This window comes from Muntiacus reevesi, chromosome 1 (assembly GCF_963930625.1).
Source record: "Muntiacus reevesi chromosome 1, mMunRee1.1, whole genome shotgun sequence".
Taxonomy (NCBI): Eukaryota; Metazoa; Chordata; class Mammalia; order Artiodactyla; family Cervidae; genus Muntiacus; species Muntiacus reevesi.
The window spans coordinates 147,141,220-147,285,398 of NC_089249.1; positions in this window are offsets into that span (position 1 = coordinate 147,141,220).

Consider the following 144,179-nt stretch of genomic DNA (forward strand, 5'->3'; position numbering starts at 1 on the left):
TTAGGGGTCCCCTGTGCCCTTATCCACTGAGCCGCCCCATGAAATCCCTTCTTTGGCCCTCATGGTGCTCTGGGGCTTCCTCTGTGCTGGTACATCTTTTCTGGCTCCGAGTTAGTGTCTGTCAGTCAACCAACATGCCATGAGCATCATAAGGTCAAGAAAAAGCCTTGAAGTCCCTTGTGGCCCAGAGATAGGAATCCAGATCGTGTTTCAACCACTTTCTCCTTTTGACCCCTTGCTAAGGTGATTCCCCTCTATGAACTGAAATCTCTGGGACAGGAATGCTCTTAATACTTGTATGAGTTAACAGTTACTGAGAGCTGATTTTATGACATAAGATACTAAATGTGTTTCATTCTCACAACAGTCTTCTGAAGTTGATGATTCTGGGTTTTTTTCTATGTTTTTGTTTTTTGTTTTAACTGACATATAAGGTGTTGACTGGAAAAAAAAAGCACAGTGTGAGAGTTGTGAGTTAAGTATTATTGGGGGCAAAATGAGGACTATAGTTTGGGAGACAGCATTTCAGATAGCTCTGAGAAACTGTACCACGGAGATAGAGGGGAAGGTCAGTGTTATAGATGGATTTTAGTGAAGCGGTATGTGCAGTCAAGCACATATTTTAACAGAGGCTTGCCGCTAGTGATGAGAAGCAGATGTCACTGTTAGTGATTTTTAATGGCTTTCTAGGTACAAAGAAATGTAGGAATCGGGCTCATTAAATCATCACCTGAAAATATCTCTCTGAAGCCCTGTCCTTCCAGTTTTTCCCAGCACAGAGTGCCTAATTCCTGATCTCCACCCTGAACTCATTTCAGGGGCTGCTGAAGGTCAACAGCTACAGAACCTCATGATTTCATGAGTTAATCCTTGTAGACGTAGATGGCAAGTACAGTTTGTGGTCAACAGAGGAAGCAGAAGCACCAAGAAGTAACCTATCATTCACACACCCTCTGAGTGACAAAGCCAGGATATTTCAGCATCGTTTTACCTCTTATGGTGGAGGCTCAATAATGTCAAATTGGTAAAGGATTACTGAGACCTCTAGGTGCTAGGCACTGTGACAGCAGGTACTGGGGATTCACTGGTACAGGGCAGAGAGCACAGGGTTTGACTTCTGGGGTCTCCTGGAGGAGTTAAGGGTGAAGGTAAATAGGACACAAACCCCAAATGCCAACGTTCTGGGCTCCCTGCCACTGCTTCACCACTGCTGCAGTTATATGGGGAGAACACAGGCTTTGGAACTAAATAAATTTGGTTTTGAATTCTGGCTTGGTCAGAATTCTCCATACTTGTGTGTATTTGGGCGTCTCTCAACCTCTCTGAGCCTTAGTTTTCTCTTGGAAGAAATAGCAACTACAAGTGTTTCCAAGAGCTGTTGTGAGAATTAAATGATGTGCTTGGGCCATAGATTTCTTAGCATGCTGTCTAGCCACAGACTAATTTCTCAACAATGGTAGCTATTATTATTAATCAACCACTATCTTAGGAAGCATCACTACGAACAAAGCTAGTGGAGGTGATAGAATTCCAGTTGAGCTATTTCAAATCCTGAAAGATGATCCTTTTAAAGTGCTGCACTCAATATGCCAGCAAATTTGGAAAACTCAGCAGTGGCCACAGGACTGGAAAAGGTCAGTTTTCATTCCAAATCCAAAGAAAGGCAATGCCAAAGGATGCTCAAACTGCCACACAATTGCACTCATCTCACATGCTAGTAAAGTAATGCTTAAAATTCTCCAAGGCAGGCTTCAGCAATACACGAACTGTGAACATCCAGATGTTCAAGCTGGTTTTAGAAAAGGCAGAGGAACCAGAGATCAAATTGCCAACATCCGCTGGATCACTGAAAAAGCAAGAGAGTTCCAGAAAAACATCTACTTCTGCTTTATTGACTATGCCAAAGCCTTTGACTGCGTGGATCACAATAAACTGTGAAAAATTCTGAAAGAGGTGGGCATACCAGACCACCTGACCTGCCTCTTGAGAAACCTGTATGCAGGTCAGGAAGCAACAGTTAGAATTGGACATGGAACAACAGACTGGTTCCAAATAGGAAAAGGCGTACGTCAAGGCTGTATACTGTTACCCTGCTTATTTAACTTATATGCAGAGTACATCATGAGAAAGGCTGGGCTGCAAGAAGCACAAGCTGGAATCAAGATTGCCAGGAGAAATAGCAATAACCTCAGATATGCAGATGACACCACCCTTATGGCAGAAAGTGAAGAAGAACTAAAGAGCCTCTTGATGAAAGTGAGAGGAGAGTGAAAAAGTTGGCTTAAGGCTCAACATTCAGAAAACTAAGATCATGGCATCTGGTCCCATCACTTCATGGCAAATAGATGGGGAAACAGTGGAAACAGTGGCTGACTTTATTTTGGGGGGGCTCCAAAATCACTGCAGATAGTGATTGCAGCCATGAAATTAAAAGACGCTTGCTCTTTGGAAGGAAAGTTATGAACAACCTAGACAGCATATTAAAAAGCAGAGACATTACTTTGCCAACAAAGGTCTGTCTAGTCAAGGCCATGGTTTTTCCAGTGGTCATATATGGATGTCAGAGTTGAGCTTTAAAGAAAGCTGAGCACTGAAGAATTGATGCTTTTGAACTGTGGTGTTGGAGAAGACTGTTGAGAGTCCCTTGGACTGCAAGAAGATCCAACCAGTCCATCCTAAAGGAGATCAGTCCTGGGTGTTCATTGGAAGCACTGATGCTGAAGGTGAAACTTCAATACTTTGGTCACCTGATGCGAAGAGCTGACTCATTTGAAAAGATCCTGATGCTGGGAAAGAGTGAGGGCAGGAGGAGAAGGGGATGACAGAGGATGAGATGGCTGGATGGCATCACTGACTCTATGGACATGGGTTTGGGTGGACTCTGGGAGTTGGTGATGGACAGGGAGGCCTGGCATGCTGGGGTTCATGGGGTCGCAAAGAGTTGCACACGACTGAGCGACTGAACTGAACTGATCTGAATTGATGACGCACATGAGGCTGAACTCCAGTAACCTGAAAGATCAAAAGGGATCTGCTTTTTGTATCTTCAGTATTCTTGGATCTTGAAGCACTGACTTGCTTTTTTTCCTCACCAAGGCCAGGTACACAGAGTCCCTCCTGGCCATAGCCAGCTGTCTGGGCATCCAGACTGAGGACCCCCAGGAGGCTGTAATCTGTGTGCTGATTCCTCTTCCAAGCAGCCTCCCTTGAAGTTGCAGATGTAGCAGAATCACAGTGTCCTCTGGGCAAACACTCCCCAGGCACTCAGCACTGTGAAGGGATGGCAATGATCTGCCCCAGCCCCAGACACTGACCCCAGGTCCTGTGTCTCAAACTCTGACCTGGGCCTTTAGACAGACTCACAAGTTTCTGCCATACCTATAATGCCAACCCCTGCCCCCAAGTCTTCCAACTCTAACCAACCTTGCCAGGTTAGAAAGGCAGGAACATGAGAGATCTTACAGGGTGATGCAAATGTTCTAAAACTGATTCATGGTGATGGTTCCACAACTGGGCAAACTGACTAGGAATCATTGAATCGTTGTGCAGATGAAGTGGGTAAATTCTATCTTATATTGGGTTGGCCACAAAGTTCCTTGGGGTTTTTCTATAACATCTTACAGAAAAACCTGAACTAAATTTTGACCAACCCAATAAAACAGAGTGTGATAAAGTTATAAACTAAACAGCATGTGGGGATGCTAAAAAAGAAAATCTGTTTCCTCATCTGGAAAACAGGGTAGCCAATGTCTTACAGGTGGCTGAGGAGGCTGATATAAATTTTATTTTCAGTGAGAGGAAGTATAACTGTGTTAGAAGAGAAAAAAAGCTAGGTTTTTCATAGGGGGAGAAACTATGAATGTATTTATCTTCCATGCCTCAGGAGACTGGTTTTAGGTTTGAAATGCATGTAGCACTTTCTAAAGAGACTTTTTGAGCACCTCTCTGCAGTAGGGCCTGGCTGCTTCAACCCTCCTCGCAATCCTTCTGTGAAATGATAGTAAAAAAGCAGTCTGATTGAATACATGTGAAATGTTCACTAAGCTCCAGGCATGTGTAGACACTTTTCCCCAGATCATGTCACTCAGGTCTCACAACAGCTCTGTCAGGAAGCTTCCACTCTACAGATGGGGAAACTGAGGCTCAGGAGTAAGCAGTACCCCCTCACTAGGAGGAAGCAGAGACAGATATCCTAGGCCTTTCGCCCCTCCGCAGGTGGGTGGCTGGGGGGAGGGGGGGAACAGCTGTTAGAAATGCAGATTCTCAGGCCCCATGCAGATCCAGCAGATCAGGATCTCTGGGAATGAGGCTCAGAAACCTAATCCACAGGCCAGAATCACTGCCTCAGCCTTTCCACTCAGTCCTGGGCCCAGATGGCATCACCAACTAAAGAAAAATCCCCCATGACTGAGGACTTTGTCTAGTTTCCCCCACAGGGAGAGGAGTGGATCTCTGTTCGCTAGAGGACCCCCAGCATGCCATGCCTGTGCCTCAGTTGCAGGTCTTGGGCGCCCTGTAGGTAGGCATCTCTGCCTGAAGCTAGACCAGTCCTAAAGGAAGCTCTTTATAGAAAACCACCTTGGCATAGAAGAGTTGGTCTGCTGCAAGCATGCTCTAAGGACTTTAGATGCGTTATTTAATCATCCTATCAGCTCTAGGAGGATAGTCCTTTTTTAAAATTATTATTGTTGTTCTGTCACTCAGTTGTGTCTGACTCTTTGTGATCCCATGGACTGTAACACGTCAGGCTTCCCGTCCTTCACTATTTCCCAGAGTTTGCTCAAACTTATGTGCATTGAGTCAGTGATGCCATCCAACCCTCTCACCCTCTCTCATCCCCTTCTTCTGCCTTCAATCTTTCCCAGCATCAGGGTCTTTTCCAATAAATTGGCTCTTCGCATCAGTAGCCAAATTATTGGAGCTTCAGCTTCAGCATCAGTCCTTTCAGTGAATATTCATGGTTGAATATTTTTTCTTTAGGATTGACTGGTTTGATCTCCTTGCAGTCCAAGGGACTCTCAAGAGTCTTCTCCAACACCACAGTTCAAAAGCATCAATTCTTTGGTGCTCAGCCTTCTTTATGGTCCAACTCTCATATCCATACATGACTACTGGAAAACCATAGCTTTGACTAGACAGAACTTTGTTGGCAAAGTAATGTCTTTGCTTTTTAATATGCTGTCTAGGTTTGTTGTAGCTTTTCTTCCAAGGAGCAAGCATCGTTTAATTCATGTCTGCAGTGACCATCTGCAGTGATTTTGGAGTCTAAGAAAATAAGGTCTGTTACTGTTTCCATTGTTATTTCCCCCATTTTACAGATGAGGACATTGAGGCAGAAAGAGCTAAAGTAGCTTGCAGTGTTGGTTAGTGGAAAAACCAGGAGGTGAATCCCAACAACCTGGCTCCCTCTCCTCCACTGCCTCTGCCCCGAGCATCTGTCTCTGTCTCGGCCAATGGAAGCCACCTGGGAACGGCAACTCAGTTGTTTTCTTCTTTGAACTTGTCTCAAAGCCCCTCAACCCTTATTAATAACATGCTTCAGCCAGAAATTCCTGAGTCCTCTGCTTTACACTATGTGTCCAGCAAACCCCACCTGTGTCCTTCTGCTGGCCCATGGGTTGAGGTCAGGGACTTCGAGCTAAAGTAAGAGCTTCCAGTGGCAAGCGGCACAGTATCCCCAGCCCTGGCCCACTCTGGAGTCTGAGCTGCGTTTGACTCCCAGCTCTGCCATGAACCATCTGTGTGACCTCAGCCAGGGCACTTATTCTCAATTTCTGCAACTGGATGATATATTTGTATTTGTAGAATGGGCATGCATTGACACATATACGTGTCTGATATGTGAAAAAGAATACATATTGCTTCTGATCTCTGTGGTGAAGGAAATGGCAACCCACTACAGTATTCTTGCCTGGGAAATCCCATGGACAGAGGAGCCTAGCAGGCTACAGTCCATGGGGTCGCAAAACATCAGATATGATTTCAGGGCTGAGCATGCATGCACTGACCTCTCTGGGATGACTGTGAAGAATGAATGTAAGGATATTACGGAGAGAGGCTTTCAGAAAACTGAGAATTGCTTTCAGTGAAGCCTTACTTTTGGTTTCCCCTGCCTGTTTCTCCCAGCTCCTAGGTTCTGATTCTTTTTGTGGCTCCTCTGCCTTGGCAGGAATCTATCTCCATCTATCTCCACTCTGCTTTTTCAAAAGCAGAGTTCTGGATGGCCTAGCACCAGGTCTTGGATGAATTACATATGCTAATTTAGTCTTCAGGTCTTTTGACATCCATCTCTCACCTTCTAGACTTGAGCTGGGGGTGATCAAGGAAGACAGAGGCTGGCATAAAAGAGAGATGGTTTCTGGACTTGGAACCAGGTAGAGTGAAACAACCAGGGAGCAAAAACTGGACAGTAGCTTGAGAAGGGGCTGTGTCGGTTTCTGCTTCCTGTTTGTAAACTTCCAAGCCAACAGGTGCTCCGAGCAGTCATCTGACAGTGATGACCGGCAACATCTCCCCCGTGGCCACCCTGCACGGGAAGCATCCACAGATGCCAGTCAGAAAGCAATGATCCAGTGGAATTTCAATCTCAGTTGAAGGCACTGACATGAACGCAGGGTGCGGGAGAGACAGGTGGAATGCTGAAGCCGACACAAAGAGCAGAGCAGTCCGCACCCACGCAGGTGAAATTCACATAATCACAGGGGGCTAGCAAGTTGGGCTCATGACAGTTTCTTCATCTGAGTCCTATGTTAGAAGAAAATAGTGAATGGCATGTTTAAAGAAAACCTTGAGCACTTTGGCTAAATGAAGAATTGTCTGGTAAAATGAAGTCTCTCCCATTCACAATGCATGTTTTAAGGAATGTCAATTAGATTTCCATAAAATTGAGGGCTGGCTTTCCAAAACATGTCAGGAAAGGGAAACCGTTAAGCTGAGGCTTCTTCTTTGAGGTTTCTTTCATCAGTGAAGCAGAGAGGCACACGATATACTGACAGTTGGAAGCAGAAAGGAGTTAGATGAGTCCCACTGTGCTGTGATCCTGATGCCAACCACTGGTACACATGTGACTCCATCAAACCCCTAACATTACCCAGAGGTGGAGGGACAGGTATGTCTGTGTCACAGTTGGGCCCTGTAAGTCTCCCAGGTTTTAAGAGATTTTTTCCAAGAAGATAGAGATAATAAAATGAACACAAATATGGTGAGGTTTGTTAATCATATTCATAGGCATACACATACTATATGTCTGACATTGTCATGAGCATGTCCATGTATCTTAATCAATTCTTCCAACAGTAATCCAATACACTTGATAGTAATGTTCCCATTTTACAAATAAGGAAAAGGATTTAAAGGTTAAATAAGTAGCCCAAACTTAGAGAACTTGTAAGTGGTTGAGTTAGAATTCAAACCCATGTTGCTCTGATCAGTGACCTTGGCCTGCAATGGCTTAAAGCAGGTCTTGGCTTCCCACCCAGAGACGGGCTGGGTTACAGTGGAAAAGCACCAGATCCTAGCCATTAGACCAGTGGTCAGTGACAAGGACCCTGGTCCTTCAGTTTTGCAGAAAAGAATCTCCACAAATACGAAATGTAGTGAAGCAAATATTTATTCCTAATAAGAGTACAGTACGTGTGGAGAGACATATGGGTAGAACATTCCTTCACATAACTCCTTTTTGGCCTCCAAGGAGCCTCTTCTGCACATGTGAGGTTGGGGAGGTCTCCTGACTTTGGGACTGAGAAATATGTGGTCTGTGCGGGGTCTAGCCTCTTCCCTTAATTGCTCTGTATTCTTCTCCTGGATTTTTAGTCAATAGAGAATGAATCTCCAATTGCTTTACCCTGGGGGGCCTATCTGCCTCCTGCCTCATATCTGGGTCCAAACTCTCTTATTTTAGTGTGTTTGTCTGTTTGCTAGATACATGCTCTCTAATGTTCTCTATATGCTCTGTGTCATTTGGTATCAGGTCATTCATTTATTTAAGATGTTGTGGGTCCCCCTATATAAGATGTCTTGCATTCTATCTGCTGATATCTTTGCCTCAGGTGCCCAAAGAGAAGCTGTTATCCCTGCTTTATAGATAATGATTCTGAGGCTCAGAGAGATGTAATATTAATAACTATGCAAACCTCCTAGATGATAAGCCATAAGCTGGGTCTCTTGGACTCAAAGCTGCATCCTCGTAGAGACCAGAAAAGAAAAGGATGTGGATTTCAGGCTGATGGACATGTATAAAGAGGCTGGATAGGTAGGTTTAGAAGCGTACTATATTTCAGAACTATAAAATTAATTCATAACCTACAGAAAGAAAAATATGCATAGTACCCACAAGTTTAAAAGAAAAGTCTCCTAAGATCAGAATGGAGGGCCATGTCAATTCGTCAGCTAAGGAGGGAGTCACAGACTGACAGAAAAAAAGAGACAAACTGGGACCTAAGTGTTTTGGATGAATTAAGACTCAAGGTCAGCATATAAGTTTCCTGTGCATTCTGCAACAAATAACAATAACTGTAGTGGCATAAAACAACAATAGTTTATTCTTGTACAGTTCTGGACATCAAAAATAGAAAGCAAGGTGTGAGCAGGGCAGCACTCCTTGGAGACTGTTACAAGAGAATCGGTTCCTTGCATCTTCTAGCTCCTGGTGGTTGCCGACCTTCCTGGGCTTGTAGACACATCATTTCAATCTCTGCCTCCACTTCCCATTTCTTCCTCCTCTGGGTTTTTGTTGATTTCTCTCTGTCACCTTCTTATAAAGACAGAATGGTTGCATTTAGGGCCCACAAGGATTATCTCCCTATTTCCATGTCCTTAACTTAAGGACGTTGCCAAGAGCCCTTTTCCTTATAAGGTAACATTTGCAGGTTCCAGAGATTAATGCTTGATGTCTTTGGGGTCATTGTTCTGCCTACCACCATCAGAAACAAGGCCATAGTTCTCCTTGACAGTGGAGGGATCATCTCCAGTCTTTATGCTTTCATAGCTGGGGTTACCCCTGTTCCCTTAAGTGATGATACTCCCTTCCCAAAATCATGCATCCTCACAGCTGGTTCTTACACTTTTACTAGAAGGTAAGGTGCTGGCTAAGACTTTACTGAGACAGATAAAAGTGGATGTAGGGGATGGAGAGAGCAAATGAAGGGCCAAGGAAAGGACTGGAACACTGAGGGGGCAAAGAGAGGAAAGAGAGAAAAAATAAGGAACAAAAAGAAAAGGAAAGAGAGGACAGGATCAAGAGCAGGAAACAAAGAATGATTTAGACAAAACTGAGGCAAAATACAATAGAAAGTTTGAGAATTTGGAGAAGAAAAGAGGGAGGGCAGAGAAGATGATGGGGGGAAATATTGAGGAAAGGTGGGAGAGAAAGAGATTTGACAAGAGCTGGAGAGACAAAAGACCTAAGACAAAGAGAGAAGAGAGAAACGCAGCAGGTGGAAAGCAATAAATAGGAGAGGAGAGGAGCATTGAGGGAGCAGAGACTGAAGGTGTGGATGGAGCAGGCAGAGAGGGGAGAGAAAGACAGCCAACTCGAGCTCACACTGTGAAGGAAAATATTAAAGGCGTTTGGTAAGGTGACAAACGTCTCGATGTTAATATGCTGAAATAAATATAGCAGCTGCAAGTTACAAATCACATTCATCGGCTGTTACAGTCTGGTAATTGTCCATACAGATATTTTCTTTCTGGTTCCAGACCCCGGCTTATCAGAGGACAACATGCTTTTGAAATGCCACATTATTTTGTAAGTACATTTCACGTCCAAAAGTTCCACTAAGTATGATATACTGAAGACTTATTTAGTTTCCATTCTGCATAGCTCCCAGCCTCCAGCACAATGATTTTTAAATGGCCATTTTGATCATCAGTTTCCTGACATGCAAGGGCAGGACAGGCCTTCCCACTGGCTGCTCTCCAAATCCATCATTTAGCCCCCTCGCTCCCTTTCTTCCTTCCTCCTTCTCTCAACATTCCCCCTCTTCTTTCTCCTTCCCTCTTTGCCTCTTTGTTTCTCTCTCTCCTGCCTCTCCTTCATTTCTCCCTGCTTTTAAGTGTCTTTTAACCATGAGAAGTGTCTTTTCAATGTGAAACTGTATACCAGCTTTTCTCAACCTCGACATGACTAACATTTTGTGCTGGGTAGTTCTTTGTTGTGAGGGTTGTCCTGTGTTCAGAAGGATTTTAGCAGCCTCCATGACCTCTACCCTTAGATGGCAGTAGCACCTCCATCCCCTAACTGTGACCACCAAAAATGTCTCCAGACTTCACTGAGGGATTCTGCTGCAGGTCAGTGGGGGGCCGAGCGGGGGGGGCAGAAGTATCTTTTGTTGAGCAAGACCCTATTCTGTAGTCAGATAGATTCAAACTCTAAAACCACTCCTCCATTCCCTGGCTGATCATAGGCAAATCCTTTAAACTTTTAAATGCAACAGAATCACCTGCAGGGTTTGTTAAACCATAGAGCACTAGACCCCACCAGTAGAACTGGGCTGGGACCCAGATATACAGGCCCAGGTGCCATGGATGCCGGAACAGGATTGCACTTTGAGAACCTATGCCCTGCCTCTAACCCAGCAGGTCTTTAGTATCTTCACCAAAGTATAGAGTTAATAAGGCTTCCCTGTCTGGCTTGTTCTACAGATTAGGAGAAATAATGTGTCTAAGATACCTAGCATAAGATTCTGGTCCACCCTAAGTGATAAATAAATGATAGCTTATAAAGAAAGTTTCCCTAAAGGAGGGTTGGTCTTTGGCAGGAACTGTGAGGATTAAAAATCTATATGGATATATTCACAGAAGCACATAGATATTAACCATTTTTTAAAAGAGGCTCACTGGCTTTTTAGCAACAAAGCACATGTGGTTATTAATAAATCTCTCTTCGTGGGATCACTCCCCTGCAGTGATGGAAGATTAAATGATGCGAGCCAGCATTGCACCTTGGATCCTGGGAATCTAAAATTGATATACCCACACACATACTTGTTAAGTCCAAAGAAGAGTATCTGTGGATAGTGTTGCCTAAAATTCCTCTAATTTCCTCTCCCCAGTTAAAGAGAGAGAGCTTTTCTTGTATCTACTATGTGCCAGGCAATATGCTAGATTACAGACATTATGTACATTTGTTCCTCAAACAAGGAGAAAGTTGTCTCCTTAATAAGAATAAAGAAACTGGGGTGCACAGAGAGGTCAAGTGATTTGCCTGATGCCATCCAGCTGGCAAATGCAGTGCCAAGATCGCCCCTCTGCTCCACGTGACTGCCTCCTATATGCCGTCCACTGCTCCAGGTGCTGGTGGGCACAGATAAGCGCCTTGCTGTTGAATGCTACAAGCTATAAGGGTGCTATAAGCCCAGTGTCTTGAGACTCTTGTTCTCATGCCTGTTTCTCTCCTTAGAATCTTAGTTTCCTTTTTGAGAGTAAAGGCTATGCTCTCTGTCATCCTGGAGCCTGGTCTAGCATAGTGAAATACACATAATCAGCTGTCAGTTCCTGGAGGGTAAATGAATGAATAAAGGACTCTCCCAATCAATGGATCAGGCAGTCAGTCAGTCAGGAAGGGCCACTGAAGCACCATCACACTGCATGCCGGGAGTTCTGGGTTCTGGTTTCAATTTCCCACAAGTTTATGTGCAATCTTAGTGAAGAAGTCACTTTCTCTTTCTAAAATTTACATGTTAAAGCCCTAACACCTAATGTGTCTATATTTGGAGATGAGGTCCTTACATAATGATGGCTAAACGATGTCCTAATCTTAAAAGTAGGGGTCCTGATCTGATAGGACTGGTGGCCTTATAACATAAAGAAGAGAGAGAGGAAGGAGAGACAGACAGATGGAAACAGAAAGATAGAGGCAGAGAGAGAGAGATGTCTGTTTCCTTGTATGCACAAGAAAAAGGTCATGTGAAGATACAGCAAGAGGGCAGCCAGCTATAAGCCAGAAAGAGAGCCCTCACCAGAATAGAATCTGCTAGTACCTGGATCTGGGACTCTAGCCTGTAGAGCTGTGAGAAATTAAACTTCTGTTCTTTTAACTGCCTACCCTATGGTATTTTGTTATGGCAGCCCAAGCAAATGAACAGACTCTCCCAGCCATATTTTTCTCATTTGTGAAACAAGAAGAATTACGTTAGATTCAACTATTTTCAAGTAATTTTTTCAAGAGCATGTCAGTTTACAACAGATGTTAATAGGTATGCCATCAGAAAGAGTTCTATGCTTAAAAGAGTTAGGAAATCCCCTTCCTGAAAATCCATGAGTGTATGTAAAGTCAGTTGTAAGAAGTCCTCTGAAAAGTGAAAGCGTTATTTGCTCAGTCATGTCTAGCTCAGAAGAAAGCAAAGCCAGAAACTCTTTGATTTAACGCAACAGTTCTCTACCTTGTTAAGTACGTAGTATATTATTCCCCCTATCCATCTCCTTCTTTGTTTGTTGTTTTTTGTTTGTTGTTAATAGAAGAGGGAATTGAGGTTAAGACATATTGAAAATCTGCCCCCAGGCACATAACCACAGGTGGCAAGTTCAAACTTGTGTCCGACTGTCTTGGAAACTCAGGCTCTTTTCAATTACAATTTAGTATCTGATTTCGAGCATCGAATCTAAATGCTTCTCCTGTGGAGGATCAGAAGTGTCAGGTTGGGGCAAATGAGTAGAGTGTTAATAATATTATTTGCTACTATTTACTGAGCATTTGTTATATTATAGGCACTGTTCTAAGTTTTAGACATATGAACTCATCTGAAATTCACAAATAGTAAGGAAGGTACTATTATTATCTCAGATTTACAGCTGAGGAAACTGAAGCATCTGGTATTAAATAAGTTGTTGAAAGTCACATGGAAGGCTAGGAAATGGTGAGATCTAGATCTGAACCCAGCCCATGCTGGTTCCAGGTCTGACTCCATCCTACACACACACACACACACACACACACACACACACACATATACCTATATATATACGCCCTACTTCCTCTGTCAGTATGCATAGCATTTCTACAAGGGCCAAGGAGAAGTTATAAAGAGTCAACTCAGAATAGGCAAGAACTTTCTAAGAGAGTCTATGAAGGACTCTCATTATTCTCCTACCTTTATTTTTCAAAAGACAGACCAGATAAAGGGTTTTGTAAAGACACCATTTTGTTTCTCTTCTGGCACTGATCATATTTAATACAATGATTTGCTTATTTGCAAGGTTCAAGAGGGAAGACATGATGTATCCAGCCCTATATTCCCCTGCCTAGCTTGGTGCCTGGCAGACAGCATGCACATGGAGTTGTTGAATTGAATTAGAGACCTCTGCCAGCAGTGGGGTCCTTATCTGGGAACTGAATGAGATCTGAATGACCCTGATTCTGCATTCCATCTTCCCCAGTGGCTCAGCAGGTAAAGAATTAACCTGATAATGCAGGAGATGTAGGAGATGGGGGTTTGATCCCTGGGTTGGAGGAGGAAAAAATCAACCCGCTCTAGTATTCTTGCCTGAAAAATCCCATGGACAGAAGACTCTGGCAGGTTACAGTCCACAAGTTTGCAGAGGGTCGGACATGACTGAGCACGCATGCACATGCATTCCCTCAGTGCTCTCAGGGTCAGATTTTTCTGCTGGTTGGAAATTCCAACATCCCCCTGCTCTCAGCCCCCAGCCCTGCTCTCCTCAACCCTCACTCCCAGCTCAGCAATATTTCTGATGTTGAGTTGCATTAAGCTAATCACTGGGGGTTCTCCTACCCCAGTCTTGATTCTTTGAACTCTCCAGGGTCACCAGTAGCACTGTTCTTCCCAAGAATAGCTTGCCTTTAAAATAAATCTGTAAAGAAGAGAAAACACTAAGAACTTTCTGTTTGAGAAAAAAGGGTGTAAAATACATGCTAATAGTGAGAGAATCCTAGAAATTATTTGCCCCAACCTGTGATAAGACTGAAGCTCAGTGAGGTGAATGATTGACAGAAGCTTATGCAGGGCTGGAATGGGAATTCACTTTTCTAAATTCTCAGATGTACGGTTTTCTACTCTTCTGTGTTATTGTCATGATCAGAAGTAAGATGCTGTCAAAGTGATGTGGCATCTATGAAAACAGCTTGGATCTGCCAGAAAGGAACAATGTAAGGGCTCATAAGTGATAGTCATGATTTTGAGTAAGGATGAGGAACATGCATTTCAATCCAACAAGTGAAATTAAGTTTCTGAAATTTCGGATCCTTAAGAAACAGGACTTCTCTACGTTAATGGAATACACTTTGTTATTGATGGAATTTAGCCTGAACTCTCATTTATCAAACATCTATTACATGCTAGGAACAGCCCTAGGTTTTTAAAAAATACATAATCTCATTTAATTCTCACTACAACTTTTAATGGGAGGCAGCGTTCTCCTCATTTTTCAAAGGAAGGAAGTAGGGTATGTAGAGACTCAATGACTTTGCCAAGGTCATTCTACTTAGTTTTATGGTTAAATTCAAGCTTCTATCCCAGATCCTCCAGGTGCTTGGGCTTCAGCTCCTTTTTATCCCTGAAATATCTGATCCTCTTAACAACAGTTTGATGATACCTTCTGGCCTCATTTTCCAGTCTTTAAACTTCCGAAGTTTTCAAGGTTACACTCTAACTCCCTAGTCCCTTTCCCCAGAGGGTCTTGATTTTGATAACTGCGAGTTAAGGTTTGTTTGAATAATCCATTACCATAGAGAAAATTACCTTCTCATTATGAAGTATTCTGTGTCACTTTCATACTAATTACTCTAACAGTATTTATTGAGGATTAATGACTGAGCAATATTTTATTAATAACCAACTGGCATTTATTATTGCATAAATAATAAATAGACAGAGTGCCTCATTAAATATAAATGCATTTTTTATTTGGGCACCTTCATCAAAAGTGTTGCCCAAAAATGTTTGCATTGATTAAAAATCTCATTAAAATGGTTGATTAATCTTGCCTTTGTGCCCCAACCCCAACCCCAAAATAGAGTCCCTGGCAGTTCATACACAATAGGTAGAGTTTACGATTATTCTTCAGTCTGTCAGGAGAGGCCCCTTTAACAGTGCAAGGCTCCTATGCCTCAGTTGCCTTGAGAACCTTAACTTTTTGCTCGTCCCTCATTTTGTTATAGTTACATCTGCAGTGCTCACCCGGTGTGAGGGGGTTCCTGTATTTACAAGCTTGAGGACCTATAAGTTGTTCCTCTGAGATCATGGACTTAGAGACGAAGAAACATACTATTGAAATGGTCTTGCCTCTCATTTATAGCCAAGGAAATGAGTCCAGAGAGGGGTAGTAACTTCATGGATGTCATGTAGACTGTTAGCAGCAAAGCAGGTCCTCTGACCCACAGTGTTCTTGCCATTGTTCCACGCTGGTTGGTTCCAGTAGTTCTTCTGGCATAGTCTCTGCGTGATCCAAGGGGCTCATCCATCTGCAAATCTTTTCTGAGTTCTTTCCTTTTTTCTTTTCTTTTTTTATTTATGGCTGTGCTGAGTCTTCACTGCTGTGCGGGCTTTTCTCTAGTTGTAGTGAACGAGGGCTACTCTTGGGTGCAGTGCTCATGCTCCTCCTTGCAGCGGCTTCTCTTATTGCAGACCGCAGGCTCTCGGGCACGTGGGCTTCAGTAGCTGTGGCGCCTGGGCTTTGGAGCACAGGTCCAGTGGCTGGGGTGCTCAGGCTTAGCTGCTCCACACCATGTGGAATCTTCCCAGACCAGGGATTGAACCTGTGTCTCCTGCATTGGCAGGTAGATTCTTTACCACTGGCCCACCAAGGAAGCCTTTCTTTCTTTCTTTTTTTCTTTAATCACTAAATAATCCAAATATCACATAGCTGCCTTACCTTGTTAATAGTTACATTCAAAATTTTCAGGTTGAAAGCCCCTCCCCCCAACTCCATCACCTTTCAGAGTTGCCACCCTGAGAATCTCCAGGTATACCTAAGGAACATCCACCTGTTCTCATAAAACTCGCCTATCTGCTACACCTGTCATATCTGCCCCCTCTCTTGCTGGTCCAGACCCTACCTCGTTGCTCTCCAGTCTCCACGCCCTGTGAAGAACCCTCTCTACGGCTTCCGCAGTCATGCCTATTAGGAGAAGGCAAGTGTCCATGCAGAGCTGCTTCCTCTCCATGCCCCAGATCTGCTGGTCCTGCAGATGGTGGAGCGAGCTGGGCATCTGTGAAAGAGCAAGGCCTGTATCTCAACTCCTGCCTCACTCTGAGCAGCTGGGCCCCACGGCAGCTTAGCCCACATTCCAAGTCTCACAGTCTCTTATTGGCTCTACTGCTTGGCTTCCGCCTCTGCTTTTCTGCCCGCATGGACTCCAACCAAGGCTGGAAATTAGGTGTGAGGCAGATGCCATCCTCTTCCGCTTCTGTCCTCCTCCTCACCCCAAAGCCTCTGGTTCCAGATTCCTTTCTCTCTCAAGGAAGAACAATAAAAGCTTTTACAGATATAGAGAACAAGCCAGTGGTTACCAGTGTAGAGAAGGAGAGGGGAAAGGAGCACTGTTGGGGAGGAGGGTGGTAAGAGGTCCAAACTATTAGATATAAAATAAGCTATAAGGATATATTGTACAGCATGAGGAATATAACCAGTATTCTATAATAACTACTAATGGAGTATAATCTTTGAAAATTGTGAAGCACTAGACTGTATACCTGTAAGTTACAGAATATTGTACAATAAATATACTTTAAGAAAAGTTCTTATATATATTATCAAGATCAGTGGTTGCCCAGGGAAACCTCCAGCCCATCACCTCCCCATCCAAACTATGCATCACTTTTGTCTTGACTGGGATGCCTTGCTCTACATACACTTCAGTCCCTTTACCCTGTACTTTAGCTGCTAGTCTTTCCTTAATAATCAGAGGCCCTGCAGCTTCAGCTGTTACTATTGTTAGTTTACAACTGGAATTAAAGCATGCTTCCTCTAGTAGTAGGGCTGCCTGTGTTCCACAATAGACTGTGATTTTTTTTTAAAGGCAGAGATTGCTTTGATTTTAAATATTATTTGTGTTATTTAAATTCTGTAAATATTTGTATCATTTAAATTCTGTAAAATTCTGACCTTAGCCCAGGTCTTGGTGCATAGTAGGACTTCCAGCAATAACAGTTAAATATTATTGAATGAATGACTAAATGCCCATTTCCACTGGAGTTGAGATGGTAGGAGTCAGTCCAGCCAAGCTTTCTTTGACCTAAGCAATGGGCTGAGCCGTTGAATAAAGGTCTAGTCCCATTTCCAGCTTGAACCAGCACAATGAGCTCTAAAACGTGACATTTGCATCTATTTCACTAAGAATCTTGCACTCTCCCTATCTCCCCAAATCCTGTAACAATAGAAGTCCTCATTCCACTAAAACTGTGTCATTTCTTTAGCGTTTTGAGGGTTAGAAACTAGGACAAGACTATCAGCCAAATGCAGTGGGTACCAGTGTACTGGCTGTATATCTTATCAGATATTCAAGAATGCGGCAAGAAATGTCACGGGGAGCTTTCAACAAAAATATTTAATTAATAGCAACAGCTACAGAAATGAATAACAGCATCCAGGCAATTACAGCGTTCAATAAAGCAGCTCTCCGAGGATGGGGTGGCAGCAGATTACTGACTGATGGACTGCATTTAAATATGTTATCTGCTCATTGGAAAGACCCCGGTGGGTCCCTCCCCTCCAAGACATGGCCAGCAGTAGTAGTATTATTATGTCTTTCTTCTTTTTAATGGAGTAACAAATTGAATTATCTGGGAGAGTGGTCAGAGATTTCTGACCCTCTCAGAAATATCCATAGATTCTGTGGTCCTTCCAAACAATATTGGGGTGACTGGAAGGATAATAAAAAATACCCTAGGGCTTCCCTGGTGGCTCATTGGTAACGAATCTGCCTGCCAATTCGGGAGACACAGGTTCTGTCCCTGGTCCAAGAAGATCCCATATGCCGTGGAGCAACTAAGCCCATGTACAACAGCTACTGGAGCCTGCATGCCATAGAGCCCATGCTCAGCAACAAGAGAAGCCACCACAATGAAAAGCCCACGTACCACACCTGAAAAGTAGCCCCCAATCACTTCCAACTAGAGAAAAGTCTGCACGGCAATGAAGACCCAGCAAGCCAAAAGCATTTTTTTAAAATAATTATTTTATAAGCACTGTAAATGTGGTGGCTTAGTGGGTAAAGAATTCACCTGCAACGCAGGAGACGCAGGAGACCCGGGCTCGATCCCTGTGTTGGGAAGATCCCCCGGAGGAGGGCATGGCAACCCACTCCAGTATCCTTGCCTGGAGAATCCCATGGACAGAGGAACCTGGTGGGCTGCAGTCCATGGGGTCGCAAAGAGTCAGACACGACTGAAGTGACTTAGCACACATATATGCAAATGTGTTTGCTTTAAAGTATGTTCAGCTCAGTTCAGTTACTGAGTCGTGTCCGACTCTTTGCCCATGAACCCAGTGGACCCCAGGGAAGCAGCGCATTAATGTATGAGTGCTCATCAAGTGTTAACTGAGAGTCAGTAGGGAAACTTAAAGTTCCAGTCCTCGGTGTATAACCTTGAATAAGTTCTGTAAATTTTAGGGTATTTTTCTCACTTGTAAAATGATATATTCCAGGTTTGCATGTGTGGGGAGAGGTGAAAAGTATTTAACAGAACTTCTAATATTAATACACTGGCCACCAGGTTTTACTCATGATATGGTAACAGAACTTTTCTTCATATTCTGCATCACCATTTCCACAAGCATTTTTTTAAGGTCTCAAAACAGTCAGACAGTCGCAAAGGCACTTCCAAGAAACCTGAGGAAACTGATGGCTGGGTAACTGTAAAGTCTCTAAGCCTCAACTTGTTGTTGTTTAGTTGCTTAATTGTGTCTGACTCTTTTTGTAACTCCATGACCCACCAAGCTCTACTCCTCTATCCATGGGATTTCCCAGGCAAGGATACTGTAGTGGTTTGCATTTCCTTCTCCAAGGGATCTTCCTGACCCAGGGATGGAACCAGCATCTCCTGCATTGGGAGGTGGATTCTTTAACACTGAGCCACCAGGAGTGAAGGAAATCAACCCTGAATATTCACTGGAAGGACTGTTGCTAAAGTTGGAGCTCCAGTAACTTGGCAACCTGATGCAAAGAGCCAACTCATTGGAAAACACCCTGATGCTAGGAAAGATTGAAGGCAAAAGGAGAAGAGGGTGATAGAGGATGAGATGTTTAGATAGCATCACCAGTTCAATGGACATGAATTTGAGCAAACTCTGGGAGATAGTGGAGGACAGAGGTGCCTGGCATGCTATAGTCCATGGGGTTACAAAGACTTGGATACCACTTAGCAACTGAGCAACAACAATGACAAAAACGTACACTGAGGCTTACCTAGTGTGTGATTGTGATGATGAAGGATGTTCTTGCATATGGTAGTAGTTCAGTATAGTAACCCTTTCTCTCCTAGGTAACTCAATCAGGGCTGGGGAGATAGAATTTGATTTCCTGATCACTGGAGGCTCCAGGATCAGGACATGGACCCATGTCCTGGATAAATAGGAGGAAGGCCAGTCTAGCAAAGAGAACACAGCATCTAGAACTATAGTAAAATATCTTTATAAGGATCCAAGGGAGTCTAAAGCCTCCGTGTGAAAAGCAGAGTTGTATTATTGTAAGGTTGACTTGATGCCCGGGATATGTGTCCTACAGAGAATGAACCAACCACCAATCATTTTCTAGCTCAATTTGCATTCCGTGGGACACATTGTTGTAGGATGTTACTGTAAAGGAAGCATTAACTGGTGGGAGTTCTAGGTCCAAATATAGTACATTAACACTTGGAAGATTGGTGAATTTCTCTGGATAAGGACATAGGTTTAGAGAGTTCACCAACAGTCTTTGTACTGAAACATGTTCATTTGTGTCTGTCATCTGCTCAGTTGTGGGTTTTTTTCTAGTCATTCAACAAACATTGAGTGGGAAAGGTATAGTGTGCCAAGCAAAATACTAAGCAGTAGAGATGCTAGGGTATGTAATGATCTAGCAGGAACCACAGATATTAAACAAAATTTTGCACAGATAATTAAACGTCATAAAATCCTTGAAGGAAAAGTAAAGTATGCTGGAATGCATAGAACAGGGCAAGGCTTAGCCTTAGTCCAGATGAGTCTCCCCCATCTAGAACTCATACATAGTAAGTGTTTAGTGAATTCTCATTGACCTGAATTAAATGGAAGCTCCCCTGTTGTCTATTAAGAGAGTGAATTTGCTCTTATAGTACTTCTTGTAGACACAATTTTGAAAGTTACTTGGGTGATGACCCAAATCAAATTCTAAACAAGAGACTACAAAGAAATATAGGAGGGTTTCTAGACATGTATATTCTATTCTAACAGCAGGAAGAAGCATCTGCCTGAAGTCAATGTGATGGTGAAGGATGTAACAGACAAACTATAAGAAGCAGACACAGGACCTATGAGCTTAGTAGGGTTATTCACTTAGTATATGTCAAGCATATCCTTGTGTCATATACTAAGTATATGTGCCTACATATAGTCATGGCTCCTAAGTGCCTCTCCCTGAATAACACCATTCACAATTCATGACAAAGACCTATCAAGTTTAAACTATTTGCATTGGTTTCAAAGCAAATGGAAATACAGTAAGTTTGGTTCTGTTCCAGGCATCACTGCTTACTCTTCACATGGCTGATATGAGACACTCAGCCACTCTGAACCTCAGTTTCTTCATCTAGGGGAACAGACTTTTCAGTTATAATCAAATGGGTGGTGAGAGAGAAATGGAGTAGCAAATGTGAAAGTGTTTTGTATGCAATAAAACTTCAGTTACATCTCTCCATTCTGGAGCATTCCTCTAATCTTCAGATTTGGACTTCCAGCTGCCTTCTGCCTGTTTCCATGTGGATGTCGCCCAAGTATCTCCTATTAGCATGTTTGAAACTGATTTCCAAGTTCCCACTCACTGTGAGTTTTTCCTCAACCTTCCCACTGAATCTGCTTAATTACTTAACAATTCTTCCCCATCCGTCATCTCCTATTTCCAATCTACCAGCTAGTCCAAGCCACTGTCTTGACCCCGTTCTGTTCTTTCCATCTCCTTTGCCTCCCTCTCAATTCAAGTCATCTTGATCACTCTCCTGGACCATTGCAATGGCATCCTAAGTGGACCCTCTCTTTTCCAGCTTGTATTCACCCCACAGACTCTCTTTACAACAGATAAGATGATCTTTTTAAAACATCAACCCATTTATGTCACTTATTCTCTTCAAAAGCCTACAATGACTTCTTACTATACTTGAAATCTAAACTCCTTCCCAAGGTGTCTGAGGCCCTGTGGCACCAAGGTCCTGCCTGCCTCACTTGCCAAGTCTCCACTCCCTGCCTGCACTCACCTGGCTCCAGCCAAAAGCCTCCTTGTGGCTCCTTCTACCTGCCAGGCTCACCTCTTCCTAATCGGGGTTTCTGGACCATGGAAGGGAGTCCACTCTCTCTGGGATAGGTTAGGACAAGGACTGGGAGAATACACTCAATGCAACCCGGTCCTCTCCCTGACAACCATGATTCTCCTCCTTATAAAGGAAACTATTCAAGGGCAAATAATTAAACTCAGAGGCCAGTTCTCACCACCCTCCTCTGGGCTTGATTGAGAAACACAGGGAGCCAAATAGTCTCTTTGATATTCCTGTGTAGTCACATTATACTTTCTGCTTCATCTATCTGCACTGCTTTAATTATTTTTCAATATTTTACATTTCTTTTTTTGATTTAAGCGTTACTTTGAAGTATTACACATATGTCCAGAGGAGTACACAAATCATATCTACAGAACTGAGTAAATTTTCTCTGATGGACACACCCTTGTCACCAGTAAGAAGAAGAGAATTCCAGGCACCCCTGAAACCCAGACCAGCAACTGCCAGTCCACACCCCACCAAGGTGACCACAATGCCAATGCTGTCTTCTAATAGGATGGACTAAATTCCCCTGTCTTGAAATTTATATACATGGAATCATCATCCAGTATGAAATATGGAAAGAGCAGCTTTCATTTAACATTATTTTTTAAATTTATAATCAGAAAAAAGCTATTCCCCACATTATTTACAAAATTGCCAAGATATGGAAGCAATCTAAATATCCAGCAACAGATGAATGAATGAATAAGATGTGGTACATGTACACAATGGGATACTACTCAGCTGTGAAAAAGAATGACATTTTGCCATTCACAGCAACATGGATGGACTTGGAGGGCATTATGCTAGGTAAAATAAGTCAGAGAAAGAAATACTATACTAGTGGTTCCCAGTGAGGAGAAGAAAGAGGGAGGGCAATACACAGCTAGGGGCCTAAGGGTTACAAACTATTATGTATAAAATAGGCTAGAAGTATCTATTGTACAGCACAGTAATATTGTACATATTTTATAATAATTCTAAACATGGTATAATTTTTTAAAATTATGAATAAAATTATGAATTATTATATTGTATACCTATAATGGGCTTCCCTGTTGGTTCAGTCATAAAGAATATACTTGCTGCAGGAGACATGGGTTCAATTCCTGGGTTGGGACGATCACCCAGTATTCTTGCCTGGAAAATCCCATAGACAGAGGAGTCTTGCAGACTGCAGTCCATGGGATCACGGAAAGAGTGGGTCATGACTTAGCCACTAAAGCAGCAACAATTTATATAATATTCCATATCAACTGTACTTCAATTAAAGGGAAATACTATCTTTGTGATTGATTATAGTCTTTGCAGCCAAAGATGGAGAAGCTCTATACAGTCAGCAAAAACAAGACTGTGAACTGACTGTGGCTCAGATCATGAACTCCTTATTGCAAAATTCAGACTTAAATTGAAGAAAATAGGGAAAATCACTAGTCCATTCAGGTATGACCTAAATAAAATCCCTTATGATTAACACAGTGGAAGTGACAAATAGATTCAAGGGATTATATTTGATAGAGTGCCTGAAGAACTATGGACAGAGGTTCAAAACATTGTATAGGAGATGGTGATCAAAACCATCCCCAAGAACAAGAAATGCAAAAAGGCAAAATGGTTGTCTGAGGAGGCCTTACAAATAGCTATGAAAAGAAGAGAAGTGAAAGGCAAAGGAGAGAGGGAAAGATATACCCATCTGAATGCAGAGTTCCAAAAAATAGCAAGGGGAGATAAGAAAGCATTCCTAAGTGACTAATGCAAAGAAATAGAGGAAAACAGTAGAATGGAAAAGACTAGAGATCTTTTCAAGAAAATTAGAGATACCAAGGGAACATTTCATGCAAAGATGGGCACAATAAAGGACAGAAATTGTATAAACCTAATAGAAGTAGAAAATATTAGGAAAGAGGTAACAAGAATACACAGAAGAACTATACAAAAAAGATCTTAATGACCCAGACAACCACAATGTGATCACTCATGTAGAGCCAGACATCTTGGAGTGCAAAGTCAAGTGGGTCGTAGGAAGCATCACTATGAACAAATCTAGTGAAAGTGATGGAATTCCAACTGAACTATTTCAAATTCTAAATGATGATGCTGTGAAAGTGCTTCACTCAATATGCCAGCAAATTTGGAACACTCAGCAGTGGCCACAGGACTGGAAAATGTCAGTTTTCATTCTGATCCCAAAGAAGGGCAATGCCAAAGGATGTTCAAACTACCACAAAACTGCACTCATTTCACATGCTAGCAAAGTAATGCTCAAATTCTTTCAAGCTAGGCTTCAACAGTATGTGAAACCAAATTGCCAACATCCATTGGATCATAGAGAAAGCAAGAGAATTCCAGAAGAACATCTATATCTGCTTCATTGACTATGCTAAAGCCTTTGACTATATGGATCACAACAAACTGTGGAAAATTCTTCAAGAGATGGGAATATCAGACCACCTTACCTGTCTCCTGAGAAGTCTGTATGCAGATCAAGAAGCAATAGTTAGAACTGGACATGGAACAACAGACTGGTTCCAAATTTGGAAGGGAATACTTCAAGGCTGTATATTGTCATGCTACTTATTTAATTTATATGAAGAGTACATCATGTAAAACGCCAGGCTGGAAGAAGCACAAGCTGGAATTGAAATTGCTGAGAGAAGTATCAATAACCTGCGATATGCAGATGACACCACCCTTATGGCAGAAAGTGAAGAGGAACTACAGAGCTTCTTGATGAAGGTGAAAGAGGAGAGTGAAAAGCTGGCATAAAACTCAACATTCAAAAAACAAAGATCATGGCATCCACTTCCATCACTTCATGGCAAATAGATGGGGAAACAGTGTAAACAGTTACAGACTTCATTTTCTTATGCTCCAAAATCACTGCAGATGGTGATTGCAGCCATGAAATTAAAAGACATTTGCTCCTTGGAAGAAAAGTTAGACCTAGAAAAGAAAAGCCCAACCTAGACAGCATATTAAAAAGCAGAGACATTACTTTGCCAAAAAGGTCTGTCTAGTCAAAGTTATGGTTTTTCCAGTAATCATATATGGGTGTGAGATTTGGACTGTAAAGAGGGCCGAGCACCAAAGCATTGATGCTTTTGAACTGTGGTGTTGGAGAAGACTCTTGAGAGTCCCTTGGACTGCAAGGAGATCAAACCAATCAATTCTAATGGAAATAAATCATGAATATTCATTGAAAGGATAATGCTGAAGCTGAAGCTCCAGTTCTTTGGCCACCTGATGCAAAGAGCTGACTCACTGGAAAAGCTGGGCAAGATTGGAGGCAAGAGCAGAGAGGACAACAGAGGATGAGATGGTTGGGTAGCATCACCGACTCAGTGGACATGAATTTGAGCAAGCCCTGGGAGATGGTGAAGTACAGGGAAGCCTGGTGTGCTGCAGTCCATGGCTAGCAAAGAGTTGGACATGACTGAGCGACTGAACAACACAACTCTGGTAAAGGGACCGTGACTCCTCACAAGGGGCTTGAACTGACTGCTTATAAATCCCCTGTCTGCCTTGTATCTCTGCTTCTCTGCCTGGAAGTCTCTCTGCCCAGGATGTCCTTCCCAATTTTATGTTCTCATCTGGTGCACACCCAAGTCCCTGTTTAGTCATCAGCTCCTCTAGAGTCCAGTCCTTTCACCTCTGGGCTTTCCTCCCACAGTTCCTGTGATTGATTCCTCCTTCCCTGTGCTGCTCACACTGTGGTGTCCTGAGTGTTACAAGTTCACCTAGCCCACAACGGATGACCCAGAGACAGGAAACTTACTTTATTTGTGTCCCCAGCACTGGGACCCTCAGAAGGTATGTAATAGTCCATGCTTGTAGAACTTAACTCATTGAAGTAAAGCAAGGAAACAGTGATATCTACAAGACCAACTCATGTTAGACCAATTTACAACTAAATATAAGACCAGAAACTATAAAACTCTTAGAGGAAAACATAGGCAGAACGCTCAGTGACGTAAATCAAAGCAAGATCCTCTATGACCCACCTCCTAAACTAATGGAAATAAAAACAAAAGTAAACAAGCGGGACCTGGTTAAACTTAAAAGCTTTTGCACAGCAAAAGGAACTATAAGCAAGGTGAAAAGACAGCCCTCAGAATGGGAGAAAATAATAGCAAGTGAAACAACTGACAAAGGATTAATTTCAAAAATATACAAGCCACTCATACAACTCAATACCAGAAAAACAACCCAATCAAAAAGTGGGAAAAAGACCTCAACAGACATTTCTCCAAAGAAGACATTCAGATGGTTAACAAATACATGAAAAGATACTCAACATCGCTCATTATTAGAGAAATGCAAATCAAAACTACAATGAGATATAACCTCACATCAGTCAGAATGGCCCTCATCAAAAAGTCTACAAACAGTAAATGCTGGAGAGGGTGTGGAGAAAAGGGAACCCTCTTGCACTGTTGGTGGGAATGTAAACTGATACAGCCACTATGGAAGACAGTATGGAGATTCCTTAAAAAACTAGGAATAAAACCACCACATGACCCAGCAATCCCACTCCTAGGTATATACCCTGAGGAAACTGAAATTGAAGGAGACACGTGTATCTCATTGTCCTTTGCAGCACTATTTACAATAGCTGCAACATGGAAGCAACCTAGATGTGCATCAACAGATGAATGGATAAAGAAGTGTGGTACATCTACACAATGGAATATTACTCAGCCATAAAAAGGAAGACATTTGAGTCAGTTCTAATGAGGTGGATGAACCTAGAACCTATTATACAGAGTGAAGTGAGTCAGAAAGAAAAAGATAAATGCTATATTCTAATGCATATATATGGAATCTAGAAAAATGGTACTGAAGAATTTATTTACAGGGCAACAATGGAGAGACAGACATAGAAAATAGACTTATGGACATGGGGAGAGGGGAGGAGAGGGTGAGATGTATGGGAAGAGTAAGAAAAAAAAAGACCAACTCAAATATAGCTCAAGTCTTAGCTTATTAGAAAAGTTACAGGTTATTAATACTTTGGAGATGTGTTCAATACTCATTGGAGGTAAGGTAATGCTTCAGTAACAGCTTCTGTTTCTATTAATTTCTCCCTGGCCAGCAGAACTGAAAATGGTTGAATTAATCAACTCTACATATTATTATTATACATGTATGTGTACCAAGCACTGTGCTAGACATAAAGAAGTCAGAGTGAAGGGAAGGTGACAGACTTCCTTTGTAGAGTTGTTTTAAGAATTAAATATGACACCATAGAGAGCACAGTGCTTGATAACAGCAGACACTCCATCGATACTTCCCCTCCTTTCTTCCCAGCAGCAGACATGTCCTGGAAGAATGTTGTGACCCTGGTGTCCGAAGAGCCTGGGGTGAGCCCTGGGCACATATCTGGGTATCCTAAGCCCTGATGTGAATTAGTGCAAATAACTTAGTGGGAGTAACTGACCTAATTTGTCTCTTAGGAATTCCTTCCCGGATTGCCTTACCAGAGGCCCCATAGTCTGACAGTCTCTTTCTGAGCCCTTCCTCGAGAACTTCATCGTGTGTGTGTGTGTGTGTGTGTGTGTGTGTGTGTTTTAGCCATTCAGTCATGTCCAACTCTGACCCCTTGAAAGAAAGTGAAAGTGGAAGTGAAGTCGCTCAGTCGTGTCCGACTCTTCGCGACCCCATGGACTGTAGCCTACCGGGCTCCTCTGTCCATGGGATTTTCCAGGCAAGAGTACTGGAGTGGGGTGCCATTGCCTTCTCCAACTTTTACTTTCACTTTGTGACCCCATAGACTGTATGTAGCCCACCAGGCTCCTCTGTCCATGGAATTCTGTAGGCAAGAATACTGGAGTAGGTAGCCATTCCTTTATCCGGGGAATCTTCCTGACCCAAGTATCAAATCTGGACCTCCCACATCGAAAGCAGATTCTCTATCATCTGAGTCACTCCTTTTTCTCCAGATTGTCCACATCCTTCCCTCCTGGTGCTTGTCCTGTCTTCAGTCTGTACCTCTGGGGAAAGGCATCAGGTCTTGTGGATTGAACATCATTTCATTGCTCAGAAAGACCTGTGTTGGGGTTTTCCTCTGCTTCTTAGGGCTGGGTTCCCTTCATGAGTGGATTGATGGCCCTATACTCAATTTCTTCTTCTGTGTATGGTCTTGCTAGGCTCATTGTATATATAGAAACAGTGAATATATATAAGACTCCTAGAGTTGAATCAGAAGAGGACCTAACTATGCTTAGGACCAAATATAATTATGTTATGCTTTGAAGGAGAGTAAACAAAAGGAGGCTTTGATAGTGGTAAAGAGCATGGCGTTTGTAAAGAAATATTCATGGTGTTGAATCCCGTTTCTGTCATTTTGGGCAAGTCACTTATCTTCTCTAAGTCTACCTGATAGGGTTGTTGTAAAGATACATGTGTATGGAGTAAGAATTTAGAAAGTGCTCTCTCCACATCAGTATGGTCAATATTTTGGACTCACACGAAGTCTCAATTTACCATCACCCTCGGGCACCGGTTCCTGGGAACCGATAAGATACCTCTGCCGTCCAACCAGCTCCCCATTCTTGGCCTTGGTTTCCTCCTTCTGCATTCTCACATTCCTGAGGTATGTTGCAGCCTGGTTTGGTTGAATTTTAACAGTCAGAGTTGCAAATGACAGATAAAGGTCCTGTCACATTATAGAGAAATGGCACATCATTTGTCTCATCCCCACGGGGGGGATGAGGTAGAAGGTATTTTGAATTTTGAATTTTGCGGGGGAAGAAGGTAGAAGAGGAGGGTGTGAATGATAATGCAAAGTCCCAGAAATTAATGAGGTAATAGGTGAGCACATTTCCATCCCAGTGAGTTGGGGTCATGTTTCTGAGAGGCAGCAACAAAGAGGAATAGCTGATGAAACAAGCTCAAAGTGGAAATCAAGCAAACAGGCTGAATAAATCAATGTCCAGTTGAGTCTTATTTGTGGCAATTACTTCTCAGAGCCTCCAGTCCCCAGGGCCCCATGTGTGGGCTACAGATGCTCGTTTAGCTGCCTGGAGGTTGACATCCTAATGGTTTCCTTCCCACATTAAAAATGGAGATCTGTTTCAAAATTCATATATGTCGTTACTGGTTCCATCCACATCTTGCCATTCAAAGAACTGGAGTAAGAAGAAAGTCAGAGATGAAGGAGGGTACGCTACTGTGCAGGAAGGGTAGCTACCCTAGAAGTCAGCATTCAGCCCAGAGGTCTGGGTTCATCTTTACTAGCTGTTGCGACCAAGGGCAGGACACACCACTCATCTGAGTCAAAAGAAAAATGGATTTCATCATCCCTGCCCCTTTGTTCTTTCTGTCATTTGTATCTCATATGTTTGTTAAAGTGCTTCCTGTCCGTCACGCAGTGAATGAGGCATGTTGGCAGGTACTACCGAGCGTGAGGGGGTAAGAGGACAACTACAAGCTAGAGCTGTACTAAGCACTTGGCTTATATTAACCCTTCTAATCCTCATGTCTACACCACTATCAGTTATTAGCCTTGTTATCTCATTTTTATATAGGGGGAAACTGAGGCATAAAGAATTTAAGTAACCTGTTGCGTAAATAACAGAGCTAAGGTTTGGAGCCGGGCTCATTTGACTCTGGAATCTGTCTTACCCTTGTAAACAGATGACCTCTGGAAAAGCTTTGAGCAGAGGAAACCAGGCTCTTAAGACATGGGGTGATCGAAAGGCCCAGCACTGAGGCTGTTGAGGCCCCTTCTGCTTCTCAGCTGCCCTGAGCAGAGCCAATTTGGGAAACCTCTGGTGATTCTAAAACAGCATTTGCATGTAGTTAACTTTGTGAAGACTTTGGCTGTTTAGCTGTTGGAAGTCTTGGGAATGCTGGTTGCCTGAGGTCCCCCAACTTATCCCTCTCAGTTCCCCTCTATCCCACCGCGAAACCTGTGGACTCCAGCAGTCCAGCCAGCACTGTGCTGTGCTTGATTTACATTCGTGGGCCTTGTGGGCTCTGGGGATTCCACCTCACTGGAGGCTAAAGAACTCGAGGGAAAATTGGGTCTTTGTGACAGGAACCTCTCCTAGCTCAGTACGAGAGGGTGTCTCCTAAGAGGAAGGAATTCAGGTTTCTTAAATACCTTCCATGTGCCAGGAATTATATATACATAGTAATCTGTGAGGAGAAGGAAATGGCAACCCACTCCGTGAGAGAATTCCGTGAACAGAAGATGCTGGCAGGTTACATACAGTCTGTGGTGTCGCAAGAGTCGGACACAACTCAATGACTAAGCGCACATGCACAGTCATCTGTGATCATCAAATCCCCTACCTGAGATGCATTTCATTAGAAGGAAATGAAGCTCAGAGAAGTTAAACGACTTGCCCAAGATGGCACAGCCACAGAGTGAGTGAGGATTCAGCAGTGGATCCCAGGCTTGTTTAATGGCAAACACTGAGTTTCTCGCTGTGGCATCCTGACTCTCCTTGGGTGATCTCCGGACTCTTCTTCCCTGGCAAGCTGAGTCTGGATAGGGGCAAGCTTTTGGTTTTCTCACTGCACTGCCTGCAACACTGAAATGGGCCAGTCGCCTCACATATTGCCTCCCTCTAGGGCATCTTTGGGGCTTCCCAGGTGGCACTAGTGATAAAGAACTTGCCTGCCAAAGCAGAAGACATAAGAGACACAGGTTCGATCCCTGGGTCAAGAAGATCCCCTGAAGGTGGAAATGGCAACCCACTCCAGTATTCTTGCCTGGAGAATCCCATAGACAGAGGAGCCTGGTGGACTACAATCTGTAGGGTCACAAAGAGTCAGACATGACTAAAGCGACTTAGCATGCACGCAGGCAGGGTATCTTCATTTTTAACATAGATGAGTCTCTCCTGGGTGGAACTGGACTTGTAAGTATTCACCTGGCCCCAAGCTCAGTGGGACAGCCGGATTGTCAGTTTTCTCTCATACTAGCTACTTAATTGCAATCTCAGGAATGAAAGGACAAGCAAATGCTACCCACCAGATGCTCCAGGCGTGCAGTCGCATCCCAAGTATACTTGTTATCTTTGTGGTCTTTTTTTTTTTTTCCTCCCCATTACTAACCTCAGTGTTTTTCTGCGCAGAAATCTCTCTGCTTTGGAGAGGACACTTCACAACACTCCCCATTCCCTCCCCCAGCTCTTTCACTGGCAAATTAAAACCTCTCTCTCAGCACCAGCAGAGGCAGCAGGCATCTTATATAAATGGTAATTAGTGCAGCCTCACTAAAGACCTGGCGGGAGAGACAAGGCGTCTCTCTTTCTGAACTGAGTGCATTTCGTGTTTGTTTGGGCCTTTCTTAAGTTGCTTATTGCACCCTGCCATATAGACTTCATTTCTTCATTCATTCATTCATTTAGCAAAGTTTCATAGCACAGTGAAAGGAGTACCTGCCTTGCCTTTATTTTTTTTAAATATTTATTTATTTTTATTATTACTTGATTGTGGCAGGTCTTTGCAGCACACCGGATCTTTCTTTGCATCTCGTGAGCTCTCCAGCTGTGACGTGCTGGCTCAGTTGCTACATGGTGTGTGGGGATATTAGTTTCATGACCAAGGATCAAACCTAGGTCCGCTGCATTGCAAGGCAGATTCTTTTTTTTTTTTTTTTTTAGAAACTCTCCATTTTCTGTCCACTGAATCTCCATTTTAAGAGTTTGTGGAAGAACAGCTTACGACCACTCAGTGGTTGTTCCTACTCGTTCAGTGGCCTGAGCAGTGGGAGCTGCAGGCCAGTCCTCAGTCTTCAGAGGGGAACTGCTGAATGGGCACGGGAGGCCCCTGCACACGTGCAGACAAGCCGGCCTCCTCAGGTTGGTACCAGTGAACTCCGGAGCTGGGGCCGGCCTTTCATCCTGGAACTCCTCCTCGGTCACAGTTTTCTCAGCTGCCAGTAATGCAGATTCTTAACCACTGGACTGCCAGGGAAGTCCCTGCCTTGACTTTAGATATAACCCAATTGGAATCCTGAGGTTCTCAGCTCTGGCCTTTGAACAATAGTCTTCGCCTTTCTGAACCTCATTTCTATAACTAGGGAACCAATGTATGTATGTGCTGTATGTTTAGTCACACAGTAGTGTCTGACTCTATGCCGTCCCATGGACTGTAGCTGGCCAGACTCCTCTGCCCACGGAATTTTCCAGGCAAGAATACTGCAGTGGGTTGCCATTTCCTACTCCAGGATTTCTTCCCGATCCAGGGGTGAAACCTGTGTCTCTGGTGTCTTCTGCATTGCAGGTGGATTCTTTTTTATTTTTTTCAGGTGAACTCTTTACCACTAGCACCACCTGGGAACCAATGTTGTTGTTCAGTTGCTAAGTTGTATCTGACTCTTTGTGACTCCATTCAACACTGTAGTGGAGTTGAATGGGATCAGGTCAATGGAATGAATCATGTAAAAGGTAATTCAAAATCTCCCAAAACAAATGTAACTGTGAGTTACCATTATAGAAAATAAAATCCGTATATATCTGTGTGGCTGGATGGAATTGTCTGCTGGAAGGTGCTGGAGTTCCCATTATTTGAAGATCATCCTCTAAACCAACTTGTTTTATATGGGTCCAGAGGGAAAACCACGGCAAGGAGTTGGAAGCTCCAGAAAGACAGATATTAGTTCCACTAACAAAATATTTTATAATAACCAGAGTCAGAGGTGATGTAGAACAGTTCCTGCATGGGATTTGCAGGTGGAAAACCTGATGTGGAACCTTAACTCTGCGTTTTACAAGCTGAGTGGGCTTCATAGATTGCTTTAAACTCTGATCTGCAGTATCCTTATCTATGAGTTAGAGGTAATAATAGTAACCATCTCATGAATTTTTTTGGGTGAGTATTAAATAAGCTCATGCATGTAAAGTTCAGTGTCTAGCAAATATTCAATAAATGGTAGTTAAGTGCAACATGAATAATAGTAATAGGCATTTGGAGGTACTAAGCTCCCTGCAGAGCCTTGGAGAGAATGTGGCTTTGGATTCAACCTCAGGATATGGCTTTGGAAGATGACATCCTGATGAAGTCACAAATAGAAACTTTCAGAATTTGGATGTGTCATCTCTGTGGACCCTACTCCACACTGGAAAGGAAAATAACACATCAGAGAACACGTGGTCCTCTGCCAGGGAGACTGCAGAAAAGATGGGGTGGAAGGCAAACTAGGGATTTCCTTCCCTTCCCACTCTTTCAATGTCCAGGCTTCCTTGGGGAGCTGTGCCCCAATCAGAGTACAGCGTGATATGTCCTACACGGGTCTCAGTGCCAAGCATGAGGGGTGCTGCCCAGAAATACATATGATTAACTGGTGTCAGTTTGACCAAGCTGATTAATCTCTGAGCCTCAGTTTCCTCATCTATAAAAAGAAAGGATTACAATCCCTACCTTACATCATTGTTAGGATATCACATGTATATATATGTTATGTTTGTAGACAGATGGAAGTTACATTTGTAGATGGATGGGAGTCCTCGAACCCCACCTGCCTCCCCAGCCCACGCAGTCTCTGGTCTGTGGCTTAACACCCTCTCTGACTACACTGAGCACCCTGGGTCACAAGCAGCATTTGAGTCTCTGAGCTGATGCAGCAAATGAGGAACACTGGCCACATTCACCCAGTCTTTTGAAATTACTAATTTCCATTTAGTACACTTATTAAGCACATACTGTGTTTCAGGCACAATGGTAGGTAGTAGAGTATGGGGATAAGTATCATGTATCCTCTGCCATCCTGTAAAGCAGTTCAACTAATAAACACAAAAACTGTAATATGAATGTTGTTATTTGCATATTACAGATGCAGAAACAAAGACTTAGAGAGATACCAAGATACTAAAGCAGAGTTTCAACCCAGTTTCTACTCTGCCTCCTCTAACTCTGCCCTGAAAGCTGGAGTTTCCAAAACCCTTCTGAACTGTATGCTCTCCAAGTTGGACAACTGCATTGGGGAAGAAAAGAAAGAGACTGGGAGGGAGAGAGTATGCAAAGAACAGAGAGATGCAATGTAACTCACTTACGGACCCTTTTAAGCAACTGACCTTCATGCTTTTCAGAAAACCTGTTGAGCTAATAGCATGTTGGGGTGCCCAAATTATTAACATCTAGTTGGAAAATGTTTCTCAAATGCAAAGTAAAAGTACCTTGCCTCCAAACTCTAAGATCTCATTAAATGAGCTAATTCACCTACTGCTTAATTTGCTGGAAGCCCTATGAGTAATTAGGCTGCTGACATCTTCCAAAATTATATTCTTAATTGTTGCATTCTTTTGCATCACAATGAAGCTGCCCAGCCTTCCTCCTTGAGCGCCTTCCTCCTCTCCCTGCCAGAGCTCAGTGCTGGAACAGGAGTGAGTTTGCATTTAGCACACTACCATCCAGAACGTAATTAGTGGGAAATATTAATTAGAAACATAAGACCACCCTGGAGATCCAGCAGAATATTTGAAGCAATGGATTTAGTAGTTTTCATGTTTTTTTTTCTTTCTTTCTTTTCTCATGCTGGTCCTGAGCCCTGAAATCCTGCAGCTATTATTTCACCAGGGTGAGCTCCTATTTCTTGATATTGTTTGCAACAATTTATAAGTGTTTACTGGAGCGGTGCTGCCTGGCTTTAGCTGGTAACCCACAATACTATATTTCATTCTTGATATGTTGCATCCATTTGTCATGGTAAGTGTGTGTGTGTCTGTGTGTGTCTGTGTGTGTGTGTGTGTGAGTATTTTTGTACTTTGGGAAAGAGCAGCATTTTCCTTACTCTTCATTACATAAATAACACTATTCCAAGCAAAATGTCCACCAAGCCATTTCCCAGAGAACCACCACAAACACGTTTTTTTGTTCACTGTAACTAGACTCCCTAATTGCTTTGAATTTACTTTAGTACTTTACTGGGGATGGCTTTGAGGTAATTATGAAAGAATAAGGAGGCTTCTGCAAGGAGAATTTAGGAAGAAGATGCTGAGGAGACATTCTCTTTTTAAGTTTTTATATGCGCAAGTCTCCACTTGCTGAATAGTGACAGTGGTAGCCCTTCCACCTGGAATTATGAGGGCAGGGGTCCTCCGCACTGACTCTTATTTTGGTATGACAAGTTCTACCGTGCCCTCACTGCCTGCCTCATTGCTGGGAACCTCTGTTCCTCTTGCTGTCCAAGCAGCTGCAGGGCTGTTTGGCATTCGTGTTTGTATTTCGGAAGGCAGTTCTGTGCCCAGGCTGTGCTCTCTTCCTCTATTCTGTTCAGTGAGCTCACTGGCTGCCTGGGATTCTCATTATTCGTAGACCAGAATATGTTGGCCAGATTCCTCCCCACCTCAACCCCGCCCCCTGAATTTTTCAAAGTGGCTTTAAGAGGTTGCTCCTGTATTTGAGAAGGTACCTTTCTGGCTGTTACTCTACCACAAGCTTTCTGCATGGGTTCAAACTAGTCTTTGAAGTCCTCAAGCCTTCTCTTTTCATTTAATATGTTAAAGGTCCAGGCTTTTCTCAGTTACAAATTGTAAAGAAGGTGTGAAATCTGACTCAGAAATCTGACTCAAATAGACCAAGCATTTGAAGACTTATCTCTCTGTCTGCATTCTGCTTTCCTAACAGAGAAAAACCAATAACCTAACCGAGTAAGAGAATGGGCAGGAGGCTTCAGGGCACAATGAAAGAACTGGGATTTGGATTTGAACAGACTTGGCTGTAAACCAGCTTCACAATTTAAAAGCTCTTCGACCTCAGGTCCCTCTCCATCTCTGAGCTTCCATCTCCATCTCTGAGCTTCCATCTTCAAATCCTGGCAAAGCAGGACCATAATACTTACCTGAAGCCCAGCTGCAGAAATTAAGTGAGAAAATGTTGGTAAAAGGTATGAAGACAATGCCTGGCAGACTTTCAAGAAGGGTTAACTCCAACCCCACACTCTGCTCCATCCTCTTTGAGGGAGGAGATAGCAGAATTAAAGTCATTAAAGAGTGGAATTTTGAGATGACCTTGGAAATGTAGGGATGGTTCACTAGGGCCTTAGATGGTGTAGTGGGATTCAGTTGGTGAGGTGGTAACAGAAGGGCCACAACCTGGAGTCCACTGCTTGTTCTGGGGACAATGGGAGCAATGAATACGCATAGCAGGGCAGTGGCCAGAGTTGGGGTTGGCATGGCAAGCTTAGGCAAGACCTGGAGAACCTTTAATATCAGTCCAAGAAGTTTGAACTTGACTTATAGGTAAATTGATTCCATCAACGTTTGCTCCCACACATGATTCGAGGGGAGTGACTTGATCAGATTTATATTTTAGGAGCATCTCTGGGTAAAGGAAACTCGAGAACAAGACTGGACAGAGAGCCAATAATTAGGCAAAGTCAAGATGATCTAGGCAAGATAGGGAAAAGTGCTGACTTTTAGTTCAGAAAATAAAGAAACTGTAGCTTTAATCGAAGTATGTATATTTTAGGGCAGGCCCAGCAGAGGGATTAATCAATTTCTGCACATAGCAGGGGTAAAGGGAAAATGTTTTGGAGAACTGACATTTTCTCAAATGAGTAAAATGAGAGGTGGGTCAATCAACCTATCAACATTATGCAGCTAGAAAGTGAAAGTGTTACAGTTAAAGCCAAGTATAGTCAGACCCTTGGGACTTCCAAATATGGCTCAGACAGTAAAGAATCTGCCTGCAATGCAGGAGATCCAGGTTTGATCCCTGGGTTAGGAAGATCCCCTGGAGAAGGAAATAGCAACCCACTCCAGTATTCTTGCCTAGAGAATTTCATGGACAGAGGAGCCAGGTGGGCTGCAGTCCATGGGGTTGCAGAGAGTTGGACATAACTGAGCAACTAACACACACACATAGTTAGACCCTAAATCCCACTCCGCTTCACTATCTGTCAATGCATCCTAGAGGAAGTAACCTTTCAGCCGAACCTTGAAGAAGACACAGTCTTTCTCCAGATAGACAATGATGGGTGAAGAGAATTTCAGGGAAAATGGCCTGAGCCAAGGCATTGCATGGTGAGAGCCTGTGGTCCCTTTAAGAATGTGCAAATCTGCCTTCAGAGAGATGAGTGCACTGGGGTATTCAGTTACTGTTTATTGTGTGCCTAGTATTATCCTTAGCACTCAACATTTACTGAATCTTTCAATCTTACCTGTAGTTTCTATGTAGACACTTACCTTATTTTAGGATGCCCACTTTAGAGAGAATCAAGCTGAAAACACAAAGCCCTTTAGTGGATTTCCCAGATTCCTAGAGCTAGTAAGAGACAGAGCCAGACTTTCACCTAAGATGCCCTGGCTCAAGAATTCTTAACCACTTTGCAACCTGGCCTTTTACTTACAGTGTGGAGGCTAGGAGCCATTCTTCCATGGCACCAAAGTTGAAGGAAACAGTGGAATTGATTTGTTTTTTCGTCCCCCCAAAAGGTGTGGATGCCTTTGATGAAGACAGAGATCAACCAGCGTGACCTGGATAGCATTCTATCTTTTCTAATGAGTATGACAATAATAATGATGGATCCCATTCCTAGAACCATGCTGCTGACCAGGCACCATGTGGGATCCTCTCTCTCCTGTGCAAACCCCACTGGGAGCAGAGGCTGTGTTGCACCAACAAAATGAAGACTGACTGGCATATAGGATGCTGGTGTGGAAAGTGTGAAAGTAGAGTGTCAGTCACTCAGTCGTGTCCGACTCTTTTATGACCCCATGGACTGTAGCCTGCCAGGCTCTTCTGTCTATGGAATTTTCCAGGCAAGAATACTGGAGTGAGTTGCCATGCCCTTATCCAGGGGATCTTCCCCATCTAGGCCTCCCACATGGCAGGCAGATTCTTTATCATCTGAGCCACCAGGGAAGCCCAAAGCTGGTGTGGAGACAGAGGGAAAAAAATGTGCATTGTTAACCATGCTAAACAATGTGGACCTCATCTGTAGGGCAGTGGGGAGCACAGGAAGGCAGTGACGGATAAAATCCTGCAGAAAGTTGAAACTCCATCTCTGGTGGTAGTTTGGGAGAGGAAAGGGAAATTGATTAGGAAGTATTAAGAGGTCAGAGGCAGCTCATGGTAATCCAGACTTCCTACCCTGGAAAGGGCCTGGACTAAAACAGTGGCATTGGGAAAGAAGAGAAGGGAATGAATTCAGGGTCAATAGGACTTCGTGTCAAGTTGCATGTGAAGAGTGAGGGAAAGAGGTTTTAGGGATGGCACCTGACTTTCTATCCTATCTCACTCAAATCCACAGACTACTTGCTTTCTTGCTTGAATGGAAAGCTATCTTTCTGTAAAGAAGTGTATCTCAAGTTGGCACCAGGAGCAATATGCTTGTTTTCTCTTTCCCAAGCAGAGAAAGCTAAAAGTGTCACTTAGTGATATGCACAAGTAATAAAATCCAGATTCCCTCCTCCCCCTTCCCGCTTAAGGAGAAAAATTATTTTGCTCATAACTTTGATGAGCTTGATGAATGTTCAGATATCATCCCAAGCACGCAAACCGCCCAGGCGCTGGGGAAATTATTAATATTTTACTGGTGGCCTAGGTTGAGCAAACACAATAAAAACAGGCCCAGTGTCATTGCGTGTTGGAAAAGCAGATGGCAGTCGGAAGCAAAGCTGCATTCGGCAGTTTGAAATTTTAAATTACATCAATTTGAAGCTTTGCTCGTGCCTCAGGCAAGACTTCCCCTCAAATGAAGGAGACAGGGGGAGGCGAACCCTTTATTCCTGGGCTGATTGGCAGTAGTTGCTGGTTTTCTGCAATTTGTATGATGCTGTGACCTAAGAGATGAGAAGCAGATGGGTTATTTCTTGTTGCAAGTTCCAGAGTATGATCCAGGGGAGTGAAAAACAAGAGAGGTCTTTGGGTCCCTAGTATCTCATTAACCTAGACCGCACGGTTTGGAGCATATCATTTCAAGACTATAAAGACCTCTCTCTGTGGGGCTTCGCGCTCTCTGACTTGGTCTTGCCAAGAAGTGGCCCCAACTTGCCCAGGTCAGGAATTAATAGTGATACAAATGAAGCAAAGAAATCCATGATGTTTCCAGTGTGATGGTTCTTAGAACTATTATTGACTGTCAGAGTAGATAACAATGTAATGGTGATTATCTTTGGAGTCCTTAAACTTGTCCACATTTTCAGTTTTGAAGATTGGCTAGCTTGGCTTCTGCTTATTCAGTGCCTTTATTTCTTATTTCTAGAAACCAGCAGCATGAGTTCACGTAGATGAGTGGTTCTTAAGTTTGGCTGGTTAATCATCTCAGAAAATGGAAGGCAGCTTATAATAATACATTTATTAGAGATTTCAGTATCATTGAGTTTGGGATCTCATTCTCAGCTGTATTCTTAGGGACCAGCAGAGTTCTTGAGCCATGATAAGCAGTGACATTTACTTGTTGCAAAAACAAATAAAGTAAGTAACATGCAGGTCCCTGTACAAACCATATATTCAATATATTCTTGCATATTTTATTCTCATACTGCAAATACTCTTTTATTTTTTTATAGCCTCCTCCCAACATACATAACTTCTATCCTTTGGATATATTCTTTAGATCATACAAAGTGTTGTAGGAAATAATTAGAAAATTTATTAGAAATGATTGAGAAACCATATTAAAAGGGTTTAAAGTAGGAAAGTGACATCATCCCATTTGTTGTCGTCGTTGTTTTTCAGTTGTTAAGTCATGTCTGGCTCTTTGTGACCCCATGGACTGCGGCATGCCAGGCTTCCCTGCCCTTCACTATCTCCTGGAATTTTCTCATTCATGTCTATTGAGTCAGTGATCTCCATAATCCTATTAAGGATTTTAAAGACCACTATGGGTATTGTCAGAAACCATAGGGAGATAAGAAAGACAGCAGAGAGACTGGAGGCTAATTTAGTTGTCTGGGAAGCATGTAATAGTGAGTTGAGGTGGATGGTTGCAGGGGAGGTGGAGAGAAGTGAATGGATTGGGTTGCTTTGTGGGTAGATCTTGCAAGACTTGTTCGCAGACTAAGCAGGTTTGAGGGAAAAGGAGAGATTGGGTGTAACACCTGGATTTTGCTTCTGGAGTTGGTGATGGACAGGGGAACCTGGCATGCTGCAGTCCATGGGGTCACAAAGAGTTGAGCACAACTGAGCAACTGAACTGAACTGAGGTGAATGGTGGGATAGTGACACAATTTTCTAGGGTACTTATAAGAGGGGGCCGTTTCAGGGAGATGTGTTTATTGTATATAAAGGCTTTGTGCACTTAGAGTTGATGTACATGTGTAGAATATGTATTGAGGAGAGGGATATTGTATTGTATATTGTATTAGTTTCCCGTAGGTGCTATAACAAATTGCAGCATGTTTTTAGGCTTTAAAATCACAAAAATATATTCTCTCAACAGTTTTCAAGGCCATAAGTCTGAAATGAGTTTCACTGGGTGGGAATCAAGGTGTTGGCTGGTCTGAAGTCTGCTGGAGGCTTAGGGATTAATGTGCTCCTTGTCTCTTCCAGATTCTAGCAGTTGTGGCTAGCATTCTAGCATTCCTTGGCTTGTGGTTGCATCATTCCAGTTTTCAAGGCCAGCACCTTCCCTCTACTCTGTTTTTATATCATGTTGGGTATGTGTGTGTGTGTGTGTGTGTGTGTGTGAAGTCTCCCTGTTCTCCCATTTTATTGGGATTTATGTGATTGCATTTAGGGTCCACAGAGATAATCCAAAATAATCTTCCTATCTCAAAATCTTTAACTTAATCACATCTGCAGAGACCATTTCCCAAATAAAAAAAACATTTACAGATTCAGGAATTAGAGTCTGTGTACTTTGGGGTTCATATCATGCAGAGAAGAGTACAAACTATAGAAATGATTCCTGAAAGTATAGTCTTCAGAGAAGAGTACAGATTATAGATCCATGGTGTGTGTGTGTATACAGGTCACATGTACACATGCTGTCTAGGACTGGATGTGAAGGCCTGGCCCTATATGTATGGTATATACCTCTTCTTTTCTATGTCCCTGCATCAGGAGACTCTGGCAGTGACATGGTTACTGTTAAGAAAGTGTTTATAAACATCATGGATCTTTCTTGCTTTCCCTACAAATCCAGGTTAGTGTTATATCCTCAGGCTATCCCAAGAGGAAACCTTCTATTTTGACTATTATAACTGGCTATGCTTACTTATAACCTTTGGGTATCTAATTTGACTTTGAAAATGGATTTGTTTCCCAACATCTAAGCTTAGAAGCTCCCCCTTTGAAGTAAAAATGTAATGTGCTGCCCCTGCTACCATAAGAATAGTTACATGTGCTTAGTGTCCATTGGTCAAGAACTGTACACTGACAAAAAGTTAACATGAATTTGCTTACACTCTAAAATATATGTATACTTTATTAATTAATCCCAATGTCATTTCCCTACATTCTAAAATGCTACTATCTGGATGTACATGGCTTTTACAGGTGATAGGTGATGCTTAGGACATATTATAGTGGAAATGGGATACACAAATTATTGTCCCACAGATCCAATTTGACCAGCAGATGTGTTTGGATTGACTAGCAGGTTATTATTATTGTGTAATGAAAGCATAATGCCTTTGGTGGGACCAGCAGTCTCCTATGGATTCTGGTTCCACCATTCATAATTTTACTAAACCAGCTCCATCCCTTTACAACCTATATGGCCCTTGAATATATTTGATTTGTGATCCCAGGTTTAAAAATGATTTACACCTTTGACAGAATGTAGCTATCCACAGTTGGTACTATTTGATATCTCTGACTTCATTTCAGCTTCATAACTCCCCCCTACACCTAACTACCACCTGTTGATAGAGATGGATAGCATCATTTCCTGTCTTAAGATGAGTTAATTGAGACTCCACAGTTTTAACTCCTTGCCCAGCATCACCCAGATCATGACTAGAATTGTGGGGCTGGAATCTCGGCCTCTTGACTCCTAGAAAGATGTTCTCTTTTCCTCACACTATACTGTCTTCTTTGTAATTTGCCTGAACTCTGGACAAACCAGTTGTTACTGCAAGTGGATAACCATCAAAATCAAATCTGAGCAAATAGTGGTAAACAGCTGACCTTCAAAAAAGCAAGGGAGGAAATCTGTTCAATTTCTGTTTAAGACACTTGTAAGTGGAGATAGGTAATGTACAAGGAAACAGATAGGGAGTTGATAAACAGTAGAAAAATTCTATCCATGCCATGAGTAAATCAGAGATTGCTGAAGGCAGAGAGCAAAGAATAGTATAAAAAAATACAATTGAAGAAGCCAGAAGATCTAAGCCTTTACTTGGCTTGTATCTAGACAGAATCACTTCTCACAGTATCTGTTCTGTTTTGTTTTTCATCTTTAAATAGGAATGATCATATAATACTCACTTCTTTGGGTTGCCATCATGAAGATCAAAGAGAATCATGGAGGCAGAAATGTTCTGAAATCATACAGTGAATAATAACTCTATGGTCTGAAGCCCAGGAGACTTTTTTTTCCTCCATGGGGAATTAATTTTCAATATATGTAGTCACTGAAGATTTTCTTGTTGCTCATAGAAAATTGTAGATTTCTTGGAAGGCCCTGAATGTCTATGACAGACCTCAAGGACACTGATAATTTGAAAACTGCATAGTAAGTTTCCCTAAAGACCACTGGGCAAGACATCTACTATATGCAAATTCCTGATGGGTAAAGAATTGTAAATATTTATTTTAGGCAGTTAGGTTCTGGAAGGTTTGATTTGAAACTGAATGACTGTCTTAGTTCACTCAGGCTGCTACAACAGACTACCACAGACTGGGTGGCCTGAACAACAGACCTTTATGCATCATAGTTCTGGAGGCTGAGCAGGTCAAGATCAAGGCACTGGCAGATTCAGTGTCTGGTGAAGAGCCGCTTCCTGGTTCATAGATGGTTCATTGCACTATGTCCTCACATGTCTGAAGGGCTGATGGATCTCTCTGCAAACTCTTATAGGGTACACATCCCATTCATGAGATCTCTGCCCTCATGAACTAGTCACTTCCCAAAGACCCCACCTCCTAATACCAATCATAATGGGAATGAGACTTCAACATATTGGGACACAAATGTTCAGTCTATAGCAGTGATTATGTGCTCTGGATTTGAAAGGACTGTATTTCTTGTTCATGCTGAGGAAGCTCCAGTATCTTCTGGGTAGCCTATTGGTTTTAGCTGAAATGCTTTCCAAAGTTAACAGGTATCCAGCAAGACCATGTTCCTGAAGTGCATGGATATCCTTTTTTCATGCTCTGGTTTCTAGATTTGATTGTGGCTTCAGGACATCTCAATAAGGAGCCTTGGAAAAATCAGTGAAAAACATGGTGGAATTTTCTGTGTGTTGCATGGGTTTGTGGGTAATCTGACTGGCTAAGCTGAGCCTCTGAAAGAGAGGACCATGGGAGGCTGTGATATTGTCTGTGCACGATTTTTTTGACTATTTCTTAAGCAAAACTCTCTCACCTCTACTTGGGAATCTATTTTTCTTAGCAATCTTAGGATTTATTGTCTATAATCGCAAAGCACAAAACTGATCTAACATGAAAGGTAGTAAATTCCCATTTTTCCAGAATCCAACCAGGCAGAAAGGTAACTCAGTGCTCCATGATTATTGTTGGTTTGATTGCAAAAAATTAAAAGAGACAACATATTTTTATGTACCTTGTAATCTTGTATGTTAAGAAGCAGTTCTAACCCATCTTAGACTGAGGACCCCTTTTAAAATCAAGAAAAGATGTGATACATAGGGACTATTTGGTATTTATTAGATGAGAAAAGGCTTGATGACTAAAACCCACAATGAATAGCATGGTGCCATTTTTAATGAATTCAGATGTTAGAACAGCATGGTGCCATTTTTAATGAATTCAGATGTTAAGTACATACAAATATTAGATAAAGAAACATGCTCACATTAATATCTATGGAACTCTGCACACATATTTGAAAAAATACCAACTTATATATTGCCAAGATATCCTTTTTTTCAGCTTACAGAAATATTTGATGAATATTCAGAGACTTGAACTCACTGTAAAAATTCATGACTTCTGGGTTCCACTGCTATTTGTTGAGAAATACTGAATACTTAAAATAGTTTTTCTAACTTTTAAAAAGTGAACATTCATGTAAAATATGTACAATGATTAGCTGATCAGATTATTCAGCTTATTCCTCAATTATTCCAGATCAACAGGAATGATGGAGACAGGTTTAAGAACTTATATGTGGCATTTCTTTGCCTCTGAGTAGCCAGTGGTTCAACAGTGTGCAAATGACACAATGCTTATGACATTTATTTATTTATTTATCATGACACTTATGACATTGTTTGAAAGATGAGAGGTCTTATTATGGAGCAGAAGAATTTAGAAAGAATTAGATACATGACTTCTTGGGTTCCATTGTTTCCAAGCTGTGCATCCTTGAGGAAACTAAGCCTTCTAAGTCTCAGTTTCTTGATGTGAAATTTGAGTATAAAAATACCCATTTCACAACATTGCTGTAAGGCTTTTCATGTGACAGGCATTTGACAAAGTGTAGCTATATTCTGATCCAACCTCCATTTTATACGTAAGAAAATTATGAGTCAGAAAGATTGAGACTTAATGGAGATTTAAAAAAAACTAGTTTGTGACAACTCAAAGGAAATCTCTTGACTCATGCATCCATATTCTACCACAATTCTAAAATATATTTTTTCATGCCAATTTTCTAGGCTGTAATTGGCAATGGGACAACAGACAGAGGTTTGTTTTTAAAAGACTTGAGAGAAAAACTTGCAGCATCTTTTATCCAGATTCTCAGAATGGTTTCCTGTAAATGCTACTTTATCCCAAGAACTCAAATGTAGGTTTCTGTTTCTCCTGCCTTCTCTGATTCTGTTACTACTTGGAAAGCCCTAAGGTTCATAGCTAATTAAAGACAGATGAAAGAAAATTATACCTCTGTTGATGCTATTGTTTTAATCTATCTCAAAAGCTTCTTAACAGCAAAGGCAACAAGCAGAGGACTGAGAGGGAGTTCTCTCTGACAGACAGGACACAGGAGACCCTAGAATGATTTTTATGAACCCATTATCATTTCATTAAGTGATTCATACTTTCTGTTGTTACACATTCTCTCTCACTCTCTCTCTCTCTCACACACACACACACACACTCTTTTAGATAATGTTCCAGGATTTTCTAAGTCAGGAGACCAGGGACTTCTAGAAGAGAATAAATAACATTTATATTATGTATTTATTATATGACTCGCACTGTGTTTTCTTTTCATTTGTTCATCTAATCACCATACTGTGTCCCCATTTTATATAAGAAAATACCAAAACTTTGTGAAATTAAGATCATATAGCTAATAAGTGTCAGAGATGAAATTCAAAACTATATCTTTATTCTCATCATTACAGCTATCATTCACCATCCTCATTGAAATGATTAGCATTTATTGGGCACTTACTTGGATTGGCACTTACTTGGTTCCAAATTGGGAAAGGAGTACATCAAGGCTGTATGTTGTAACCCTGTTTATTTAACTTATCTGCGGAGTACATCTTGTATAATGCCGAGCTGGATGAAGCACAAGCTGGAATCAAGATTACAGGGAGAAATATCAATAACCTGAGCCATGCAGGATATACATACCACCCTTATGCATACCTGAGATATGCATACCACCCTTATGGCAGAAAGTGAAAAGGAACTGAAGAGCCTCTTGATGAAAGTGAAAGAGGAGAGTAAAAAGCTGGCTTAAAACTCAACATTCAAAAAATGAAGATCATGGCATCTGGTTCCATCACTTCATGGCAAAACATGTGGAAACAATGGAAACAGTGAGAGACTTTACTTTCTTGGGCTCCAAAATCACTGCAGGTGGTGACTGCAGCCATGAAATGAAAAGATGCTTGCTCCTTGGAAGAAAAGCTATGACCAACTTAGACAGCATATTAAAAAGCAGAGACATTATTTGCCAATAAAGATTTATCTAGTCAAAGTGATAGGTTTCTCCAGTAGTCATGTATGGATTTGAGAGCTGGACCATAAAGAAAGCTGAGTGCCAAAGAATTGATGCTTTTGAACTGTGGTGGTGGAGAAGACTCTTGAGAGTCCCTTGGACTCCAAGGAGATCAAACCAGTCAATCATAAAGGAAATCAGTTCTGAAAATTCATTGGAAGGACTGATGCTGAAGCTGAAGCTGCAGTACCTTGGCTAACTGATGGGAAGAATTGACTAATTAGAAAAGACCCTCATGCTGGGAAAGATTGAAGGCGGGGGTGGGGGGTAGTGATGACAGAGGATGAGATGATTAGATGGCAATTACTGATTTGATAGACATGAATTTGCGTAAGCTCTGGAAGTTGGTAATGGACAGGGAAGCCTAGTGTGCTGCAGTTCATGGGGTCACAAAGAGTCAGACACACTGAGTGACTGTACTGAACTGACTATATGGATTGAGCCCTCTTCTGAATACTTTCAATATATTAATTTATTTATATTATATATGTATTTAACAGTTTACTCACAAAAACCCTGTGAAGTGATTATTATTATTTCCAATTTTTTCTAAGGTGATGTAGCTGATAACCTTCCTAGTTTAATTCAGCTTCATGCTGAATCACACTGCTCTTTTTAAATCCAAACCAGGTATTTCCCAACTCTGTACCTTGCCTCACTAGGGCTTTCAGGACTAAGAGGTCTTTCAGAAGCCTCATGGAAATAAGGAAGCACATCTGCTTGAGATTATGATCCGGTTTAGATATACCTGGATTAAAATCTTCCCGTATTCATCACAGTGGTCAGTATAGTAGATAGTGACAATAGTATAGGTATTGTTCAGGATCAAACAGGTGAGCGTTATTAGGTCATCTGTGTTCTTTGTTGCTTTGCAAAGCAAGACATTTTAATGTGATTTAGCAGTGTGAACAAGTATTAATAGCTACCTATAAGGAAGTGAGTTAAATAAAAGTCACAGTCATGTCCAACTCTTTGGAACTCTGTGGGCTGTAGCTCGCTAGACTCCTCTGTCCTTGGAATTCTCCGGGCAAGAATACTGGAATGGCTTGCCATGCCCTCCTCCAGGGAATCTTAACACAGGGATAGAACCCAGGTCTGCTGCATTGCAGGCAGATTCTTAACCATCTGAGCCACCAGGGAAGACCTATAAGAAAGGACAGTGCTTATTAACCAGAGATGGGCAACACAGTCAACACTTCAGACACCTAGTGGTGGTGTGACTCCCAAACAAGGTTGAACTGCAACTGGAAGCTTTCTGCTATGCAATTCAATTCAGTTGCTCAGTCCTGTCTGACTCTCTGCGACCCCATGGACTACAGCACACCAGGCTTCCATGTCCATTGCCAACTTCTGGAGCTTGCTCAAACTTACACCCATCAAGTCAGTGATCCCTTCCAGTCATCTCATCCTCTGTCGTCCCCTTCTCCTACCCTCAATCTTTCCCAGCATCGGGTCTTTTCAAATGAGTCAGTTCTTCCCATCAGGTGGCCAAACTATTGGAGCTTCAGCTTCAGCATCAGTCCTTCCAATTAATATTCAGGACTGGTTTCCTTTAGGATGGACTGGTTGGATCTCCTTGCAGTCCAAGGGACTCTCAAGAGTCTTCTCCAACACCACAGTTTAAAAGCATCCATTCGTCGGCGCTCAGCTTTCTTTATAGTCCAACTCTCACATCCATACATGACTACTGGAAAAAACCAAGAAGCGAGCATCTTTTAATTTCATGGCTGAAATTACCACCTGCATTGATTTTGGAGCCCAAGAAAATAAAGTCTCTCACTGTTTCCACTGTTTCCCCATCTATTTGCCATGAAGTGATGGGACTGAAAGCTGTGATCTTTGTTTTGTGAATTATGAGTTTTAAGCCAGCTTTTTCACTCTCCTCTTTCAATTTCATCAAGGGGCTCTTCAGTTCATCTTTGCTTTCTACCATAGGAGTGGTATCATCTACATATCTGAGATTATTGATATTTTTCCCGGCAATCTTGATTCCAGCTTGTGCTTCATCCAGCCCGCATTTTCGCATGATGTACTCTGCATATAAGTTAAATAAGCAAGGTGGCAATATGCAGCCTTGACGTACTCCTTTCCCAATTTTGAACCTGTCCTTTGTTCCATGTCCAGTTATAATTGTTGCTTCTTGACCCGCATACAGATTTCTCGGGAGGCAGGTAAGGTGGTCTGATAGTCTCATCTCTTTCAGAATTTTCCAGTTTGTTGTGATCCACACAGCCAAAGGCTTTAGTGTAAACAATGAAGCAGAAGTAGATGTTCTTCGGGAATTTTCTTGCTTTTTTGATGACCCAATGGATGTTGGCAATTTGATCTCTGGTTCCTCTGCCTTTTTAAAATCTAAGTTGAACATCTGGAAGTTCTGGTTCATGTAATGTTGAAGCCTAGCTTGGAGAATATTGAGCATTACTTTGCTAGCATGTGAGATGAGTGAGATTGTGCAGTAGTTTGAACGTTCTTTGGCATCACCTTTCTTTGGGATTTGAATGAAAGCTGACCTTTTACAGTCCTGTGGCCACTGCTGAGTTTTCTAAATTTGCTGGCATACTGAGTGAAGCACTATAATGTCACCTCTTAGGATTTGAAGTAGCTCAGTTGGAATTCTATCACCTCCACTAGCTTTGTTCATAGTGATGCTTCCTAATGTCACTTGACCTAAAGCTAGAACCTTAATAGCATATGACATTCTTGCCCTAGACTTAAAACAGTGATTATTCACTTTATTTGTGATTACAATGACCTAAAATGGCAACAATGTATTACTTCTCATGATTTTATGCTTGGCTGAGCAGTTCCTCTGCTGGTTTCCACTGGCTCATTCATGAAGCTGCATTTAGTATATGTGCTGCCGAAGCGAGCACATGAAGCTTCATTTAGCTGGAGAGTCGCAGAGCTGAAGATTCAAAATGGCTTTACTCATGTGTGTAGTAGTTTGTACTGTTTGTTGGCTGGGCTGACTCATTTCTCCTCCATGTGGTTTCTTATTCTACAATAAGCCTCACCAGCTTCTTTACATGGTGGTGATAGAATAGCTTTCCTCCTCTTGAGATCTCATCTCCAGAATTCACAAAAAGCCATTTCTCACACATTCTAATGGTCAAAGTCCATTCTAGTGGCAAGTTTGTCACAGATTTAAGAGGTCAGAAAATTGACTTCACTTCTTAATGAAATAAATTTCAAAGAATTTGCAGCCTTATTTAATTTTATCATGGCCTCCTTAACCGCTTGAGATAGACGACAGTGAGAAGCAGCAAAGATTTCCCCTAAAACTTCAATACCATCCCACCTTAGAACGTGCTCCAAAGAGCACTGCTGCGCTTTCTATGTACCTCTATTATAATACTAATCCATTTGTGCACTGAATAAGCAATTATTGAAGATCGTTTGTGAGCCAGGCAAGGTGCCAGGTTTTTTTTTTTTTTTAATTTTACATTAGCTCATTAAGTTATTATAAGAATCTATCAGATTGTATCATTCCCCTCCACCCACGTTTAAAGATGAAGACACAATCTCAGAAAGACGAAGAAATTTGCTCTATGCACTGCCAGCACATTTTTAGTAGTCTGTTTATCATTTGTACTTAGTCTACAGTATTAGTTTTCCATATACCTATCTACCTCTCCTAGAGACTGTAAACTTCCTGAGGACAGACTGTCTATTTCTCCTTTGTATATTATCAGTTCACAGAGTACTGCTGGAGATGATTTGTTGTTTCACAATAAATGTTGTTGGACAGGAGACTGAACGGACACCCAAATTGTTCTTTCCTCTGTAAGTGTCTCTTGTTTATGTTATCGGAGTTCATGTGGCTGAGAATAACATGATGGGGAAAATAATCAACAACATCAATCAAAATGTATTTTATGCCAGAAAATATTAAGAATCTTTGCATATGTATTTCATATATTCTCACCACTTATGAGGTATATACTATCATCTTGATTTTACCTGTGAGGAGCCAAGGAGCTAGAGAACAGATTTAGATTGCCCAAGGTGATAAAATTATTCAAACTTGTACTCAAAACTGTCTGACTCCTAAGGCCATGTTCGTCATGACTGAATTATTCAATTCACCTAGCCCTATTACCTTTCTGCCTTATTTTCTAGAAGGAAAGTTTAAAAGTTCATGTAAAAGAAAAGTTTAGGTAATAGAACGAAGCTCAAGACTCTATGATCTGGCCCCAAACTGCCTTTCCAGCCTTATTTCCTACTATGAATTATAGAATCAGTGGATTCTATAATTGAATTTAATCAATTCTATAATTCTATAATAATTCTTACTAACTCTTCCTATGACATGGACTTCACTACTCTGTCTCTTTGCCTTTGCCGATAATGTGCCTTCTTTAATCACACATTGAAATTCTCCTTAGTCTTTATGAATAACTAAAGTGATTTTTCTTTGATAAAACATTCTTTTTATTCCTCTAGTTGCCATTAGTCACCTATTTGTCAATGTTTCCCCAAGCAAATAATGTTTACCTTTATTTAGCCCAGTTCACTGTTTACATGTCTGTCTACCACTACACACTCATTCCTGCCTCCATCTCTCCTCCCTTTCTCTCTTTTTCCAGTAGATTTCACATTTCTGCTCTTGTCCCAGGCACTGTACTGTAGCCTAGGACTATACAAATAACCAAGACATCAATCTTGCTCTCAGGAAACTCACAGAGAAGCCATTGAGTACACATTAAATACATAAATACAGGAGCTTGCCTAGGGGTGAAGTCAGGTGTAGAAACAACTACAATATCAAATCTACACTAGAAATATGGGCAGTGTCTCACACTCAAGACATTTGGTAAATATTTATTCATTTAATTACTCTCATAATGAAATAGACTTACATTCGAATTCTATTCTTATTCTTTTGATAACTTTGATCCACTCACTTTAACTTTATGAGACTCAGATATCAAGTATGTGAAATAGTCAATGATACTGACCCCTTGGGGTTTCTATGAAAATTAAAGATATAGCAGATGCCTATAGTAAGCGTTCAATGTATTTTAACATATTAGTATTTTTTTTTAATGTATTTGGCTATGCCAGGTCTTAGTTGCAGCAGGCATGATCTAGTTTCTTGATCAGGGATTGAACCCAGGCCCCCTGCATTGGGACACTGGGGAAGTCCTTATTTTAGCTTTCTAAAGTCATCCCTAACTTAAATACAGAAAGAATATATATCCGATGAACCTTGTGGGACAAAAAGGCATCAACTCTCTTCTTAGGGGCTGTGAGTCACTAAAGCCCAGGAAAACACCCTGTTCTGTCCCCCTTACCGCTGCTAGGGGTCATGTCATTGCTCTTCCCCTTCACAGGGGGCCCAAACAGCCTGTTTTTCTCTTCTTTGTGTGTTGCAGATATGTGATTTTACTGTCAGCATGGTGTTTCTAATGAAAGGCAAATGGTGTCCAATGTGACTTGGAAAAAAACGTACAAACAACAACAAAATTATATGTTCTTTTTTCCTGTAGTGTTCGCAGGGAGAATATGTGACTTGTTTGCTGTCAATACGGCTTATAATGACATGGTGCACAGAAGCACTGCCAAATGTGTGCGGCATTCATTATACACATGTATTAAATGTAATGTGATACGAGCTTGGTGGCAGAGCAGATGAGAGCTGCCCTGGGGCTAATTTGGAGTTACAGCACCTCTTCCCACGGGATGATTAAGGGGGAAAGGGGAAGTGGGCAGCAGCATAGGCGTGCCACAGGGTGTCTCGAATTTTCTGGACTGATTCTGGGCTGCGTTGAGAATAAAATGTTGTTGCTCAAAGCATCCTTAAAGATTTATCTTCTTTCAGCAACAACAGCAGCAGAATCAGTTCTTGAGCTTCTACTAAGTGCCAGTCTTATAACAGGCTCTGGGAATAAGATGTTCACCAGCTTTCAAAAAGTTCACAGGTTGGTAGAAGAGAGAAGCAAGTAGATAGAATAACAATGAAAGCGTTAGTTGCTCAGTCATGTCCAACTCTTTGGGACCCCATAGAGTGTACCCCACCAGACTCCTCTGACCATGGGATTCTCCAGGTGAGAATACTGGAGTGATTGCCATTTCCTTCTCCAGGGGAGCTTCCTGACCCAGGGATAGAACCCGGGTCTCCTGCATTGCAGGCAGATTCTTTACACCATGATCAGTGTGGTAACAGCTACAGAATAAGTATAATATCAAACTGCAGAGGAGGACATCCCAACCAGCCTGACGTCACTTGTGCTGAGATGCCTTCCCTGATCCCTTCTCTAGAGCCAGGTCACCCTGTGATGTGCTCTTGAGGCATCCTTGGCTTTTCCTTAATGTCATTTATCATGGTAGCTCAGCTGGTGAATAATCCGCATGCAATGCAGGAGACCCCAGTTAGATTTCTGGGTCGGGAAGATCCCCTAGAGAAGGGATAGGCTACCCACTCCAGTATTCTTGCCTGGAGAGTCCCCATGGACAGAGGAGCCTGGAAAGCTACAGTCCAAGGGGTTGCAAAGAGTTGGACATGACTGAGCAATTAAGCACAAAGTTTCTTGTGTGTGTGTGTGATCATTTCGTTAATGTCTGGATCCTAGACTCTAAGCCTCATAAAGTCAGGGACCTCTGTTATTTTGCTTACTTTAGATCTCTGGCACCTAGCGCAGTATCTGGTACATAGGAGTTGCTCCAATAATATTGTGATTGAGTGAATGGATATAGTTATACAGGAAGTTAATCTTGAAAGACATGGTAGAAATAAGCCAGGCAAAGAGGGCGTGGGGAAATGTGAGCCAGGAAGTTGAAACATGAAGCATTTATAGAGGCATGTAAAAGTATGGAATTGAAAAAGTGCAGGGCAGGATTAAGAGAAAGGCAGTAAGAGTGAACTTTTGAGATTCTTAACTGTATTATTCATATTTTCTCTTGTAAGGCAAAAACTTACATGAGAGGCCAAATGTCACTGATAATGTCTGGGAGGAAACACTGGACTTGATGGAGATGTAATTTGGGAGGCAGATGGGAGACGAGACAAGTATTTTGATGATGAGCGAGACAGTAAAGTCATAGTGTGGCTGCTGAACAAACCATGTGAGAATGAGAGTTTAGCTGAAGAATGTTTAAGAAATTCTTCTCTAAGGGGTGAGATGGTAATAGGAAGGGGCATATCTGTTGCCTAGTTGATGAAGGTTATTGGAGGAAATAGCTAGACAACATTGTCCTGTATGAAAATGTCTCATTAAATGTACATCCAGATCCATGGAAAAATAAGAGGAATAACATGAACAATGACTAAAGTTTTTGAGAAATGATTATATGCCAGAAAGGTACAGTAATAGTCAGCTTCCATGTGCTAGTCCATTGAATATTCATGACAAAACCATAAGATAGGTACTAATGTCCCACTTAAAGATGAGATAATAGTAGACCTAGTGAGATTAAGTAACTTGTTCAAGGTCATCCAGCCAAGCAGAGGTATAGCCAGGACTTGATCTGAGATCATTTGACTTCTGAATCCGCTCTTTTAACTACCAAGTTACTGAACCAGGCTTTAAGACAGCCACAACAGATTGAGTCCTTCATTGTCTGGACTTAAATTTGAGCCTGTAATCTCAGCATTCTAAGACTATGTCTTACCCATTTATTGACCTTTTTGGAGAATAATTTGGGTCTTAGTTTCATGGTGGCTCAGATGGTAAAGCATCTTCTTGCAATATGGGAGACCCAGGTTTGATTCCTGGGTTGAGAAGATCCCCTGGAGAAGGAAATGGCAACCCACTTCAGTACTCTTGCCTGAAAAATTCCATGGACAGGGGAACCTGGGGGGCTATTGTCCATGGGGTCGCAGAGTCAGACACAACTGAGTGACTTCACTTTCACTTCCAGTTCTTTATGGACTTTGGATGTCCTTGCTGTCATATCAACCCTCATGATTTGGAGAGTTGAAAACGTTCCAGGAAGTGACTCTTGGGAACATTCAGGGCCACTATGATTCAGCATGATGGTGGTGGTGGGATTCAGCTGGTCATAGATGGTACTGTAAGTGGGTGAGTCAGATCATGGGGAACCTTATATGTCACAGGGAGGAGGCTGACCCAACTGATAACTTAAAAAAAAAGGAAATTGAAAAGTTTAGAAGTTAAGGGTTTTCCACAGTATTTTGTAAAATCTGTATGTGTTTGTATACATATCATATACACACATACACACATATATTTATACATATATACACATAAAATATGTATTATATATGTGCACACATAATATGTGTTTTTGTTGTGGTTTAGTTGGTAAGTCCTGTCCAACTTTTTGTGACACCATGGACTACAGCACCCCAGGCTCCCCTGTCCTTCACTGCCTCCCAGAGTTTGCTCAAATCCATGTCTGTTGAAGTTGGTGATGTTATATTTACCTATCTATCTATCTGTCTATCTAATATGTAATGTATATGGTATAAATGTATAATATATAATATATATTACAAAAATATTGTATACAAATATACATTATATCCTGGGCTTCCCTGATGGCTCAGTTGGTAAAGAATCCACCTGCAATGTAAGAGACCCAAGTTCAATCCCTGGGTTGAGTCCCTGGAGAAGGAAATGCTAACCCATTCCAGTATTCTTGCCTGAGAAATCCCATGGACAGAGGAGCCTGATGGGCTACAGTCCATGGGGTCACAAGAGTCAGACATGACTTAGAGACTAACCCACCACCATATATTTATATGCTCATGCATATGTTATCATTATTAAAATATATGTATGCATATATTTACCTTGAATTATTCCAGCTAATCTTTATTGACTTTTATGGACCAATGCTATCTTGTCTTCTCAAGCATTATATCACTTAACCATCACAACATCCCAAGAAAGTAATCATTTTTATTTTAATTTTTCTAGTACGGAAAACAAGGCTCAGAGAGACCTTGACAAGACCTTAGTATTAGTAGCTGAGCTACTTATTTGGTCCCCAGTCTTTCCAGCTCCCCCAGGCCTATTCCATTAAAGGCCATGTGATTCTGTCTCTCTTATCTGCCACTACATGTTTGCAGGTAGCTCTGCCAAAAGCTACTCCTTTGCGACTTCTGAAGGTCAGGGCTGGCATCTATCTGCTCATCTGTGCTTCCGTGGCTTAGCCCAAGCCCATGTCAACACCTGTGAATGTTTGTGGAGTGAATGAAGGAATGAATTGCCTCGGGGTACCCAGATGTTAAGTCACAGAGCTGGGCTAGAACCAAACTCCCTAAGCAGAGCCTGAGGATCTGTGTTCCAAAAGTCTCTCTCCTGTGAAATCTAGTGTCTAGTACCATTTCCTCTTTCTGAGTACATCACCAGATTCTGACCTGTGCCATCTTTTGCACTACTCTATTGCTTAATATTTAACACTTGCATGAATTTTCCTTTTTGTGAATTTGCTTCTTTCTCTTAATGGATCAAGAGCGCCTCAGTAGTTAAAGGAAGATAAAGGAAATTCACATTTGTTGAGTTTGTATAGCTTGCCAAGCATCATATCAAGGCTGTCACATGTAAGAGTTTATTTGATCTTCATGACAATTCTTAGAAACAGTTATCTGCCTTTTACAGGAGAACCAATTTGGGCTCAGAGAGTAACATGATTCAAATGATAACACACAGCAAGAATACAGCAAGCTGGGATTCAAACCCAGTTCTTTCTGACTCCAAAGTCCATGACACAGTCACTGACTTTCCCACCTTCACCTTAATTGCCACATGGCCCAGGCTTTCTCTGCCAAAGACACCCTCCACCCCTCCTTTCCCATACGCCTCCCCATAGCAGGACCTGATGGCAGTGAGCCCTGGCAGCGTGGAGGGCTGCAGCAAAAACGCGCTCTGGCATCTTAGAACATGGTACAAGGTATGCCAGCAAGAGGAAGAACAGTTGGTGAACAGTTGGCGAATGGATATTTTTATGCAAGGGTTGCCTAGAGAGAGGGGGAAAAGAGTGAAAAAAAACTTGTTTATAAAGGAGCCACAATTAATAAGGTCTTTGTTAGCTTTTTGGATTTTGATTTTCAAGTCCATTGCTTTGGGTTTGAAAAGGAACACAAAGGTCCCTGAGGAGTCAAGCTCCCCAGCTTCCGAAGCGTGAAAGCATTTAGGAAACCAGTCCAAGCCTGTGTGTGTTGAAGATTTTAGTTATTCAGCAAGGAATGCAAAGATGCTCTGAATTCCTTTGGACAGCTTCTCATCTGAATTGTTTATATTATGGCATGTTCGGTATGTGGGCTTAAGAGCTGCAGAATGACAAAGGAGGGAAAAAAAGGGGGAAAAGGGATATAGAGCACCATGCTTAGGATAACTGAGACGCTGCAGCCACTCTAATCCCTTGCCTGCCACTTTACATCCCTCTCCAAGCCTCAACATTCTTATCATTAAAATGGGAATAATAGTATTCATCAAAATGGGTTATTGTGAGGACGTGAAACATGCCACGTAGACCTTGAAACTGTTTAGAAATAAGCATATTGGGTTTTATGGAGCACTTTTTGATATACAGACCGTCACATCTGTTTTTGCACATAAACTGATTTTGCAAGCATTTATAATACAGACAAGTGGCTACCATTTATCAAGAAGTGAATACGCAAGGTCCATATTTTGCTATATTTGATCTTGCAATAATCCTATGAGGTAGGTTCCATCCCTGCATTCCCCGCCCAATTTTCCAATTGAAGTAACTGCTGAGAAAGGTTAAGGAATAAAACCCAGGCCTGTGAGAAGCAGCATCAGCACTCAGAGACTGTTCTGGAGTGCACAAGTTGGTCCAGTGTGCGTGCCAACCACTCTGCTGTGTGCCTAGAGCCCTGGAGCCATCCATGGAGCTGGCACAAGGCCAGGTATTCTGTTGTGGATTGAATTGCATCGCCGCCCAAAAACAATATATGCTGAAGTCCTCACCCCCAGGACCTTGGAGTCACAGAGACAGCTATGCACAGAGGGAGGAAACACAAGGAGAAGATTGCCATCTGCAAGTAAAGTGGAAAGGTCTGGAACAAATCCTCCACCTTGTCACCTTCAGAAGGAACCAACTCTGCTCACTCCTTGGTTTTGGACTTCCAGGCCCACCTACAACCCCTGAGAGCTTTCTTTCTAGCAACCCATGCATGGGAGTGAAAGGAGGAACGGGGTGGTTGACCATGGGATTTCTCAGGCAGCTATCCAAACATTTCATTCTCTGTTGCCCCCTTCTCTTGGTGGCTCAGATGGCAAAGAATACGCCTGTGATGTGGGAGACCTGGATTTGATCCCTGGGTTGGGAAATCCCCTGAAGAAGGGAATAGCTACCCACTCCAGTATTGTGGCCTGGAGAATTCCATGGACGGAGGAGACTGATGGGCTACAGTCCACGTAGTCACAAAGAGTTAGACACAAGTGAGTGACTTTTACAGCATAGCACAGTGTCCAGAGTCGTAAGACCACATATTTCTGTTGTTTAGGCCACCCAGCTGGTGCCCCTTGGTTATGGTCATCCTAGCAAACTAATGCATACTCTGAATCCTCTCTTCTGGATGAGACAGTGGGAAAGGAAGGTGACTTGCTTAGGTTGGTAAGTGGGATTCCAAGATTTTCGCCCCATTCCTCCTTTTACTCCCATGCATGGGTTGCTGGAAAGGAAGTTCTCAGGGGTGGGGGGGCCTGGAATTTCTCTTGTCCATTGCTGTATCCCCAGCTTACATCAGTACCTGGCATGTCATTAACTGATACCTGTTGGATGGATGAATGAATGAATGTTCTTTCTAATTACTCACCCAGAACATCACAATTAACCAAAGATGATTAAAAACAGAGAAAGCACCTCACATTGGAACATGAGTTCCGACCACTCAAAGTAATTGTCACTGCAAAGGATGTTACGCTTTGTATTCAAATATTCTTCCAACAGTCAGATACAATTATGACCAAGTTTGCAAACAAACTCCTCAGAAGTCTGGTTGTATACACTGTCAGGCACAAAACTCCAAAGCTCTAATTCTCATTCATATTTGGAAGCCGTAGACTTGCCTAGCCTCCTTCATCTCTGGTTACTGCCCATGTAGCAGTGTTACCAGATGATTTCCTTCCTCCCTCATCAGTTACTCCTTGGTTTTCCTTTGTTGGTTCTTCCTCAGTTTCCCAGATGCTAAACTCTGGCGTGCTCCAGGATTCTGCTGTTCTCTGTCAACACTCCCTCTTTTGGAAGCCTCATCTTGTCTGTGGCTTTAAATACTATCCATGTGCTTTGTTTTCGTTGTTGTTTAGTTGCTAAGGTGTGTCCAACTCTTGTGACCCCCTGGACTGTGGCCCACCAGGCTACTCCGTCCATGGGAGATTTTCCAGGCAAGAATACTGGAGTGGGTTGCCATTTCCTTCTTCAGGGGATCTTCCTGACCCAGGGACTCAAACCCATGTCTCTTATGTCTCCTGCATTGGCAGGCGAGTTTTTTTGTTTTTTTTTTTCTTTTTTGCCACTGAGCCACCAAGGAAGCCCTTCTGAGGGTGAAGCTGCAGTTTAATCCTGTGAATAACCAAGCTCTTCTCCACATCCTTGTGCCAGTGCTTCCCCAAATCTGCCCAGGCTCTCTCCCAAGACAGGGTTTAACTAGATCTCATATAGCTCCACACCTCATTAAAATATCCACTTCATTTGCATGTGATTTTTACAATCATCATATTGCTAACAGGAGGAATAGCCAACTTAAAATGGCACAGTATCCTTCAAGCCTCTTACACTTCATCTGAGCAAAGCTTACCTCATTCTTAAGTTTTCGAGAAGGTACGTCAGCTGCAGTCTCCTCCTTACCTTGTGAACGTCTTGGTAAGGATGTCCTCTCTTTAGTAAACTGCCTCTCAATCCTTCTCTTCCCTGTCCCCTGCCCCCAGGAGACTGACCTACATGAAGCACATCAGTGGGTTCCAGGGCCCTAAGGTTTCTGGATGAAGTGGGGAGAGAAGAGAATCGGTGTCAGTATTTTTTTCTGGTTCCCTCCCTGTGAGGTCACCTTGGGCAGGCTGTGTCCCAGATGTCACTAATCCTTTCTGGGGGGCTGCTCTACAGAACACCCACTCATAGGTTCTGATAATGACCCTCTCCCACATCTTCCCTTCTAGCCTGGGGGTGTTAACCTCTGGGTTTCTTCCATACTCCTTAGGGCTCCCTTCCCTCGCCTACATCTTTATAATTAGTTCCTCACTGAACTACACTCATATGAATGTGCTACCAGTTTCTTGCTGGGACCCTGATAGAGATACCTGGTGATCTGTAAATGTTTCCCTAACTTAACACATTTTGTCCATAGACAAATCAGATCTGATACATGCCCTTCCTTTAACACACAGAATCTTTTCCTGAGCCATACTACTCAGCTGAATAACAGAAAAGTCAATCTCGCATTTGGGGGTTAGAGTTATGTGGCCGAAGTGATCTATCTTGTAATCTTGGGTTAAACCGTGTCCAAGTGCTTCATGGACAGAGGAGCTTGATGAGCTACAGTTCATAGCATTACAAAGAGTCAGGCACGGCTAAAGTGACTTAGTACACATGCACACAGGTGCCATAACTTCTTGATGTTTCATTTTGCATCTGATTTTGAACTCTTTTAAATGGAATTTATATGAGTGATACAGACTGGTACATAGTAGACACTTTGAAAATATTAATTTATATTCCTTCTTCTTCACCTTGATGCCTTTGTTTTCCTAGCTTTTTTTTTTTTTCTGTTTCATTTTGATTAATGTAATACCTTAAACTTCAGTGGAGCTGGTGGAGTAGCACAGCATGTAATTTGCAGTCAGATAATTTCCTCATCAGTGGGAGTTGCGCTGGTGCTAATTTGGGCTGTATCCTCTATTTCAGTCCTTTGTCTCATTTGTAAAGAGCACGCTGTATTGTTCCAACTTCTACAGTTTTCTGTATGAGATTCTACATCGTGACTGAAAGTGAGATGAGAAAATCCATTCCACCCTCAGACTCTTTGATTGCAGGGCACATGTACAAAAAGGCATCCTTATTAGGGAAAATCTAAGTGCACCAATTTCTGAACACAGGGTCTTTCTCTGTTCTTAGTTACAGCCTTGATTCGTGCTCAGTGGAGTCATTGTGGAAAGGATCACTGGACAAAGGTTAAGCGCGATCCCCAATTCCATGACCTTCTGGGGCTGGAGCACTAGTTCTCACCAAGCAGTACCTATTAGGCCTGCTCAGAAGAGTGGTTTAAAGAGGGAGATGGATGAGCTGAAGCAAGAGAGGTGAAATCAGGAGGGAGAAAACCAGTTACAAGCCTTAAGCTCAACAGCACATCACAGAGGCTAAAATGTGGAACACCAAGTACCGGAGTTCAGGCTGGAGATTTTTGTAGACCGGGTTGTATAGCCTAAAGGTCAAAAGCATAAAAATAGTTTCAAACCTAGAGAAGAGAGTGGCAAAATAAGGTGTGGATATAAGCAAGATCCACCTGGGAGCAAATTGTCTGAACACAGTCACATGCCTCTCTAAGGGAAGGCTTGGCATGGTCCCACCAAGTCAGAGACCAGAGCTGAGAGCGGCTTTACCTTTGGGACCTTGACCTCTCTGAACCCTCTTATTCTTGTTGGTTACAAGGGGGTAATGCTCTCTGCCCTATTCATCACCCAGGATTGTTGTGAGGATAAAATGAGAGAATAGATGTGAAAACATTTCATAAACCCCAAAACACTGCACAAAAGTGAGGATCCAGCAGACATTTCACCATGTAGAACTGAACTGTTTTTTTAAGAGGTCCCATACCTGGTCAGTTGGAGTTAGACCAATCCTGAACTCCATCTTCATTAGGAATGCATTCATTGGGAGAGAAACTATACTCAAAGAAATTGAAACAAAAAAGCCAACCAAAGGCAAATTGCAGGAAGGTTGGTGTGGGCTTGACTTTAAGGATTAGAGGAGCCTGGTCTTCAAACACGAACCAACCTTGCTCCTTGTGAACTTTCTACTTCTTCCTATGGTTCAACTTCATCGGGTTCCCACTGCAGCCCAACTTTCTCCTTGAGGCTGAAACTCAGTCATGGCAACTTCCCGTGGATGCTGCCACTTTCTAGCATTACCATCCGAAAGGATAAGACCCTCGTCCCTTATTTCCATTTCTGAAAAACCCTAAGAGAACTTCTGCTGCCTTGGGTCACATGTCCATCTATGAGCAGGGCAAGTGGGCACTGTGATTGGTCCTTTGACATATTTTAGATCAAGGAAGCAGCTATTGTTCAATTATGCCTGGAAGGCAGGGTATTAAAAGGACATACAAATAGATGACCATTACAAGCGTGTAACTAACATGACATCCTATAAACTAGGTTTGGGAGACCAAAGTATCTGGACTTTTTAGAACAGACCCCTCTCCTTCCATTGGAAGCACATCAGGAAGAAGAAGGTTGATAGTGAGTTAGTCTGTGTCCCCACAGAGGGCATGGTACACTCAGAAGGGGGATCTTAGAAGGCTTTACAGAAGGCTCTCCTTACAGAGTTGTGGGAAGGATGAAGAAAAACCAAAAAGGATGGTGGAGTATCCAAAGGCTTACAGTTACCAGTGGGAAGGCATTTCTGTTCCTGGCCTGAAAGGAAAAGGATGAGGAAGAGGAACCTGAACCCACTGAGACAGGTAGCTTAGGGAAGGAAAGACCCTCCACACAGGGACTCAGCTATACCTGGTGGACAAGTCAGGAAGGAGCAGGGAATACAACCACCTTCCTCTCCTTTCACTTGCCCATTGCCTGCCGTGCACCTCCTTGGCCAGTCCCAATTAGAAGTCAGAAGTCAAGGCACTCAGCTTGACACAGTCTGTAACAGATCCCCAGGGTGACGTGGAAAGAGATGGCAAGGGAACCTGGAAGGACATCCAATATGGGGTACCTCTGCTCCCTTTGGCCCCAAAGAAGTTCATTCTGTAAAATGGGGCAGTTTTAAAAGAGCCATGGGAGTTTAGGGTTTATAAGGGCTGTGAGGCTCATTCAGACCAGAAGTCACAGACTTGTCTCTATCTAGCCTCAGATGTGTTTCGCATGCCTGACACAGCTTTAAAGACAAAAACAAGACAACAATGGGCAAACAAGATCATATCTTCAAACTAGCACCCTTAAGGTAAGGAGGCACCTTCCAGCTCCCCACACTCATCACCATTCCCAACTGTCCACCGCCTGCCAATATGTACACTGATGTTTCCTAGAGTATTTGATTTGAGGACCTGTAGTTAGAAAAGTCAGATTTCTTCATTTTTCAGATAAAGAAAGTGGGCCTAAAAAGGAAAAGTAGTTTGCCCATGGCTATACAGCCTTGGTGGGAATTCTGTCTGCACAGACAAAAATAAGAATATGTAAATAGGAGGAGTGAATGAAAGAGTGGTCCATATCCATTAAGTGGTGTAGCCAAAATCCGTCCATTGTATACTGGTACTGAATTGAATCTCAGAGAGTCTGGGCTGAAGTAGAAAAGAATAGCTTTATTGCTTTGCCAGGGAAGAGGGCCACAGCAGGCTCAGTTCAGTTCAGTTCAGTCGCTCAGTGGTGTCCGACTCTTTGTGACCCCAGGGACTGCAGCATGACAGGCTTCCCTGTGCATCCCTAACTCCCAGAACTGGCGCAAACTCATATCCGTCAAGTCAGTGGTGCCGTCCAACCATCTCATCCTCTATCGTTCCCTACTCCTCCTGCCTTCAATCTTTCCCAGCATCAGGGTCTTTTCCAATGAGTTAGTTCTTCGCATCAGTGGGCCAAAGTATTGGACCTCCAGCTTCAGCATCAGTCCTTCTAATGAATATTCAGGACTGATTTCCTTTAGCTAATACCTTCAAAACTGTGTGTCCCAACCTGGAGGGGGTAGTGAGGAGTTTTATAGTAATTGTTCAAAAAGGAGGGCGTGATCAGCTGGTGACCATTCTTCTGATTTGTGGTGAGGTAATTGGGTGTCGGCATTTAAAACCTTCCAATTCCAGTTAGTCTGGGGTCTCTGTGCTTGTGGGGAGCTAACAGTTAACTTCTCCCACCAACTGGGGATTTCAGTATTTGCACAACAAGTAAAAGGTATTGTTCTGTGTATCTCTTGAGGGGAAACCAGGAGCCTGCCCCAAGGCTGCACTATCATTTCTTGACTGCTCATCCTTCGTATGTACATCCCTCCCCTTCCCTGAATAGCAACTGTTTCAACTTGTCTTTGGCTTCCCAGGTAGTTTCGTGGTAAAGAATCTGCTTGCCAATGCAGGAGACTCAGGAAACAGAGGTTGGATCCCTGGGTCCGGGAAGATCCCCTGGAGGAGGAAATGGCATCCCACTCCAGTGCTCTTGCTTGGAAAATCCCACGGATAGAGGAGCCTGGTGAGCTTTGGTCCATGAGATTGCAAAGAGCTGGGCACAACTTATTGAATGAGCATGCATGCACAAACTTGCCGTTTGGAGCTCAGGAAAGCTCTTGCAGGCTGAATGAAGTCTATTTCCTACAAGCAAGAAAAAGGGGACACAGAAAGACTTTTGTGCCCAGCAGCCCCACAGGGTCCTGCTAGGTTTCAATGGGAGCTACCTTCACACATGGAAGCATGGATTATGCAAAGATTTTTCTCCCTCTGTGTGACCCCAGGAAGTAGAGAGCTAGGACAGTAGGGTGATGATGGTCAGTGCAGGTCAGAGCTTGCAGAGGGCTCTTCAGAATGGACTGAGCTGCCTCTCTTCATCCTGATTTCCCATCTGTGCAGATGGTCCATTAATAGAAACGGACTGCCCCTGGGTGAGGACGCATTGGACTCTGTCCTCTGAGCCCCCCTCCTACTTATGAATTGAGCTGATGCTGAGTTGAATTGGAATGAGAGGAATGTGTCTGCTTGGCTCTTTTTCCTGGCTTATCTTTAATTTGATTCCATTCTTTTTTGGTGGCATGTGGGTGGGGAGGTTTTATTTTACCCTCAATTCAAAATTCCTAGCCTTCCTCCCTTCCTTTCTATGTGAAGGTAGAGATGAGCCTGAATGTGTGGGGACAGAGGAAACTGGTCTGAGTGGAGGAGGAATGAGATCCACTGGTGGTGACTTAACAGAAAGAAAGGTGCGCTGCTCTCACGTGCAGCATTGGAGCTGTTGATCTGTCCAAATGGGAAGGATGACTGTGTCCCCAGGGTCACCAGGAACTCAGTTCCTTCTGTCCTATTGCTTTACCATCCCTTACTGTCTGCAAAAATGTTCAAAGAATGACTCTCCTCTACTATACCCTCATGCCGGTTCTCACAAGGACAGAAGACTTGCAGTACAAGCACATTCATTTTAGGAAGTGTTCCATAGCAACTTCTTATCATGTTCCATCATTCATAGCTTACTCATGTGGTCATATCTAGTCAGAGGGAAGGCAGGAAACAGTTTCTAGCTGGAAGCCACAGGTACAGTTAAATAAAGGAAGAAGTATATTAGTTATGGGAAGTCAGAATGAATAGATGTTAGGAGCCTGGTAACACATTCAAGACATATTTTCTACCAGAAGGTCCTCCTTTTGCCCTCTATGAAACCAAAGCTCATCATCTTCCAAATATCAGTTTAAATCCGCCCTCTCTTAAAGCTTACCCTAGAAACCCATCCTTCAAGATTGTCTTCAGCATTGTAAGAAGATCAAGCTAATATTGTGCCTCCACCCAAGGAATACATGAAGTGTTGATTTACATGCAAACCCCACCACCACCACTACCTTTGCTATTATCCCCAGTTCAGCAAAGGTGAGGAATGATACTACAAGCTAACATTTACTAGGCACCACCTACCAAGTATCAGGTAATCTGCTGTGTTATGAGCATCATTTCGTTCAATCATCACAATTGCTCTTTGAGTTAGATACTGTTGTTAATTGCCAGATAAAGAAACTAACACACTATGAAGTTTCTTTCCCAAATTCTCCAGCAACAAGTGCCAGATTTATAATTCAAATGTAAGACCTCTGGCTCCAAGGTATATTGCTGTTTTCATCACATTTCAACTTTCTATAAAGAGCTTTGCAATAGGGGAGCTTCCCAACTGAAACAGCTGGGTAACTCAGTGTTGATACACTGGTCAGACATAACTTGAATATGATGCACAAGGCAAAACAGTCTAGCTAACTTGTCCATTGTGCTCCTTTAACTTTCTAGGTGAGTGTATGTTGCCTCATGAATCAGGCCACTTCTTTGCTCTTGTTGTTTTTTGTTGTTTAGTTGCAAGTTGTATCCAACACTTTTGCGACCCCATGTACTGTAGCCCACCAGGCTACTCTGTCCATGGGATTTCACAGGCAAGAATAACTGAGTGGGTCGCCATTTCCTTCTCCAGGGAATCTTTGTGACCCAGGAGTTGAACTTGCATCTCCTGCTTGCCAGACACCTTCTTTACCACTGAGCCACCTGGGAAGCCCTTCTCTCTGTTTCAGAGGACTTACTTTCCCCTCTGTTTCCATCCTTTCTTGACTCCTTCAGTGACTTTCTCTTGGGGGAAAGGAGCAGATTAAAAACTGTGATTATGTATGTAACCATTAAAATAGATGCTCTGCCTATAAAAGTGAGCTTGTGCCAGGGCCTAGTAAATTACATGCTAACATGCCAGCTCCCCAGTCTACAAGGGAATTGCAATCATTTCTGATCAGAGCAGCATACTTCCAGCCTCTCCATTTGTTAGTTCCTTAACCCAGCACAGCTGAGGACTTCATCTGCATTCAATTCAACATTCTTGAGTACCACAAGGTGCTTGGTTATAAACTAGAAATTGCAGACCAGAAGTGGAGGAAACACAGGGTTTGGCCTCAGGGAAGTAAGAGTCTACAGCGGGAAAACAAAATAAAAGCAACAAGTAATTGTAGTGCCAAGAGATTTACCCAAGGTGCTGTTGGTTTAAAAGAGCCTCTTAAGTTAAAAGGAGGAGAGGAGGTAAGGTCTGAGCTGAATTTTGAAACCTAGGATGTAATAAGATGCAGCTTTCTGGAAAGAACATTCCAGGCAGAGGGAACAGAGTATGCAAAGAAGGCAGAAAACACATCATTTGCTTCAGGAACCAGAAGCAGAGAATTTTGCAGTATCAAATGATCATTCCAATTTAAGGACCTTATTTGCTTGAAGCCAAGGAGTTTTAATATAGCTGTAATAACTTAGGGCTTCCCTGAAAGCTCAGTTGGTAAAGAATCCACCTGCAATGAAGGAGACCCTGGTTCGATTCCTGGGTTGGGAAGATTCGCTGGAGAAGAGACAGGCTACCCACTCCAATATTCTTGGGCTTCCCTTGTGGCTCAGCTGCTAAAGAGTTTGCCTGCAATGTGGGAGACCTGGCTTCAATCCCCGGGCTGGGAAGATCCCCTGGAGAAGGGAAAGGCTATCCACTCCAGTATTCTGACCTAGAGAATTCCAGCAATTTTTGAGGGGTTTCCCTGGTGGCTCAGCTGCTAAAGAACCTACCTGCAATGCAGGAGACCCAGGTTCAATCCCTGGGTCAGGAAGACCCCCTGAGGAAGAGAATGGCAACCCTCTCTAATATTCATGCCTGGAGAATGCCATGGACAGAGAAACCTGGAGGGATACAGTCCACGGGGTTGTAAAGAGTTGGACACGACTGAGCAACTAATACATATCATACCAAGGAGTTTTAAGTAGGAGAGTAAAGTGGCAACATCTATGTTAAGATAGATAATCCTCCTGGTGATATCAGGAGAGCCTGGAGAAATCAGCAAGCCCTGTTAGAAAGCAGTTGCAATTATCATAGAGGAGAGAAGATAAAATGTAAGTGTGTGATGTCTCAGAAAGAGAACTGGAGAATTAGCTGACGTGGGTTAAGGATTTGCTAAGTGTCAGATATTATTCTATGTTCTTTGCTATAATAGCTTACGTCATCCTTACACCACACCAAGGAGGTGGATACTATTACTGCCCCTGTTTTAAAGATGATGAAACTTAGGTATTGAACTCAGCTAAGAAATGATAGAACTAGGATTTGAACTGAGCCTAGCCCTAGAACCTACTCTCTTAAGCACTGAAGGGAATGCTTTCATTTTATTTTCTTACTGAAATATGAGGTTTCCTAAGTTTCTTTTTGAAGGTTATAAGAAGAGCTGTCTGGCAGTGAATTAGGAAGAAGACTGAGAAGTTGACTAGCTTGATAACCTTGAAAGCATGGTAATCTATGTTCCCATCTGTGACATGGAGATAATCATATACACTTCATAGGATTTTTCCTGCAGATTTAAAGGACAGTGTACATACAGTGACTGGCACAGGGCCTTAGAAAACAGTTTTCGAATGTTAGTTTCTTTTGTTTTTCCTTCCCCTTGGAGGATGCTGGCAATTTGCAACTCCTATTAAGGTTCTTTATAAACAGAGATGAAAAGTCTTAAAGTGCTGAAGATAAATGAAGTACCACTACTTGTAACAATAAAGATGAATCTTGGAAAACTAATATTGGATAAGAAAAGTAATTCTCAGAAGACTACATATGGCATTCTATTCCATTTTTATGAAGCCCAAAACAACAAAATCTAAATAATGTATTGTTTAGGGACATGTGGATATGTGGCAATGCTTTTTAAAGAAAAGGACTACTTAACACAACATTAAATAGAGTTGCAAATAGTCAGACATGACTGAGCACACACACTCACACACAACACAACATTAAGGATGGCTGTTCTTACTGGAAAGCAGGGAAACAGGACAAGGAAGGGCACACAGTTGGTACAGCGGTAAAGGCATCCATGTTGGTGGTGAGTTCATTGTCATTTATTTTATTATCATCATTAATCTCTTATGAGCATTAAGTACTACATATATTTAAACAGATAATGAAGGGAACAGAGATTTCAAGGAATTAGAGTAGGCTTCAGGCTTGGCTTGACTCAGGACCCAAACAAGGAAGTAGGGCTCTATCTCTTGGCTCTGCTTCCTCTAGATTAAAAACTTCCTTAATCTGGAGAGTGTGGCTTCACTGTCAACTGCAGTCATATCATTCTGGCGCTCAGTCCAGCAGAAAGCATCTTCTTCTCCATCAGCTCAAGTAAGTGACTCAGAACTGAACTTCATCTCTCCTACTGGCCTGCTGGGTCATGCTCAGTGCTGGAATTAATCCCTGAGGCTAAAATTTGCACTGATTGATTTAGTCAGGGCCATATGCTGGAATCATGCAGCCTGGATTGGAATCGACTCAAAGCACAATGGTTAAGAATAAGGGCAGCAGTGGTTCCTTCAGAGTCAGACTGGGATGTTCATGACATGCCAAGGATGGATGTCAGTGGTAAACACAGTAAATGGCCAGGGGCACTATTTAAAATACCTATGATTACATTACACGTGTTGACTATAAACTTTTTGGAAAGTTGAGAAAATTATAAAGGCACAAATAGAAGTCACCAGCCATCTCACAGCTCTGAGAAAACCAACATTAACATTTAAACCTATTTACTTCCTGTCTTTTTTAAAATTTCTTTTGTTGCATTGATGATTGTAAATTTAATTATGTAAACTGTCTTCATTTAACAAATGTATTGTTGATGTTTTATTAGGCTAATAAAACTTTATGTGCTTCTTTTATCCCTTTCAGTTCAGTTCAGTTCAGTCGCTCAGTCGTGTCTGACTCGTTGCGACCCTATATCCCTTTAGGTTTTATTTATCAGCCATTAGTGAGCCCCTCTTAAGTTCTGGGTACTTTATGAAGTGTTTGGAATACTGAAGTGATTATCATTGTTCTCGTCTTCAATTCTCAAGATAAATTCATAAGCTACTGGTGAATAAGTAGTTAAAGGGGAATATACATATATATAATATATAAACACACATATATAGTGGATGTGTGTGTATAGTATAATATACATGTTTTAATATAGCCTTAAGCAGGGTCTCCTACCTAAGCAAGGGTTTCTAGCCATATGTCTGAGCTCAGTCGCTAAGGAGGTGTAGATTTCAGTAAGCCTAGGAAACAGGTGAGAGGCTGAGGTTGCAGAGTAAGGTCCAAGCAAAGATGATAGTATAAGCCAGGACACAGGTGAAGGCACCATAGTGAGCTGAAGATGCAGGGCACAGAGTGAAGGAAGATGAAGCTGGAGGGAAGGAAACTGGAAGGCCTTGCACTCTCTGCAGGAGAAGCTGGACTTCTCAGAGGGAGGCCACGGTTTATTCTAGTTTGGGAATGCAGTGTGTGCTCCAGCTGAGGACACACCACAATCTGAATTGCCTTTCTTTCAGGCTCTCTATATGCCTGGCTGAGTCTTACACATTCTTGAGGGCAAAGTAATGGACTGCCCACTCCATATAGCCTCCTTCCCCCAGCTAAGGGGAAGCCAATTCCCTCCAACCTCCATAGGTACCATTCTCCCTCTGCTGTCATCTTGGGCACTTTGATGGTGATGTATTAAGGTGTGCATGGGAGTTGGTTCTGTGCACACCTCTAGATTGCCCTCCCTGGACCAAAGGCGTGCTGAGGTCCTGGTTTGAATCATCTTTGTGTTTTCTGCTCTGTCTGACACATAAAATGTGAGTTAATTAAACATTGTGGAATTGAACTGCATACCAGGAACTTTCAACTGAGAGAGATTTTTCCCTCCATGAGGCATCTGGAGAGGTTTAGAAACATCTTTAGGTGTCATGACTGATGAGGGAGGAGATATTGGACATGTAAGTGGGTACAGCCAGGGATGCTGCTAAACATTCTACTATGCACAAGATAGCCCCCGCAACAAGGAATTATCTAGTCCTAAATGTCAATCATTTTGAGGTTGAGAAACCCTGAAATATACTGAGTGATGTATAGGGGTTATTGGCTGGGTTGTCCAGAGCACTCACTTTTTTTTTCTTGGCTCTGTAGCTTTTTTCTTAGGTGACCGTGGGCAAGTATGTACTCTCTGGGTCTCTGGGCCATCTTTTGTAGCATGTCTAGATAGTATACTAAAAAGTAGAGATGTTACTTTACCAATAAAGATCCATCTAGTCAAAGCTATGGTTTTTCCAGTAGTTATATATACATGTGACAGTTGGACCATAAAGAAAGCTGAATGCTGAAGAATTGATGCTTTTGAACTGTGGTGTTGGAGAAGATTCTTGAGAGTCCCTTGAACTGCAAGCAGATCAAACCAGTCAACCCTAAAGGAAATCAGTTCTGAATATTCATTGGAAGGATTGATGCTGAAGCTGAAACTTCAATATTTTGTCCACCTAGTGCAAAGAACTGACTCACTGGAAAAGACTCTGATACTGGGAAGGATTGAAGGCAGGAGGGGAAGGGGATGAGATGATTGAATGGCATCACTGACTTGATGGACATGAGTTTGAGCAAGCTCCAGGAGTTGGTGATGGACATGGAGGTCTGGTGTGCTGCAGTTCATGGGGTCGCAGAGTCAGACATGATTGAACAACTGAACTGGCTGAACTGATAGTACGGAGACCATATGCTTGAGTTAGTTAAAGGTGAACTCAAAGTTTCACTCAACTGTCTACCCTCTGTGAGGTCCTGGGCAAATCAGTCTTTCTATCTGTTTCCTCTTTTATAAACAGGGATTATGGTGCCTACCTTGGAAAAGTTTGAGGAATTTTATATAAACCCTTACATAAAGTTTTATGTAATTTTATGTAAATTACATGAGGAACTTTATGTAAATGAGATAATTTATGTAAACCAAGACCCATAGCACTTGACCCATAGAAGATGCTCAATAGTAAATATTGTTATGATACCACTACCATTGCTGTTAATAGAATAAAGGGCTTAGTAATGGATTCTAGGGTCTTTTCCAACTTTAATAGGCTTTAGAGGACTCCTGCATCTGTTTTCTCTGCATGGAAAACGTTCCACCCTTTAGCTCAGCTGGAATAAGGGTGGTGGCCAGGCATGGGTATCTGATGTGGTTTCAGCAAGTAACACATGGCACACTCAAACTGGGAAACTTGCATTTATGAGTGCTTAGTCACTCAGTCATGTCCAATGCTTTGCAACCCCATGGACTATAGCTTGCCGGGCTGCTCTGTCCTTGGGGGGAATCTCCAGGCAAGAATGCTGACATGGGTTGCCATGTCCTCCTCCAGGGGATCTTCCTAACCCAGGGATCGAACCCAGGTCTCCTGTATTGCAGGCAGATTCTTTGCCATCTGAGCCACCAGGGAAATTTTGAGGAAAGTTTATTAAAGGGATTATATAGATTATATCTAAATATAATATATAGATAATATATATATTGATAAAATATATTATATTATAAAGAGGTAGGCAGGTTTAAGAAACCAACAAAGAGTAATTCAGGGTTACACTGTCCACCTAAAAGACTTAAGGAGAAAAATAGTTATCAGGATCCAGAGAAGGTAATTCTGGGGAGATGCGCCCCTTATAGTAGCTACAGTGAAACTTCGTGGAGAGAGCCAGGGAATAAATGTTAGGCTTCCTCTTCTTTCCTCTCCATCTCTTGCTTGCACCTCCCATTGTCCGAATCCAACAGTAAGCCAGAGGGCAGAAGACCTGCTGATGCAGCCGTTTTGTCAATTTCCAAGGTCATGGGTCCTGTTAAGAAGGCGGGTAGATTGGATCTGAAGAGGCAAAAAAAAAAAAAAAAAATCATTTATATCATAGTCTTAGAGTCTGTGGAGTAGCAGTAGTCTGGGGTTTGGGAATCATGACCTGCTGTCAGATCAAAATGTTAGTACTTTAGCCCTTGGCAGGGGAGAGATAGCACCAGGTGTGACCATCTGTCCCACTCTGAGTACATCTCACTCCCCAGAGTCAGAGGGAAATACAGTTCTGATAAGATAAAGACTTCTGTGACTTCTTTGAGTAATGCCTGCGTCAGAGAAGAAAAAGACACAGAGAATCGACATGTGGGATAAGGAACATGGTGGCAGCTGCTTTGGGAAACAGCATGACTTGGTGGAACCCTGGTGACCTGTGTCCCAGTTCTGACTCTATCACTTGCTGGCTTTGTGATCTAGGGACTCAGTTTTTTCACCAGTAAAATAGGATAGCAGTCTCTAGTTTACTAACCTGTTTTGTGGATTAGGAAGACTTGAAAGAGTGTAGAGCCCATCCTTGACAACTTGTCATGCTCACTAAGACCAGATTTCATTTATTTAACATTGATCGAATGACCAGTCACTGGGTGCCAGTCTTGTGCTTGAAGTAAAATCATAATGACTAAGGTAAGGCCCCAAACTTTAAGAAAATTGCAGTCTAGAATAAGAGTTTCTATCCTGGGATGGATAGGTAGGCTTTGGAGATTCTGTACTCTTGAAACCAAATGCATAAAACTGTACATATATTATATAGGTCTGTGCATTTATCTAGAAAGATATCATTAGGTTCTCCAAGTTAAGAATCATTGAAGGAGAACTTTTAGATGAGAATTCCTAAGAGAGCAAATTACAAGCCTCTGATTCAGCAGAACAACAATTAAATAAACAAAAAACTCAAACAGTACTCAGTGTTGGGAAAATGCAATTAGAGGATGCCTCCATAATCATGCCTTTTGTGGCCCTACCTGGAAGCATTTGGGCTTCAGATGCAAATTTCAGGAAGGAGATATAAGCTCCACATAATAGATTACTTTCCAGTAGTCAGATGTCAGGAAGTTGATTTGGGAGGATCTGACACAGTTAAGAAGATGCTGAAAGATTACTTACAAAACATTCTATATTGGAATATGTGACCTGGAATTTCCCTCACAACTCTCAGGGTTCACTATCTCACCAGGAGAGCATGTAAAGATAATGGTGGTGACCTTGTAAACCACAGACCCATAGAAACACATACCTCTTCTCTTTTGAGGTATGTGTTTCTATGTGTCTGTGGCTGCTTGTGCTCTGTATGTGAGGTCTCATGATTACGTGTAAAGTGAGATGTAACAAGCTGGGGGAGTAGGTCGCTGATAAGGTACAGGAAGATAGATGAGATAGTACTTTTGGAGTGTCTTGTTGAGCTCACAGGTGTGTCCATGTGGAAAAGTTGTTTACACAAGCATATATTATTAGATACTTTCGAAGCCAACCAGAGAACTTTGACTCTGACCAAGGCTAGATTCCAAGATTAGGTTCCATGGAAGTTTCTCTTCTCTAGTTCCAAGGGCTGAGGCCAATGATAAGTAATATCTTTAAAACATCTTTACAGCATACATTCCAAAATCACAGATGACTATTAATGTGTTCACTCATTGGATATTTATTGAGCACATTTCATGTGTCTAAAAGTGTACCAAGCATTAGCGATACAGGCGTGCATGTGAGGGAGGGATTGAGCTAAATTTATTGAATGAAAGGTATTTAATAATCATTATCTGATTTAACCCAGACACTACTCTTGCAAGATGGATATCGTATGCATTTTAGCATTTATAGGAAACAGACTGAGCAACTTGTCCAAGGTTTTTGAAGTTGTTAGATGTTAGACTCAAGGCAGAATCACCCCAAAGCCTGTGCCTTCCCCCTTCCGTTGAGTCTGTGCCCATAAGATACTTACAGCACCCTGTGGGGCCCAATACCATAAAGAAATACCTGCTGGCCAATGGGGAGTGGTGTAGCATGATGGGTGGGCTGACTGAGTGCTGAGGGGCCAGCCAGTTCTAGTGTTACCCCCCATCTCTCAGGCAGGAGCAAGCTGGGTCCCTATTGGCCTTCTTCTTTTCTCTGCAGAACTCTCACTGGCCCCTTCTCTCATTCTGAATGTCTCCTAATAAATCAGGAGAAAATGCCCCAGGGCCCACACATGGCTCTCTTGTTACCATAAATCTCGGGTGTGAGTGTGGTGAATGGTGGGTTTAGGTAATTACATAATATAAAATGGCTCTTGCCTTTCTCAAGTCTGAAGAATTGTTATCTGTGTATCTCCTTCTGCAATTTATGGCCATTCTGGACAAGTGGGAGCATTCTCACTGCCATTGCCTGTAAATTATGTGCTTTCCCACTGGTGAATATTCCTGATGGTTAATGACTTTTATTTCTATTTCTATAGGCTGTACTCACATATACATAATAAATATAGGCATGTTAGATGATGAGGATCAATTTATCATGACTCCTGATTTAGAGGACAGGGGTAGTGGGGGCAGAGATAGAATTTGTGCTTCTCTGAACAGCCCCTTCCAATGGAACAGGGGCTTCTTTCAAGGGGACTTCTGGGAACTTATGCCTTTCAACACATACCAGCTTATTTCAAGGTGGTTCAGCTGTAACAGCTCAAATAATAATTGCTTGTGTTGATTTTACCACATAATTAACTGTGCAATTAGGTTTACTCTTGCATTATACTCTCATTGTTTCTTGATTCTTAATCACAGCATCATTTCTCAAAATGATGACAATGTCTTCATGTCTCCTGATACAATATCCCCAGCTCTTTGGTGCTCTGTAGATACAGTGGAAGGAGTGTAATTTTTTAGGCAGTCAGCCGGTCTTCATTTTGTCCCTAATCAGCCCTTTATTAGCTGTGTGTGTGACCTCCAGCAATTTACTGTATGTCTACTGAGCGTCACCATCTCCTCTATATATGAGGATGGCAGGAATCTTTGGCTTCTTTCTGTGGACATTTTAATATTTGTTTTCATCATTACTATGGAGGGATTGGTCTTCTGTATAAATAATTGGAATAGTCCAACCTTTCCTGGTGTTGTGTTAGCTTTGCTTAAGGTGGATGAAGTTTCTTAAGGTATGTTGAGAGGCTGTTTGTTCATCCAGGACTTACTGGAGCCCTAATGTGCTCACACACACAGTGCCAGGTGAATGGGACAGAGCCAGTAGAAAGGCACAAGCCTGGCCCCAAACCAGACCTCAGCGCAAAAGTTGGCTCCTGTATTTACCAGATGTACACCAGGCATGTTCCATGGCCTCATGTGACCCTGCTTCCCACATCTGTATAAAAGGATGATGAAAAAAGAAAAAAAGGGGGACTTCCCTGGTAGTCCAATGGTTAAAGACCTCACCTCCCACTGCAGAAGGCACAGGTTCGATCCCACATCCCCCCAACGTGGAGGATTATGATGCTTTGTGGAGAAATACAAGCTCACTCAGCACCTTCCAGGAGCTTGCAGACGTGGAGAGACAAGACCAGTGGGGAAACAAGACTATAGATTCAGCCCTTTCCTGACATGCAGTGTCAAGGTTTCCTGGAAGAAATGACCTCGAGTCTGAGACCCCCAAGTACAAAGAAGAGTTGGCTAGATGAAGGCAAGAGTGGAGAGCAGGTGGGGCAGAAGGGAGACATTTTCTGAAAGGATGCTCAGCATTTCAAAGTTTTGAAGATGAGCCAGAACATGGTGGATTGAGTAGCGCCAAATTCCTAAATATACACCTGGCTTGTTAGGTAGCTCTTATGGGGCACTGACTGCTGTGAACTGAATTCTTGCGGCCCAGCAAATTTCTATGTTGAAGCTGAAATCTCGAGTGTACTGGCCTTTGGAGATGTGGCCTATGGGAGGTAATTCGGTTATAAATGTGGAGCCCTTGTGAATGGGATTAATGTCCTTATAAGGGGTTTCCCAGGTAACTCAGTGGTAAAGAATCCACCTGCCAGTGCAGAAACATAGGAGATAAAGGTTCAATCCCTAGGTCAGGAAGATTCCCTGGAGAAGGAAATGGCAACCCACTCCAGTATTCTTGCCTTGAGAATCCCATGGACAGAAGAGCCTGGTCCGCTATAGGCCATGGGGTTGCAAGGAGTCGGACATGACTGAGCATGCAACACTCATGAGGATGAAGAGACCAGAGCTCCACCTGTCATGGGAGGATATAAGAGAAGACAGCCATCCAGCGATCTGTAAGTCAGCAAGAGGGCCTTGGTCAAAAACCCAGCTATGCTGGTACCCTGGTCTCAGACTTCCAGCCTCCAGAATTGCAAGAAAGAAAGAAGCATTTATTGTGTAAAACCCAGTCTATGATAGAAATCCTGTTAGAGCAGCCAAACTAAGACATTCACCTCATTGGAAATTTATTTGAATAATACTGTTTGAATACTGAAAAGTGATGAGTAATTAGGGGGCACTGAAAAGATTTAATAACAATTGATTTGGCCCAGCATTGAGCAAGCAAAGGGAAGCAGTAAGAACAAGAGCTGGGACCAGCCCTCACCCTCCCTCAGGCAGGTGTTAACCCTTTAGTCACTGGATGTGAAGAGGTCCAAGGGAGGGACAGTGGCTGTCCCCTGGCCACTGGGGCAAGTAGGGACTTGTGTCAGTGGCTGTGAAATGGATGGCATGAAAATATTTCAATGTTGTAAGAACGAGTGTGATTCCTACCAGTATTTACTGCCTGGAAATCAGTCCTGATTGTAGCTCTATTTCACATTAGTTTAAATCCCTGTACTGAGCATGACTTAACTACAACCCATTGTCCTGAGAAATTGCTCCTGTCCTCAAGAATCTCATAATCCAACAGAGAAGACAGATTTGAGAGCGAACATCTCAGGAGCAATGTGATATGTTCAATAACAGAGCACTTCCCGTCTCACGACCCCTGCGGGAAGCGAGTGTACAAAGTGTCATCCTGCTTGTGCAACAAGAAGCAGGGGAAGTTCAGGAGCATCCTGAGCCATGCCTAGAGTTACACAGCCAACAAGAGGTGGAGGCTAAATACCTCTAGCTCTAAATCCAGAGGATCCCATGAGAAGGAATTCCCATGACAGGAGGAGCTGATTAATTCTGCTTAATCACAGCCAGAGGCCCAGACTGTTCTCTGGACATGGCACAGTCAGCTGGCCCTCACTCTGGGACCATCTGAACAGGAGCTCATCTCTGCCCATGGGCAATGTCATGCACAGGTCCCATGGCCACTGAACCAGTTGACCTCGAGGCTTGACAGCAGTAGGGACGGCCCTGGTGTCCTCCTTTTCCCAAGAGAGAAGGGCACTCGAGAAGGGCATCGGACTGGAAAGGCCAGGGCCTGCTCTGTGCCATCAGAAGCCAGTAAGGCATGGCCACCGAGAGGCAGGAAAAGAAGAGTCAAAATCTTCAGGCCATTGATCTGGCCTGGGTACTTTTACGTGATCAGCAGCAACCTTTGGTATTTTAGGTTGCAGATGCTGTTTTGCTTAGAGCGCTTGAAGTGGCCAAGGGATATTAAAACTACACCTCTGATTTCTGGCTCTTGTCCTGTTATTTCTCTAGACCACCTTCCATCTCCTTCTTTCCAGCCTCCTCTCTGCATCATCCTCACCTGCCTCCTTTGGCATGTGGATTCCCAGGAGTCACCAAAGACTCTGCTGTAGAATCTGATGGCTTGTTATGGACATGCGACTCTAGCTCATTTCCCCCCTTCTCTCATGAGCAGTTTTGCTATTTGTCTTTTGGTACTAGTGGGATGCGAGCTAAGAGGCTCCAGGCTGGATTGGTTTGGCAGGCGTAACTGATTAAATTGATTTCAGGCAAGCCCTCCTCTCACCCCCATTTCCCCGACCTCCAACAATCAGAGAGAGCATCTAGGAGAGGCTTGCTGTGTTCCTTCTCCATGTGGCTGCCCCCATTATCTCACAGTTCCATAATTAGTAATATTTATTTGTACCTTTCATAAATATTGACCAAGTGCCAACTATGTGCCAGGCCTGTTTTTAAGCCTGGGAATACTGAGATACTAAGGTAAGGCCTCTGCTCTCCTGGAATGTACACTGTAGTCAGGCAGGACAGCCATCAGAAAGTAAAAGAAAAAATGACTAACCCTGAACAGTAGTATCAAATAGTGACCACAAAGAAATGAACCAAGGTGATGGAGTTCAGGGCAAACTGGGGGCATTCACCAGGGAGATTCTTTCTAAATAGATATTTGGGCCAAGATTGAAAATGAGAAGGAGCAGCCATGTGAAAACTTACAGGGAGTGCATCGTGGATGAGGGGAAGAGCTGGTGCAAGAGCCCTGAGGTAGGGGCAGCATGGCTGAGTCACAGAGAAGGAGGGCGGTGTGGCAAAGACGAGGAGCAAAGGCAGTCAGCAGCAGAAGGAAGGCCATCGGATGAGGTTGGTGGGGTCCGCAGGGCCCTGAGTATGATGGTGCTTTAGGCCCTTTGCAGAGAGTTTGGATTTAACTGTAAAAGCAACTGGAAACAACTCATAGATTCCAAGCAGGTAAGTGACATGATCTACCTTGTAGTGGGGTAAAGAAGCAGAGAGAAGAGCAGGAAGACTGGTTGGACTCTAAATGAGTGACCTGGTCAAGAACTGATGGTGGCTTGGACTGAGAGGCAGGCGAATGGATCCTTTCAGAATATAGTCTGAGTTAAATGTGACAGAGGCCCAGGTTCCAGCTGATGATCACAGACAACAAATCAATTAGCAAATGTGAATTACAGCTGTGCAGCCTTTCTTTCTCAAGGCTGATTATGTATTTAAGAGCTGCTGTCTTCTTTGGAATAACGTGCCTATAAGGCTTTAGATTTTACTATATAGTTGCCTTTGGGATCCTCCAAAAATGTGCCCACTTTTTAGATAAGAAAACCAAGGTTCAGGATGGTTAAGTAACTGTCCCAAGGACACTTGTTTAGATAGCATCACTGACTCAATGGACATGAATTTGAGCTGGAAGATAGTGGAAGACAGAGGAGCCTGGAGTGCTGCAGTCCGTGGGGTCGCAAAGAGTTAAACTGTTAACTGCTGTTCAGTTAGTGACTGAATAGCAACAACAACCAAGATCATCCTTCAGGAAAGACATGAAACCTGAAATTAAAAGCAGATCTTTCCATGACTGAAGCCATCCTTTGATTTATACATGTTTCTTTAGCATTACTTTCCATCCACAACAAAATAAGATCTGTTTCAAGTTTCCTTCTCCACCTACCAAGTGAAACAGAGTTAGTCCCCGGAATTTCCAGTCAGCTGTGGACAGCCCAATATAGCATCTGCCTAGGGCCCTTTCTTATGAAGTCTTTTTCTTTTTTCTGGTGATGATCCATCCTGACTCTGACCTCCTTATTGCCCTTGGTAATGTTATTTAGGGCTTCTCTGGTTGTTCAGTGGTAAAGAAACCACCTACCGATGCAGGAGAGCAGGTTCAATCCCTGCGTTGGGAAGATCCCCTGGAGAAAGAAATAGCAGCCCGCTCTGTTATTTTTGGCTGGAAAATCCCATGGACAGAGGAGCCTGGCAGGCTACAGTACATGCGGTCACAAAAGAGTCAGACATGGCTTAGAAACTAAACAACAACAACAAATGTTTCTTGACCACTTCATGACTTGCTATTCTCATCTGTAAAATGGGAATGTTAACCCCCCTCCTGGAATCATCATAAACATGAATCTAGTTCAGTATTTTGCTGGTGATGGATAATTGACTGTTCTCTTTTACTTCTGCTACATTCACCTGTAGACTGCTCTCTACCCCAGCAGTAACATTTTCATTTGTTAATAATCTCAGATAAAGACAGAAAACATTAGACAGTCATCATAATAATCATCAACATTTCTTGAGCACTAGGTCGTGCACTGTGATGAATAGTTTAATCATTACGTCAGTTAATCCTCAGAAGAGCTCCATGATGTATGTATTAGGATTATTATGCCCATTTTACAAAAGGCGAAAGTGAGGTTCAGCAAAATAAAACAACTTACCAGGAGTTACACAGATAGAATATGATAGCGTCAGGGATCAAATGCAGGTCCCCCTGATTCTAGTAGAGATGGTCCTCACTGCTGAGCTCTCCTGCCTCCCATGCAAGACTCGCTGCACTGCGATAAGTGCCAGGTTGCCTTGCTAGTTATCCTCTGCAGCAGATATTAGTCAGCATAGGGCCTGAAGCCGCTGGCAGGGGATGTATGTCTCATTTTCACTTTGAGTTTAACTTCCAGAGAAGGAACAGGAGATCGAGTCTCAGAAGCTGCTAAGTGAATGAAATTGAAACAGCCAGAAATGACTTGCCTTAAGGGAGAGAGAGTGACTTCTTGGGTCATAGAAATTTTGTTTCCTCTCTCCAGTACTGCGCTGAGTTAGCAAAAGTCATACCCCTGCCTTATGGTTTGCTCAGATGGAAACTTTAAGGAAATTTGGAAATCTGAGCAGAGAGAAGGATCCAGCACAATATCCTGCACCTCAGGGTGACTCTAAGGCAGAGCGAGGCAGTACCAAGCCCCCAGCATGAGCCTTAGTTAGGTGCATGTGGGTTCCAGTCCTGTTCCCACCATTTACTGGTCTTGAGTGAGCCAGATTCTTTATCTATGAAAAAAATGGCATCCAAAACTGACTTGGCAAAGCTGTAGAGAAGATTAAGTTAGATTAAGTTAGTAAAGTGCTGGGTACTTAGCACATAGTAATCACTCGATACATCCTAGTTACTGGGAATTTATGCATGTAAAGAGCTTAGAAGGGTGTTCTTAGAACATAAGCATATTATATCAGCTATACTTATTATCTTTGTGCTTTCAACATTGACAGAACATGATTTTTTTTTTCCTCTAACCCTCTAACTCCACACATCCAAAAATAATACAATTAGAAATAAAACTCCTTGAAAACTTCTGGCTCAAAGATGTTTCATTTATTTTCACACAATTTCGAGTCTTTTAAAAGATCTGTTTTCTCACAAGACACCACTAGACACCCACCCAAATGGCTAAAATTAAAAAGACTGACAATGCCAAATGCTAGCAAACATGTACAGCTACTGCTGCTTCTTGGTAGGAGTGGGAATGGTGCCAAAAGACAGAGAAAAGGGCCTGTTGGCTTCTTATAAAACTGAACATACATCTAACCTGTGACCCAGCAGATCTGCAAGGTGCCGATTTCCAAAGAGAAGAAAAACACACCTCTGGAAAAGACTTGTGTAAAAATATTCATAGCAGACTTGTTCATTCTAGTCAGATATCAGAAATGGGTGCCCATCAGTGAGAGAATGGGTATGCAAAGAGTGGTGTATTTATACAAATAAACACTGGCCAGCAATAAAACGGAACAACTTATTGATACATGCAATATCAAGGGGAGGGGGGTCTCAAACACATGCAGAGTGAAAGAAGCCTTGCATAAGACTACATATTATATGATCCCATGTATATGAAGTTCTAGAACAGGTAAAAACTACTATGAAAATAAAAAAGGAAGCGTTGCTGCCTCTCGAGTCTGAATGATAGTGGGCTTCTGGGGTGATTGTAATGTTTCATATTTCAGTCAAGACCTTGGTTGTATAAGTATATGCATTTGTCAACACTTATTTAATGAGAATGTTCATGTAAGATTTGAACATTTTATTGTATCTAATTTTTCTTCAGGAGATAAAAAAAACAAAAAACAAATGTTCCACTCTAGTTAATGATATTCATGCTAAAGTATTTAGGGAGAAAGTATACAGATGTCTTCAATTTAATTTAAAATCCATCAAAAAATAAGATTGGTGGTTGGCAATAAGAATGGATAGATGGATAGCTAATGTGATAAAATAAGCATAGGAAAATGTTAAGTGGGAGGTACATGGGTGTTCATTATAAAATTAATCTGTATGCTTTGAAAGTTATAATACTGTTGGAGAAAAACAAATCCTTCAACATTTACTAGCCTTCCAAATAAAAAGAGAATTCTAATGCTCATGTGGCTGTTCAGTCGCTAAGTCGGGTCTGACTCTGCAACCCTCTGAACACGCCACGCTCATCCCTACTGGTCACACTCGTAGCCCCAAACATGCGCACCATTGAAGGAATGCGCTTTCAGGTTTGCTGTTAGCTTTTAAGTTGGTAAACCCTGATTTATAGGGCACTTAAAATCAGAATGAAATGTGATTTAGTGAAAGAATTCAATGAACAGTTCACAATCCCACATTCTAGCACTGCTAGAAAAAATTTTAAGACTTTTTCTGAGTAGTTTTAGAGTAGTTTTCAGTAAAACTGAGTGGAAGGTACAGATTTCCCATATAACCCATGCCCTATGCATGTATAACCTCCCCCGTCATCAGCATCACTCACCAGAGTGGTGCATTCATTGCATTGATCTACCTACATGGACTCATCATTATCACCCAAAGTTTATAATATACATTAGGATTTATTCTTAGTGTTGTGCATTCTGTGAGTTTGGACAAATGTGTAATGACATATGTGTGTGTGCTAATTCGCTTCAGTCATGTCCAACTCTGTGTGATGCTATGGGCTACAGCCTGCCAGTCTCCTCTGTCTATGAGATTCTCCAGTCGAGAATACCGGAGTGGGTTGCTATGCCCTCCTCCAGGAGATCTTCCTAACCCAGAGATCAAATCCATGTCTCTTAAGTCTAACCTGCATCGGCAGATGGGTTCTTTACTGCTAGTGCTACCTGGGAAGCCCATTTAATCCACCATTATAGTGTCATACAGAGTAGTTTCACTGCGCTAGAGAAGTTTTTGCCACTGATTTGCTCCTGTCAAATCAGGAGGGGTCTCTGGTAGCTATGAATGGTTTCTTTAAGCCTGACAGTTATGACTCGCTTACCCATAAGAACAGTCATGGAGGGGGACTGAGGCTGGAGCTGCTCTCAGCCAATGGAGCAGCTGACCTCTATCCCCACATCTCAGATTCTTCAGGAGAGGTTGCTGTAAAGCTGTAGAAAATTTGCCTTCTTTATGGAAATGAAAAGAAGTAGCAAATTCTTCATGTATAAGAAGGGAGCCATTCTGGATGTAGTGCTGGCTCTGAGCTTCATTTACTAACCATGAGGTGGTCATCATCAATTGCATTTCACAGATAAGTAAACTGGAGATCAGAGAGGTTAATTCATTTGCCTGTGGTCAATTAACTATGGAATATCAAAGGTGGGACTTGAATCCAGCCTTCGTGGTTCCCAAGTTTGCGACCCTCTTTCATTTAAGGCTGTTGGGAAGGAAGATGTCTTCTGGGGAATTTAGAATCCAGAATACATTTTTCTTGAGAAACTGTGATTGAAGGTGATTAGGTATAATGCAATAGTGCCTTTAATCCTGTTGTTTCGTTTTTTTGTTTTCAGTTTTCTGCAATTTGGGGCTAAGTGGGATTCTCTAAGCTTGCCTGGGAATCTAACCCCTAAACATGACATTATCTTGAATAGTGTTGGTTTCCCAAGATTTCAGTCTATGAGTTACAAACTTTGGGGACAAGTTTTCCATAACTAGAGACCATCTGTAATTGTCACATCTGATGCTCATACCTGGCTCTGCTATTTGGAAAGTACCTTCATGTCTGTGTTTTGTGTGAGCCTCACATCCATACTGCAAGGCAGGGAAAACAAGGATAGGATCATTATTTCCATTCAGTGAGGGTCAGGGAGACCAGGAGAGAGGTCCAGAAGTTTGTCCAAGGTCACACAGCAGGGAAAGTGTTTAAGCTAAGTTGAGAGCCTAAGCCCCTTGGCACCTCATTCACCAATGCCTCACACCTCCCCCACTTTGCATCTCATTTTGACTCCTAGACCCAGGCTAATTTATATGTGAAATCTTGCAAATTCTTGGTAGGTGACCAATATATAATGTGTAGCTAATGAGATAAAGTACAGTTTCACTTTGGTTATAAAGGAAGGGGAACTCTCGAAGGGATCATAATAATCAGGCCTTTCTCAGTGGAACTCAAGAGAGTTTTATAGGCCTGGCGAAACGATCCATCCTCTCAATGGACCCATGTGTCTGAGACCTCCCACTGTCCCCGCCATTCTGCAGAGGAGGAAAGAACATTAAGAGATTTGGTCCAGGGTCACCAACACTCAGGTCGTCAATCACAGAGTCTCAGTGGCAGAGCAGGGAGTGGACCAGGACTCTGTGTAACCATCCGTGAGAATGTGCTCCAGCCAGCACATCATGTAATGTATTTTTAAATACCCCAAAGAGCTCTTGTCAAGGAGCAGAAATGGACATCCCCTATGATAGCCTTGAGACTCGTCAGCAAGGCCCATGTCCAAGGTCAAAAGGAAATCAGGGTTGGCCCCAGAGAAACCTGCACCTCTTTATGTCACTAACATATGAGCATTTGTACTTTTTATGACCATGGTTTTGCTTAAGACATCTAGTCAAGCCCGCTGTTTACTTACTCTGTGACCTTGGATGAGTCACTTGACATTTGGGGGCCTCAGTTTATGCCTCTGGAAAAAGACAGTTGGACAAGATGGGCTATATTTTTTAGAACCAGGAGGAAAGAACAGTTTTACCCAGAGAACTTATTTTTCTAGTCTGAAACTCTCTGAGAACAAGGACGGTGTTCTGTTCTCTGTGGCCCTAGCATTCAACTCCATTCCTGACACATAAAGACTGTCTGATGAATGTTGAGTGAGTGAATAAAAATGGCACAGCCCCTTTGCTTAGGATGAGCAATGTTTCCATAAATTCTGTACATCGCTGGCAGTGTATTTCAAGTGTGACACATTTCATGCTGGAAGCACAGCTTGTTAATCATCCCATAGACGTGTCAGAATATAATCACGGGCTCCCAAAGGTCCTTGTGGAATAGAAGGCCAAAGCTTGCTCTTGGTGACTCTAGAGGTCTGAACAGTGACTCAGAGTGACTGTGAGACCCAACTCAGGGCGCACTTTTCTAACTGTCCTGAAGAGTTAATGTTTTTAAATATTTACTTATTTGTTTGGCTGTGCTGGATCTTAACGGAGGCACTCATAATCTTCAGTCTTTGTTGTGACATGAGAACTCTTGCATTCAGGATCTTCAATCTTTGTTGCGGCATGCAGCATGTGGGATCTAGTTTCCTTATCAGGGATTGAACTCAGGCCCTCTGCATTGGGAATTTGGAGTCTTAGCCATTGGACCACCAGGGTAGTCCCAGGGTTAATTTTTAAAGTAGGGAGTAAAAATCTTGATGAGAGGCAGGATGACCACTAGATTACTTGGAGGAAACCCAAAATTGATGGTTGCTGAGTTTCCTTCTAGACCCATGATCCTATGTTTCTCAACCTAGTCTCTGTTTTGACATGGAGAGTACACAGATATTTGTCTGAAAGGATATGGCTTTGAATCTCATTCTGAAATGTATTGATCATATGACTTAAGGTAAATCTAATACTGGCAAACGTTAATTAAACTAATAATGTATAAGCATTTAGCTCTACCTGTCAAGAGCTTTGTGGATATTTTTTTAACTTTACATTAACTCACTTAATCCATTTGAAGAAGGCTCACGGTTACTATCCATCAGATGAGCAAACTGGGACACAGAGAATCTAAGGCATTCATGCTCCCAGGTCTCCTAGTCTCCAGGCCTGGAGACTCGCTTTCCTATGTGGCTCTGTCTTGGAGTTCTCAATAAGTAAATCTCTGTTTGTCAGTCTGTTCAACTATAAAACTGACATTGGGATGACTCAGCATTCTTACAGGTAGTTACAAAAATCAAATGAGATAGGTTTCCAATTGTTTGTCTCTTGCATCAGACAGTCAGCTCATGAAGGTGCAGGTTTCACGTGGGTCTCCTTCAAAGTAGAGGATTCCTAAATAGCACCCATTAAATATTGTCTGAATAAATGCATGAGTTAATGAAGAGAATAATTAGAAACTGCCTGATGAAGAGTCAAGGTACTATATGAGGGTTATTTACTTATTTTTTGGTGTTTCAAATTTGTATTCAGCCTTGTTTGACATTTTTAAATTTGCAAGGTGACCATAGAAAGAAAGCTGCTGGACTACCCTGGTGGTTCAGTGGTTGAGAGCCTGCCTGCCAGTGCAGGGGACAGGGGTTCAATCCCTGGTCCGGGAAGATCCCACATGCCACAGGATGGTGGGCCACAGCTACTGAGCCCGTGTGCCCTAGACCCCACACTCTGGAGCAAGAGAAGCTACTTCAGTGAGAAGTCTGCACACCACAACTAGAGAGCAGCCCCTGCTCTCCACAGCTAGAGAAAAACCTGAGCAGGAACAAAGACCCAGCACAGCCAAAAATAAATAATTTTTTTTTAAAAAGAAAGCTACTTGTTAGTCCAGTGACTTTAATGTCCAAATGTTAATCTGTTAGGAACGTTTCTAATTCTTCTCATCTCACTTGAATTGTGTTTGATTTGCATCTGATGAAATTTGAAAATGAAAATTATGACCTGTGTTTGCACTTTATCCATTCCTACTAAAATCTCATTCCTATTTGGGAAGTGTTTATTATTAATGCTATATCTGAGAAAACAGAAGGGTTTAATACTTAACCTATAAAACTTCTCGGAATAGCCCTATGAGGTTGATAGTTTAGCTCATTATACACTGGATGACCCTGAGATTCAGATTCATTCAGTCCTATTGTTGATTGTTTCACTCATTCATATTCAGGGTCTGTACTGAGGTCCAAGGTTTGTACTAGGGTCTAGCATATGAAGTCACTACAGACTCCTCTGCCCTAAAGGATTTTTTGTGGAGACTAGCTTAGAGTTCAGTGAGGGGGCAATTTTTACCTTGTCTAATGGATTGCTAATTGCCAGTTGTAGATCCAGGACTACACACAAGACTATGGCCTGACGTTTGTGATTATTGCTGCCTCTAGGTCATAAACATTAAAATGGAGAAGTGTGATTTGCTTAACCTATGTGATCAATCCGGTTGTCCTTCCCTTCTCATGAAGTGGCTTATGGGTGTTTGATCACATATAGCCAACCTATTTATGGCTTCCCAGGTAGCAGTAGTGGTAAGGAATCCACCTGCCAGTCATGGGTTTGATCCCTGGGTTGGGAAGATCCTCTGGAGTAGGATCCACCCACTGGCATCCCACTCCAGTATTCTTGCCTGGGAAATTCCACTGACATAGGAGCCTGGTGGGCTACAGCCCTAGGGGCCACAAGGAGTTGGACACAACCGAGTGTCTGAGCACACAACACAGTCAACCCATTTAGACAGCACGCATCCACTCACCACTGGGAGATCCACTTCCTCACTCTGAACTTTTCAGGCATCATCACTTCTCACTTCTGTTTGATAACTGTGAGACAAACCTGTTTCAGTTTCTGTATGCAGAACAGACAGGGGCCCATAGATCTCTCTTATTCTTCTTGTTCCACTTCCTTATAGACAGGAGAGTCATGTTGAAAGCTTCAGGAGATGGTGACTGATTAGGCATGTGATTGGTCTAGAATTTCAGCCTGAGTCTCTGCTCTCTCTGTTCTCTTAATGGTCTTTTCTTTTTCCATTCAGACAAGAAAGAAGGAAAGAAAGAAAGAGGAAAGAAGGGAGGGAGGGAGAGAAAGGGGAAGTAAAAGAAATGAAGAAGCGCTATAGTCCAAAGAAAGCTTGGAGCATATAGATAACAGAACCCTTCACTGTAAAACTTTACAGTGTGCTATAAAGTTTTTATTATGCTTGTGGGTGAGCATCATTATTCCCCAAAGGTTTCATTGCGATGAGCATTTCTCAGCTTCTGTTTCATGGAAATTCTTTCATGGGACAAACAGGACCATTTGTTGGAATGGTGGTTCCTCAGAGCAAAACTTCCCCAGACATCAGGCTTCCAGGCTGTTCACTCTACTCAGCATCTGATTTTTTGGTCTTTAATTTCTTTCTCCATATTTTTCAGTGATTCCTGAACATTTTCCTTTTTTCCTTCCTTCCTTCTCTCCTTCCTACCTCTCTCCCTCACTCTGTCTTTCCCTCCTTCCCTATCTTTATCTGCAAGCCTATACCATTTTCAACAGAGACACATGATTGACACGAAGCCTGTGACTTTGAGGGGCTCATGGTCAATGCAGGGGACAGACACATAAGGAAGACATGATGTGCATTGTTTGGGGTGTTATAGTAGAGGAGTATGGGGTATGGTGAAAATAGAAAGGAGGGATGAAAAGGGGTTGAAGGAGATTAATTTTTTAGCTGTCTCGAGAAATGAGTAGAGGGTATTAAATGAAAATGGGGACAAGTTCATTTCTGTCCATGGAAACAAACTAACAAACAAAAAACCAAGAAGTTGTGGGTCATAGAACTGTCTGGAATATCTGAAAAAGAGCACATTTGACTGGAGTATGGGGTTCAAGGTGTGGATGGAGCAGGGGACTGGTGATAACTTGAGAAGCATTGTGGGAATCTCAGGAGTGTTTGAAGCCATGATTAAGTCCTTTCTCCGTGTATCATAACTCCAAAACTTTTCTAACTGCCTTTGTTCCACATGAAGAAATCAGTATTATCTGCTGACTTCGTCATAGCTAGATAATCATCTAGCCTTTTCCAGTGTATAATGTTGTTGAATACCAGTCTTTTGAAATGAACCACACCCATGCAACCCAGACATACGTGCAAACACATGTGTATGCAATTTATCTGAGAAAAAATAAATTTGGGAAAAGGCCCATTGGCACATTAAAAACTGAAAGAAATGTTTTACCTTGGCACTCATTTTTTGTTGAGGAACACATATTAGTATTCCATAGAACACACTTTAGGAAAATATTTCTAACTCTTTGGAATTCTGACAGTGTTGACTTGTGTCAACCTTATGAAACCACCAGAGGCCTAGAAACCCTGGGCTGGCAGCCATTACTACCATCTGAGGTTTAGAGAAGGGAAGAGATCTGCTTGATGTCATCAGGCATAACTGAGCAAGAACAGGAGTTCAGGTTTAGGCGTCCTTTTTCTGGTCCAGCTCTCATTTTATCGTGCTAACAAATGGCCCATCTAAAGTCCACAGGCATTTGTCACTGGCTCCTCATGTCTACCACTGTGCTTTGTGCTAGGAACACATGTTGAAATTCTCACCAGTGGAAGAGATGATACTATACAAACCAATGAGCAGATATATAGTGCCAGGGGGAATGTTGCCATGGAGAAGAACAAGGCAGGAGGAGAGAATGACGAGTAATAGGGGTGTTATTTTGCAAAAGTGAGGAAGGAGGAGATAGGGTGACATTTAGGGAAGTGAGAGCCAGACATGCAGATCTATGTGGGGAGTACCTTCCAGGCCAAGAAGAAGTTAGTGTAAAGGTAGGAAAATATTCTAGAAACACCAATGGGCCAGTATGGTTGGAGCAGAATGAGCAGGGGAATGAAGTTAGGAGTGGGGTGGCTGGGGCTGTAGCCTTGTGGGTCTTCAGGGGCCATGGTAGGGATATCTGTGCCATTTGTGGGTTAAGAGCAGAGAATTCAGTTCAATTCAGTCACTTAGTTGTGTCCGACTCTTTGCAACCCCATGGACTGCAGCCCGCCAGGCCTCCCTGTCTATCACCAACTCCCGGAGTTTACTCAAACTCATGCCCATTGAGTTGGTGATGCCATCCAACCATCTTATCCTCTGTCATTCCCTTCTCCTCACACCTTCAATCTTTCCCAACATCAGGGTCTTTTCAAATGAATCAGTTCTTCACATCAAGTGGCCAAAGTATTGGATTTTGAGTTTCAACATCAGTCCTTCCAATGAACACTCAGGACTGATCTCCTTTAGGCTGAACTGGTTGGATCTCCTTGCAGTCCAAGGGACTCTCAAGAGTCTTCTCCAACACCACAGTTCAATAGCATCAATTCTTCCGCGCTCAGCTTTCTTTATAGTCCAACTCTCACATCCATACATGACTACTGGAAAAACCATAGTCTTGACTAGACAGACCTTTGTTGGCAAAGTAATGTCTCTGCTTTTTAATATGCTGTCTAGGTTGGTCATAACTTTCCTTCCAAGGGTGAAGCGTCTTTTAATTTCATGACTGCAATCACCATATGCAGTGATTTTGGAGCCCAAAAAAATAAAGTCTGCCTCTGTTTCCACTGTTTCTCCATCTATTTGCCATGAAGTGATGGGACCAGATGCCATGATCTTAGTTTTCTGAATGCTGAGATTTAAGCCAACTTTTTCACTCTCCTCTTTCACTTCCATCAAGAGGCTCTTTAGAAGAGAATTGATCTTATCCAAATTAGTTTTTCAGGACATTCAGATGAGCTCTTTCTCGGTGGGGGAAGAGACTACGGAGTGAGAACAGAAGCTGGGGACCAGTGGGGACATGAGCATGGATTCTGATTCTGGATCTGTGTGAAAAGTGCAATGGATAGAAGTAGTAAATAGTTGTATCTGAGAGGAGGAAAAGACGCAACAGCTCTGAGGATAGACATGGAGTGGCCATGTTTTGAGACAAGGAGACTGATGTGCTTCTGCTCCCCTGGAACTTGATTAATAATTTGAGAATCAGCATCTTTATGGTACTTTTATTACTGTTCCTATAAAAGAAATGCATCTACTGGCAACAACAATTTAAATGGTACCAAATGTATCCAGTAAAATTCATTTCCCTGGTTTCTTTCCCAAGAAGCAACCACTGTTACCAACCTTATGCATATTTTTCTAGACTAAGAGTACAGATGTGTTTATGTGTGTGCATATTATATTCACTTTTCTTTTTTAATACAGTGGTCCAGATGGTATATCCTGTACTGTAGCTTACTTTTCCCACTAAATAATTTATCTTAGAGATTAGTCCATACCAGTATATATAGAAAAAATTCTATATATGTTAACTATACCACAGTGTATTTCATTGTACTGCCATATTTTGATATTTAATTAATAGTGAATTAATTCCCTACTGAAGGACCTTGTTTCCAGTGTTTTTAAATTACTAATGATAAAGTGATGAATAATATTATATTATAATAATATCTTTGAACCTATTATACATATGTAGATATGGATCTATAGAATAAATCTCTAGAAGTAGAATGTGTGACTCAAGAAAAATGTGTATATTTAAATCTTGGTTGATAGAGCCACTTTGTCCATCAAGAGGGTTGTGCTAATTTATAGGCCAGCAATAATGCATGATGGTACCTGCCAAAGTGAAAGCCTTTGTAGTAATGAAGTTAATGGTAACTTACAAGTGTGTGTTGCTTTATATTTGCCAGAAGTGCCTTGTTACCCATTATTTATTTATTTACCAAAATAGCTCTTGGAAGTAAATCTTTTGTATTCTAATTTTATACATAAGGATAGGGAACTTAGAGAGATTGATACTTGCCCAACTAGTGAATAGCAGGGCTGAGATTTGAACCCAGGTCTCTCAGACATCCAAGACCAGACTGCCTGCAGTTTAGCCTTGTCAGATAAGGGTTTCTCCAAGTCCACACTTAGATTCCTCTCTCTGACAGACTACATTCCCCATCCCTGGAAGCATTCAGGTGTTTGCTGGATAAGGCCTTGGCAAAATGCTGTTGAAAGCATTATGGCCCCAGCATGAGGATCTGACTATAACCTTCAAGGCCCCTTTCTGCCCCATCACGTCCAGGGACTAAACTGCTTTCCTCTCAGGCTTAATAGCTGCATCAACAAAATGAAAATAATATCACCTGCCTCTAACTGCATTGGAATGTCATAAAGGTAAATCAGATAGTACACCTGAAGCACTTAGAGCAACTTAAGAAAAATAAACTCTATAAATCTGTGTTAGAGTGACTGCAATACCACGGAGATGCTCAGCCCACCCAGCCTCCCCTGGGCCTTTATTAGGAGCAAGTTCTCTTAACTGGATTTGTTTTAAATGCAAATACAAGTATGCACATGTGCTCACACTCACACACTGAAATACTTCTTCCAATTCCCTGGCCCATTATTAGAGATTCACAATTTTTTTTTTAATTAAAGTATAGTTGATTTACAATGTTATGTTACTTTCAGTGTACAGCTAAGTGAATCAGTTATATATATATATATATATATATATATATATATATATATATATATATATATATATATATCCATTCTTTTTCAGATTCTTTTCCCATATAGGTTATTGCAAAATATTGGGTATAACTCCCTGTGCTATACAGTATATCCTTGTTGGTCACAGATCTTTTCATTTATGTATTTAAGACTCCTCCTAATCTGAAATCTAACTTAGCCCCTAAGTGCATTTCAAGCTTAACCATCAAGACAGGTTTGTTCATTATCTCTTGTAAACATCACAACAATACTGCAAGTAAAGTGTTATTTGCTGTGCTATGCTTAGTCATTTGGTCATGTCCAACTCTGCAACCTCATGGACTGTAGCCCACCAGGCTCCTCTTTCCATGGGATTCTTCAGGCAAGAATACTGGAGTGGATTGCCATGCCCTCCTCCAGAAGATATTCCCAACCCAGGAATCAAACTAATGCCTCCCACATTGCAGGAGGATTCTTTACTGTCTGAGCCACCAGTTGTTATCCCTTTTTTTTTTTTTTTTTTCCCCAGACAGACATCAAAGCTCAGAGAGGTGAGGTTTCTTTGTCAAGATCACACAGCACATTGGGGTGGAGCAGGGATTAGAACCAGGTTGTCTGATGTAGAGTTCGTCCCTTCATTTGCCAAGGCTTCACTCAAGCTATATGCCCTCTGGCCTCTGGGAGGACACCCCTGACTGCCCTTCACCCCATGTTGTGGATGGTACCCCATTCACATGCTTTGCTAGGCCTATTTAGGTGTCCCAGGCAGCTGTGTGTTTATATAGAAATGCACATTTCCACAAGCTCCAGTGAACTGGAAAGCTCCCTGAGGGCAGGGATACTGGCTACTCCATTTCCTAAGCAACCATGCTTGCATAGGAAGGAAGTACCAGTTTTGAGTGCTTCTTTGTGTCAGGCATTTGTGAATGTCTTGAATTTTAACCCTCCCAATGAAAAGAGGCAGTCCCATCAGTATTTCCCAGTAGGGAAAATTGAGACTTAGAGAGCAAAGTCACATGTCCAGGGACACACAGTGAGTGGAAGAACCCAGAATTCAAACTGAGGTCTGTTTTTCTCCAAGTCCTGGGCTCTTGCCAAGACACCATTACCCCCCCATCCACCCCATGTGATTAGCATGAAGCCTGAAATTAGTTATGGGTTGTTTTTGCTTTTGCATATAGGCTTTTATTGGAGCATAGCCACATCTACTTGTTTACACATTGTCTGTGGCTGCTTTCTTCTATTTTAAAAGCAGTTCTGTTGTGATACAATTCACATAACACTCAATTCAGTCACTTAAACTGTAATTCTAGTTTTTAAAAATTATATCCCATTCTTTGAGTACAGGAGGATGGTAGGAGACTGTCTCCTGATGGGTGTCTAGAGACTGAAGCCGTGTTCACATGCATGTCTGTGGTGTTGAATAAATAGGACAGAGCATGTAGGGTAGGGATGGCCGGGTGCAACACAGTAAACTCCTGACCCAGCCTTTCATCCTAAAGACTCTAGGACAACAGCAGATGAGTTTTCCTGGAAGTACATGGACAGCTAATTTCAGAGCATCCAAGGCCTCCCCTCTTTGAAAGGAAATATACTAACACAAGTCACTTATCTGGGTGCCTGCCTCTTTAATATGCAGCTAGGGAGGGGCTATGGCGAGGAACCAAGGATACAAATAGGCATAGAGAAGGGAAGAGAAGGTTTCAGTAAAGCGTGCTCTGGGAGTTCAAAGGCCATTGCACAAGTTGCTAACACCCTTTACATCCTTTTCTCATTGAACCTTTTTTTCAACTGTATGGGGCAGGACTGTTCTCCTCAATTTATAGATGAGGAACCTAAATGAACCCTCCTCTTTCAAAACTTAATGGACTCTAAGCCCAGAGCCCTGAAGCACTGTCAGTCAAACACTGGCCCCTCTGGGCTCCCTTGGGGGCACCTCCCTCCATCCAAGGTTGCCCTGGGCTCAGATTTGTCCATGGACCTGGGAACCAACACATCATGTTTACTCAGTGGGGAGGAGGGAGCACAGGGGAAAAGAAGGGGGATCGGGCAGATACATTTAGAGAAAAGTGTTCAGACCAGCCTGGTTGGTAGGGACCATGCTTTCTAGGGGTAACTGGGAAGGACAGTGGTTAAAGGTGTGCATGTGTGGGCTGCATGTGGAGTCAGGCTGCCTGGTTCCAACTGATTCTCCCACTTATTAGCTGTATAATCTCAGGTGAGTTCCTTAACTAATCTATCTGTACCTAAGTTTCCTTATCTGTAAAATGGGACTCATTATTGTTTTCTCATTTTTTTTTGTTGAAGTATAGTTGATTTACACTGTTGCATTTATTTCAAGTGATTCAAATATATGTGTGTGTGCATGTGTGCATGTGTGTGTGTGCGTGTGTGCCCTCAGTTACTCAGTTGTGTCCAACTCTTTGTGACCCTTTGGACTGCAATCTGCCAGGCTCCACTGTCTGGGATTTTCTTGGCAAGAATACTGAAATGGGTTGCCATTTCCTTCTCCAGGGAATCTTCCCAACCCAAGCATCAAACCTGTGTCTCTTGTGTCTCCTGAGTCTCCTGCTTGACAGGAGGATTCTTTACCCTGAGCCACGGGAGAAGAGTATAGATAGAGATATTCAGATTCTTTTCCACTATAGATTATATAAGATATTGAATATAGTTCCCTATGCTTTATAGTAGGTCCTTGTCGTTTATCTATTTTACAAATAATGGTGTGTATCTGTTAATCATCATGGGGTTGTTTTGAAAACTAAATGAACTACTTTGTTTTAAAGCCCTAAGAATATTGCCTCGTACCTAGTGAGCACTTGAGACAAGTTGGTTGCTATTATTACACTATAAAAATTATTGGTTGGAGCTAGAATATGAAAGGACTTGGAGCCCAGGCTGTGGCATCCTTGATTTTGTAGCTCTTGGTTTTTGAACTAGATGAAATCTGGCTTTAGGGGAGGTTTACCTATGTTAGAATGAATTAAAGTTGTAGGAAAATTGGAGTCGAGAGACTGGTGAAGGGGTTGCTGCCAAGGTGTTTATGGTAATTTCATTGTCTGAGAGAGAGGCGGGCTGGCCTGCCAACGGCACTTGGGCTTTGTCAATGCCTGTCAGATCATCTGCTCCGAGGTGGTGGTTTGGCTATTATGGCCCGATTCCACTGTCAGGGAGCACTTTTGCCTATTACCTTATCGGAGATTGGGAGCATTCTCTTTCACCTGCCTGGGAAAGGGACTGTCTTTATGGAGCTTTGAGGACTGCGGGCCTTTGGCCTCTGTGTGGAGTTGCCAGCTCAGGAACTGGCAGCGGGCTGGAAGCATCATCCCCTACCAGTGGCTCAGCTGAGCTGGACTCTATTTTAAGGATGTTAGAGGGCTCACCTAAAATTCTCCTCCTGGGAGACAGCCTAACAGCCACCATTATGCTGTTCCTAGGTAATGGTAGGCTCCCGGCTCGGCTGCAATGAGAGGGTCTCTCCCAGGATCAATTCCGGCCACACTTGCCATCCTCTTGCTTCCTCTTGTGGCAATAATTGTTGCAGCCTGTCAGGTATTGGACTCAAAGGACTCAGAGCTGATCGACTGCTTGGTTTCTTTATTTCCCTCCTGGTCACTCGCATAATATATTTATATATTTAATATATTGTGCATGGGTTCTCTCCCACCTTGCCTCTCTAGTCTGAGCAGGACTTTGGCTAAATGTGGTGCCCAATAACTTCAAGGGATCAAGTGCTTTTGAGAAAATTTTCTCCTAAGAAGATGAACTGGGGGGAATTGAAAGTAGGGCTGCTGGCTTTGATGTCTTTAGTATGAAATTTCAATGGCTTACCAGCTGTCAAGCTCTGGTTTTCATGCAGACAGGGTAAGATTTAAGGAAATGATCACATCACAAACCCTATGGGTGACAAATAATGATTGGGAAACTGCCCAAGGAACCCAGGGAAGGAGAATTCAGAGAGCCTAACCTGAAGTTTTTAGCTGAAATGGGTGATCTGATGAAAATCTCTTTTCTTTTTTTCTTTTTCAGAGATGATTTGGATTGGTATTTTTCCATTTTAAAACACATGCTTATTTTTAGGATATTTGGACACTATGAAAAGTCAGGTGGCTCAGACAGTAAAGAATCTGCCTGCAATGTGGGAGACCTGGCTTTGCTCCCTGGGTTGGAAAGATCCCCTGGAAGAGGGTATGGCAACCCACTGCAGTATTCTTGCCTGGAGAATTCCATGGACAGAGAAGCCTGGTGGGCTATAGTCCATGGGGTCGCAAAGAGTTCAATACCAATGAGTGACTAAGTACATGGAAGACCAGAAAGACAAAGATGAACAGTGATTTTTGCCCTTCCCGAAATAAAACTGTTTTGGTATCTTTCCTTATAGTTCTTTACTTATGACTTTAAAAAATATATGTATTTATTTATTAGACTGTGCCGGGTCTTAGTTACGGCATTTAGGATTTAGCTTCCTGACCAGGGATTGAACCCATGTCCCCTGCATTGGGAGCTTGGAGTCTTAGTCACTGGACCACCAGGGAAGTCCCTTCTATGATTTTTTAAAAAGTTATTATATTAGTTTTTAGTTTTTCATTCATCTGACTGTTTACTTCTCTATGTATCTAATTGAATTATATCCTTGTCCTCAATTTTTGTTTATTTGATTGATTGGTTTTATTTTTGTCTTGCCTAGCCAACATGGTAAAATATATCTTTCAAGTAAGTGTAAAATCTCTACACTTTACACGAATCCTGGTTGGTCTAGGGATTCCCAAAAGTTAGAGTGCATGACGACCTGAAAAACTTAAGAAAATATGGGGTGGTGCATCTGAATTTTAAAAACCATTTGTGGTGATTTTGAGAAGTATGGCTCATGGACCACACATAGGGAAACTTTTATATCAGGCTAAGTATGTTGGTTATATTGATCCATTGAGTAGATTCTTCATGTGCTTATCGATTTTCATCATAGTCAATATGTGGGGTGTTTATTGCCTTTCATTAAATATAAGCCGAGACTCCAATACTTTGGCCACCTGATGAGAAGAACTGACCCATTTGAAAAGACCCTGATGCTGGGAAAGATTGAAGGCAGGAGAAGGGGACGACAGAGGATGAGATGGTTGGATGACATCACCGACTCAATGGACATCAGTTTAAGTAAACTCTGGGAGTTGATGATGGACAGGGAGGCCTGGCATGCTGCAGTCCGTGGGTCGCAAAGAGTCAGACACGACTGAGCAAGTGAACTGAACTGAACCAAACTGAAGCAATGTCACAGTGAACATCTTTGGGCATTTATTTATTTATTCATTCAACAGATGTTTTTTGATCACCTTAACAAGGTAAGCCTTCCCAGGTACTGGAAAGACCAGTGACCAAACAGACCCAGTTCATGCTCGTATTGAGCTTTTACCTAGTGGAAAGAAAGACAAACAGAATCACAATATTAGATTATGGCAAATCATAATGTTTGTTGTGAAAGAAAGATTCAAATTACTATGGCAAGGCAAAGAATTTAGCTTCAGAGGCCACAAAAGCCTCTTTGAGGAGGTGGCATGTAAGTGAAACTTAAAGGAAGAACAGAGTTAGTTGATGTCACTTTTAAGACTTGCAGAATTACTGGATTAAAGGGTGCTGACTTTAAGACAACTTCCTTCATCTCCCCTCCCCCTCAGGTTTCAATGCCCAGGTTCAAATATACAGGGTATACATCAGTCAGTGTCTAGTGGGAAAAGACCAGCTGCATGTGGGATTTCACATGGAGAGAGTTTGGTACAGAAGATTAGTTATAAACAGTTTGAAAGGTTGAAGGAACAAAAGAGAAAGGTGAGGTAGATCAGAGATTAGTGAGTACCAGAAGTAGCTACCATCCCTAGGCTGAGTGAACAGAAGGAAGCCAGGCAGCCCCTTCCTGCTGAGCTGTAGTGCCCAGGGATGGGGAACCAGCCCATACTGGAATCGCTGAGAAGGGACTGCTGAGGCTGGAACCAAAAGGAAGGCACAGCATGGCTTGTACTAGGATATCCAGGTGGTGGGCTGTAGAGATGAGCTGAGGAAGAATTCCATAAGTTGGCGATGAGAATGCAGGGCTGACACTGCATGGCTGGTGCTGCGGTCTCAGGGGGCACCACTTCTGAGACTGAGATTGTGGAGGACCTTCTAGGTTCTGGCCCCAGGATCCAGAAAGAGGCTTTGCACTATGAGAGAGGAAGCTGCCCAAAGATACTGGAGAATCCTAGCTGTCCACTGCTACTGGAGGGATGCTGGCAGAAACTGAAAGCAGGGAGTGAGTTCCTGCCCCCTTCCTCCTGCCTTGTAATGTCCTACTGGATCTTCCTGTGGGTAAAACCAAAGCAGAAGCCACCAGGCAAAAGGACATCAGAAAAGCAGATTTAGGAGTCCTAGGCAGAGAAGGGCAGAAATGGGACCTGAGACGAAACAGGTGTATGGCCAGCACACAAAGGAGACATCCTTTTACTGAGTCCCCTTCCTCCCCGACCTTCGGTACTGCTCTTGGGGGGAAATTAAACCAGTTCAGTGTTTATCAATTCCATGACTCCACTATCCTCAAAATATTCTTTCTTTTCCAAACGTCTTTGGGCATAAATCTGAATACTCGAAGTCAACCCTTTATAAAAGCTGATTGTGTGGATGGATGAATAAATTGTAGCTGCTCCTGCTGCTAAGTCATGTCTGACCCTTTGTGACCTCCATGGACCATAGCCCTCCAGGCTCCTCTGCCCATGGGGATTCTCCAGACAAAAATACTAGAGTGAGTTGCCATGCCCTCCTCCAGGGGGATGTTCCTGACCCAGGGATCAAACACCTATCTCCTGCTTGGCAGGCAGATTCTTTACCACTGAGCCACCTGGGAAGCCCATTGCTGCTCCTAGATGTTGCTTAGAATCTGGTACAGTGCTAAATGCCTACACTCATTCTTTTAATCAAGCCTCATATCTGCCTCTACAGGTAGGCATTTTCACTCTCGGGCAGTGAGACTGAAGCTCCAAGGGGTGAATGGACTTGTTCAGCATCACAAGTCTCCTAAGTAGTGATAAGATCCAAACCCAAGACTGTTGGCCTCCATAGCTTCAGAAACTTCCATAATGTAGACCCACATTTAAAGGCCATTTTTCAGTGATCTTTAAAGGCAAGTGGAGAGTGGCTTGTTGCACATACCCAAGTTTCCATGAGACTATATTGATAGAAGCCTAGAAGCTAACTGACCCTTGAATTCCAATGGAAATGACAGCCTCGCCATTCAAGGCTGTGACATGGCTCTAGGCTCCTGTCTGAAAACCCTCCCCTGACCTTTTTCTAACACTTGGCATTTTATTGTTCTGTTGATTACAGATCACTTATGTGCTGCACACAGTTGACTGTTTGTTAAAATGAAAAGTGAAAAAAAAAATAGAAAGTACATTCTTGCCAGAGCAGTGCTGTGTACCGGTTGTTCCCTAGGTATTCATCTCTGTACGTCTAAACACCTATAATTAAACTAGCTTTGGAGCAGTGCCTCTTGGAGAGGACGGAAGAATCAATTCTGCTGCATTTGGATCTTGTTCTTTGTATACACTGCTCAGCAGTGAAGATGTTCAAAAAAGACCAGACGCTGTGACTCGAGAATGCAATTACCCACCTATCAGTGTGAATGGATGATGGTCTAGTCTTGGGGACATCTGAGCTCAGGGTAGCAGAGGCAAAAAGGCAAGTGATGAATATGGTGACCTCCAATTCTCTGTGTCCATCCCCCAGTCTCATTTTCTGCCTGGGAATTTTGTTTTTGTACCTTGGATGCAGTAGTCACTGGGTAGCTTTGTGTTAAGCAGCTAATTAATGGCAACTCAAGTCAGCTATCCCACTTATGAGACCCTGGAGCAGGCAGAAGCACTTTGCTCATCTGGAAAAATAAGTTGGGATCAAGCTGCATCAACTATATAAATATGTGAGGCACTGCTGTTAGACTCCAGTACCAGCCAGTGCTGCCTGGCTTCACATGAATCATTGAAATGACCCAAACTCTCAGTCTGAGTTGATTGTAGCTAATGTGTACTATATAATCTCATATGCTCAGAATGTCTTGTGAACCACACACGCTATCAAGATACAGTTTTAATTAACATTTGCTTTTTAGATAATATACGCAATTTATTTTGGCAAGAGTTCATTGAATGTAAAATCTACATAATTAAGATACTAAACCTGTAATATTTTTTCTTTGCAGTATTTTCTGCTAAATGACACAGATTCAGCAACATTTATTACTCTGTAGATAGCTGTAACTGGCAATCTCAATTTCATACTCTCCTCCTCCTCCGCAACCCCCCTCCCATTTTTCTTCTCTAACCAAAGGATACAAAGTCATAAAGTTGATTTTGTTCACTTTTTAGATTTGAGGGTATCTGATTTTTTTTTCTTAGTTCAATATGACATTAAAAATAAAGCAAAAGGGACTTCCCTGGAGGTACAATGGTTAAGACTCCATGCTTCAAATGCAAGGGGTTAGATCCCTGGTCAGGGAACTTAGATTCCATGTGGTGTGTGGCAAAAATAAATAAATACAAGATCATCATAGATCCCTCATTAAAAAAAAAAAAAAAGAATAAGAATCTTTAAAAAAGTAGAGCAAACATTCACGATTCTCTTGTACAGAAGTCTAATAAAAATAAGATTTATTTTAGACATGAATATTTTCCTATGAGTTTATATAACTAGGTTTTTCACCACTGTAATGGGACTCTCTGTCATGATCAACTGAGGCTAGGAATGCTGAGAGAGATTGCAAAGGTCACTGAGGTAACTCCTCATTTTACCAAGACATCCCGGGTCCCCGAGTTTCAGAGTGGAAATATGACTTGCCCAAGGTCACGCCACACAGAAGCAAGACTAAAACTCATGGCCCTTGACGAGTCTGACTTGTTTTCTACTGTTCTAGCTGCTTCTGTTTAAAAATATCTGCCCTCCTTCTGCCCATAAAGAGTCTCATCCTCCATCTTCTCAACTCAGAAGTGCCTTGGTGTCACATAAAATAGGCATATTTGGGGAAAAAAAGTGGAAAATAGACCTGCATCCCCAAACCCTCTTCCAAAGTGAAGAGCAGCACAATGGCCGAATCCCAACTGCTTTGTTCTTTGTGATAATCCATATAATTGGGTCAGAGGGCTAATGACTTGGCTTCAGGAATCTGAGCCATATGCCTCCATGATTTGCAGCCAGCTGCGTGCCTGCAATGAGAAGCGTTCAGGACGGAAGCCTAGGGCCGCAGCTGATGGAAGCCACGGCCAGACCAGAGCTGGGAGCAGGGAAACAGAATGGCCTCCGGTTATGAGGCCATTTTCTAGACCCTCCCTCCACCCCTTCCAATCTGCTTGGTTGCTGAGCTGCCAAGTCCTTCCCAGACAGGCCCTTGACAAGGGCCTTTCCCGAAGACTCTGCACCCAGAACGTGGTAGGCAGGGATTGTGCTGTGTCAGTCTCTTCCCTCGGAGCTGTAGTAAGCTGCTAATTAGTGTCAGTAATTGCTGGAGGAGAGGATCGCTGGCTGCCCATCAGCCCGGGGGAAGCAGGGTGCTAGGGCCCGCCTCCTCCCTCCCTCCCAGCTCCCTCCTCTCTAGCGTTAAGCAATAAATCTATATCGGTTAAATCGACTGTTGGGCTGCTTGTTGAGAAGGATGTCAGTGGAGTCGTGTCAGGTTAATGGGTTTAGCTAGTGTATGGGCATAAGGATGAGTAACCGGATCAGGCATCGTAGCCAAAGGCAGCAGGCTGCAGGTCTCAGAGTGGAGGGCACACCGATACACTTTTGAAGCCCTGGTTTTCTGGGAGAGAAGTCCCAGAAAAGCTGTTCCTTGGGCAGTTCTGTTAAAAGAAGAAGAAAGTAGTGCTTTATATCTGTGAACAACATGCCACAGATGGTGGGGAGGAAGAGAGGGTTCAAATTTCACGCAGCTTTGGGTCCCACTACAGTGCTACCTCTAATAGTTGTCACCTGGGGCAAAGTATGAACTTCTCTAAGCCTCAACTTTCTCTTCACTACAATGGGGCTAAAAGCAGCATCTAGCTCACAGGGTCATTGAAAGTTTGAAATGAGCAGATACACAAACAATGCTCACTGCATGCTTATGTAATCACTGTTCTGAAAGTGATCACTTGGTAAATATTGTGAATTAAGTTGGGCTTCACTGGTGGCTCAGTGATAAAGAATCCACCTGCCAATACAATACAAAATAATACAATACAGTACAATAACAAACCAATACAATACAGTACAATAACAAACCAATACAATATTTTTGAAAAATGAATTAAAAAAAAAAAGGAATCCACCTGCCAATGCAGGAGATGTGGGTTTGATCCCTGGGTCAGGAAGATCCCCTGGGAAGGAAATGGCAACCCACTCCAGTATGCTTGCCTGGAAAATTCCATGGACAGAGGAGCCTGGCAGGTTACAGTCCATGGGGTTGCAAAGAGTCAGACATGACTTAGTGATTAAGCAACAACATGAATTAGGTTAAAATAATAACACACCGGGCATGTGGGTGCTTTTGTATTAGTCAATTTCATCATAATTTTGTACAGTCTTGGAGGGTCTTTGTGGTCAGATCCTGCAGGAGACCTACAGTTTCTGATTTACCCCATGGTCAGTTTTTTTCTTCACCACCCCTTTCCCTCTTTGGCATGGGTGTGTGTTATGTACAGCCTCCCATGTATGTACATACATTATGCATTAATCCCAGTGTGGCAGTTCTGAGAGCCCTGCTTATGTCCTGATAAATCATTGTAAGACCTACTGCAAAGCCTCAATCATTGGGATATAGAATATCCAATGATTCGCAGGAGTGTTTTCACTTTATGTGATATAATTGTAAAATCATGCCATTGATAAGTGTGTCTGTATGTTTTTACCTTCCGTTTTTCAAAGATATAGGTATTTTCTTTGCCTATAATATTCATTTGCTTAGCAAATATAAAACATATATTCTTATTTTTATATGTATGTTTGCTAAGAAAATGTGGTTTGCCTCCCTGCATACACATCTGTTCATTTATTCATTCAACAAATATTTATTGAGCAGCAAATGAATTGTAGAATTTTAGAGCTAGAAGGGACTTAAGTGGTCATGGTATTCAGGGCTTCCAGTTTATAGAAGGGGAACCTGGGATCTTAACATGACAAGGTCTGCCCTCCTTCTGGGTACCCTCCTTGCCTGTCCACCAATATAGTCAGTGGAGGAACAGGCCTCCGTAGCTTTCACTCTCCTGCTCTGTCTTACTGCGCTGTTCAGACCATGGTTCTGTGGAGCCAAGCTATCTGTCCCTCTGCCTGCCACTAGAACAGCTGCATATGGCTGGAAAAAAGTCAGGCTGCCCAATTGTTCTTCATGGCCTGAAACCTCCATCTTAAGGAGTGTGGCAGAGCAGTTAGAAAATAAGCCACATTGCTCCTGGGGTCATATATTCCGTCATGTTCTAGTTGTGGGGCCATGAGCAAATTGCTTAACCTCTCTGTGCCTTATTTTTCTCATGTAACTTAAGGATAATAACCTTTATCTCATCTATTTGTTTTAAGGATTAAAGAATTCCAAATATATAAGGCATTTAGAACAGTACCCGAGACTCTATAAATATGTGTTCGTTATTATGCAACACTCTACACTGTGCAAACTCCTCTACCATGGCTGCTGGCGCACCCATCATCTAAACCACATTCCAGGCAGTACGAAGGGAGAAGGGCTTGCGCCTGTTGAGTCAGCTCCTTTAAGGATCCTTCTCCAAAAGTTCTCACAACACTTCTGTTTACAGAACGTGGCTTCATAAGCACATTTACCTGTGAGAGAGACTGGGAAATGAGATCTTGATTCAGATGGTATTGTGCCCCAGTGGAGATGCTGTGAGTAAGAAAGAAGGGGGAATGGAATATTTGTAGGCAATGGAAGACTCTGTTACATCCACAAGGCCACATTTAATGGATTCTTCTCTGCTTTCCTGTGACTTAACTCCCCAGGAACTTACCTCTCTTGACCTCTGATAACATATACTCCTGGTTGTCTTCCTACTTCTTCCTGGGCCACTATTTTTCCATCTGTTTTTTCTGGCTTCTCCTCTTCTTCGGTCTATAAGTGAGTGAGCCCCAATGTGCTCCCTCTTTTCTCTTTCTGACTTACTTCACTCTGTACGTTAGGCTCTAGGTTCCTTGTCTTTTAATCTCTACAAATCTCTCTCTTTCCACCTTGGTTATCACTGCCGTAGTCCAAGCCAGGTATACTCACTCCACTGATGGTGGTGAATATCCCACTCAAGCTGGTGATCCCCACATTCCCATCTCTAACCCAAATTTATACTCTGAGCCCTACACTCATACCTATTTGTCATCTCCTCTCTATTGTTTATTGAATAGCTACCACAAAATTTACACTGAAGTATAACTCTTGATTTCCCATCAAACGTGTTTCTCTCCCAGACTTCCCAATCTCAGCACACAGACACGACACCCATCTGCTTGCAGTTCAGCACTTTAGACAGTATCCTTGATGGCTCCTTGTCTTATTTTAGTTTTTTATTGCAGGATATTTGCTTCACAATATTGTGCAGGTTTCTGCCATACGTCAACATGAATCAGCCACAGTTATACCTATGTCGCCTCCCTCTTGAACCTCCCTCCCATCTCCCACCCCATCCCACCCCCTAGATTGTCACAGAGTACTGGGATGAGCTCCACGCGTCACATAGCAAATTTCCACTGGCTATGTATTTACAAACGGTGGTGTGTATGTTTCCATGCTACTCTCTGAGTTCAGCCCACCCTCTCCTTCCCCCACTGTGTCCTGCAGGGACAAGAACAGAACAGAGAATAACAGAGTCTGTTCTCTATGTCTGCATCTCCATTGCTGCCCTACAAATAGGTTCATCAGTGCCATCTTTCTAGATTCCATACACATGCATTCACATACAATATTTGTCTTTCTCTTTCTCACTGACTTCACTCTGTAACATTAGGCTCTAGGTTCCTTGTCTTTTAACCTCTCCAAATCTGTCTCTCTCTTTCCACCTTAGTGATCACTGCTGTAGTCCAGGTCAGCAACACTGTTACTGAATGCAATTTCCTGTGCTTGACCCAGCGAGGCCAAACAAAAGGTGTTTTTTTTTTTTTGTAGGGCCATGCAAGGAAACTGGTGACTTGTACCACCCCAACACCCGTGGAACTCCTGGTAGTTTCAGCAAAGCACTTTTTAAAAAAATATATTTATTTGCTTATTTTATTTTTTGGCTGTAGTTGGTCTTCATTGCTGCAGGCAGGCTTTCTTTATTTGCAGTGAGCGGGGTCTTCTCTTCATTGTCATGTGCAGACTTCTTATTGTGGTGGCTTCTCTTGTTGTGGAGCACAGGCTCTTGACACACAGGTTCCAGTAGTTGCAGCATGCAGGCTCCATACTTGTGGCTCTTGGGCTCTAGAGAGCTGGCTTCGTACTTGTGGTGCACGAGCTTAGTCGCTCTGCAGCATGTGGGATCCTTCAGGACCAAGGATCGAACATACATCCCCTGCATTGGCAGAAGGATTCCCTGGACCAGCAGGGAAGCCCTCAGCAAAGCACTTTTAAAGGCGAGGTGAGGAAAGGGAATGGTTAGTTGTTACAAACTTCTTGGTTTTGGAATCCTTTGTTCTTGGAGTTGTTTACTGCTCCTTTAAACCCAATAAGACCCCATGTTATTCTCTGTTCTGCAAAAATTTTATCTCTATATGAATGGACTCTTAAAGATCACAACCCTGAGAGCAGGCTATCCTGAATATTTCAGGCTATAGGTAATATTCTTTTACAAAAGGTACAGAGCCACCACAACTAAGCACCAGCAATAGAACAGATCTAATATGGACTCAGGTTTGTTCTCCCTTTTACAGTATCTCCCACCTTGACAGGCTGCAAGTCTGCCTTAATGAATTACCCTGCTTCCATGCTTTCTCTTGAGGTAGAGTGATGTAGTGCCAGAACTCCAGAACCAGGCTGCCTGGGTTCAAATCTTAGCTCCAATATGTACTAGCTATGTGACTTGAACAAGTTTATTAACTTTTTTCTTATCTCAATTTCGTCTATAAAATGAGAATAATAGCAGTACCTGTTTCATAAGGTTATTGAGAGCACTAAATGAGTTAATATATATAAGCACTCAGAGCAATGCCTGGTGTATAATAAGCACAATCAATAAGTGTTAGCTATTATCATTAGCTGTTATTACCATACATTTTTCATGAAGCAGCCAGAGTGATCTTTTAAAAACATACATTAAATTTTATCATCCTTGTGCTTAAAACTCTCCAGCGGTTTCCCATTTCAGTTGCAATGAAATTCTAGCACATTACCACAGCCAGAGGTCTTACATGACCTAGCCCTTGACTCCTCCCATCTCTGCTCAGAGCTTCCTCCCATCTCTCGCTATCTTTAAGTCACGCCTGCTTTATTTTAGGTCCTTTAACATTCCAAACTCTGGGGCATTGCCTCCCTTCTCTTTCCTCTGCCTCAAATATTCTTTCCTCCCTCCAGTTTATCACAGGGTCAACTTCTTCTGTTTTTTCAGATCTCACCCCAATTATCTTCCCCTTTGAAAGTTCCTCCCTGACGAGGTGCCTAAAGGATGGCCCTTCATTGGTCATGCTCCCTCTTCATTTTCTGTGGTACCTACTGCAAGTGTCAGCATTCATGTTGGTTTGTGTGTTTGCTTATCTCATAGTCTGTCTCTACTAGACCGTGGAGTTGTTGAGAGGATAGACCGTATTTTTATTGCACACTCATAGAATCCAGAGCCTAAACCAGCAATGGCACATAGGTGCTCACAAACCAGGTGGCAAAGGAAAGAAGAGATGACCCCTGAACAAGCTTTTAAAGAATGAATGGGAATTTTCCAGACACACCAGGAGAGGCGGGGACTTGAAGCAAAGAGAACAGCATTTGCGAATGCATTCTGATGTGAAGCAGAGCAGTGCCCCTTGCTGTCACAAACTGCAGTGTGGCCCCAGGGCAGTGGCATCAGCCTCACCTGGGAGCTTGTCAGAAATGCAGAATCTTAGTCCCCAGCTCAGACCCACTGAATCAGAATCTGCTTTTTAAAAAGACTCCTCGATGATTCCTTTGAGAAGCACTGGAGTAGTGTGTTCAAGGCACCAGAAATAGCCATCATGACTAGAGTGTACAGTAGGGTAATATGTGATCTGGGATATAAGTTCAGCTGTATGTGACAGACCCAGAATGACAGTGGTTTAAAAACATCAGACGCCTTTACTCACTTCTCACGTAAAAGTCCAAGCTAATATGGCAGCTTTTTGGTAAGTTTATCAGGACCTTGGTACATTCTAAATATTCTGTAAAAGTGAATTTTCCTTCACTGCCCTCTGATAAAGACTGTCTGAGATTTTGAGCTGCTGCTTTGCACTCAGTTGAAGCAATCATTCTTGGGATCCTTTCCTGATAACCAGGGAGTGTGTACTAGCATCCAGGTACCATGCTAGGTGCTGGGGACACAGCCATGAGATGTGACTCCATCCTTCAAAAAGCTCAGCTTGGTAGTGAACATCATGATGCAGTTTCAGATCCTTCTGTGTGACTTCTCAGATTTCCCTGTCAGAAATACAGTCCAGCAGGGAGTAGGAGGGACCAACATGGGAACTCTCAAATGACTGAGAGTGGAGAGAATGAGGATGGGAAGGAGCTAGAAAAAACTTAATATTTTCTCCTTCCAAGATCCTCGATTAGAGCAACAGAGTGAAGGTTGCCAAAAAGGGGTCCTAACATACTTGTTGTTATTCAGTTGCCCAGTCATATCCAACTTTGTGACCCCATGGACTGCAGCACGCCAGGCTTCAGCATCTCCCAGAGTCTGCTCAAACTCATGTCCATTGAGTCGATGATGCCATCCAACCATCTTATCTTCTGTTGCCCCCGCCCCCCTCCTCCTGCCCTCAACCTTTCCCAGAATCAGGGTCTGTTCCAATGAGTCCACTCTTCACATTAGGTGGCCAAAGTATTGGAGCTTCAGCATCAGGTCCTTTCAATGAATATTCAGGATTGACTTCCTTTAGGATTGACTGGTTTGATCTCCTACCTGTCCAAGGGACTCTCAAGAGTCTTCTCCGGCACCACAGTTCAAAAACATCAATTCTTCGGCCTTCAGGCTTATTTATGGTCCAACTCTCACATCTGTACATAACTACTAGAAATAATACAAAAAGGAATCCATGAATCTAGAGTGATACTAAAAATTGAAGAGAGAGAGGGAAAGTTCTTTTTGCAGAAGAAAAAAAAAACTTTTGTATGAGGAATGATAGAAACAGAACACTACTATTTTGCAACCACTGTTATAATAACTGATTTAGGTAAGTATTATCAATGAATGCTTAAGCCATTGTATTAAAGTTGTTTGGGTAAAGGATATTCATATGGTCTCAAATATCTTCCCACAGAATACTGATTAATTACTCAAAAACAAAATTCAGCTGAATAAATTTTAAAGATCTTATTGGCTTTATTCAATGATTCATGAGTCAGGTCGCATCTCGTCTAGCAGACAGAAAGGAGCTCTGAGAAGCTGTACAAAATGAAAGAATTTTATAGGCAGAAAGGAGCAATGACAAGGAAGTTATACTGGGCAAAAAAGTGGATTGTTTATTGCAAGGTTATTGTCCTTTAGGGGATGCTAGGGGCCTATCAGGCAGATTACCTACCTAGTGCTGATCAGGCAATTGCTGATTGACAGATTTAAGATTCCATTTCTGGGAGAGCTGAAATGGTAATTAAGTTAAGTCTCTGTTTGGTGATATGGGGCTTAGCATAAGTGACTCCATTTCAGGCTTGCTGCTTTTTTGTTTTTAACCAAAGAGAAAAGATACTTTTACAATGAATAGATCTGATACATACCATATTTAATCATGTGATAAATCTAATGTCTCCAATGATGGGGTGAACTGGAAGCATGTGACTCAAGTTGAGGACCATTCTAATAAACAAACCTGGCTTATGCTGTTCAAAAGCATCAACCCCATGGAAAAAAAGAAAAGGCTGAGGACCAGTTTCAGATTACAGACTAACAAGAAATGGCAATTAAATGCAGCACATGATGCTTGATTGGACTCTACATGGGAAAGAAAGATTTGAAGGACGTTATTGGGACAGTTGGGGACATCTGAATAGAGACTGTACATTAGATAACAGTTCTCTAATGTACCAAGTGAGATCAGGTATTTTGGCTATGGGGGAATATCCTCTTGTTTTTAAAAGACACATGCTAAAGAATTTAGGGGTAACACTTCATAATATTGCCAACTTACTCTCAAAGGGTTTAAGGGAAAAGTAGAATGTATATAAAGATAAAACAAATGTGGCAAGCTATTGAGTGAATGAGTCTAGGTACTCATATATTTCTTGTTTTTTAACTGCAACTTTTAAATAGCTTTAAATTTTGATTTAAAAGAGGCTTTTACTATTCTTGGTGACTGATCCTGTGTAAATGAAGTTCAGTACATACAGTAGAGTCCCTAAATTAACATCATGAGATTCGATTTAGTCCTGCCACTGATCCATCAGCCTGCACACCAGGAAATGGACTGGCTCTGAGCAGAAGGGACCAGGGGATCCAGGGTTCTGTGCGCTCAGATTTAGGCTCTCTCTGAACCCTACATCCTCTGCGTTCTCTCTGGAGGGTCTGAGCTAACAAGTCATGCATACGGTGCCTGGCAGATAGGGAAACATGGAGGATGGAAGCCTGCTTTCCTTTTAAATCAAAATTGAGACCTAAAGCCACCACTGGATCTGGTCTCTTTCTTGCTGACTAGGGAAGATCTAGGAAAGAGAGGCAGATCAGCAGTTCTGGGGGCTTTATTTTCGGGAGTGGGGGTGTTAGCATGGGGAAGCGAGATAAAGATGAGATGAAATTCTAACTGTGAGAGCTGGGGAAGAGTGCATTTCAAAGAACATTTTTAGTCACAGATGGTTGAGGAGAAATAGAGAGAACAGGCCCCAGCACCTCGTCTTCCTGGCTGATGGCAGGGAGGGGGAGCCTGCTAATGAACACATTGATTTCCCAGCTCCTCAGAACAATAGCAAATGTTTTTTGCAGTTATTAATTGGAATCCCACAGCAGGTGTGGGGGATGGAAGGTACTGTGATTCTAAGTTTATCTTTGGGGGGTTTGGTGAATAGAAAGAGAATTTAAAGAGCAAGGAGGAAGAGCTGGGCTGGGTGATCCGATTTGATGAACTCTTAACTTTGGTAGAGTTGCACTGCTTCAGTCCTTCATTTTCCTCTTTGGCAAAAATTAGAATAATACTCTTCCTTCATATGGATCGTGTGAGAAATAAAAAACATAATTAATACATGTAAAAAGTACTTTGGAAGCTTTCTATGTCTATATTTGTTTTTCTTGTTCATTTATTTTTAAGTGATTATTTATCTTAAAGTGTACAGTAGATGCTTAATAAACACTTTTTAAATGAATCTAACTTGTGCTAGATTCAAGGAATATGGCAGCAAATTGGAAAAGATAGTCCCCTCCCCTCCTTGTAAAACTAGTGATCTAGCAAGGAAGAGGGGAATTGACCAAATAATTACAAATGCACTGAGATATACCTGCTGCCTCCCAGGTGGCAGAGTGGTAAAGAATCTGCTTGCCATTGCAGGAGACGCCAGAGACACAGGTTCAATCCCTGAGTCAGGAAGATTCCCTGGAAGAGGAAATGGCAACCCATTCCATGGGGGTCATAAAGGGTCAGACACAACTGAGCGACTGAGCACATGCACACATCCCAGCTGCTATTTCAACAGGAAACCTAAACAGGCTGGGAAAGTCAGGAAAGGCCTCTGAAAAAAGCAACATCATTATAGAGACCCAGGTTGGCCAGATGGACAAAGGTGTGAAACTCTGTGAAGGATGGGTTGACTTAGATTTCTCCATTGAGGAGAGACAAGCAAGTTTGTCTTCAGAGTAACCCTTCCTGCCTTGTTAAGCTTGCCTTGCCTTATCTCTGTGTACACTCCTTGGGTATTGGCTGACATTCTAGAACAGGGTGTTCCTCATTCTTGTGAGGCTCTCACCCTGATTAGAAAGTTCAAACTTTACCTAAGTAGCCTCCTTGCTCCCAAATAAAAAGGCAGCAAGGAATTGATATCTTCTTGGGTCCAACATGCCCCAGTACACAGCTTCTGAGAGAGACTGCCCCATCCCACTAGCTAAGGGCCTGCAGTTTTCCCTAATAGCTCTACCGTGAGCCTGTGACCCATGGCACTTGTAGTCTTTATCTTCAATTCTCATATAAAAGGCTCAACACTGCCTTTTATAAAAACCATACTTAAAAAACAGGACTTCTGGAAGCTGGCAGGGTAGTCTGGGATGGAAAGTTCATGTTAGGAGATGGGAGGTTTGTATTCAATTTCATTGGGGATTTATTTCCTGAGCAGCCACTGAAAGATAAACTCAGTTCCAGGCAAAGAGCATTCAGAGGTAAATATACGTCCAGTCCAGTTAGGGAGAAGGACTGTTAAATGCTACACATTGTGCAAGAGTTAAAATAAAGATTTAGTGAAAGTATCATGAGGGTTCTGAAAAAACCTTTCTGCCTGCCATTCATTCTGTGGGTAGCTTTGTGATAATCAGCAAATAATTGCCATTTTATGAACCTTGGTGTTGGTGGCAATGTTAGAGGTGGTGGTAATGATGGGGGCTGTAGAGCTATATGTAATGATAGAGGCAGTGGAGGTGTGGTAATGATGAAGATGGTGGTGATGGTAATGATGGAAGTGCTGGTAGTGATGGAGGTGGTGGTAGTGATGGAAGAGGTAATGATGATGGAGGTGGTAGTAATGACAGGGGTGCTGGTAGTAATGATGGAGATGGTGGCAATGATGATGGTGGTGATGGCAATGATGAAAGAAGTGGTATTGATGGAGGTGGTAATAATGATGATGGAGGTGGTGGTAGTAATGATGGAAGTGGTGGTAATGATGATGGTGGTGATGGTAATGATGGAGGTGGTGGTTGTCTGTGCACTGGAGTGATTTGGAGGTTGGGAAGGGTTTGGAGTGGGGGGATATGAGCCCAATAACACCTAAGACATCTTGACAGCTTTTACTTTTATTCAGTTAAACCTAATCATTTATCAATCTATAAAACAGGTATAAGCACTGCCTATGTTCTTTAGAGAGAGATTCCTTGAACAGGGCAAAATGAGGGAATTTTCTAAGATTTCCACATCTAACAATGGGATCAGATCAGGATCCAGAAGCAATCTCTATCCGTATTATTAATAACTTAGAGCACATAAACTAGGCACATAGATGAAATTAGGAAATAGCTTCTATTTCATGAGGATTTTTAAAAAATCATGTACTCTCTATTCAAGACTTCCCAAAAGAAAGGAATAAAATTCACATATTTGCACGGAACTGCTGGTATCCTTGAACATCTTCCCATAAGCAGGGAAATTGGGCATTTTTTAAAACTTTGAATTTTCCATATATGAAAGAAAACATTAATGATATGGATTAATAAAATCACTAAGTAAATATTGTATAGGTTTAAACAAAAAAGCTGTACCCTCATTCCCAGTTTCTGAAACAATCCAATCCTCACCCCTGCCCTGCCTCCAAAGAGAAAGGAATAGGTGGGAAAAGATTGAGCTTTTGTTTTCCATGTCAGTATATAGGCAAAAATTTATAGATCCATGCCAAGAATATGAATGATCAGTTGACTATATGTTCTAAGCACTTTATGTGCATTAACCCATTTAATCCCACAATAATACTATAAGCAACGTGGCTCTGACCACCCTTTTTTTTCACAAGTGTGGAAACAGAGAGACCCAGTCAGTCACTGGGGATCAGAAAACTGAGAGGTTGTGGGGTTGGATTTGACCCCAGGCAGCAGAGCTTTAATGCCTCAAATGTACACCACTTATAAATAAAAGACTTGTAAAGAATTAGGAGGTTTATTATATCTAGGTCATTATAGTTCCCTTGGTCCAGAGTCTTTCATGCCTGGTATAAAACTCATATCAAAAAGTTGACTATCATATATATGGGACCTCACTATTATTTCCTATAATTTCATGTGAATCTATAATTATCTCAATAAAAGTTCCATTTAGAAAGCATTGACTAGCACCATATATATCTCTAAGCAGTTTCTACTGGACAAGTGGATTAACACTGAAGATACAAAACTACTGATTTTAGAGGTAAAATCACTTTGTAAATGTAAAGAAACATTTTATGGAAATATCCCAACATTTGGAAGTAGAAGGCTTGGAAATGAGACATGGGTCAAATGAACGGCCTCGGAAAAGCTCCCTGACTTTCTAGGCCACAGGTTTCTAAATATGTAAAATGGGGTAGTGACACCTGTTTCACTGCCTTGTTAGGAAAAGGCAGTTTTCATGTCAGGTTTGTCTGAATCCAGAGTCACGTGCTCTTAGTCACTTCGGGTCACACTGGGTGAAGGGCAATGGGTCCCAGCTGCAAGAAAGAGGAGCATGTCCGTAGCCCCCCCGTCAGTTACCCCTTCAGCACCTTTTATCTAGCAGTTTCCCCAGAACCTATTCCTTCTGGCAGGGCCTGATCTCAGATTGTCGTGTCAACTCCATTGAATCTTCCCAGCTCAACTTGCTTCTTTTTCTGGATTTGGAGTCAGCAGATCTCAGTTTAAAACTTGCTTTTGCTGCGTAGCTTCTGGAAAGCCATTTCCCAAGCAGGGTCTCAGGTTTCCCACCCATAATGCAAAGCATCCATAACAGGGTACCAAAGTCACACCTCCTCTAATGTTCTTCATGCTACAGGAGGAATGAGAAATGGCTCCTCCATCTTTATGTGCAATCCCAAAGCTACACTCCTTGCCCTTCCCTGCTCCCTTTAAAAATATTGTGACTAGGGCACATGAAAAGATGCTCAACATTGCTAATTACTAGAGAAATGCAAATCAAAACTACAATGGGGTATTACCTCACACCAGTCAGAATGGCTGTCATAAAAAAGTCTACAAATAATAAATGCTGGAGAGAGTGTGGAAAAGGGAATCCTCCTACTCTACTGGTGGGTGTGTAAATAGGTTCAGCCACTGTGGTGAACAGTATGAAGGTTCCTTACAAAACCAAAAATAGAACTATAATATGACCCTGCAATCCCCTCCTGGGCATATAGGAAGAAAAAACATAATTCGAAAAGATACATGCACTCAGATGTTCATTGTAACACTACTTACAATAGTCAAGATGTGGAAGCAACCTAAGTGTCCATCAATACATGAATGGATAAAGAAGATGTAGCACACACACACCCACACACCCACACACCCACCCACACACACACACAGAGGAATATTACTTAGTAATAAAAAATGAAATGTTGCCATTTATAGCAACCTGGCTGGACCTAGAGTTTATCATACTAAGTAAAGTAAGTCAGGCAGAGAATGACAAATGTTATATGATATCACTTATATGTGGAATATAAAAACATGATACAAATAAATTTATTTCAAAACAGAAATAGACTCATAGACATCGAAAACAAACTTCCGGTTTCCAAAGGGGAAGGGAAGAGGAATAAATTAGGAGTATGGAATTTGGAGATACATATTACTGTATATAAAACAGAAAAACAACAAGAATTTACTTATAGCACAGGGAACTGAAGTTGTTATCTTATCATAACCTATGATGGAAAAAACCCTGAAAAAGAATACATATGTATATGCATATATACCTGAATCACTTTACTGTTATACCTGAAACTGACACAATCTTGTAAATCAACTATATTTCAATTTTTAAAAATTGGCGCAGGTTGGGGGGAGGGGTGCAGTTATGAGGCTCTAGTGTCCAGGAAAGGGTGCTTGCTGGGCTGTGTGAGCTTTCTATCAGAAAGGCATGAGGCAGCCTTTCACCCAGGGAATCAAGAAGATGCTATAGTTGGAGAGACTCGGTGTTGCTAAACTGAAAATTTTGTGAAATCAATTGAGAGAAAAATCAATATGGGATTTTTTTTTCCATGATGAAAAGACAAGATTCCCACACAATTAAGAACTGGGCCGCGATTTCCACACTCTGCCTGTCATGTTCTCATGGTTCTGTGCCACAACTGTTCATCAGAAATAATTAAACATGTTCCCATGGGCAACAATTACTTGCTTAAAATATTATGAGTAAGGAGAATACATTTATAATTACCTAACCTTTCTGAAGGTGAAAATATATATTATCCTTTGATAGAAGAGAAAAAGCAGTTTCTGGATTTGCCAGCTGTATGTCCTGAATACGCTAATTGCCCTGAGGAATGGAGCAATACTTTTTACACACCCCAACCTTCTCTTTTATTTTCTGTAACGTTTAGGCATCAAATAACTGTTCCTCTTTCTTGTTGTCTTTGTAAATCATTAAAAAGCCAGCCTGTACCCATTAGGATGGGCAGACAGCCTCTCTGAACTGCCTCAGTGCTGTGATATAATGAGAATGGTGGTGTCTTGCTCTTCTTTGGAGTTTGTTTCACTGTGAAACACAGGCCGATGCAAACCAGGAGCCCGGCATCTCGTATTGTCACTAGATTCCTGATTGTGCATTAAAGACCCACACAGCAAAAACAGCAACATGATAATCACAGCAGTTAACACTTAACCGAGCGCTCACGTCCTATCAGGAATGTCTAAATGCTTTATGTATTCTATCTTATTTAATGCTCATGATGATTCCATGAAGCAGGTTATTACTGCTTACTGGTGAGAGTGGACCAGAGATGTTAAGTAACTTGCTCAGGGTCACATAGTAAGTGATGAAGCTGGGGGTTCAGGGTCTATCCCTTTAACCATGATATTGAAATATCTCTCAGATGTCTCAAGACATTTGGGTCTAATATTTTATGTTAACTGACAAAAATTTCCTATAAGATATGTTTCAAAAGCTAGACTGCAATCATGCTTTTTGGGCTTTTTTCCCAAGTTGTTTGGCCTTACTGTCAATTTTCAATTCTATAAGCATGTAATAATAATAGCAGTAGCAGTAGTAATAATCATATTAGCAGCAGTTACCACTTACTGATTATATATCCTGAGCTAAACACTGATCTAAGATCTTTATTTCCATCCTTCTCCTTCCCTCACATGCATGGCAAAGACAGAGTAGATAATATCATCCTTGGTTTACACACAAGTAAACTGAGGCCCATGAAAGAAAGTGACATGACCAAGGTCACATAGCAAGTATAGCAGGGACTTCAAGGGATCTGCCCTTATCACTCAGCCAGTTTTATCCCACATATTGATGCTTTTGAACTATGGTGCTAGAGAAGACTCTTGAGAGTCCCTTGGACAGCAAGGCATTCAAACCAGTCAATCCTAAAGGAAATCAACCCTGAATATTTTCAGGCTGAAGCTGAAACTCTGGCCATCTGATGTGAAGAGCCAACACTTTGGAAAAGACCCTGATGCAGGGAAAGACTGAAGGCAAAAGGAGAAGGGGATGACAGATGGTTAGATAGCATTACCAACTCAATGGACATGAATCTGACAAACTCCAGGAGATAGTGAAGGACAAGGAAGCCTGGGAAGCTGCAGTCCATTTGGTCACAAAGAGTCAGATATGATTTAGCAACTCAACAGAACAGAACAGATTTTATGCCAGGTTCTGTCCTTGGCTCTGGCAATACCATTGTGAGTTAGGCCTCATCTGTGATGCCAGCCAGGGGCTTAGTTGGCTCAACACCCATGTTTGGGGGATGATAGTTGGTGCAGGTACATGCATGCTTTCCTCTGCAACTTTCTTTCCCTTATTTTAGAAAAACCGAGTTTGGGTACCTCTTCCATATTATCTAAAGTTACATGTAATTTTGTTGAGATTCTGCAGAGTCTTTTAATAACATCAGCATGTATTTTTGTGTTTGTGTATGTCAGTGGCATGAGGATATTATCTTAGAACTCAGTTCCTGCCTCTGACTTGGTGTTTTTTCTTACTCCATTATAGTGGGCAGTGAAGCTCAGTATCCAGGTTCAGCTCATCCTCAGAGACAGATTATTCTGTGTCAGACATTATGCTAGGGATACAACAAAATTTAAAATGTGGGGCCTCCTTCTCTCAATAAGTAAACTCATGTCTCATATTGAAAATTCTCTGGAAGCAATAGTATGATTGTTAACACTGAGGAGCCACAACTTTGGAGCTAGAAGGTCTGGTGTCAAGCCTCAGTTTCAGTAGTTACCAGCTGTGTGATCTTGGGCAAATTATTTACCCTGTCTGTGCCTCAGCTTCCTCATCTATCAGGTGAGAATAGTGGGCTCATAGTGGCGACTTCTGGTTTCCTGGATGGCCGAGCTGGTAAAGAATAACCTTGCAATGCAGGAGACCCCAGTTTAATTCCTGGATCGGGAAGTTCTCCTGGAGAAGGGATAGACTACCCACTCCAGTATTCTTGGGCTTCCCTGGTGGCTCAGATGGTAAAGAATCCACCTGCAATGTAGGAGGCCTGGGAAGACCTGAGTTGGGAAGATCCCCTGGAGGAGGGCATGGCAACCCACTTCCGGTATTCTTGCCTGAAGAATCCCCATGGACAGAAGAGCCTGGTGGGCTATAGTCCACGGGTTGCAAAGGGTCAGACACAACTGAGCGACTAAGCATAGCACAGCACAATGGCTACTTCATGGGGGATTTGAATGAGTAAATATGCATCATCGCTTAGACAATAGGGCTTGGTGCGTGAGTACCATGTAAGTGTTGACCATTGTTACTAATGGTCATCCTTGGATTTGAATTTCATTATAATTTGAAAAAGACTTATTTTGTAAGAAAAGGAAATAGCACTTCACCATCTGCTTTTTCAGCTCTCAAAGGGCCACTGTATTCTTTAAATCTGCCCTTCTGAAGATTATACACAGCCATTCTGTTGAGAATATTCCAAAAGAACATCTTCTATGGACTTTTCTAGCAAGCTGAAGGCCTGCATTGCAGCACCTTGCAACAACTAGCCTAGACCAGTTTAGTATGTTGTCTTTAAACAGTGCAATGCAAGTGGATTATCTGATCAGGCTGTAAAGCTTTATATTGGTACCAACTTTAAACTAGTACAACTGATAAACCTCTCTTTGCTCCCATCTGCCCACCCACCAGTTGTTAGGTGCTTCAGGTAGCCCAGTGCCTGGAGAAATTAACTCATCCTTTCCCTTTTGCTGTTGCCCTTTACAAACCTTTCTCCACAGGACAGCCAGAGTGACCTTTTTCAATTGCAAATGAGATGTGACACTTCTGCTGAAATCCTTCTCTTGTGCTTAGTCGCTTAGTCATATCCGACTCTTTAAGACCCCATGGACTGTAGCTCACCAGCTTCCTCTGTCCATGGGGATTCTCCAGGCAAGAATACTGGAATGGGTTGCCAGGCTCTCCTCCAGGAGAGCTTCCCAACCCAGGGATCAAGCCCAGGTCTCCCACATTGCAGGCAGATTCTTTACCAGTTGAGCCATTAGGGAACCCTAGTTTCTTCCTATTACACTGAGAATACAATTCAGAATCTCCCGGTGCTATACAAGGCCCATCTCATGCCTGCGCTCCTGGCACCCTGGCTTTGACTGAGCTCCTTCTCATATCAGGGTGTTAACCTTTGTGATTCTGTCTGTCTACAATATTCTTTTCTGGCTATTCACAATGCTGTATATTCTCATTCGTATGGACAAACCTAGACAGCATATTAAAAAGCAGAGACATCACTTTGCTGACTAAGTTCCATATAGTCAAAGCTATGGTTTTTCCAGTAGTCATTTTATGGATGTGAGAGTTGGATGATAAAGAAGGCTGAGCGCTGAAGAGTTGATGCTTTTGAACTGTGGCGTTCGAAAAGACTCTTGAGATCGCCTTGGAGAGCAAGGAGATCAAACCAGTCAATCCTAAAGGAAATCAACTCTGAAAACTCATCGGAAGGACTGATGCTGAAGCTGCAGCTCCAATACTTTGGTCACCTGTTGCAACGAGTCGACTCAGAAAACTCTCTGATGCTGGGAAAAATTGAGGGCAGGAGAAGAGGGTGACAGAGGATGAGATGGTTGGATGGCATCATTGACTTAATGGACTTGAGTTTTAGCAAACTCTGGGAGATAGTGAAGGACAGTGAGCCTGGCGTGCTGCAGTCCATGGGGTCATGAAGAGTCAGACATGACTTGAGGACTGAACAACAGCAATGGGCTTAATTTAAGACAGCTGATTTAGTTGCTTCTGGAGCATCTAAAACCAAAGTCTACATTTACTTTTGATTTCTGCTTTAAATGTCACTGGCTAATTCACCTGATTTCTTTCTTTTCCAATAGAAAACAAAACCAGTTACTGGGTGGTTGTTAGTAAATTGCTACGATGTTTGATAACTTTTTTCATGCTCCTAAAAAATTCCCTTTCATCTCAGAGGATTTTGGATAGTCTGTCTCTGAAATATGGCATGGTGTTGAGTGCTTCAGGATCTTTTGTGAAAGGAAACTGAGAATTTACAAGGAGTAAATGAAGCAGTGGTTGTGAAAGTGTGATCCTCAGACCCCTGGCAGCAGCACTGTGACCTAGGAACTTGTTAGAAAAGAAGGCTTTCAGCAGCCTCCTAAACCTATTGAAGAAAACTGGGGGTGGGGCCCAGCAACCAGAGTTTTAACGAGCCCTCCAGATGATTCTTATGTTAGCTAGAGTGAGAAACAGAAATAAAGTAACCTTTGTCAGAGAGAAATGGAAAATTTGCTAAATTCTGCGAATGTTTATGCAGGCCGGTAGTTTTTTTAAAACATGTAATTAACATCTCTTGTATCCCAGGAATTGCCTGGGGGTGCCTGAGATTCAGCGTTAAGGCAGAAAGGAATTCTTGCTTTAACTTGAGGCATTATTTACCTTAACTTGAGGATCTTGAGGAATTCACTGTCCAATGGCAAGTAAACAGTCTATTGCAATATATTGTTGTGTGAGTTGGGATGGAGGAGAGCAGAAAGAACTGAGGAAGCAGAGGCAGGACCCTGTCAGTCTAGAGTCTCCGAGAGTAGCATAAGATAGGGAGGCAAACGTGAGCTTCAGAGCCTGGCTTGAGTTTAAGCCGGATTATTTACCAGCTGTGTGACTCTGGGTAAGTTACTTAGCCTCTCTGTGCTTCAGTTTCCTATTTTAAAAATGAAAGTAAGAATACTAATAGTAACCTATTTCATAGGGTGGTTGTGCTGGTTAGATGAGTTAATAAATGAAAAATACTTTGAACAGGGCCTAGTTCATTGTAAGCGCTGATCACAAGCAAAGGCTATCAGGTGTGCCTAATCTTTAGTGTAGGTGAGTGAGGGGGGAGGTTACTTAGGCAAGGTTTCCACTGTATTGTTAGCAGATCTGGCTACTCAAAGTGTGGTCCCTTCACCAGCAGCATCAGGGGGCTTGTTAGGAATGTGGAATCTCAGGCTCCTCTCAGACCTCCTGACTCAGAATCTGCCTTTTAACAAGATCCCCAGGTAATTTTTTTTTCCTTTTATTTTTTTACTGAAGGATAATTATTTTACAGAATTTTGTTGTTTTATGTCAAACCTCAACATGAATCAGCCATCATTTCAGTCGCTCAGTCGTGTCTGACTCTTTGCGACCCTATGAAACACAGCCATAGGTATACATATATCCCCTCCGTTTTGAACCTCCCTCCCATCTCACCTCTCTAGGTTGATCCAGAGCCCCTGATTGAGTTTCCTGAGCCATACAGCAAATTCCCAGTTGGCTGTCTATTTTACATATGGTAATATAAGTTTCCATGTTACTCTCTCCTTACATCTCACCCTCTCCTCCCCTCTCCCCATGTCCAGAAGTCTGTTCTCTATGTCTGTTTCTCTATTGCTGCCCTGTAAATAAATTTTTCAGTATCATTTTTCTAGATTCCATATATATGCGTTAGAATATGATCTTTCTAACTTTCTCTTTCTAACTCATTTCACTCTGTATAATAGGTTCTATGTTCATCCATAAAACAACTGACAAAGGATTAAATTCCCAGGTAATTTTTTAAAGTAGATTTTCAAACTGGAGAACCAGTAGGGTAGGAAAGTGATTCTGAGACCTGATTGCACATACCTGAATAGGGGATATACAGGTAAAGGCACTGAATCCTGGGACAGGAACACCTGCAGGCCTGTGTTGTGGGACCAGAGCTGGGGGTTGCGGGGAGAAGAGGAGATACACATGAGCAAGGCCGTGGCAGAAGGGCCAACCCTCATCTCTGGGCAGGTTTGCAGCAGTGAAGTCAGGAATGTGGTCGCTTTTGAGCTGGGAAGCTCAACATGGTGACCTGCAAAGGCTAGAGGGAGGAGGGCTTTCAACTGTCCTGAAAGAAAAGCTGAGATTTGGAGTCAGTGAAGGTGGAGAGGAGGAAATGAGGTTGAGGATTATAAGAAGACGACTCAGGCAAGCAGGACTAAGCATGGGAAATGAGGGAGGCAGAGGAGTCAAGCGTGACTCAGCCTTTGAACTTACGTGACTAAGTTTAAAAAGCTGCTTTTTGGAAGTTTTTCTTCACAGCTCCTTTCCAGGGTTTCTCTCTTTTTCAGTTTCCTAAAGACTGCCCAGTGCAGAACCTTCTATTCCTATCTACCCATGGACTTTTTGCAACACACTGAACAAGCTTTCAGCATTGCTTCCAGCCATGCAGTGGTTTGGGACAAAATGTCCCATCAGATCCCTGGAATGATGGTGGAATTCTTCATCTTTTTCTCGTGTCTCTAAGTGTCTGTTCAATTCTAGCAAAACTTCAGTTCCCCAGGTCACTTACAGAATGAATTGTTCCATGTGTAAGCAAAGTTTTCAAGTAGCTGACAACTAATATTTTAATGTGTGAAAAAAATTTATTGAAAACATTATACTGTTTTTGAGGACATATTTTAATGCCTTAGTTTTCACACTTTCTTAAAGCAATGGGACCTTTCTTAAAAAAAAAAAAAGAATTATAGAATTTCAGTATATAAAACAGAATAAAGAGAGTTACTTTAAAGCAGTAAGGAGCAGGCCAAGCCCCTGGCATTTGCTTTCTGATTTCTGCATAATTTATTTCCTTAGAGTCTTCCATATACACCCTGGACCCTGTCAAACAGTTTGAACTTCTTTGTTTTAAAATGAATTTATTCTGTGCTGATTTCTTAAACAGAAGAATCAAGTGTAATTTTTTTCTGACTGGAGGCTTTGTCATTGGTATCATTATCATGGTATGATTGAGTTGGTACAGATATCTTTCATTGTAAGTGATAGAAATCCAACTGTAACACCAGCAAAATGATGAATTTATTGGCAAATATAACTGGGAAGTTTTGAGTGATGATAGAGATATCAGGTCTGGTTGTATCCAGGTGCTAAAATGTCTTCATCAGGGTTCATCCTCTCTCTTTATCTGTCAATTTCAAACTCTTTCTAAATGTGTGAACATTTAGCAATATTTACTCCTGCCAAAGGGAGTGCTTTATATGCTGCATATGAGAAAATTTTGGCAGTCTCAGGTAAAATCGTTATGGGTCTAGAACAGAAAACCTCTGTATAGCATTTCTTGTGGAAGGTCTCTTTAGCTGCTCTGCCTGGGTCAATGCCATTGAGATTGACAGTTGCTCTAGAATCCCATAGGATGGGCTAGCTATGACAAGGACACTGTACAGACGATGGCAATGTAAGTCTACCACTGTGCTGCAGTCTCTTAAAAAAATACTGAATTTGTACTGGGACCTGAGGCAGAGACCAAGGATGAAAGAGAAAAACACCCAGAATTGAGCAATAAGGGCATCTGTGTAAACCACAGACTAATGTCAATATAAAGTGAAGAGTTGTGTCTGAGAGGAACTGTTCTGGAAGAAATGCTTTGGACTGAATAAATGAAGAGTTAACTGTGCTGGAGGAAATCAGGAACGGCTTCATGCAGGGGCATTTGCGTGGGGGAGGAGAAAGGTGATCTCAGGTGGAAGGACCGGAGCATGGAAAAGTATGAAAGAGGTTGGGGCGGTCAGAGGTGAAAAGCTGGGGCTATAGACTTGGCAGCAGAAGCCACTCTCTTCCCTCAATTTGTCCATATGCCCCTTCCCCCTTCACCCCTTGCTGGTTCTCCCACCTGTTCCCAAGAGTGGTAGTACTGTCTCAAAAGCTGGAGAGATGGCGTGTTATGTCCATGGCTATGTCCAGCCTCTCCTCTCCCAGACTGCAGACCTGCTCCAGCTCTCATCTCCCCCATCCTCAGGGCAACACCACATGCTGCTTCAGTTACCACCTACCCAACCAAGAGACTCAGCCATTCTTCTGCTCTCCACCTCTTCTTCTTTCATGTGTTCTGTTTGTCCTCTTGTTGCTTCCGCACTTTTCAACCTTCTTATGTAAAGAAAGAGCACAAGAGAGCCATCAGCCAATCAGAATATTTCTCTTTACTCCAGTGAATTTTTGAAACCTGGGCTCCCTATTACAATAACCTGGAACACTTGTAAAAATTTTCTAATGTGCAGGCCCCACCTCTAGAGGCTGTGATTCAGTAGGTCAGGTGGAGCCTGATGGTCAGTAATTTGTGAAGTTCCCGAGGTGACTCTTAATATGCAGTTTGGGAACCACTGCTTCACTCATTATGTAGAATGCCTCATGCACGCACAGGGGCCTTAGAACCTTCTCATAGAAGCCTGTCTGTGACTTCCCTGCCCAAAGATCCTGCCACAGCAGAAGCCTGGTCCTTTAATGGTCATGAAGAATTTGCTAGAGTCAGGTTTTAATGAGATAGTCCCAAGCTTGTTACACTGTTGTCTTCTTCATAAAAAAATTATGTTTTAGCCTTCCGGACATCTAATTTTGCAAATCAGTGTCAGGTACAGAAAAGATCCTGTCACTTGAGAGCTAGGCATTCAGTAATTTTAAAGGTCAAAGACCCATGTGGAAATTAGCTTTCAGCTATTGAAATACATTGACTTACAACAGAAAATGTGGTCTTGGGGCACACTGGCTATTTACACATCTATAAATTAGTCCATTAGTGGTGTGCATCCGGATATCTCAAGTACTCGGTGATGATCCCGGTAGTATGGTGAGAAACACTCGTAAATGAAGAAAGGGACTCTGTTTGTTTAAAGGCTATTGTAATAACAGCTCTCATGGGTGGAGCACCTACCTTACGATAGGCACTGCACTGCGTGGCGTTCACCTCAAATCCTCACAACAGCCCTGCAAGCAGGAAACTCAGGCTCATTTTAAAAAGGGACTTTACCTAGAATAATATGTTTACAAGTACAAGAGCTAAGCTTCCACGCCAGGCTGATACCGACCAGGATTCTTGACTTTCCCGAATCCATAGAAACTAGAAGCCATACTAGAAATTCAGGCAAGGCTTTACTGGGGCCCCTGCTGCCGCAGAGGGGGAAGTGAGAACAAACGACAGGTTCCTTTCCTTGGTCACTTGCTCCCTGACAAGGGGGTGGCGAACTTCTTTTTTATATGGGGTGAGGGTAGGAATGTGTCCAGGGATTGGGACTGAGGGGTGACTTAGGTGTTTTGCGCACCTCTAGGGCTTCCCTGGTAGCTCAGACATTAAAGAATCTGCCTGCAATGTGGGAAACCCAGGTTTGATCTCTGGGTCGAGAAGATCCTCTGGAGAAGGAAATGGCTACCCACTGCAGTATTCTTGCCTGGAGAATTCCATGGACAGAGGAGCCTGGTGGGCTACAGTCCACGGGGTCACAAAGAGTCACTTATGACTGAGCAACTAACATGTTCACTTCTCACTGGTGGTGGTGAGTGCAGAGGGCTTGCTCATTACTCTGCTTTTGCACCTGATACACAGTTTTTGTTCCTGACTTTTCAGAAGTGGCAGCTGGGGTTTTTTGGTCATTCTATAGCTTTTGTCCATAATTTGCCCCAGCCGTGCATGCACACAGTTATTTTTAGCTCCATGTAGTTTGTTTTTTTTTTAATTTTGTTGCTTGAGAGGTTTGCAAGCATTGCAGCACTGCAGCAAAGGGCCCCAGGTCCCAGTCTAGCTCAAGACCATCTGAGCAAAATAATGTTACCATCTCTTGCACCGCATCTCCTGATCAGTTCCTGATAGTCAGTGACAGCAGTGTGCTGGGCATATGCTCTGTGTGACCCGGGAGCAGGGTTACTCCCAGTGCCGAGAATCTGTCCCCAGAAACCTCGCCCACGCTGTGTATTATTTTTTGAGAGAGTATTGTTGATTTGACAAGTGAAATATGATGGCTTATGCTAATTTTTTTTTTGGATGTTGGTTCTGACCAGTTTGCTTAATTTTGAATGATCTGACTCCAGTGCATTTTATTGGGAGAAAATCAGAGGACATGATGGGTTGGTTTGTTTCTCTGAACTGTTAACTGGGGAAGGGGAAGAGAATTGCAAGCTTCTGAGCACTGACTTTCATGTTTATCAACATACCAGTCATCAAGTTAGAGAAGTAGAAATTTCCAGTCACCTTAACCAAAAGATTACAAAGCATGTTTTGCTTTTTTCTCTCAGTTGGCCGAAAATTGTGTCTCCTAACTGTTTTGCATCTGGGAGTAAAACTGAGCTCGCTAGCAAAATGTCTGTTTTGATCAATCGGGAACAAAAAGACCAAAACTAATGGCTTCCACAGTGGAAGGTGCCCTGGGAAATATAATATAGAATAGTGGAATCGGGGGCTTGTTTACCATGATTCTGTGTATCCATCTGATGGGGAGTATAAATAGTTTTCTTTGCACAAAGGGACCCAGGGAATAGTGAATCAGGGAATAATTGACTTGTCTTGGTATGTTTGTGAATGTGCATTTTTGTCTGATGGCAAATATGCTGTTGGCCTTTGAGTTAGTCACTCACCATAAAATTTCCTCAGCATCACATGCACTAGGATAGCATGCCCATCCACTTCTCCCCCGCTCCCAAAGAAAGCATTTGAAATTAGCATTAATCAGCCAATGTTGTATTTGGGGCCCTACGTGAAAGCCACCTACTGCAGCTGACTGCCATTCAGCAGGCAAGAAGTGATTTGCAATATAATTTAAATGAAGAGTTGGTTTCCTTTCCCATTTAGAACACACCAGTATGGAAAACTGATTGTCAGCCATTCTGGTGATGTGCATCAACTTGGCTATTCACTCAGAAAATGAAGTTTCCTGAGACACCGGCACATTTAATTTATTTTTTTTTTTTTCGCTGTGAAGTTAACTTCAGCTTGTTAAATACAATGACGATCCAAACCACAGAAAAACCAACACCATTAATTTTAATGCTCATAATGTAATGGAAAGAGATTATATTCATTTGGGATTTTTTTTCCTTTTAATAGAATGTTTACTTGCCCCTTTCCTTATGAGTTAATTATTATTTTCCTTCCGTAATGCTCTGCTTATATCTGAGCAGCCAGTGTGTCTGTTAATGTCTTGAGTTTATAAATTGCTAGTGATTCTGTCATTTTACCGTGTCTGTCACTAAAACATCAATAGCTTGGCAGTGTGGTGAGCAAAGATGTGGTAGATAGGGATGCAATGGCCCCTTACAGAATTCTCTCATCTATTTTTATAAAACATTTAATTTTAGCAGTTTCTGTTCTATGCTTTGATAGGGAGATTGAGTGACTTTTCAGTGAATTATATAGTAGTGAGTTAAGAATTAATAACTTTCTCTTGCTTATCGTTCAGGTTTGTTTGTTCATCTTAAAATTTTTTAAACTTTTTTGAATTAAATGTTTAAAAATTTTTTATTGAGATGTAGATGATTTACAATGCTGTATTAGTTTCAAGTATACAGCAAAGTGATTCAGTTATGCATATATATTCTTTTTTAGATTCTATTCCATTATAGGTTATTACAAGTTACTGAGTATAGTTGCCTGTGCTATACAGTAGGTTGGTCATCTCGTATATCTATAGTAGTATATATATTTTAATCCCAAACTCCTCATTTGTACCCTCCTTCCCCTTTGGCAACCAAAAGTTTGTTTTCTATGTCTGTGAATATATTTGTGTTTTGTAAATACTTTTTAAATATTTAAAAAATCTATTTCTTCATTTAAGAGACACTTAGAGAGCAGTTAGTTATGCAGGTAGTGTGCTAAGGGATTAAAAATAACTAAGGCATCATCCCCATCTTCTGGGAGCTCAAAGTTCTGAACCGGACTGATAACAAGGAATTGTACCACAGAATGGTGAGTGGTGCAGGTGAGCCAGAATATGGTTATGGAGGGAGCTCTCTCTCTCTGCAGAGGGGACCATTAAAGAAGGCTTTACAGAGCAGAAGATGCTAGAGCAAGATCCCAGAGACCTGGGCCTTGAGTTCTTCAGGTTGGCAGTGCAATGATGGTGAGGGTGGGGAAAGACAGCACAGGCAGAGGGAATAGCGAATTGAATTCAAAGGTGTGATGGACAGGAGCCTTTTGTTGGAAACCAACTACATGCTATTTAAATAGTGATAACAGGAGCTGACATTTAAGTGCTCAGCACATGCCACACACTGAAATTCTTGCATCTGCAAACTCAAGCCTCATAATGACTCTTTGAAGTTGGTATTATCAGCATCCCCTTACAAATCCAAATCAGTGCCTGGAGAGATTTGGTAATTTGCTAGACATCACACAGCTGATAGGATCAGTACCTAGACTGGAGCTGATGTTCTTTGACTCCAAAGTCTACAAGTATTATGCTCATCACCTCTTTGCCCTTTAGAGCCTTCAGTCCAGCCTTGCTGATAAGACACTTAATAGTGACTGGCATTCAGGACTAAGGGGAAATAATAACAGTACCTATCACCTGTGGAGAGGATTAAGTGAGATATAGAAAGTGTTTAGAACAGTGCCGGATACATAGCATAGCATTTTTAAACTGGTATTATGATGACTAATTTCCTAAAAGTCACAGAGCTCAGGAAATAGGAATTTGAGAGTACTTAGGAATTAAACTCCTTAGGGGTAGTTTATTGCAGGGGTTATTATTCAAGAGACACTGTTGAGTTGGTAGCATTTGATACACACCTGAATGGCTTCATGGTAGAATTCCCATAGACAGGACTTGGGGACAGGGATGTATTTCAGTAAGAGAGAGCAGAATGCAGAAATGCAAGCAGACTGGAAAATTCCATCATGTTTGAGAAAAGTGAAAAAACCAATTTCATGAGAGCAGAAGATCTTTAAAGAGAAACAGGAAGAATAAAATTAAACAGGTAGTTAGAAATTGATTATAACTAGTGATATTTATCAGTTGTTTGGCACTGTTTATCTTTTGCATTATTTAGTCACCATACATATTTTCCTGGGATTATAGACTCAGTGTTTTCATTTGAAGAAAATGAGGTTCAGAGAAGCAAGTTATATAATAATTTGCTTTACCATCATCCATCTAAAAAGTAGTAGAACTTGAACTTGAACTCAGGTCTATGTTACTTTCAGTACCATGCTTCTTCGACCACAACATCCTTTCATTTTTGTAGCTCTGACCTTTCTACATATCATGAATGTTGAAAGAATAATTTTTCTAGTGAAAAGAGCAGGGGGAAAAAGTAAGAAAAATGTATCATGTTGTTCTTAGAGTTTTGCTTATCAACAACTGTAGCCCAATATTTTCCCACTTAATAGCCTGTGTACACTTCTATTGAGATGGAAAAGAATTGGTCTCCCTGATTCCCAAGACACACACCCTCCCTCTGGTTTCCTATCTGTGTGTACCTGTTACAACAAGTACCATAGATAACACCCCACCTCCTAGAATAAGAGCTAATATTTCTGGTATTGAAGAAATACCAGGTACCAGGGCTAGAACCCCAGTTCCACCCTTCATAGCTGTGGTCAAGAACAAGATTCTTATGCTCCCTAAATTTGTTTCCTTATCTCTTTAATGACAATAGTAATGGTTCCTATGTCAGTGGGTTATTAATACAAATAAATGGATTATTCCACATAAAGACTAAAACTGGGCTTAAAGTGCTACAATTGTTCATTAAATAGTAGCATTATCATTGTTATTGAAAGTGAATGAGTGTTAGTAGCTCAGTCTTGTCCAGCTCATTGCAACCCCATGGACTGTAACCTGTCAGGCTCCTCTGTCCATGGAATTCTCCAGGCAAGAATACTGGATTGGGTAGTCATTCCCTTCTCCAGGAGATCTTCCTGACCCAGGGATAGAACCTGGGTCTCCTGCACTGCAGACGAATCCTTTACTGTCTGAGCCACCAGGGCATTCCTATCGCTGTAATTATTAGGCCTTGTATCTTGTGTCTCTCCCTCAAAATTGTGCGGCCAGCTCTGTTGGGGAAGACATGAGAAAGCTGTGATTTCATTCATTGCTGAAGAGAGTGTAAAATTGCACAGTCATTGTAGATGGTAATTTGACAATGTCCAAAACTTATAAGCATTTTTTACCCAGTAATTCTACTTCTAGGCATTTATCCTAGAGATAGATTCATACAAGTGAGAAATGTAGAATTTGTACCTATTGAACTTTAGCCTGTGTATAACATAGTCTAAACTTTTAGAATACAGATTGATGAATGCATTATGCTTTGTTTGCACCCATGTACAGACAACATTATCTGGGGGCTTCCCAGGTGGCTCAACCGTACAGAATCCACCTGCCAATACAGGAGATGCGGGTTTGATCCCTGGGTCGGGAAGATCCCCCGGAGAAGGAAACGGCAACCCACTCCAGTATTCTTGCCTGGAAAATCCCAGGGACAGAGGAGGAGCCTGGAGGGCTCGATGGGGCCACAAAGAGTTGGACACGACTGAGCAACTGAACACAACACAACAACCAGACTACTTAGTCTGACACGACACGAGGCAGAGACACTGACAAATGCCCTTTTGTTTAGCCCAGCACAATTGCTATGGATCCCTGTGCCCCCGGCCCACCTACATGTACCACATACACTTTAGATGATGCTTCATTCTGAGCCACGTACTCTAAACGCCGTTGTGACCATTAACTCCAAACTCTGTCCTCCTTCCTCTTCATTGGTTTGCTTTCCATATTGACATATACTTCTTTCATTACAGCGATGTCCTTGGCTTCTGTCCATGACGATTCCTGATTTGTGGCTCTGGCAATCTTGGGAAAACAGCATCCAATTTCTTCCATCCAGATTCTGGGGTCTACATTTCCCTAGCAGCATCCTGACCCAGCCTGGTCGCATTGGCCCAACCCTTTCCTAGGACACGCGTGAGTAAAATGCTTGACTCTTCCACAAAAATAGTTTAAAGTATCCCCTCCCTCCCCCCTGCACCCTTCATTTTGGAGCAGGATTTTGTTTCTCTCAGATGCTGTTCCAACTCTCTCCCTTTCTGGAACTGACTGACTGTCCTATAGTGAATGCCCTCAGGTTCATTATTTGTTTAATCACTGACTTATTCAAGGAGCCGCTAGCCAGTCCAATCTGAGGACTGGAAGGCAAAAGCCTTTGTTCTCCTCCTGTGTGGTTCCATTCAGGGTTACTTGTCTCTGACTCAGACTGGAGACTAAATGGATTAGAATAAAACCAATTTAAGGGAAAAAAAGAAATGTTCACAGACACAGAAATAGAGATTCCTGCTATCTTGGCTGTCTAGAAGATCTGCAGGCCTCACCAAGGAATTTAAAAAGTAATGTTTCTTATCATAAGTGACAGAAATATGCTGCTTTCTGCATCAGTAGATATGAAGATTAAAGGGTCTGACCGTATTAAACAATTTTGCACAGCACCAGGCACCCTGGGCTCTGCTCTCTGCTTTATTACCCTTCATCTTGTGGCTATTTCAGGCCCAATTTAAGAATACAATGCAGTCTGGCTTTGCAAATTGACATCCTTTAATTTAAACTGTCTTGCGGGAGAATTAAGAAATTATGGAACAATTATTCGCCTTGAGTTGAAAGCTGGATGGCATCCTGAGATCCTTGTACATCAGCCATTTGAATTGATTAAGTCACATAATTGAATTACACCTTTGCTCCCCATAATATCTTGTGGCAAATATGTTGGTATTTCGTGTTGGGAAAATGCTTCCATAAAAGTAAAATAGGGGTCGGGGTTGAAGATTGACTTGGGTGTCAAAGAAAACCTAGGGGCAGGGTGGGCTGACGTTTTGAAATTTTGTGGGGAAGGTTGATTAGCAGAGCGAGTGTTCCATTTGGAGTTTAATTGGAAGTTCACAGATCAAAACGATGTACATGATACATGGAGAAGTATGCTTTTCCTTTTTGTGATGTCCTTCAAACTTCAGCTTAAGAGTGCTTCACTCATTCTTGAAGCTTTTTTAATATCTCCCATGAACAAAGATGCTGTGTCTGATATAGTTCCCTCTGTCCCCTCTGTTTTCCCATATATCCTTCAATCAAAGCACCTCCCACAATGATGACTAGTCTCTTTTACCCCAGGCCATGGGTTGAGCCGGGAACTGTGTCCAGCTCACCTAGCATGGATGTAGTACCCGATCAGTATCTGTCTATTGAGGCTTTCTTTGGAAACCTCCATTGTTTAGTTTCTAAACTCAATCTTCTTTTGTATGATGGAAACCAGAAGGACCTGGAATCTGATAGTAATTTTCAAAGCATCATTCTTAAGTAGGGATTTTTGCCAGCATTTCCTCAAGGATTTTTTTTTTTTTTTTTTTTTAGATCATTTTCTCAAGGATTTCTTAAACACCAACTCTGTCCATTTAGCACATGTTTATTAGGCACTGACTATATACAAAACTAAGGTAGTTGCTGAGGGGAAAAATATCCAAAAATATTTCTTGTTCTTTGGAGGAGCTCAGAGTCCGTTTGGAAATTGGGGAGGTGGGTGCAAGAAATAGCCTTGGTGACTGAAAGAGTGAGCAGAAGGCTGTTGAATGGTCCAGGACTATGATAGGGGACAATGATCAATTCCATTTTATTCCCCTCTGAAGTCTGTTCTGCCCTTGTTCTGCCCTGCCCCCTCCCCCCTCCCACATCATACATTCTGGGACCCAGCAGAGAAGAAAACTCAGACAAATGGCCTTTGGTCTGGCAGGATGTGTGCCTTTCATTGGAAAACTCCGCCTAGGGAGAAAACTTTTAAAGCATGATTCCCTGGACCTAGCTTCCGATTCTCCATCCTCCCGTGCATTCTGGGTCTTCATGGTCTTTGTCTATTCCGTGCAGCACATGAATCTCTCTGTTTTCAAAAGTGCTTTACCTTTTCTTTACCTTTATCAGAAAACACTCTTGGAGTTTTAAAATCCAACTACAGCTATCCTCCTGAATATATCTGTGTGGAAGGGATTAATCAAGTCTGTCAAACATTGAGCTGTGAAACCTTTAATATTTCTAAAAAGTTTAAAGCCAGCATATTTATCACATGCATCGTTGAAAATAATCTTTCTTTTTTGTAAAAAAAAAAATTTAAATGCTCACTCTGGTGATGAGCTCAGTGGGTGGCAGGCTCAAGCAGGGGCCCAATGGTGATACTGAAATGGAGTTTCTGCTAAAATCTTTCTCTGACATCACTCCCCTAGAGACCACCCATTGTCTACCCCACACCTGTGTGGATGAATATTTCATATTGTGGAATTCTAGAATCCTGGTGCTCAAAGGGTAAGAAAAGGAGAAAGGGACTGGTCTTTGTTGAGTGCCTGCTGTATGCTGGGAGTCCTGTCTGCGGGCTTTAACAGAGCTGGCACCCCGTCACTTTCGCAAGTTACTTATAGTGAGTGCTATCATAGCTAATTTATCGACAAGGAAGCGAAGATTCAAAATGTAAAGCAGTTTTCACAGGATCACACAGATAGTCACTTGCAAATCTAGGACTTGACCCTAAATTAATTAGCCTCTTTAATTCTTTATTCTGTTTATGTGGCAAAAACCTGGCAAATGAATAACACAAAGTAGGATCTACGAGAGGATTCCCAGAGTTGTTCAGACTGTGACTGTTAAGGTTCCTGTGGGTTTTTAATGAAGAATCTTTGTTCCTCAGACAGAGAGACATTGTAGGTTATTGGGCATGATTCTGAGAATCAGAGGTGCTAGGTTTTAAGATGTTTAATCCAGCAGTGGTGTAGTTTCTTTAGAACAGGGAGAGAGTCACAGGGCTTTTTCTTGAAATAACTATTATAAACACTATATTTCATGATTTATTTACAAAATACTTTCACATGCACAGCCCGATTTACTCTATTCTGCAGTCTTGTGATACCACATCAGCATTATTGCCATTTTACAGATGGGAGAACTGAGGCCCAAAGGCATGATAAGTCTTGTCCAGGCCATTCAGCGAAAAGCAGCTCAATTGATGTTCCAACTCAGTTCTTATAGTGCTGAAGTGAAAGTCACTCAGTCGTGTCTGACTCTTTGCAACCCCATGAATTATACAATCCATATAATTCTCCAGGCCAGAATACTGGAGTGGGTAGCCTATCCCTTCTCCAGTGGATCTTCCTGACCCAGGAATCGAACCAGTGTCTCCTGCACTGCAGGAGGATTCTTTATCAACTGAGCTTTCTGGGAAGCCCGTAGTGCCAAAGCACAATCCTACCACTATACTATACTGTTTTTTTTTTTTTTTTTAAGCATTTGATTATTATTCCTAAGAATGCAAAAATACAATTTCGAAAAGAAAAGCTCGGAAAGACCTTAGAGACCCATCAGCCTTGTTTTCTAGACTTGACAATAGATGCACAGACCCCAAAAGTAGTTTAAAAGAGGCTCAAACAGTGTGTTAGAATAACATTGAGGAAAGGCGAGTGTATTCATATGGCTATGACTAGTATATAACCAGGGAGGGCTGCCTTGAGGTGGTAACCCTTGATAATTTCCTGAAAGAAGCAGAAGAATTTTAAAAGAGGTTGAAAATTTGACAAGTGATGCTAAAGCAGAAAAAAAGAATGATTGTGTGGCAAAATGGCAATATGGTGGTCCCATGGGCAGGGGCCCTTCAAAGAAGCTTGAGTTAGTTGTTTCAGCATAATTAATTGTGTAACTGTGTTGCCAGACTGCCCCAGTAATAAGGCACACATGTAGCACCCCTGCCAGTCAGGTACTGTCGTCCTCATGCCTCCACTTCAGACTCCAGCTTCACATCACAGCCAGGACCAAGAGACAGACCCTGAGGTTGGGATGATTCCCAAGTCCAAACTCACTTTGTCGCCTCCCTGTGTTTACCTGTCTGTGTTGTGGTGGGAGGCAAAAAGGATACAGGACTTAGGAGGGAGAGATTTCTGCTCCCAGGTTACTGTGAAGACCACAGCCCATCTCTGGAACTCCTTTGGGTGGGCGAGATGTTTCCCCAGGTTACATTCAGCAAACTGTAGTTAGCATCAGCAGGAGAGGAGAAACGACTGTGTGGGGAAATATCACTTTCCTCTGCACAAGAGCCCTTGTTCTGAAGGGCGGTCCCCAGCATTGGGCTTTCTTGTGGGCAGGCAGTGTACAAGTGCCCCGTGTAGCTGAATGGGCTTCTCCTGGGGGTGAAGCACTTATGTTTCGTAGGGGTCAGAGGCCAGATGATGAGTCACTTCACTTGGCAGAATGCACCTTGTTTACATGTCAGCCACCTGGAATCATAAAGCTCTTGTATGGCTTTATTCATTCCATAAACACACATAAAACCACATGCAGGTAAGTTTTACAATATGTTGAACACTAGGTTGAATGCTAGGGGCTACAGATCACCCATGCCTTCGTGAAAAGCTTGCTGGTCAGAGGCAGATTCCTGGCTGGATACACAGAACCAGCTGAGGCTTTTTGATTTGGAGATCACTGAGTAAGTCAGACACTTCCTGTGGATTAGTTAGGATAAGTAATACTAGCTGTGTTAACCACAACACTTCCCAGCCTAGATAAGCAGTTTTGTCTTGATAACCCTTAAACTCGGTTCCTACTCAAACAAGTGCAAGGTCACCTAAAAGTTTACCCTTTATTACCACTTTGAGGGAAGCTTCCAGGAAAAATGATCTTCCATTGTAGAATGGAACTGTACTGGAGAGAGTGCAATTAATATCAACCACAGGTACATGAGCAAGCAACTTTATTTCCAATTACTTGTAGTTTTGATAGACAGCAAACAACCAAAATTTCCAAAAAGGAAGAAAATGTTTCCCCGAAGTTTTCACATATAAATAATGTAGTCATTAAGTAAAATATATTCTAAAGAATTTTTTATTGTTCTTAATGGCATGTGGATATGAAGGTAAGCTTCAGGACTTTATGTACAACTTTATTCCAAATTGTTATAAGCATATCTCTAGATGTGTAGATGTTGACCCCGAAAAAGGCTGAAGACAAGGCATTAAGATATTGGAAGTGAATTTCCCTGTGTCATGGGATAAGGAAGATTTTTATTTCACTCTTTATACTTTTTCTTCTAAATCTGATATTATGATTGAGTGTGCATCATTTTTATGAACATTAAAAGGTAAATCATTAAAAAATTAAATTGATAAGAGGTATGGCTTTGGATCAGGACCAACTCATGTAGGGGAGAATTATCTCAAGTTTCTCAGGAGGGAAGAGGCTGAGAGGGCAGGTGCAAGCCAAGTCCTAGCACTGCGTCAAATCCAGAGAGGGAACCATGGTCTGGAGACCGGAAGACATCATGAAGATCAGGATTTCTACACACTAGGGGGACCACAACTGGGCTAGAGAGCAGAAACCTCAACTCTTAACTTGTGTTCAAAATGGGAAAACTGCACTGACTTAAAAATTTAAGATTAGGACAGTGGGTTCAAGTCCTGGCTCTCTTGCTTACTAGTTGTGTGGCTTTGGGCATGCATCTTAAACACTCTGAACCTCATTTTTAGAATGAAAATAGTACTATCCTTTTTTTTTTTATTTTTATTTTTTTTACCATATTGTTGGAACAGTAACTGTGACCATACTTTGAACTATTATATACAACAAATATTATACACACACACACACACAGACACATACACACATATGCCAGGTAGGGCTTAGGGTCAAAATAAGAGGTGCTTTATTTTATTTATTTATTTATTTATTTATTTTCAGTTTAACAGAAAAATTTTACTTTGTCTTAATGGCTTGTAATCTGGTAAAGATGGTGGAAACAACACACACACACAAATGTGCACAAGAAAATAAGGCTCATATCATTAAACATTCAAGTGAAGCTAAAGAGAAGAATTATACTTACAAATATATAATGGATACTTGTAACTAAGAATGGACAGTGATGAGAAAGATTTCAGCCAGATAGGTTTAGTTCTCACCCTCAGTGAGGAAATCAGGTAATAGTTTTCTATTTCTTTTAAGGGATTTAATGCCCAAGTGTGTTAGTTATTTTCTTTTTTATTTATTTATTTATTTATTTTTTTCCAGTGGGTTTTGTCATACATTGATATGAATCAGCCATAGAGTTATACGTATTCCCCATCCTGATCCCCCCTCCCACCTCCCTCTCCACCCGATTCCTCTGGGTCTTCCCAGCCCACCAGGCCCGAGCACTTGACTCATGCATCCCACCTGGGCTGGTGATCTGTTTCACCATAGATAATATACATGCTGTTCTTTTGAAACATCCCACCCTCACCTTCTCCCACAGAGTTCAAAAGTCTGTTCTGTACTTCTGTGTCTCTTTTTCTTTTTTGCATATAGGGTTATCATTACCATCTTTCTAAATTCCATATATATGTGTTAGTATGCTGTAATGTTCTTTATCTTTCTGGCTTACTTCACTCTGTATAATGGGCTCCAGTTTCATCCATCTCATTAGAACTGATTCAAATGAATTCTTTTTAACAGCTGAGTAATATTCCATGGTGTATATGTGCCACAGCTTCCTTATCCATTCATCTGCTGATGGGCATCTAGGCTGCTTCCATGTCCTGGCTATTATAAACAGTGCTGCGATGAACATTGGGGTGCACGTGTCTCTTTCAGATCTGGATTCTACAGTGTGTATGCCCAGAAGTGGGATTGCTGGGTCCTAGAGGAGAACATAGGCAAAACACTCTCTGACATAAATCACAGCAAGATCTTCTATGACCCACCTCCCAGAATATTGGAAATAAAAGCAAAAATAAACAAATGGGACCTAATGAAAATTAAAAGCTTTTGCACAACAAAGGAAACTGTAAGTAAGGTGAAAAGACAACCCTCAGATTGGGAGAAAATAATAGCAAATGAGGAAACAGACACAGGATTAATCTCAAAAATATACAAGCAACTCCTGAAGCTCAATTCCAGAAAAATAAATGACCCAATCAAAAAATGGGCCAAAGAACTAAACAGACATTTCTCCAAAGAAGACATACAGATGGCTAACAAACACATGAAAAGATGCTCAACATCACTCATTATCAGAGAAATGCAAATCAAAACCACAATGAGGTACCATTACACGCCAGTCAGGATGGCTGCTATCCAAAAGTCTAAGAGGTGACAGTTGGACCTATAAACACACTCCTTTGAATAACTAGAAAACAAGATAAGGATGGAATTACGGTTTAGTGTCACTGACAGTATTGATCAGCACCTTTTGTTAGCTGTGACGCTTTCCACATCTGGGGAAATGGAAGAGACAGGGTCCAACCTGGTTCACAGAAACCCGGGATAGATTATCTGTAATACCATGGAAACTAAAGCCTGGCACTTCCCACCAAGTTTAAACAGACACTTTGAGATAAAGCCCCTTCCTCATTGAAACTTTTCATAATCCTCTCCAGCCCTTGTACCTACTCCCACAGAACCATTACCAGGACAACCTGAGCCCAAGTCTGCTGGAGTCTCCGTTGCTGTGACCTTTACCTGAAATTTGGGGATATTCATGCTGGGAAGCCTCTCCTGTTTTTTCTGCATGTTCAGCTTGGCATCCAGAAAACCATGGCCCACTACATTTCCAGCCTGCATTTTGGCTAGAGGAGAGGTGAGGTGTCCTGAATGAAATGATATAAGACATTATCAGTGCTCATGAGATGATTCTGGTAAGGGGGTACTCAGGCTGCGATACTGCACCATCCTACAGAGTCAACGGCGATGAGAGTCAACATGGGAAGCTGTGGCTTCACCTTCATCTTCGTTCAAGCTGCTGTTACAAAAGCACCGTAGACCAGGTGGCTTAAACAACAAATACATCTTCCTCACAGTTCAGCAGGCTGGGCAGTCCAAGATCAATGTGCCAGCAGATCCAGTGTCTGAGGGTCCATTTCCTGGTTGGCAGGCGACAGCCCTTACCTTGCATCCTCCCCTGGCAGAGAGAGGAAACCAACTGTCCTATCTCTTCTTTTAAGGGCTCTCATCCCATTCATGAGAACTCCTTCCTCATGACCTAATTACCTCCCAAAGGCCTCCCCTCCTAAACCCAGGGCTGGAATTAGGATTTCAACATTATCGATTCTGGGTTGACACAAGCATGCAGTCCATATCAGCATCTCTGCTGCTTAACCAAGAGGTCCTGCATCATTTTCCCAATTCTGTCTGAAAAGTGCAAGTTGTTCAGTCGTATCCAACTCTGTGACCTCATGGACTGTAGCCCACCAGGTTCCTCTGTCCATGGAATTCTTCAGGCAAGAATACTGGAGTCTAAGTGGATCACTGCATCCAGCTCCTCAAGTGATGGAGACACCTATGTGCCAGATACTGTGCCCAAGCATTTGTCACATGTGGAACCTCTGGCTCTGTCATTGCATTGTGTTTCCTCCAGCAAGAAGCATTTTGTTTTAATCCTCTACTGACTGCTTTTTCTCCCTCCTGGGCACATCTTCATTTTTATGGTTACTATACTGAGCAAAGATGGGATGGAAATTTCTGAGATGTATTATTTTTCTTGAATAGTTGAAGAGGACCTGCTTGCTGACTACTTTAGAATGTCTTTGAAAGTCAGCCTAAAGGTCTTTCCCCTGTCCATGGAATTGTCCAGGCTAGAATACTGGAGTGGGTAACCATTCCCTTCTCCAAGGGATCTTCCTGACCTGGGAATTGAACCTAGATCTCCTGCATTGCAGGCAGATTCTTTACCAAATGAGTCACCAGGGAAGCCCCTAAAGGTCTTCAGCTTAATTTAAATGGTGCTCAGTGACTTCTAAGAGAAAAGAGCATGAAAGCAAATGTGCTGTTTGCAGCTTAGTGATTCCCCCAAATTCTAGGCTTGTCTCTGATTTATCCTGCTAAGAAGCCTGTTGCTGATTATGCTGGGTGCCCTATAAATTAATGAGGGCTGGACTTCAAGGTGACAACAATCACTGAGTCTTTGGAGCAGAAAATGCAACACTAATACATATGTTTCAGAAATGTCCTTTTGTCTATATGTTTGGAGAAGAAAGTGCTGATGAGGATCAATTTCATATTGACTTTAAATTTTTCAATTGACCCAGAGCCCTTTTTATTAAGTAATGTGCACAAAAACATTTCATCCCAGGCCAACTTGATGGCTTGGAGAATTCCCTTCAGAATACGGCAACCTGGAGAGAATTAGAAAAGCGATTCATTCATTTACTCTTTTATTCTTCCTTTAATAAATATTTATTGAGCACTTGCTACATGCTCATTTCTAGAAACTTCACTAGACTGTGAGCAAGACCCAATCTGCCCTCAAGGAATCTAAAATCTAATGAACTCAACAGACACATTGATAAACAAACCTGGCCCAGTGTTTGTGTTTTGTTAGATGTAAGTGCAGGGTATGTAGAAGTAATGAGGGAGGAATCAGAGACATCCTGTGTCCTTAGTGAGTACCTAACTCTTTTTGATTGAATGAATGAATGAGTGAAGGAATGAGTGAGTGAAGGAATGAGTGAATAAATGAGTAAGTCAGTGGGTTAGTGAATGAGATGGGCTCTCTTGAGCAAACTCTGGGAGATAGTGGAGGACAGAGGAACCTGGTGTGCTACAGTTCGTGGGGTTGCAAAGAGTCAGATATGACTTGGTGACTGAACAAGAAATGGAAAAGGATGTAAAGGACCTTTAGGGCTGAGAAAATAGTATGTGCCAAGACAGGGAGGTGTGATGTTTTAAACATAGTCCAGGTGTGAGGGGAAGCAGAGGTGGGCTCCAGGGCGTCAAGAACGAGACATAAGGACCTTGGGTGCTGAGCTGCCACCTGTGCAGATAGACATCCTCATAGAAGGCAGAGTGGACCCAAGGGGCCTTGCCCCACTTTACAGGACAGGTCTCGCCACACAACGAATTCCTCATCCTGCTACATTATCTTCTGTGTTTAGAGAGGAGATCATACATCAAGGAGGTTGTTGCCCATGAGTTCCTTTGGACACTTTCCTGAAGAAGCATAGCCCAGTAGTTCCAAAGTGCCTGTTCTGAGACTCAGTTTCAAATCCTGGCCCTGCCATCCAGCACTGAAAATATATTCCTGCTTGCTGCAAAGCCAGACTATATCTTCTGCCCGGACTGAATGTTGGGCAAAACAATGTGAAATCTCCCTTTGTTCACTGCCTTCCTTAATTTTCTCAGCTCCTCTTTCCCACATTCTTAGTTACTTTCTTTCTGTTCACTGGTGTTACCACTTTGTTTTCTTTCATTTTGATCTTGTTTGGATTGTCAAGTCAGTCTGGGGAATCTTGAGAATCACTCTTGTGAGCGTGTACCTCCGGGACATGGTCCCTGGGTTTTGACTCACAGGTTAGAAATTCTGTTGCATTCCCCTGAACTTGACTCAATGGCTGCAGTGGCTGGGCTGATTTACGGCCATTTCTTCCCATGTTTGATCTTAGCAAACAGACAGCTGTGATAGAGCGGCTTCATTCTACTCACCTGCTGGCATCTTCATGTTTGGTCTAATAGCTTGTTAACTGTTCTGAGGACAGGCACTGCCCTTCCTGGCTACCATGGAGAGTGGTCTCTATGGTAACCACATCACATCAGGGACCACGCTCATTCTTCAAGGCTTTCCTTCTCCATTTTTCTCTGGTGGCTTCTGGGTAACCTGTAATGGTTGGAGCCCTGCCTCACCCTGCCAGGAAGCTACTGCTGATTTAAAGCCTCTCAAAGGAACTTAACAAGACACACTGCTTTCCGTTGGCCTTGTTGCTTCTTCTGTGTCACACTTGGTCCAAGCCTGCAGGGAGCTGTCATCTCTCCTTTATCATCTCTCTTTTTGGCATTCGCCAGGTATTGTTCACACACTCTCTCAGAAAGCTTTGACATGGTTTCTCCCAGATCTCTCTGCTCATTAGTATCTTGCAACAATTCTTTCTGAATCCCGGCATTCAATATGTTCTTTTTTTTTTCTCTCATTTCTTTTTATTTATAGTCTTTTAGTCATCTTTTCAGAAATGACTCCCAAGCTGTCTGGTCTTCATCTGTACCAAAGAGATTTATGTCAAAGAGACGCATGTAGACTGTTCAGTTATAATATCTGAAGAAAGAACTGATTTGTGTGTAATAGGACTCTAGAGTATTTGTTCTGCTGATTGCATTCAGGTCTCACCAATGATAGTACTAGTAATTGTTAATATTTATTTAGAGCTTATTATATTGCCCAGCTTCTGGTAGTAAGTACCTATATCTTCACAATAATCCCATAAATTAAGTACTCTTATTGTCCCCTTTTTAAAGATGAGAAAACTGAGACCCAGAAAGTTAAGGAACATGCCCTAGGGATGCCAGCTCTTAAATGGCAGAGTGAGCCCTTGAACTCTGGCCCTAGAATCCATGTCCTTCACTACCATACTGTGCACTGGGTGGGCAGTGACCATTGATCTCTGTACATGTGTTCCTTGAAGACTCCATTTCTGCAAAGCCAAGTTGTACTCATCAACCATGCCAAGACTGTCACCTGCTTTGTGAAACCACCCACTTTCCTCCATAGTCATGATATAGGTTTATTTAATTATTTCAGTTCAGTCGCTCAGTCATGTCCAACTCTTTGTGACCCCATGGACTGTAGCATGCCAGGCTTCTCTGTCCGTCATCAACTCCTGGAGCTTGCTCAAATTCCTCTCCATCGAGTTGGTGATGCCATCCAACCATCTCATCCTCTGTCATCCCCTTCTCCTGCCCTCAATCTTTCCCAGCATCAGGGTCTTTTCCAATGAGTCAGTTCTTCGCATCAGGTGGCCAAAGTATTGGAGTTTCAGCTTCAACATCAGTCCTTCCAATGAATATTCAGGACGGATTTCCTTTACAATTGACTGGCTGGATCTCCTTGCAGTCCAAGGGACTCTCAAGAGTCTTCTCCAACAGCACAGTTCAAAAGCATCAATTCTTTGGTTCTCAGATTTCTTTATAGTCCAACTCTCATATCCATACATGACTATTGGAAAAACCATCTCTTGAAGAATTTTCCATAGTTTGTTGTGAATTTAATCATTTCATAAATATCAAATATGGTGATTATAGCCCATTCATTCATCCATTCAACAAGAGTTTGTCAAATGCCTACCACATTACTGTGCTAAATGCTGTGGCTACAATGGTGAACAAAGAGCAAGCAGACCATGCTCTCATCCTACTTATTTTTGAAAGAAAAAAAAAGAAAAATAAGGCAGAAGATAGGCAGACAGATAAAAAGAAATAGGAACAGTCAGCAATAGCTATATACATATACATATCTATAACTATATCCATGTATCTATATTTCTATGCCTCTTTATCTATTGATTAATCAGTCTATTGATATTAGGGATTTTTTCTTATCAATTTCTCCTGCCTATTTATGTGATAAAACTCACCACCCTAGCCTCACATCGAAAATCCTCCATAATCTGGCCTTAGATACCTTTCGAGGCTTATATCTTACCAGCTCTTGCTTCCTGGTTTTTCAAATACCCACTCCAGCCCCATCTCCCAGAAAATATTTCCTCATTGGAAGCCATCCAAACACAATCACTGAGCTTTAGTTCAGTCTTTTTTCCTCTGCCTCAAGTTTCCTTTTTATATTTCCTTTCTCCCATTTCTCCTTGAAAGTGAAAAGTGTTAGTTATGTCCGGCTCTTTGAGATCCCATGGACTGTAGCCTGCCAAACTACTCTGTTCATGGAATTTTCCAGGCAAGAATATCGGAGTAGGTAGCCATTCCTTTCTCTATGGGATTTTCTTGAGCCAGGGATTGAACCTGGGTCTCCTGCATTGCAGGCAGATTCTTTACCATCTGAGCCACCAGGGAATTTCTTTCTAAACACCAAGTTCCAACACCCCTCCTCTGAGGAACTGCCATAATCACCTCCTCACCCATACTCCCACCAGCAAGGAGTCGGTCTGCACTTCCTCCACGCGCCAGCAACACTGGACACACTCCTCTGTGACAGCGCTTATGACTCCATGCCCAGCTGTCCATGTGTGTGTTTATTCTCCCGACTAGGACTGCTGGCCCCTTGACCATGAAAAACAGGCCTTATTTCTTGCTGCATTTGAAGAAGCTGGCCCAGTGCCTAGTAGATACTAGACTTCTATTATTATTAAACTATTATTAATAACAATAACTTTGAAAGCATTTAATTGCCATCTGTATCTGACATTCTGTTAAGCATTTCACTTGTTTTATTACATTTTTCCATCATAAGACTCTTATAATGTAGATGATAATAAAAAAAACTCCAGTTTACAGATGAGAGCCTAAGACTCAGAGAGTGTGGTACCTGCCCCAGGTCATGCACTCCAGAGCATCAAAGCCAGGTGAGATCCCACATGGACTTTCCGTAAGGGATGCGAGGGTGGAGTCTGCTTGTACCCTGCTCACCATTCTTACCCTAGAACCTAGCACAGTCACCTTGAAGGCACTTGATCAAATCCTATAGACTGGATGAATAGATGTTCTGTAACCACTTCCCTTTGATGTTGGTGGAATGAACAGTGAATGTACATCTTGAGTCTGGAGTAACAAAGAAATATAGAAATGCTTTTACTCCTGTAGGTAGTCTTAAACACACACACATAAGTGGAAAAGAAAACCAGAAAAGAATTTTATAAAACTATGACATTCTGATAAGATGACCACTGGCTACAAGGTGTATGTTTTTATTTTTTTGTAGCGGTTGTCTCTGAGTTTAGGTGAAGTTGATGGCAGATCCAGAACAGTCTTTTAGATGTTTGTGGGCCAGAAGGGTCAGACTTTGGAGTCAATACAGCCTGTTTGAATCCCATCTTTGCCATGACCTCTGTGTGACTTTGGGCCAGACAGTTAACCCCTCTGAAGTTCAACATAGTGATTGATGTGTGAGTTTTAGAATCAGATAGCGTGACTCTAAGCTTACTAACTGTGGGATCTTGGGAAAGATACTTCCCTATGCTTCAGTTTTCCTACCTGTAAGATGGGTACAATAATAGCATTTTTCTCATAAAGTTGATATGAGAATTAAGTAAATCAGTTTATCTGAAGCATTTAAAATACTACCTGACACCCAGAAAACTATATTTGGCTCTTAGATAATTGTATCTATTTTAGAGGTATGTAGTGAGTATTAAATGGTTAATATACTCATGAAGCATTATTACTCATAAAACCTGGGCTCAGAACCAGCACCATATCACTTCCACCTTATTCTTTTGGTTAAAGTTGTAGGATAAGAGCAGATTCAGGGTTGTGGAGGGGGTGAACTAGGGGTCTAAATGCAGGAGGAGTGGCCCATCAGGGGCCACGGAGGAGTATCCTGTCACAGTGTTAATAGAAGAGGGGATACGGCTTTAGATCCAGGTTGGTGTCAGTGGGTATTAAAGAAGCAAAATAGATATCAGTAATTTCACCCTTCGACACTCATCTGTTCTGCTCTCAGAAGAGCCCTCGGGCCCTTCCCTCAAAACCTGTTTCTCATTTTCTACAACATTCTCACCAAATGTTAGTATATGCTTCACACAAGAAATCAGAAGGATGTTTGAGAGATGGAATTGTTTCTAGAAACAGGTGCCCTGGCAACAAAAAAGGGGAAAATGACAAAAGACAAAACATGAAAAACTATAATAAAATGAAAAAAAAAATCCTAAAAAAAAAATCCTACAATGAAGAGCAAATGAGGGTATTTAAAGCACAGACTGGCATACAGACAAGCCTGTGTATTTTGCACATGTCCTATTTCTTCAGACACTAGGTTGCTACTACAGACCCTAATATTTCCAGTCCCTCCATCAGTGATGATGAGGAAGGGGTCGATTGCTGATGCTCATCCAGGGAGGCAAGGGTCCTCTCATTCACAATGGAATCCCCATGACTGGCCCTTAATGGGTGGTTTTTAAGTATTTGTTAATGGTATTGTTAGTCATTTATTTGAATGGTCTGCTATTTGCTGGTACTATGTTAAATGCTTTCCAAATGCCATGTGATTCCACTTTAACTCTGTAAATCCTTTTTACCAATGTCAACTTTTTAAAATCTTCATTAGGAATCATTTTTTTTTTAATGTGGACCATTTGTACTGTGTTTATTGAATTTGTTACTATGTTATCTCTACTTCAAGGTTTTGTTTTTTGTTTTTTTACTGCAAGGAATGTGGGATCTTAGCTC